At 40.4% G+C, this 144,179-nt stretch overlaps 2 long non-coding RNA genes across 4 annotated transcripts; one reads left to right on the top strand and one right to left on the bottom strand.

Annotated features, from left to right (window-relative positions):
- Positions 1-61,178: 61,178 nt before the first annotated feature.
- On the top strand, positions 61,179-99,595 carry LOC143682930 (uncharacterized). 2 transcript variants are annotated; one of them, XR_013175369.1, is made up of 4 exons: positions 61,179-61,494; positions 61,906-62,002; positions 86,853-87,144; positions 99,300-99,595. It is a non-coding gene; the product is annotated as an uncharacterized LOC143682930 (long non-coding RNA). The 2 variants fall into 2 exon arrangements; XR_013175370.1 differs by lacking the exon at positions 61,906-62,002.
- Positions 99,596-116,864: 17,269 nt separating this feature from the next.
- LOC143685163 (uncharacterized) lies at positions 116,865-140,359 on the bottom strand. 2 transcript variants are annotated; one of them, XR_013176425.1, is made up of 6 exons: positions 140,128-140,359; positions 139,830-139,890; positions 131,102-131,219; positions 130,537-130,586; positions 120,258-120,299; positions 116,865-117,109 (listed from the first exon to the last, which is right to left on the bottom strand). It is a non-coding gene; the product is annotated as an uncharacterized LOC143685163 (long non-coding RNA). The 2 variants fall into 2 exon arrangements; XR_013176424.1 differs by lacking the exon at positions 131,102-131,219.
- Between the last annotated feature and the right edge of the window lie 3,820 nt (positions 140,360-144,179).

The raw sequence follows: 144,179 nt of genomic DNA, 5'->3' as shown, positions 1-144,179 counted from the left end.
TAAAAGCTGTTAAGAAGCAGAAAGGAAACATAAGATGGGAAAAAAAAAACAATAAACACATAAAAAACAAGGGAAGATTGAAGAGCTGTTTCAAGTAGAAGGAGACAAAAGAGACTAAATGCAGCATGTGTTCTGGCTGGGATCTCCAACTTATCAAGACGTTGTTGGAACGATCAGTCGGACTTGAATGTGGTCTGTGCATTGAATGACGATGCTTTACCAATGAAAATTTTCTGACATTGAGGGCTTCTATGGCTATTTTTAGGGAATAAACATTTCCTAAAATGTTTCTGACATTGAGGGCTTTTACGGTTATTTTTTAGGAAACAAACATTGAAATGTGAAGAAAGAGGTAAGGGATGGGGCACTATGCCTGCTACTTACTCTTGGATGGTTTGGAAAAATAATATGTACCTTAAACAGAATAATTAAAAATGTGATATTAGATGTGTTGTTTGTGTATAAATAAAGAGAAAGAGAAAATGTGGTTAAATGCAAACTATTGAGGAATCGAGTGTCACACAAGAGTTATATAGGTTACACAGGAGCTCTTTGTAGCATTCCTGCAATTTTTTTGTAAGTTTGAAACAATTTCAAAATAAAATATTTAAAAAATTGATGAACCGCAATGCAAACAATATAGGAAACAAATAAATAAATTAGACTTGGAATTAATAAATGTATAAGAAATGGTTCACCCTAAAAGAACTTCCAAAAGCATGATATATAAGAAAACTTCATATCTAATAAAAATCGTTTTGTGAAGATTTGTAATCTGTTGATGAATAACAAGAAATATATTGACTGAAATGAAAATCAAGAGCCATCAGAGGTTAGGCATAAAAGGAAAAGTTCTTCATTGCAACTTCATTACCAAAACCACAGAAGGTTATTTTTCCTTCATTCTAATTGGAATATATTGAGGTGTGGAGTCGTTGGAGAAAAACATCGCTAGGCTTGCTTTAAAAAATTAAATATAATTATTTTCTAACTTTCCTGAGAGATCCAGGACGAAACCTTCTGAGCTTACATCATCATGCCATCACTTGACCAGCCCTCTGTATGTGTTAGATCCTGCCCCATGGTAATGACTGGATTTCCACCTTAAGCAGCATCTGATGTAGGGTCAATGAAAAGTACACAGCATGCAGATGCAGAATGAGGGGGAGAGTGCTCTCTTCTCCCTGGGAGAAAAGCAGTGTGGGGATTGCATCCTTCTCAAAGGACTCACACTCATTTAAATGCAACAACCACAGATGACCTGGTGCGTTTAGCTCAAAATAAATACACTCTATAGCTGCTGTTCTCAAAGTGTGGGCCCCACACCTGCTGCATCAGCAAAACCTGGGGACTTGTTAGAAATGCCCATTCTCAGGTCCCAACTGCAGCTACTGAATCAGATATCCTACAGAATGAGTTTTAGCAAGTCCTCCAGGAGAGTCGGCTGCAAGCTGAAGTTTGGAAATCACTGGTAATTCATTCACTCAGCAAATCTGAAAGAACTACCATCTGTTAGGAAATATCAGGCACCTGTGTCTCCCTAGAAAGCGGACTAATTCTCAATTTCCTCACTGCTAAAAGCCTTCAGAAAGAACACCATCATTTACTGGCTGGAGCTCTTAAAGAAGTGCTTAATAGCACCATAAATAAAAATTTTAAAACAATTAAAGAGCCTCCAGAAGCTCTTTTTATCCTCTGTGATCCTCCAGATGCATCAAGGACTTGCCACTTGGCTATTATAATTTTCTATCTATCACTATAATAAGGGTCTTGTTGGCAGAGTTTGCTTTTGGGACTGAAATGCCTGTCTTTTCATGGCACCAGGGAATGGCTCCTAAAGGCTTTTATATATGTTTGTGGTGTGAATGCACCCTGTTCACTAAAGAAATACAGCTCAAGGCTACCTGCAGCCCAGCAAGTGCAGAATTCTTCCAAGAGGGCAAGGAGAGGTGGGGAGTCCATCTTAAATTTAAGATGAAGAGGACTGGGCAGTCTGGACAACCTCCCAAGGCATGTGGGAAGGAAGAGGAGTGGAAGGAAGCAGGGGAGCAAAGGCTGCTTCTAAATTCCTCATCCACCTGGGATGTGAGTGGAGGTGGGCTTTCAGAAAAAGTGCTTTTGCCTGCTGCCCCCACATGCCTGAGAGAGTCAGGGGCTGTCCATGCCTGAGGGGCAGAAAAGACACAAGAGCAGGACAGTCACGCTTCCTTCCCTGTTGCTAACACAGACACCCTGCTCTTGGGACGGCGGCAGCCTGAGACTCAGCATTCCCCTGGAGGACAGCCCCCAGGTGGCTCACTCCCAGTCTGAGCCCCAAGACCACCCAACAGTTAAATGGTGGACCATTAACTGGCTGAAGCTCTTAAAGATGTGCTTAATAGGACCATAAATAAAAATTTTAAAACAATTAAAGAGCCTCCAGAAGCTCTTTTTGGGGCCCAGTGCCCTGGACTTCCCTGTGCACGGACTCTCCGGGTAGGATACAAACCCAGACCCAACAGCACTTCTGCCCACCGCCCCCCACCCCCACCCTGCCCCAGTCCCTGATGTCCATCCCACAGCTGCTCCCTGGACTCCAGTGGCTTTTTTCCTTAGCACTTAGCACATTTTTCCCTCCCCTTTCTAAGGCTGGTTACCCTAACCATGCCTTCTAATGGCGGCTTCTATAAACCCACCAGCAACCTTTTGAAAGAGAGCTGCCCTGAGTGCCTTGGAGGTGAAAAGAAAGGGAAACAAGATGTCTATGTTTCTAGGACTGCAATAGCAAATCACAACCAACTGGGTGGCTTAAATCGACACACATCCATTGTCTCCCAGATCTGGAGACTAGAAGTCTAAAATCGAGGTGTTGGCAGGGCCACGCTCCCTGTGAAACCTGGAGCAGGGGTGGGCCTGCCTCGACGCCTCCTGCCTTCTGGTTGTGGGCAATCCTTGGGGATTCTTGGCCTGTAGATGCACCACTCCAACCTCTGCTTCCACCATCACGAGGCCTTCTCTCTCCTGTCTGTCTGTCTGTCTGAGTCTCTTCCCCCTTCCCAGAAGGACAGCGGTCATGACCTTACTTTAACCCAACTAATTCCGTCTGCAGTGACCCTAGTTCCAAATGAGATCATGTTCACAGATGGGGGATTAAGATTTCCATGTATCTTCTGTGGGGACACAATCCCACCCAGAACACAAGCTTTAATGGGAATTTTGCTGTATTTGTCAGTCAGAAAGATATACCATTTCTTGCCTATGCTACAGCTGGGGAGAGTGAGTTCAGTTCAGTTAATTAAATTCATCCTCTTTGCGTCCACTGTTCTGAACTATTTGCTTTGACTAGAACATCTTTTTACCTCTGATTCTTTACACATACCATTCCATCATTATCAACAACATCATAGCTCAAAGGTATGGAATATTTACTATGAGCCTGATGCATTTATAAGAATATTACATCTACATACTCATTTCATCCTCACAAAACCTTATTAGGCAGTTAATAGTGACAGGTCCATTTTGAGAGCTATCTAAAATAGCTTGTGCAACTTGCTCAAAGACCTATAGGGAGCCAGTGGCAGGATAAAATTCACACCTGGTGGCCGTGATAGCGGCGCTGCCCCAGCCACAGCCCTGCCCTGGCAGGCTCTGACTCACCCTTGGGCTCAGAGCCTTCTACTCCAGGAAACCTTCCATGCTCCCGATCTGTGCTCTGTCTTCAGCCCCCCACAGCCCCCTCCACCCCCATCTCCTAGCAGTAAGAGTGTTATCTTATGAATATGACCCACCTCTTGCTTCGGGTCCAGAGCTGTGCTGAGGAGTGGTACCTATGAAGAAAAGGGGGGGTCATGACGCATTCTTAATAGTTTTTTGCCTTCAGGAGCTCTGCATTTTTATACTTCAGTACGTTGTGCAATAAATTGTGGTTGTAGCTGTGTTGATGAAATGTGCTGAAATTGGTTGAATTGTCTCTGATTATCTTAGGTCATGAAGTGTTCGGAATAAGAGTAGAAAAACCCTTAAAAGGTGGATTATACAGGTTTGTGGTGATCATGTGCGAGCACTGTCATTCCTTAGCTGTTGGAAGCTGGGCTCCTTGGCTCCACATAAACACTGGATTTAGAGTTGGGAGAGCAGGACCCTAATCCCAGATCTACCTGTCATTAGTGTGGGACTTTGACGGTCATTAAAAATACTCTGAGTAACGATTTCTTTTATTTAAAGAGCTTTTCTAGTTCTAAAACTACATGAATATGCTTCAAAAATAGTTATTAGGAATGTGAAGTGAGTAGGAATATGAAATGCTAACTCTGGAAGAGAGCACAGCAGATGAGAATAACCCATTCTTACATAGAACAAATTCTTTCAATCTCAATTAAAAAAAAACAAAAAGCATGGCCTGGAAGGCAAAAGAATATGTGTTTACAAATGACTTCTTTTTGGTGCCTCTGCATTTGCAGTACACTCAAAAAGCAAAAGAAGAAAAAAGAACCTCTTGGGCCCATTTAGCAATAACCCCAAAGGGGCTGACTGTGCACATTTTCTAGCCTATGATTTTATCGGCCGCGTGATCCCAGCTGACAATAGCAGATTATCGGACTTGGTGTTTCACAGAGGTGTGCACAGCATGCCAAGCTCTGCTCTCCCACGGGCCCACTGTCCTCTTCCTTTTTGAATTTTATGTACACTTTCTCTCTTCCCCTTGAGCCAATATTCCGGAAACGTCTGCAAAACAAAAAGTGCCGATCCTGGCTTGGACAGATTGCTTTCTCGCAGGCAGGATTTTAGGAACCCTTCTGTGTGTGACAGGGGTTTGTTTTGCTTTTAATGTATTTGATAGTGGAGAAATACCAAACCAAACCCTTGTGGTGCGCCCCCAAAGCTTTGGTACAGTCCTAAGGAGCCACAGGATGGAATGCATTATAACAGTAAGATTCGGATTATATATATGCAACATAGGACACTGTCATTAAAAATGGACTTTATGCAGGTGAAAATGCTTGAATTTATTAGCAGGTCATGCAGTCAGATGAACAGCCAACTAAAATACACTATTTTTCCCGTGCAATATTAAAAGAAGGGGAAGCCACTGGGGACAGATAGCTAACATTAGGTAGCACGGCACCTCTGCAAGCTTGGCGTGAGAGCCGGTTAACTCCAACATCACAATCCATAGAGGTTTCCTAGGCTTTGCTTTCTGAAGGCCCAAAGCCACAAATCCATCCAGTCAAAAAATGTAACTGGGAGTTCACTGGTGCGTGAATGAAGGGCAGAATTACTCGCTTTCTGCCTGGATATTGCTTCCGTATAAACAGAGTTGAATCACAATATTTTTCAGTTCTCAACCGCCCCCCGTTTGTGGAAGGCAGGGCTTAGGATTTCGGTGGGGACCAATATGTAGAATAAACTTTGAACTCTTAACAAGCTCGAAATTTATCTGGAGAGAAAGCATTCCGAAAAAGAACTATAGTAATCTTTGATACTCTTTGAGGATTTATTGTTTGGTGGGCACTTTAAGTGCTAAGTGCTTTCTGTGCTTTATTTTATTTAATCCTTAAAGCAACCGGAGAGGCAGATGTTTCTTCATGACCCCCTTTAACAGCTGAGGAAATTGAGGCTTGGAGATGGGAAGTACCTGCCCCAGCATCCCACAGCAGAGCTGGGATTTGAGGCGTGGCTGGCCTCAGCTCCTTAATGAGTTCTAGGGACACTAGTCAAAGGTAGTGCAGACGGAATCCTTATGCTTTGAGAAAGAAGTAGGGCTCATTAATAACTGCACTTTGGAGATGAAGTTTGAGTGTTTTTCATTCATCAGAATGGTCATACCATATTATTAAGGAACCTCATGAGGAGGTTAAAATAAAGTAGTGAGTATATTTAATGCCAATTTCTCCCACCAGCTCTCCTTTTGACAATGCACCCTTCCTCCCCAGCCACATTCCCCTACTTCTGTCCCTATTCCATGCTAGACTCACTGCCTGGAAAACCTGAAATAAATGGGAGAAGTGTCCTATGTGGAGTTGAATTCTGTCCATCTCCCTTGAAGAAGTGGCATCGGGTGCATAGAGGGATGTCTCTTCTGAGTCCTTCTCCACCAGCCCCGCCGTGGCTGCTTCCTTCCCGCGGGTCCCTCCGCTGGGTGGGCCCTGGCAATCCAGGCAATGAGCTGCTCTCTGCCGACGCCTTCACCACCACCCCAGGTTAGGTCCCCCCTTGCAATCTGGGGCAGCTTTCTGCTCTGTTCCCTCCACCCAGACCAGGCTGAGTGGGCCTTATTTAAGGGCTATCCCCATCCCTGGACTCTGCAATGAATCTCCTTCCTTCCTTCGTCCACCCTTCACTCTGCCCACATCTGCCCAGCCTTCACGTCGCCTTGTGCTGCCCATCAGACCCCGCTCGTTTCCTCTGCGACATTGCCAGCCTTCAGTAGGCAGCCTCTCCTTCTCCTCCCTTTGTCTTAGAGCCCCCCTGATCTGTGTGATACTTGCTCTTTTGGGCCCAGTGCCCCCGAGCATGCCAACCTCAGACAAGCTGTCAGACTGGGGCATTTATTTCAGGGCCCTTTCCTCTTGCACGTTGGGTGGGTGGTTCAGTTCCAGCATTGTTAGGTGCCCACATTGAATGTTAGATTTTAAACTTCTAGGGAGCAGGAACCCTGTCTGCTCTGCTTCCTGTTAAAGTGTTTTGAGCTGCACTGTGTGTATTTGGGCAATCGAATTCTATTTGTCTATTAGAATCAGGGGAGCACAATTTAAAGAAAAACAAGATAATACTAATTTTTGGACTGCCTTTATGGAATTCATTTATTTTTCTTTCTGCCTCTTGGCTAGCTTATGGGAGTTTTTTAATAAGAGTCATGCAAATTCTAAATCATTGAATAGAATGATCTGAAGTGGGGAATATTTCCAGATTACATTCATTCTAAAATAAAAATAGTCTATCACTTTCAAGAACGTATGGTGCTATGAATCATTTATAAAGTATTAACAATATTTGTTCAAGGAGCCGCACCATATCAGCTTCACAGTCGGGAGGCCCTGTGTTATGTTGTGCACAGAAAGACATTCATTTGAATCCCAGTTTTGCCATCCAGGAGCTTTATGTCCCTGGCCAAGTCCTTCATCTTTCAGCCTGCACATGTTTTTACCCAAATCAGTGCTGAGGATTTGGTGAGAATATTTAAATAAAGCCCTTTTAACATACATGTGTTGAGTCTAGGATGAGCTTTCCAGAATTGCAGCTGATATTAATATTTTAACTTAATTTGTGAAAATATGCTTCAAGGGCTTTTGAAAAGTACTTAAACATCTGTTCCCTCCTATAATCTTGATTACCTTTATAATTTACTCAGCAAACTCTATTTCCACACTTCTTGTCTGAATGATCTGTACACTCATCTTTAAGAGATTTAGGTGCGTCTGGTGACATAAGAACAAGAGAACCTTTTCTGTGCTGCTTCCTCAGCCCTGCTTCTCCTAGAAGTCTCTGCCGTGCATGAGCTGGTCATGGGAGGAGCCGGAAGGCGGTGGTTTTGCGCCTTTCGCTGCCCAGCCCTGAGTGTGGGAAAGGGGGGCTGACGCCGTAGAGGCAGGCGGGGTCCGGCTCGTTTCCTTTCCCCCGATTCCAAGTCACAGCCCACAAACCCAGCCTCAGGAACAGCAGAAATGATGAATTATGGAAGCACGTCGCATGAGAGAGATAAGTTATGTGATTAGAATTCATTCTCGTGCCAGAGCTCACCAGTGTAGACGCGCAGAAGGTACTTACTTTAGCAGAGAAGAAATGACTGTGGAGCGCTGCTGGGTCTCCCTTCGGCAGGGTAGGTTTATCCCAGGGAGCTATGGAAAAGGTCTGTGCGATCCCTGAGGATTTCCACCTAGTGAAGGAGGGTTGGGGATCTTCTTTCAAAGTGTTTAGGACACCACAGCTGGGAGAACGAGTTGGATTAGTGCCAAGCAAGAGATTGGGAATGATGTCTGGTGGTGGGATGAGTTTATATTTTTCCAGAGTGGCAACTTCTTCCCAAGTGGGTCACAACAATCCGAATTCCACCACCGCTGGGTGATGAGACTTACCGAGGACATTGCCAAGAAGGCTGGAAGCATTGTTTGTGGGAAAACGATTATTTCAGGCACTGAAAATTCTTGATTATTATTTATTTGGTTCATTTGTTTATTTACATCTATGCTACGAAAACCACTGAAGGTAAATAGCCATTATTAGTAATGTTTCTGAAATGTACAAAATCTTTCAGTGCCCTTTAGAAGAAGCAAACATTTCCATGCCTCAGCTGAGCATCCAGTGGGTCCCCAGAATCACTCATTTCCAATACGGCCTTCTCCCTATTCCAGAGCAACTTTTCTAAAAGGGAAATCTAGTCATGCCATTTCCCTACTTAAAAGCCTTTGATGGTCCCCATTTGCTTATAGATGAACCTAAGCTACTGCATGTGCAATCCAGACCCTTTGAGAGTCAGCCTCTGCCACTGCGACAGCCTCAGCTCTCGCCGTTTTCCCTACTGCCCCTGTGCCACATTCCTGTGGACCAGCTCACAGGTGCGTGATTGCACCTAAAGGTTTCTATGAACTGTTCCACCTAACTGAAGTGCACACACCTTGCTTCTCTCCTCTTGGCCAACCTGGGGATGTTCCATTACTTATCCAGAACACAGTTCAAGCGTCACTTCCTCTGTCAGCACCCCCCACCCAACCACAAAACTGCCCTTCTCACCTTTCTACCACCATCAGAGCTTTACAGTCTTCTCTGACCAAACATTGCCTCCCATCTTCCCTACAGATTGAGCTCCTTGAAGGAAGACTGGCCACGATAGTGCCTGCTACTTAGTAAGTTCTCCAAAAGTGAGCATTGAATGAATGATTAGGTGAATAAAGAATGAATTGGATTATAGAATATATGCTCTCACATATATAGCTGATGATTCCCTGCTGTAGTGGTTTGAAGATATATGTACTCCAGAAAAACGTGTTTTCAACCTAATCCATTCCTGTGGGTATGAACCCATTGCAAGCAGGACTTTAGCTCAGATGTGACCCACCTCATTCAGGATGGGTGTTAATCCTTTTACTGGTGTCCTTTATAAGAGAATGAAATTCAGACAAAGACAGAGAAAGCCACAGAAGCAAAAAACTAAAAGCAAATAAACCTGGAAGAGAAGGGAGAGACCAGCAGATGTTACCATCTGCCTTCCCCGGTGGCAGAGAATCCAAAGATCCCCAGCAGCCCATCTTAAGGGAAGACAGCATCACCTTGATGATACCTTGGTTTGGATATTTTTCTGGCTTCAAAATTGGAGGCAAATAAATTCCCATTGTTTAAACCATATCATTTTGTGGTATTATCTTTGAACAGCCTACGCAACTAAAACACTTGCCAATAATCTTCATCAGTGTATATTTCATAGACTCTCTCCATCCCTTCCATTTGTGATAATGTTGCAGGTTTCTGGGAATCACAAATAAACCAGAACTGATGATTTATCATATTTTCTCTAGGGCTTATCTGGCTTTCTGTGCTTTGGCTGCCTAGTTGTTTGCCCACTAGTCAGAAAAATTTGAAATTGGGACATGCTGCTGCTGAGTGTTACTCTTCTAGACCAGTCATCTCAGCCTTGAGATTTAGAAATCATCTCAGCTAAAGACAATGGAGCCACTACAACTAGCTCTCCTGGCATTCAGCCAGGGCGTGAATTCCTCAGGAATCAAAGGATGCCCAAGACTTGTGTTTGGAGGGTGGAAAGTGGTAGAAAACAGTATAAACGCTTGAGAAAGAAAAATATCTTATATACCAGAAAGTAAGATATAAACTTACAGATTTAATGGATTTTTACCCAAAATATGTCCCAAACTGAGCTCCTGGACTCCTCCTGCTCCAAAACTCCTATACTTTCCCTGACTTGATTACTGACAATTCTATTCTTCCAGTTGCTCGGGTTAAAGTCCTTGCTGCCATCCTTGATTCTTTCATACTAAGCATCTAATCTGTAAGGCAATCTGTTGACTTTTGCATCAAAATCTATCTGGTAAATCCTGAAACTAAAGGGACCAGCCTCTCCAAGATTTCCGACTAATTGCATCCCACTATCCATTCTCAATATGAAAAAGTCAGAATAGGCATTGCCTAAAGATCCCGATATATTGGGAGGAGGAGGAGTATAACATAGAAGATAGGATTTAACAAATGAGTGTGACTGCTGAATCACTATGTTGATATTTCTTTTAGCCTCCAGTGTTTTGGAGCAGCTAGAAGAAAAAATCTGAAATAGTGGAATGGTAACCCATAACTCTGAAATCTGTTCTGTAACTACTTGTTGAAACGTACTTTGAAAATTATTTTTTCTTTGATATATGTTATATTTCACAATAAAAACATTTTTAAAAAAACACATCAGAAAGCACAGAAGTAGACTGCTAAAAAAGGGGGAAGGAGGAGTTAGAGAAAATAGGATTTAACCAATGAGTATGACTGCGGAGTCGCTATAGTGATATTTCTTTTAGCCTCCAGTATTTTGGAGCAGCTAGAAGGAAGAATCTGAAACTATGGAATGGCAACTCACACCAAACTATGAAATCTGTCCTCTAGCTGCTTGTTGGAGTGTACTTTGAAAATTACTGCTTTCTCTTTCTCTATGTGTGTGTGTGTGTTTTCTATTTTACAATAAAAAAACATTTTAGGGTGGGCCACGGTGGCTCAGCAGGCAGAGTTCTCGCCTGCCATGCCGGAGACCCAGGTTCGATTCCTGGTGCCTGCCCATGTGAAAAAAAAAACATTAAAAAAAATCTGTCTAGGATTCAGTCTCCTCAAACTCCGCCATAACCAGGGTCCCCTTGCTTCGCCCACCACCATATCTCACCTGGATTATTCCTATTTTCTTCTACCTGAGCACGTCCACAATCACCTGCTTCAGAATATTTTCAACACAAAGCCTGAGTGATCTTGTTAAAAAACATGTCAGTTCACGTCGTTCCTTTGCTTCAAAACCTCCTGTTATGGGCTGAATTGTGTCCTCCTGTTTCGGTTTACTAAAGCTGATGGAATGCAATTTACCAGGATAAGTTGGCTTTTTCAATGGAAATGTGTGAGGTTACAAATCTCCAGTTCTAACATCATGAAAATATCCAAATTTAGACACCCAGAGAAAGATACTTTGACTCTGAAGAAAGGCTGATGGCATCCAGGGTTCCTCTGTCACATGGGAAGGCACATGCAACTTCTGCTGGTCCTTCTCTCCAAAATGTCTCTGGGCTTCTGTGTGTCCCTGCTTGTTGGGGACAATTAAAGTAACATGTATAAATTCCACCCTCAGCAATGCCGGAAACATGTAACATGGCTGCCAGGGCTGAAACAAAGAACAGCCTAAGCTATAATTAGCTTTCTTCATGGAAGTAGTAATAGTTTACACCAAAAAAACTAACTGTACATCTGCCCTCCACCCTAACAACAGCAGTCACCAATCCCAAATCATCCCTTTGTCCTTATTCACCCAATTAGAGATTGCCACCCATCCCTACTGCTACCCTCTCTCCTAGAGTATATATATACCCAGCCTTTTCAATAAACTTTTGCAGCTTGATCAGAATATTTGTCTTGCTGTCATTCTTCGTGTCTCTTGTCCCATACCATTCCTCCCTTACAGGACTTAGAGCCTCGGTTGATCGTCCCGGGACACCTGTTGCTTCTCCAAGGAAGTTCTGTCTCTGAGCGCTCTCCAAAATGTCTCTTCCTTTTATCCTCTCATAAAGGACTCCAGTAAAGAGGATTAAGACTGTAAACTTGAATTGGGTGGGTCACATTTCCACGGAAACAACCTAATCAAAAGATCTCACCCACAACAGGTATCTCCCCACAAGAATGGAATAAAAGAACATAATCTTTTCTGGGCTATATAACAGATTCAAACCAGCACATTCTCCAAAAAGACTAATCCCCAGTTCCATAAGTATGAACTTACTTGGAAGTAGGGTCTTTGAAAATGTTATTAGTTAAGATGAGGTCAAACTAGATTAAGGAGGACCCTAATCAAATATGACTAATGTTCTTGTAAGGAGAGGAGATTCAGACAGAGAGACAGAAACTGATGTGAAGACAGAGTGAGAGACAGCCATGTGACAGAGGCAGAGACTGAGCTACAAGCTGCTGGCAGGCCACCCCCAGTGCCCTACAGACTAGAGAGGAAGCACGGACTTGCCACACCTTGGTTTCCAACTTGTAGCCTCCAGAATTGTGAGTCAATAAATTTCTGTTGTTTAAGTCAACTGGTATGTAGTAGTTTGTTACAGAAGCCCTGGCAAACTAAAATACCTCCAATGGCTTCATATCTCTTCAGAGCGAAGAGTCAAATTCCACCTATGAGGGTCAACAGCCACATCGTCCACCTTGTGAGTGCCCATCTCCTCCCCTCCTGGCCCTTAAACCTCCAGGCATGCAGCTACTTGGAGCCCTTCGGCCTCTGCTTTGAGTCTTCTACCCTGGACGGATAGATCCTTCACTTTTTTCAGTTCTTTCCTTAAGGCCTTCTTCTCAGGGAGGCTTTTCCCGGACGCCTCCTCTCCACCTAGCATTTCATATCCTCTTTCCCTTTCCTCCTTAGTATTTTTTGTCTAACACCCAAATTTGTCTTCTCTGTTCACTGCTGCAACCCCAGCACCTGGAACAATGCCTGGCACACAGGAGATGCTCAATAGGTGTTTGTTGAATTAATGTTAGATATTGTAAATAGCTATTTTCAAGAAGAGAATTATGGGGTTTCTTCTGGCTGAGATCCCGAACACAGCATGACTTATGAGGTGCTGGAAGTTCATCAGGGGCTGTGGTTGGGAGAGAAGAGAGAGAGAGGAAAAATCAAGATTAGCTTCTTGATTAAAATTTGTCAGCTTGGCTGGTACACACTTGTCTGCATTCTCCTAGAAAACTCGTCGGTCAGATCCCCGATGGGCCAGAAGGCAAAAGGTGAAGGAGAATTCATGGAACTATGTCAGCATCGAGAACCGTGTATTCCAGTATGCAAATCGCACTGTAATATTGTTGTACTTTACTTGAAGTGAAATGTTTACTCTCAAGTAAAATGTACTTTACTTGAAGAGAATTTGAGCATTCGTGCAGATGGCCACAAAATAGTTATAGTCACAGAGTAGAAATTCCAAGGTGGTAATCCCAAAGAGGTGACGAGGGCGAGCTGGGAAGGGGGTAGGTGGAGCTGATGTGGTGTGAACAACTCAGGGTGTCAGGCTCGCTTCTGAGACCCGGTCACTGCTGCCCCGGGCACCTTTAAGTGTGTTTGCCTGGGGGGTTGGGGAATGGGAGGCCAGGAAATGTTTGCTGCCTTGTGTCCACCTAAGTAGCCAGTCAACAAGGCAGGGCTAGAGCCACAGAGAGGCCATAACTTGTCAGGGAGCTTGTGGGTGCCCTCCCTCCATGTTTTCTGCTTCGGGATGTGTTCATATCTGCTGTCCCATCCTCACTCACTGGTCACACTGCTGTCTACTTTTTATATGCTAAGGCAGCACCTTTGTGCTTTAGGTTTCGTGCCACGTGTTCTCTGAAAGGCTTTCCGCAACCTTGCAGCACTCACAGATTTGTGGAACTCTGCACTATTCTTGAGTACGCTAACATAATGATGCTTTGCTAAGAGATGCTGCTTTCTCCTTTTCACAACTGATCTTTGAATGCCACCTAAATTCAGCTGCAAAAGAAGTTATTACAGTGGAAATTAGGGTGTATATTAAAATTTTTGTCTGCAAAACTCAAAATTGTATACCACTACAAAGACCCTAAATCAGCTTTCAGTATTTGATTTGTGTATATGTACATGTGGCATAAAATTAAAGTTTTGTAAATCCATTGTCAGAGTAGTTCATTGTCAAACTTAATCCATTGTCAAATTTTGATTTGACTGAATAAACTAATGGGAAGATTGAAGAATTTTATTTTTATTTAAGTTTAAGGATAAACATGCAATATTGTAATGCAGCATTTGTTAAAACTTTCCCAGGATCTCACCTCTTTATTTTAGCAAACATCCACTTTTTCCTTTGCACAAGTATCTCACATTTACTCAGAGACTTTCCACTCTCCCAAGGAGAAGTAATAGATTTCAGTGTCTTGTTGGGAACTGTTAAGGTAATTTTTATTCTACTTGGGAAGGTCTGTGATGGCCTGCCTGTGGCCTAAGGACATACGTTCTAAATTGCTCCAAAGAGAGAAATCAGGCCACCAATTGGGAATTAGAAATAAGGAAACCGATTTTGGTAGTAATGTTGAATAAGTTTGTCTAAATATGGAGCAGCATCATTGTAAAGTAGAGAGTTCCCTGTTTCTGGAAATGTTGAATCCCGTTTCGGTTGGCAGAGTCTGTGGATGTCAAATAGAAGAACAGTGCTCAGGTTCCCACACATCCGACTCTAAAATTCCATGGATGTACTGAAGATCGTCTTCTATCGTAATTATGGAAATCTCTTTATCCTAAACTTTTGGCTACTGCTGTTTTAAACCTAAATGAAGATCTTTGCCTTTTTTTTCTTTGTTAAGCTTCATCTGGTCCTCTGGGTAGTTCTCTGTGGTAATGAGATCCCTTGCCCTGGAGAAAGTCCCAGAAGTTCCAGGCTCACCTGCCAGGGCTCCTGTAGAAGGCATTCTTAGCCTGGTAAGGTTGTAAGAAGAGAGAAAGAAATGAGTTGGTATTGAACAGTGGGCCAAACACTTGGTACCTGTTCTTTCATTGAAATGGCCCTCTAAGTTATATATTATCTCCATTTTACAAATGAAGAAACCATGGCTAAAATTTTTAAATGTCCACAAGGCCAAACATAAACTGGATGTGGTGCTGTTGAGATTCACTGCCAGGCTCACATCCGCACATGGCCTCCTCCTGCAATCCTTCCATTCCCATACCAGGTGTCTGCATAGGGAGGCTGACTGGATGTGGCTATTAAACTGATCAATCAAGCAATCAATTCTTTTAATAATTTAACTGATTTTTTCATTAAGTTAACATCTTTGATTTAGCTTGCAAAACTGGACAGTTGTTTTGAGGTCTCGTAGAAAAATCCAAAGACATCTCTTACTCTCAGGTGACAATGAGATAAACTACTTATGGACACACATCAGATTGTTTGACTTGACTTTTAAACAAAAATATATAGAATGTATGTGTGTGTGTGTGTGTGTGTGTGTGTGTGTGTATGTGTGGTGAGTGATGAAAAGAGAAGAGAAGACAGATGGAAAGGGGCTGATGAGAGGCCAACAAAGAGAGCAGAGTGAATCCTTAAATTCTTAAAATCAGAAATTTTTCAAGTTGGAAAGGACCTTAGCATCTTCATCTGCCCTGTCACAGTACCAGTGAGTGAGCTGCACCCAGAGAGTTGAAGAATGCGGCCCCTGGGCGTGCCTCATTGTGGCAGTGCCAACAGGCCACCTGTATCCGACACCTCATCCAGAGTCTTCTACCCCCCGGACAACCTGCCCTAATAAATGTGGGAGCCCAAAGGAGATGAAACAAAGGCCTGCCAGAGACACCCTAAATTAAAGTCAGTGCAAAGTCATTTAAGTCACTGAAATCGCTGACCTGCCAAAGGGTCCTAGGGTGTGTTCAAGTTTGTATTTAGGGCTCTAAATCAGGTTGTTTCTGTGTTTCTAGATGAAGAGGGGACTTTCTCACTAGGAAAGCAGCAAATATCACTAACATGCATGTTATACCTATCTTGGCAATAAAAATTGATGAAGTAAATATTTGCATGTTTTGGTTCTGCTCTTCCTTGGGACTCTGTACTAGTCATACCCTAAGGAGGTAAAGAGTGATGGATTGTTGGGACTCCTCCATGATACGGCTCTCCCACAGAGAGGCATGTTTATAAGCAGAACGTTTTATCTCTCAAAAAGTGACCCTTACTTTGCTTCTCAAGGGAAATAAAGCCAGCATGTGGTTTGTCTTCTGCAGTGTGTTCAGCCATCATCCACTTTGCCCTGCTCTGTGACAGCTGAGTGACTCTAAGACTACACTACCTCATTTCTTTCCAACTAACTAAAGACCCATTTCCAGGACTCCCTTCTCTGAACCTCTAGTCTCAAGCACAACTCTCACTTTTAAAGGGATTTTAGATTAAGTATTCAAAAATATGGAGCAAGCTCTGTAAGGACTGCTTTAAGAACTGCCACATTCTTGTCTTTGAGGACCCATGATTAGTAGAAAAATTTACTTGTAACTTTCTTTTCATAAGATAGGAGTTGCTTGTCAATGCCTTACAGTCTCAGTCTACATACTCTGGCTCACAAGCCTGGTTACTGCTTCCAGAAAACGCTGACTCACATCTCCATTGGGCAAATTCAAGTTGACTTGACATGTTGTGTCTCAGCCACCTAATTGCTGCTTTTGGTGGATGAGGTCCCAGGTTTGAACCACAGTTCCTGAGCTCTCCGGGAAATCTGGCTGAGCTGAGAACTGTCTGATAATACGCTTCCTCACACTAATTCTAGCTCCTTCAGCTGAATCCCAAACCTCAGTAACCATAATGAATTGAATTCACACACTACAAAACCCCACCATGGTTGAAGCCTGAATCTGGAAGAAAACCATCTAAAGTCTAGATTGTAAACAGAGTTCTGTCTAGAGAGGAGCCTGCTGGGTTAGTCAGAGCAGTGGCATTCACGGGCTGAAGGATCTGAGGAGAGGGGCAGCTTGTTTGGATATTGTAAAGCATGCGTATTCCATTTAGGACACTCCTCTTGAAAAGATGGCTCTGACTCTTCTGTAGAGGGAACATGGAACTAACAAACTCCCATCAGCTGTATAAATATCATTTGGCAAAGGACACGAATTGGCATGCCGATAATCAGAATATAGGTTCTCATCTCCATCATGGCCTCAGCTCAGCTTTTTGCCTATATGTGACTTTCTCTATGGGCTCATTTGTGTCATTTTAGCCAACGGAATGCTGTGGGACAGAGGCATGGCTGACCAAGAGGGAGCTGGCACAAGACTCCAAGGGACCCACTATAACAGTTTCAGTGACAGTGACACGCAGTGGTCCTCCAGCCTCCTTTAGGCACTGGAGCAGTTCCCATGATTTTTAACCAAAATTAAAGAAGCGAAGTTGAGCTACTACCTAGTGTAAGACCAAATGAATCCCCATTTCTCATTGCTCTTTGCACTGGGCACCCTCAGTGCATCTCATATGGACCAGATTTGCCTACATTCCTGCACTGAAAAGGACTATCGTCCCCAAGTCTCATCTAAACACAGATAGGACACTCCTTCATTTTGGCCCAGTACCTAGTACAGAAGTTGCCAAACTTTTTCAGTTTATGATACCTGCAATGACTCGTGTTTTTTGAACAACGGGAATAAACAGGCCCATTTATTAAGGAGACAGGTCCAAAAACACTAATAGCAGCAGTTTGCCTAGGGTTCAGCAGGCATCACTGTGTTAAAACACCCTGAGTTTTCTGTGGCACTGGCCCCTTGGAGAAGTTGGATGCTGTAATGGACACAAGGAAGTGTTGGATATAGTTATCTCCTATCTTCAGGGAACTAAACAATCCAGTAAAGATAATAATAGAAGTAAAACATGTTGTACAGAGAAGACAGGTTCTCTGCCATAATAAGAAAGGAACTTTTTTGGTCAGGGTGCTTAATTTCAGAAAACCTGCTGTGCTGGCTTGCAAATATTATGTACCCCAGACAAGCCGTGCTTTAATCCCAACTCAGTTTTGTGGAGGCAGCTGTTCCTTTTACTCCTAATTCAATATTGTAGGGCAGTAACTTCTTATTAGGTTATCTCCATGGAGATGTGATATGCCCGATTGTGGGCATGACCTTTTGATTGCACGTATTCCAGGTAGGCCTCAATTAGTTTACTGGAATCCTTTAACATCCTTTAAAAGAAACATTTTGGAGAGAGTTAGAAATGACAGAAACCTCAGAGCCAACAGAAACTCCAGAGCAGAGCTGACACAGATGCCGACATTTGGAGAACAGACACAGATGTTTGGAGATGCTTGGAGCCCAGCAGATGTTGCCATGAGATGCTAAGCAAGCCAGAACCTGGAGAGAGTGAAGTGAGGCCAAGAGAGGAAAGCCAGCCCCGGAGAAGCAAAGTGAGGAACCCCCACAGGAACAGAGGCTGAAAGCAACGGAGCCCAGGAGCAGCAGATGTCAGCCACGTGACTTCCCAGCTGACAGAGGTGCTCCTGACCCATCAACCTTTCTTGAGTGAAGGTGTCTTTTCCTGGATGTCTGAATTTGGACATTTCCATTGGCTTAGAACTGTAAACTTGTAACTTATTAAATTCCCCTTATGAAAGCTGTTCCAGTTCTGATATACTGCATTCTGGCAGCTTTCAAACTAGCCATCTACTTTGAGCAGAAAGGGGTTTCTTAAAGGGTATTAGGTAGCTTACAGAATTGCTAGATAGATCAGGGAAGCAAAATCGGAGGCTACAGAGCCAGGAGAAATGCCCAAACACACCACAGAACTGTTTAGTGGGAGCCACATGCTGTAGCCTCCGCCGTCTTCCACTCAGCCCCTGTGGCCTGGGAAGTCTACACAGCTGCCTCGGAGGACTGGAATAATCCCCTGCTGTAAAATCCAACTTCCCTGAGTATGGCTGCTCCCTCACCATGGCCCCTCCTGCCTTCAGGCCTCTGGCTAGCCTGGATTGGGGAACCTAGATCTTAGGTAGAAACACTGGCTGAAAAAGAGTCTAGGATTTGTGCGGTTTTTGTATTTCAAGAGCATCAGTGCACAGAGGCAGTCCGGAGCCCGAGGCACGGCGGCTGGAGAAGAGTAAGGGGCCTTTCTTTGGTGGGAGAGGAGGGGTCACTCAGACACAGGGACAGGGTTTGAACTGCGCCTTGGGAGAAGGTTAGCATTTCAATAGGCACAAATGTGGGTGGCCAGTCATGGTGGGAAAATAAGACAGGCAAAGTGCAGAGGCAGGGGATTGTAAGATATGTATCAGAAAAGAGGCCGTAATCTTTGTTTGGGGATATGCTCAAACAGATAAGGAAGCAGGAGACAGAAAGCTGGGAACTGGGTTTGCACCAGTGTGGTGAGAATCTTACACCAGAAAGGGGAGTCTCCACTCCTAAGTACATGATAAAGGTTTTTTATTAACAATTAAGTGAAATTTTAAAAATAAAAAAGGGAAAGTCCCTGGCATCTTTTCTTCTCTGTCTACATTCACCCTTCGGTGTTCTCATCCATTCCCACAACTTAGCGATGTCCAAATGCTAAATCCCCCACTCCTGTATTTAACACAGACTCTCTTCTGAACATTGGACTTCTGTATCTGACCACTTCTTTTACGTGAGATAGAGAAAGATATGCGTCTCTCACTTCACATGTCCAAATAACGCTTAGTACTTCCTCCACCCTAGAGGCACACTCGCCTTTTCCCCACCTTGTTAATGGTAGATTCTTGTCTCCAATGCCCAGGCTAGACAGTGAGGCTTCATCCCAGCCTCCTGTTTTGCTCTCACACTGCATATTAACTGTCAGCCAATCCTGCTGAATCCTCTAAAGACACGTAAAGCTTGACCTTTTCTCATCACCTCTTCCACCATCCCCTGCCCCCCACGCCCACTCTAAGCCACTATCATCATTTGCCTGGTGTGGTGGTGAATGTTATGTGTCAACTAGGCTAGGTTATGTGTCCACTGGTGGTTGGGCAAATACTGGCAGAGTTGTTACTGTGGAGGTATTTTGCAGATGACATTAGCATGCGCAATTAGTTGGCCCTGATTAAAGGAGATGTGAATCCATAACGTGGGTGAGCTTCTTCCAACCAGTCAGAGGCCTGACGTCGAGGGCTGGGGGCTCCAGAGGCCCGAAAAATTTCTGCCTCAAGACTTCAGCATCAACTCTTACTGGAATTTCCAGCCTGGCAGCTCCCCCTAAGGGACTCAGACTCAAGTCTTCACCATCCCCTTTACTGGAATTTCCAACTTTCAGCCCGCCCCACGGTTCCGTGAGTCAATTCCTCATAATGAATCTCTCTCTCTCTTTCTCTCTCTCTTTCTCCCCTTTCCCTCTCCTTCTCCCTCTAAATAAATAGACTTTATCTTGTAGGTTTGCAGAAAAATTAGCAGAGAATGCAGAGCGCCCATATAACTCCCCCCACACACATACATCTCTTTTTATATATCCTGTTGGTTCTGTTTCTCTGGAGAACACTAACTGATACACCTGGATTACTCTACTGACTCCTAACTAGCCTCCCAGCTTCCATTTGTGCCCCCCACAAACCATTCTACAGTTTGAATCAGATCACAGCACTCTTCTGCTCGAAATCATCCGGTGGCTTCCCATCTCATCAGGGTAAAGACCAAAGTTCTCTTTGGTCCTACACAGTCTAATCTCAACTACTTCCCTGTCCTCCCTGGAGGACCACTACTCTCTCCCTTGAGCACCGTGCTCCAGCCTCAGTCATCCTCACCGTTCCTTAAACACTCCAAGCACGTGCTTGCTCCTGCTACCTGATTGCCTTGTGCTCTCTCCCTCCCTTTATTCAGGAATGTGCTCAAATACTACATATCTATCTTCCTTATTTGCATTTATTAGAATGTGTCACATCTAATATGTGTGTCTGTGTGTATTTACATGCTGACCCTTCCCATGTAAACTCCATGAACTAGGAAAGTTCCTGCACAGTGACTGTTCAATAGATATTTGTTGAATGGATACCGTTAATCAAAGGTATGTTCATAGTGAAGACATACTGAAGAGCTGTAAAATAAAGAACTATCCAGTAAACTGATAGGTCATTTTTATTACCACATCTCCAGGCCCCATCCTGTCATGCAATCCATGATTGCAGCCATGAAAAATTTGCTAGGAAACTCTTGATCAAGCAAGCTGCCCCAGATGCACATCAAGGCAGGAACTCTCAGTGGCAGGGACCTCCTAGTGGGGTGGATAAATAATCAACACACAAACAGCACAGCTTTGTCTGTCCTCTCCTGTGTGAAGTGGGGTGTGTGGATCTGTCACCCACCAACCCTGACCTGAGCAGTTGGCCTCCGCAGGAGACTGGCCATAGTAGGATCTCTTCCCCTGCTATTTGGACCCTTTGTGTTTTGTAAGTAATAAATGGTCTTTTGCTGAAAGCTTCTGTTGTGCCTGAGCCTCTGCTCCCAAACACTGTTTAGCAACTCACTCCACACCCCTGGAAGATTATAAGGCAAGTTCATATTTATTATCTAATTGCATCCTCATAACAACTCTGAAAATCAGTTGGGTATGCCATCCCTCTTCACAAACGAGGAAAATGAGGTGTACAGAGATAAAGTTGCTTCTGTTGATCACACAGCAAGAAAGTGGTAAGTAAGGAATCTAAATGCATCTGAGGAACACTCAGTTCTGCAGCCATCTCCCATTCTCCAGCCCCTGCACCCTCATTAAAGTGCTTTGAGGGTAACAGAGCCTATTACCAAAAGCTTCTGTCTGTTTCTCCTGGCTGGGGTTCTGCACCAAAGTCGCTAATTACTTTTTGGTTGGTGTAGCTGCTGAACTCAAGAGAATCTGATCTGGGATTTGGAAGGTGCGCTTGATAGGGAAGTATCTTTCATGTCAGTGCTTGATATTAAGATGAATTGCTCAGTATTTTGACTAAAAGTGATTCAGAACACAACTTTGTTAAGATTGTTTGAAAAAAACATTCTACTGGTGGGAAGAAATCTGGTGGTGAATGAACCTGATAGTTGACTTTTAGAAAGTTTCTTCATCAACAGGGGAAGTATTGCTTTCATGTATTTAAATTATCAGACTGCATTCCTTGAGAATGAGCTTAGTTTGGCAGAAAAAAAAATAGAGGAAATGGACTTTCCTTAAGTAGTTGAGATCTAGGTTGGACAGAAGGAAGACCTTTCTGATGGGTGTTAGGGAAAACTTCCTGGGTGGGTTTCCCAGAGTGTTTGTGGCTCCTTCATCCTGAGAAAGAGAAAGAAAGGAGGGAACCTCCTCCAGACCAGCCGTTACAGACACAAGCCTGGATGCAGCAAACAATTGTCACTGCCAGGAAAGGGGATTGACATCCACAGACAGAAAGTAAATGTTGCTGGGAAAGTCAAAATTATCTCTGTTTCCAATTGCCTGTCACTTAAAGAAAACTGAGAGGGACAGATTGTTTTCATTTGGAAAATGGGAGACTTGGAAATGACAACTGTATGGAGACATAATTAGGGAGGGTTTAATTGTTCCCTTCAACAGACAGTTCAAACACTGCATGTATTTTATAAGAGGTAGCAAAAAGGGATCTTTTAAGGAACATAACAAAATATCATTCTGTAACACAGAAATATTTGTGAAAGAAATGATCGGCAAAAGGGTTGGAAATCAGCAATGCTTTATTTGCCCGTACATAAAACGAATGCAGGGATTCAAGCAATTATCTGCGCCCAGTTGAAGTTTTCCACTCTACCTCAATTATTGGAGCTCTCAGTTGGAAATTTTTGGAACCTACATTATCGCTATAATCTGGAAATCTCCATTCTCTTTGCATGGATAAATATAACCTTGGTAAAAGTATCTTTGAGGTTACTGCTAAAAAAACTTTGGTCCAATCTCCTTACATAAATGGTCTTTTTTCAAAACAGTGACCACTTCTCCATACTCTGATTAAGGAGATTTGGATGAGGCCGTAGCTATCTAAGTCCGGAGAAGCTTCCTGGGTGGTTCTGATTTCTCCACCTCTGTTGAGAAGCCTGGAGCCTCCGTGTCCTTTACCTCCATGTGGTTTGCAGCCTCTTTTTTTTTTTTGTAGAGACGCTTTAAGTTTTCAGAAAAATCATGCATAAATACAGCTTTCACATACACTACTTTATTATTAACAACATGCACTAATATGGTACAACTTGTTACAATTGATGAAAGCACATTTTTATAATTGTACTATTAACTGTAGTCCACAGTTTAGTTTAGGTTTCACTGTTTGTGTTGTAGGGTCCTATGGATATTTCAAATTTTTCACTTTAGTAGAATATATACAACCTACAATTTCTTCTTTTAACCACATTCAAATATATAATTCAGTCTTGTTATTTATGTTCACAATATTCAACCATCCGTTACCAAAATTTTCCCATCATCCCAAATAGAAACTCTGTGCAATGTGAGCATTTAATTCCTCATTCCCTACCACCACCCCATTCCCTGGTAAACTATAAATTTGCTTATTCTAATTATTTTGTATCAGTGAGATCACACAATATTTGTCCTTCCGTGTCTGGTTTATTTCACGCAATGCTCAAGTTTCATCCATGTTGTTGCATGTATCAGAACTACTTTCCTTTTGATGGCTGAAAAATATTCCATTGCATGTATAGAACACATTTTGCTTGGCAATCGTAAATAATGCCATTATGAATATCAGTGTGCAAGTATGTTTGAATCCCCTCTTCCAATTCTTTTGCATATATACCTAGAAGTGGGATTGCCAGCTCATATGGTAATTCTATATTTAATATGAGTAACTGGCAAAATGTCTTCCCCACCATTTTACATTTGCACCAACAATGAACTAATCTTTCTATTTCTCCATGTATACTCCAATACTTGTAGTTTTGTTGTTGTTGTTTTAAATAGAAGCCATTCTAGTCGGTGTGAAATGATATCTCATTGTGGGTTTGATTTGCATTTCCCTGATGGCTATTGATGTTGAGCATCTTTTCATGTGCTTTTGATCATTACTACATCTTCTTTGGAGAAAGATCTGTTAAAGTCTTTTGCCCATGTTTTAAAGTCTTTTGCCCAGGATGCCCACAGTGGGCATCCTGTTTTGTTCATGTCCTTAAAGGGAAAGCTTTCAGTCTTTCCCCATTAAGAATGATGTTAGTGGTGTGTTCTTTAAATTTGTTTTTTATCATGTTGCGAAGTTTACTTCTAATCCTAGTTTTCTAACTGTTTTTATTAAAAAGTGGTACTGGAAAAATATTTTTTAAAAATATTTTCTTGTTGCATTGTAGGATTTCTTTATATATTCTGGATGTTAAATCCTTATCAGATATGTGGTTTCCAAATATTTTCACCAATTGTATAATTTGTCATTTTACCTTCATGATAATGCCCTTTGAACAAAACTTTTTCTTTTGATGAGATACCATTTATCTATCTTTCTTCTGATGCTTATACTTTGGGTGTGAAATTTAAGAAGGCACTGCCTAATACAAAGTCTTGAAGATGCTTCCTTATGTTTTATTCTAGGAGTTTTATAGTCATGATTCTTAAATTTAGGTCTTTAATCCATTTTTGAGCTGATTTTTTATATATGGTGTGAGGTAGGGTATTCACCTTCATTTTTTGCATGTGGACATCCAGTTTTCCCGGCATCATTTACTGAGGAGATTATTCTTGTGAGTGGGTTTGGCACCTTTGTCAAAAATCAGTGGGCCATAAATATGAGTGCTAATTTCTAAACTCTCAGTTGGATTTCATTGGCCTATATGTCTTCCTTGTGCCAGTACCATCCTGTTTTGATTACTGTGGCTTTGTTGTAAGTATTAAGTTTTGGAATGTGATGGTTTGAAAATGTATACACCCCAGAAAAGATCAGATTCTAAAATTTAACCCATTCCTGTGGGTGTGGACCCATGGTGAGTAGGATCTTAAGTTAAGATGTGACCCACTTCATTCAGGTTGGGTCTTAAACTTCTTCCTAGATTCTCTTAACTGAGAAGTTGACAGAAAAAAACAAAAAAAAAAACAGAGCAGCTCAGAGAGAAAACCGAAGAAGCTCAGAGAGGAGGCCACCGAAGCCAGAAGATGGAAGCAACGAAACCTGGGAGAGAAGGGAGAGACCAGCAGATATCACCATGTGCCTGGCCCCATGTGACAGAGGAGTTGAGGATTACTGGTAGCCGATTTTCAGGGAGAAGGTATCATCTTGATGATGTCTTGACTTGGACATTTTTGTGGCCTCAGAATTGTAAACTTGTAAGCTAATAACGTTAGCCAATCCATTGTAAAGGCCAACCCGTTTGTGGTTATATTACATTCATCAGCTTTAACAAACTAAAACATAGAAGTATGAGTCCTCCAACTTCATTCTTCTTTTTCAAGATGGTTTTGGTTATTCAGGGCATCTTACCTTTCCACATAAATTTGATGATCAGCTTTTTTGCTTTGGCAAAAAACGTTTTTAGAATTTTGATTGGAATTGCATTGAATCTGCCAATTGCTTTAGGTAGATTTGACAGCTTAACTTTTGGGTTTCTTGATTCTATTGCTTTTTTATTCTCTATTTAATTTATCTCCACTCTAATACTTATTATTACCTCTCTTCAGTTCACTTGTGTTTAGTTTGCTTTTCATATTCTAGATGCTCTGGCTTTTAGGTTAGGGATCAGATTTGAGATGTTTCGTTATATTATGTTTTCATTTTTACTTGTCTCAAGATGACCTAATTTCCCTTGTGAGTTCTTCTTTGGCCGACATATTTGTGAATTTTCCATTTCTCCCTCTGCTATTGATTTCTAGCCTCATTCCATTGTGGTTGAAGAAGTTACATTGTATAATTTCAATATTTTTTAATTTATTGAAACTTATTTTGTGGCCTAATACATGGTCTATCCTAGAGAATAATTCATGTGTTCTAAAGAGAAGAATGTGTTTTCTGCTGCTGTTGGGTGAGGTGCTCTATACATGTCTGTTAGGACTAACTGGTAAATAGTACTACTCAAGTCTTCTGTTTCCTTATTGATCTTCTGTCTAAATGTTCTATCCAATATTGAAAGTGGTGTATTAAAGTCTCCTATTATTAATGTAAGACCACTTATTTCTTCTTTCTAATCAGCTGATATTTGCAACTCTGCTGTTAGGTATGTGTATATTTAAAATTGTTATGTGCACTTGTTGAATAGACCCCTTTATTGGTATATAATGACCCTTGTTTCTCACAGGAATTTTTTCTCTAAAATCTGTTTTATCTTATCTTATCTACCCAAACTCTTTTCACTACTACTTGCAGTATTATTTTTCCATCGCTTCACTTTCAACATACTCATGCTTGATTTTAAGGTAAATATTTTGTAATAGCATATCTTTTAATCCATTCTGCTAATATCTGCCTTTTGACTGGAGAGTTTAGCCCATTTACATTTAAAATAACTACAGATAAGGCAGGACTTTCTTCTCCCATTTTGTTATTTAATCCTTATAAGTCTTACTTTTTTTTTTTTTACAATTCTTCTAATAATTGTAAAATTCTACTTTCCTATTCATTTGATTTTTTTGGTACTGTATCGTATTGAGTCATGTTCTAGTTTGCTAGGCTGCTGAAAGCAGATTCCATAAGATGGGTTGACTTTTAACAGTGGGAATTTATTAGCTTATAGACTTACAGTTTTGAGGCTGAGAAAAATGTACAAATGAAGGCATCATCAAGAGAAGCTTTCTCCTAAAAAGACTGGCTACTGGGGATCTTGGACTTCTCTGTCATATGGCAAGGCACTTGGGGGCATCTGCTGGGCTCTCCCAACTCTTCCTGGTTTCAGTGCTTTCAGCTTCTTGCTTCCATGGCTTTCTTCCTCTCTGTCTGAAATTCATTCTCTTATAAAGTACTCCAGTAAGAGGATTAGGACCTACCTTGAATGAGGTGGGTCACATGTTAACCTAAGTTAAGATCCTACTCATCAGAAGATCCTACTTAGAATGCGTCCACAGCTACAGGGATTGATTAACTTTAAGAACACAATTTTCTGGGGCGCATATAGCCTCAAACTATTACAAGTTCATTCTCATTTCTTTCTGAATATATATTTCATATGCTTTCTTTTGGTTGCCATGTGGTTAAAATTTAGCAATCATTTTTTATTTGATACCAATATGACTTTAAGAGCAAATACATACTCTGTTCCTCTACTCCTCTATCCCCCCACTTTTTTTATACTTACAAATTATATATCCAAAATCATAGATTTATCACTGATTTTTATGCATTTTCATTTCAGCACCAGTAAGATGCAAGAAATAAAATTCCATACCAAAAAGTACAACATAATAGTACTGGCATTTATAATTAACCATGTGGTTACTTTTACCAGAGGTCTTTATTACTTTATGCTACTCTAATCCACTGTCTAGTGTCCTTTCTTTTCAGTCTGAAGACCTCCTTCCCTTTAGCATTTCTTGCACGGTAGGTCTAATGGTAATGAACTCCCTCAGTTTTTGTTTATCTGGGAATGTCATAATCTGTCTATCAGTTTCGAAAGAAAGTCTCACTGAATATAAATTTCCTGGCTGGCAATTGTTTTCTTTCAGTATTTAAGTATTTCATCTCACTGCCTTCTTACCTCCATTGTTTCTGAATCTAGTTGAACTCCCTTGCACACAACACATTGCTTTTTTTCTCGCAGCTTTCAGAACCCTCTCCTTGTCCTTTGCATTTGATGATTTGACTTCTATGTGTCTGTGCATATTTCTCTTCAAATTTATCCTGTTGAATGTTCAATGGGCCTCTTGGATGTGCATTTTCACGTGTTTTTGCTAAATTGGGGAAGTTTCTGTCATTGCTTCTCTGAATACTCCTTCTGCAGCCTTCTCTTTCTTCTCTTCTGGGACTTGCATATATTCATATGCTTAATGGTGCCCTCCAGGTCTTTTAGGCTCCCTTCATTTTTTCAAATTCTTTTTTCCTTTTCCTCCTCAACCTGACTCATTTCAATTACCATGCCTTTGAGTTCACTGATTCTTTCTTTTGCAAGCTCCAGTCAGTTGTTGAAATTCTCCCAGGAATTTTTCATTTCAGATTTTGTGCTCTTCAACTCCAGTAGTTCTGTTTGGTTTCTTTTTACAATTTCTATCTCTTTATTGAGATTCTTATATTGTTTATTCACTGTTTTCCTTATATCCTTCATTTCTTTCTCTGTATTTTCTTCCATCTCCTTGAGCATGTTAAAGACAATTAAAACAATTTTTAAAAATATTTTTCTAGTATGTTCACAGTCTGTTCTTCTTCCTTGATGTTTTCTGGATGTTATCCTTTTCCTTTGGATGGGCCATCATCTTCATTTCCTGTTTTTTGTTTTTGTTTGTCTTCTCTTTTATTGCACACTGTACATTTTAAAATGTTAACTCTGGCATGTAGTCCCTGAACTGTCCATTTCTTGAGTTTGTATCTAGCTAGTGGTATGACAGAGACCTTATTAAATGCCGGGAGCTAACAAAACCAAGCAAATCAATGTAAAAACGCCTCTCACGGTCTTTGCAAATGGGCTTTGCATTGGCCGGTGCTCTCCCTCCGAATTCAGCCCTTCTGTCAAGAAGGTAAGCACAAGGCAAATGCAAAGTGCAGAGCCCTCCACGTCTTCTCTGAGCCAGTGTCTTCTAGTGGCCTTAAGGGCTCCCCTGTTTCAGGGGTTTGAATACCCCCTCTACTCCCTAGGAAACAGATCTTCTCCCTCTTCAGGGTGTTCCTCCATAGGACTAAAAACAGGTAAGCTTCTGCCCCAGACTGTCCAACTCAACTGTTTCTTACACCCTTTAGTTGTCTCAAACTGCTTTTGCTTGGAGGACAGATTCTTGGGGTGGGGGGTGGTGAGAGACAGAAAGGAGTTTCTTCAGTTAGTCTTTCCCAGTTAGAAGGAAGCCAGGGACCCACAAAGGGATTGGGGGCTGGCTCCACACTGCCCGGAGAAGGGAGTGAGCGAGGGGTCAGCAAGGGTGCCAGGAGCTTCTCTTATGTCTCTTCAAAGCTGTGCTTTCTTGATTCAGCACTTGCCCAGTAAATGCAGCCCGTAGACTATTTTCAGTAGTTTTGAGGAAGAGTCTTTAAGACTCCTCTCCTGCTTTTCCCTGGGTTGGGTTGGAATAACGGAAGCTTTCAGAACTGGGATCCCAGTAATTGGAAGTAACTGATCAAAGCAGTGATCAGCGATCAGAATACACCCCCGGATCTTGGATAACTAGGTCTTTATATCCCACCCTGGAGCCCACAAGCTGCTCCATGAGCTGAGGTTGAGGACGTCACTGCCGTCTGCCTCGAGGCTGGGGCAGTAAATTGGGTACTCACCATAATTTACCAACCTGTTCCACCCGCTCTTCCCTGAATGTGGCACTGTATTCTTCTAGGCTCCAGAGCATCGAATAGTCCATTGAGACAGTCCTGCCTGTTCAATAGCTGTTCTCATGGAGGGGCTGACTCCAGGTGCCTCCTGCTCCACCATCTTCCCACAATGGCAGCATGCTTTTTTTTTTTTGTATGCTTTATGGCAGGGTCACATGTCATCATTTTTCCATGAGTATCCCATTATTGCCACACCATTCTGTTGAATTTTTGTTTGCTTGGTGTTTGTTTCACAGCATGTTTGTAAAACAAAGTCTAGTTCTCATTTTCTTTCTTACTATTTTCTTAGCAATGCTGAGCATCAAATCATCCCACTTATTTGAAAGTTCCAGTTAAATGGGTCCCTGTGTGTTAACATGGTGCTGCAATATTCACTGGATTTTTCTGCACTTAGAACGAGGAGCTCTTACATGAAATAGACTTTGTAGACTTCAAAGTCTAACATTTGCAATTTCAGAGTATCATGTCTCTAATCTAGCGAGATGATACACACACCTTTTTCTCAACCTTGAAAAACTTCACTTGCCTTTTATGTTTTTTCCCCTTGCAGTTGGATATTTCTGTTCTCATTAAAGAATAGAATGATCATGTCATCTGCAGAAAAGAAAAATAAATAATTAAAAGGAAGAGAACATTTAGGAGCCTCCTGAAGAAATGGCAGATCATGAATAAGTGGGAACCTCGAGTGGAATTTCAGTCTAACTCAAAAACAAGAGCTCTCTTTACTCAGCAAAGGGCACAGTATTCAACCTTTTCATGGAAGGAATTAGTATTCTTTTCGAAGCTACATATCAAAAACCCACACACAATGGAAACATTCCCTCTCCCTGGGACATCACAGAAGAGGGAACTTGCATTCCAGACTCTCTCACATGGTCTCTTTTCATTGCAGCTTCAGATTTGCTCTCTGGGGATCATTGACTTAAAACCATGAAGAAGAGAGGATGGAGCCATCATACCATTTCCATTAAAAGCAGTTGTCCATGCCATTTTCTTCCTCTTCCTTGTTTTTCAGCAATGCTTGCATTCCACTGAAACGAGGCTCCCTGCAACAGGCAGACAGCACTGCACTTCTCCCCAGTGCCAGTTGCTTTTCAAGTGGGTGGTGGGTAACCAATAACAGTTGTTACTGGAGCAGAGTCTCTTCAAAACCCGTTAAAACCAAGTGTTCTGACTGTTCTTCATGTGGGATAGCTTTTTTTCTATCTATAATTTCATTTCATTTCTTTTGGGAGAAGACTGGCGGTTAGCTAAAAGCCACAGTCACTTCATCTGCACAACTGAGTAAAAGAGAAATGGAAACTTTTGCATTTAACATGAAAATTCTGTTTGATTGACGTTATCTTATGTAATGGGAAATGCACAGAAAAGGGTTATCAGCTCATAAGTCTTTGTCTATATTGTGTTGTTGTTCTTTGCTCCAGTTGGCCATGTGCTGTGGGAAGCAGCTTTCTAAAGTGACTCTGGTGGTTCTGGCTTTTGAGTAATCTTGCCTCTGTGTAATGCCCCCCACATGTGTGTGCTGGATTTGACAACTTGCTTCTCATGAGTGGCACGCAGACAATGTGATGGAACGTGACTTCTACAAGTAGCAGGCAGGAGACCATGACTTCCATCTTGCCAGCATGCTCTCATGGGTTTACTCTCTTGCCATGCTGTAAGATGCTCCATGACGAGGCCTACATGGGAAAAAGCAGCGAGGTCCTGATTAACATCTAATCAGGAACTGTGGCCTCAGTCCAATGGCTTGCAGTGAGCTGAGCTCTGGCAATCACAAGAGTGAGCTGGGAAACAGATCCTTCCTGCCTGAGCCTCGAGAAGACTGCAACCCGTGAGAGATCCAGAGGGCCCAGCCACGCCACTTCCAGATTCCTGACCCTGGAGACTGTCAGGTAATAAATGTGGACTGTTTTAAGCTGCTACATTTTGTTTTGTTAATCTGTTACCCAGTGCAGATAACTAATATGCATGCATTATTTTTGCAAGCATAATCTTTGAACTATAACAGACATACGGAAAAGTATACAAATCATAAGAGTACACACAGATCAGTGAATTTTAAGAAAGGTAACAAACACACAGCCATTCAAATAGAGAAATAGAGGGCCACCAGCTTCCCAGAAGCCGTGTGCTCCTCAATTCATTAATCCCTTCTCTAAGATAACCAATATTATGATTTCTATCACTATAGATTAATTTGTCTGTTCTTGAGCTTTATATATTTGAAATCATGCAGTATGTAACCTTTGTGGCTGGCTCCTTTTCTCTCATCATAAAAATTTACGTTTTTTGAGGCTCATTCTTGTTGCTTTAGGTAGCAGTAGACTGTTTACATTTGTTTTTATATACCACAATTTCTTTATCCATTCGACAGTTGATGGACAATTGATTTTTGTCATTTACTACTAGAAATAATGCTGCAGTGTCTCGTTGCTTAGATGTGGCATCTTTCTCTCTAAGCCCACTTCTGGAAATGAAGTCATTGCCTTCCCCACTATGGAACATGGCATCCACCAGGGGTGAAAGTCTCCCTGGTGACATGGGATCTACAATGCCATCCTGACAAAAAGGGGGAAAAGAAATGTAACCAATAAGGTATCAGTGGCTGGGAGAGTTCAAATAGAGACGAGAGGGTAATCTGGAGGTCACTCTTATGCCAAACCCCAACTAAAAGCATTCCTGCCAATCCTAAAGAATGCCCAGGATATTGTATAACATTCTACAAAGGTTCTATGCATTAGGATAACTTTGCAGAAACCGACAACCTCCAAATGGGTCCCTGGACCAGATAAGTCCTGAAATGCAGAGGGGCCATCCTCTCCAGAACATCAACTAGTTCCATCCCCCTACCCCATATTATCAACAGCCCTTTCCAACATGAAAAAGTTAGAATGGGCACAAGCCAAATACCCTTAAAGAGTGGGGGAAAGATCAAAGGTAATGGTGGAGTTATACAGAGAAGGTCAGGTTAAGCAAATGAGTATGACTGCTGAATCATTATATCGATATTTCTTTTGGTCTCCAGTGTCTTGGAGCAGCTGGAAGGAAAAACAAAAAATCATGGTACTGAAACCCATACCAAACTTTAAAATCTGTTCTATAACTACTTGTTACAGTGTACGTGGAAATTTATTGTTTTTCTTTTGTATATGTGTTACAATTCACAATAAAAAAAGATAGAGGAAATAAAAAGGCAAGACACTACCTAGGAAAAAAATATTTGCACCCTTATATAATATAAAGAGTGAATATCTCTGCTGTATAAAGTATTCCTACCTATCCACAAGAAAAACTTGGCAAAACAGTCAGAAAGGAGCCTATAAAAAGAAGTAATAGAAATAGCTCCTAATTAGAAAAATGCTAAATCTCACTTGTGATCAGGGAATGCATATTAAAATGGGGAGTTACCCCCCCCCAAAAAAAACGAGGAGCTAATTTATGTGACAGGTTGACAGCAGTTTAAAACATTGATACCATATGCAAACAAAAGTTTAGGAAAAGTTTCACTCTAATTTCAGTTATTGCTGTTGGAAATGTAAACTGGTACTCCTTTTCAGAGAATAATGTGGCAGTACTTATTAAAACAAAAAATGTGTCTGCCCCTTTGACACAGAAAAAATAAAAGGAAAGAATGCTGCTATGAACATTCTTATACATGGTATTTATATTTATTGGCATATACACTTTGCATTTCTGTTGGGTACATACCCGACTGGAATTCCTAGATTATGGGAATATTATCATATTTATATTCCTAGATTATGGAAATATTATCATAAACATATATATATTTATATATGTTCTCTTTAGTAGATGCTACCTAACAGATTCCCAAGAGAGCTGCACCAGTTATGATTCTATCGTGTGACTGAACACTCTGTGCTCCATCCCAGCCAGCCCTGGTATTGTCAAGTTTATTTTATTTTTCTTATTTGCTTATTTTTTATTGTTTATTTTTGTCAGATCTATTTTTAGTTTTAGCCATTCTGGAGGATATATACTAGAATCTCACTATGGCTTAGCTTGTATTTCTCTAGAAGGTAATGACTTTAGGCACTTTGAATATTTTCCTTCATGAAATATCAATGTAAATTTGTACATTTTCTAGTAAAAATTTTATCTTCCTTACAGTAATATTAAGATTTCTTTTTAAAAGTATGGGTATTCAATTTACCTAGCACCATTAATGAAATGATCATTTTTCTCCACTGTATTTTGGGGACATCTCTGCCTAAAGTCAAGTGATGGTATATGTATGCTTTTGGTTTTGAACTTTCCAGTTTATTCCTGGGCTTTTTGTTGTTTTCCATTGGACATTTGTCTATTCTGATGGAATTACTACACTGTCACAATTGCTGTAACTTTAAAATAATTTTTCATATCTTATAGTGTAAGTTCTTCAATTTTATAAATTAGTAGCTACTTTTCATTCCTTCTTGAGTTTTCTAGCTGAGATAATTTTACTTTTGCTAGAAGAGGTCCCTTTAGTATTTTTTTCTTGGTGTGTATCCTGGTAACAAATTCTGCCTCTGTCAGAAAACAACTTTATTTTTTCTTCTATTTTGATGACTATTTTTTCTCAAGGTAGAATTCTAAGCTGGCACTTTATTTTAAAGACCCAATTCCATTGTCGTCTGAACTGCAATTTCTGATGAAATGTTGGACAAAATTTCATTGTTGCTCCTTTAAAGTCAGTGCATCTCTTTTCTCTAGCTTTTTATATGTTCTCTTCGTCTGGGGTTTTCAGCAAGAATACACCATAAGGAAGATATATTCATATCTATATTTTTAGAGGAAGAAACAGAGGTTCAGAGAGATAAAATAACTTACCCATAGCTTATGTAATGTTACACAGCAAGACCTGAGGATACAAAGATTCAAATCCAAGTGGTCTCACTCAAACCGAGCTTTAATACGATATCCCATGGGAGTTGATGGCTATGATAATAATGTAGCTAACATCAATATGGCATTAACTATGTGTCAGACATCGTTGTAAGCATTGTATACATTTAAGCTAACGAATCTCCACACTGACTTTGTGAGGTAGACTCTATTATTATCCGCCTTTACACAACGAGACACTGTGGCTTGCCTAAGATTTCACAGCTTGGACATGCAAGTCCGGCCAAGGCCGTCAGTCCCCAGAGCCCACGCCCTTTACCACACCAACTGCCTCTCGGGAAAATCAGGGCGGTGATCACACTTGGAATTGACATGAGGCACTGACATGGGAGAAAGGGAACGGCAGCCCAAATCTGATGACTGAAAGGTAAGTATCGTGCTTAGGAGCAGGGAGAAAAGTGCTTATTTAAAGGATGGAATGAGTGAAAAAAAAAAAGTATATGATTGTTAGAGGACAGGGAGAAAAGAAAAGAAAATATGGAGGACAAGATGCATTATATAACGTTGTAAACAAATACCTGGTGCATAGGCTAGGGAGAGGACACTCTTTGGAATTCAGTTTGCCCAATCCCAGTAGGGGACACAGCTGCCAGCACACAGGGAAAGGACCCAGAGGCTGTTGAATGCTAAGTCCATGAGGCCTGAGGTCAGGAGGCCATGACCCCTGTGTGGTGGTGAAGAATTTGGCTGGTGAGGGCCAGGTTTGAAAGCTGAGGGTCCAAAAGGCACAGCTACACTCAGACCTGGCACAGCCAGACTAACCCAGCAGCGGGAACCTGAAAACTGGAACGGAATATGTGGGGGAGAACTTTGTTAACCCTGGGCTGCAATTATAAAACCACTTCCCAGCCTTACTCAAAGCACAGATACATATTTAATAAGTGTGTTGGGGAGTTTACAAAAGGCATTTTGTTGGAAGTAAATGACATTAGACAAAGTTTTCCTGTCAACAGAGAGGGCTGCCATTTCTATTCCTATGTTGCTGGGTATAAATAAATCTCCTCTGATGTAGTTTTCAAACCGATCTTGAGAGTCCTATAAATGGTGGAGATGAATAGCTTGTTCTACAATTTTTTTGAGACAAACCAGCCCCAGAGAGCCTTCACCACCTCCCTCCCCCAGCTCAGGGAGGCAGAGCTGAAAATGAGATGTAGTAAAAGGATTAATAAAGTACCATATCTTTACCTGCTGGCCCTCCTCAGAAGAGAGAAGAAAGCACCCTACTTCTCTCTGGTAAAGCATTCTAGCATTTTGTATCCTTTATACTTAAAAGTACCCAAATCTATATCTTTCTGTCAAAAGTGGAACCTTTTCCTTTCTCTCTATTCACAGGGGGAAACCAAAAACATGAAACCAGAATGCAAGTCCAGATTACTTTCCCCATTTAATCTGTCTTCTGACATCTTCCTTCAGAGCCCACAGCATGGTTTGAAAACTTATCCTTGTAGGTGTGTTTATTTGTCTGCTGTGTCTCTCTGTTTATGGCCCGGTGCCTGGAAGGGCAGACAGCATATCTGCTTTGCTCACCATTGCCCATCCAGAACACAGCCCTGTGTGCTACAACTCTTTGTAGAATTAATACTGGGGGAAAAGCTATGGTCTACAGTTTTGCAGCTATCCTAGTTCTTTGTGTAGTGCCAATGCCTGTGGCGGGCGTTCCTGGGATGTCTGCCACATGGTAGACACAGATTGCCATACCCTGGCATCAGCTCCAACCAGTCCATCTCCAGAGATAACTCAGAAGAATACCCCAAAATCTCTCACCTGGGCTGGACTCTAATTCCCTAACTAGCCATGGTAAGTTATTTTCTTATCAGTCAACTCTACACAGTTTTAACAGTTTAAGCTTTAAAAACACCATATTTTAGGCTAAAACGAACCTCATGATACTGGATTAGAGTTGGAGAAACGCTTATGAAATCATGCCTAGCTTAACCTAGCTACTGATGGATAGATATAGAAATAAATATAGATGCATGTGTATACATAGGTTAGTATATACACCAGTATTCCCAGCTCTGTCTGCTGAGAGGGCCTAGAAGGAGTTACACCCTCCTATCAGTGAGCACACACCCCAACCCAGATCTTGGCTTCTAATACCATTCTCCAAAGAAATGAATTGGGGCTCCCTGGATGAATGGCTGGTCCTAGGACTTGGGCAGAGAATGTACAAGATGAGCCTGCAACATCATGCAGCACCAGAAAATAAGGAAGTTTGCAAAAAATGTCAAAGGGCCGCAGGAGCTTTAGAAGAAGTGGATGCTGCACACCACAGGCCACAGCGCTCTTTACTGAAAGAGCAGCCAAAGGCTGAAGCTCGAACAATGTGAGCAACAAATAAATAAAATAGCATTGACTTATAATTCAAAAATTTTATAATAAACATCTGTGAGTCTATTCTCTAAATGGCTGAATGAATAAATAAATAAATGGAAGATTTGAGCCAAATATTCTGTACAGAAGAGTTCTAAATAATGTGTCTAGATACTCTGTTCTCAAGGAGGTGGAGTATAACTCCCTACTCTTTAAGTGTGACTTGCTTCTAAGGAATACACTACAGAAAAAAGAGAACAGTAATTTTACAGCGGAGAAACCTGGAAAATGCTACCTGAGCAAGATGATCAAAATTAATATCATTGTCAGAAAATAGAATGCAGGTCATAAGTAGCTTGGGTGGGGCTGAGGAATGGAAGTTACTGGTTACGTGATACAGAGTTTCTGTTTGGGGTAATGGAAAAGTTTTGGTAATAGATGGTGGTGATTGTGAATACATTCAACACATTCAATATATGTATTGAATACATACAATCCTGAATTGTATACTTGAAAATGGTTAAAATGGGAAATTTTAGGTTGCATGTATATTACCAAAATAAACAAACAGAACTATGCAGCACAAAGTGTGAGCCCTAATGTTAACTATCAACTATAGTTAATAGTATAATTATAGTAATATTGTTTCACCAGTTGTAACAAAAGAACTCCACTATTGCAAAATGTTTAAGTAGTAGAGAAAAGTGTATTGGTGAGGGGTGAAAAATTCTGCATGATTTTTCTATAAACCTATAACCACTGTAACAAAAAAAGGGGAAAAAATATATATCCCCAAATTAACATCGTCAATTATTTTATATTTATAGTATGTACCCTTGAAAAGATGTGATGAGAATGCCACTGTACCTCTGTGGTCTTTCTCCCCAAAACCCATAATCCTGGTCTAGCCATGAAAAAAATACCAGACAGATCCCAATTTAGGGACAGTCTACGAAATACATGACTAGCATGCCTCAAAATTGTGAAAGTCATCAAAAACAAGGAAAATCTGAGAAATAGTCACAGTCTAGCGGAGTCTAAATATAATGTGGTATCTTTGATGGGAACTTAGAACAGAAAAAAGGATGTTAGGGAAAAATTCATGAGTTTAGTTAATAATAATGTGTTGATACTGCTGTGTTAGCTGTGTGATGACCATAGTAATGCCAGATGCTACCAGTAGAGGAAATTGGCTGTAGGATATATGGAAACTCTCTGAACTATCACTGCAACCTTTCTGTAAATCTAAAATTAGTCTAAAATTAAAAGTAATTTAAAAATAAAAAATAACCATAAAACCACCCTCATTTGCCAGCTAACTCCACCAGAAACTGTTAGTAAGACATGTAGCTGTGGGTCAGTTCAGGCCTGTGTAGAGCCCATGTCCACACTTGCTCTACTTCAGTATGTGTGACCAAGAAGAAATGGACTGGACAGGCCAATCCCAGATCAGACATGGCTATGAGCCTCCAACCACGCGGACACCTGCTGGAAGTCGCATTTCATATTGATTCCAGGAGATATTATAGAAAAGATTGTCAACGCACGATCTGCTAAGACCTAGCAAAGGAAGAAATGTTCCAGGCTTACATGCATCTGCTTTGATGAGGGTTTCTTAAGTCCCATCTTTGTTACTGACATTTTTAATCCATTAGCAAATTTAAATCACTCAGCAGCCCTTGAGTGAGGTTTTCCTATCCCTATTTTCTGGATGAAGTTTCTCACGAAAATGAAAAACTGAACTGGGTTTAGCACAAAAACTGACATTCATTCATTCGAAAAGTATTTATAAAATTGAAATATGTGCCTATTTTTGTGAAGCTTCCATTCCAGTGGGATTGTTGAAAATAAACAGAAATAATTATATGCAAATTTATCAAGTGCTGATAAATGCTGTAACAATAAATGAGATTAGGGACTTGGAGAATGGGAGGTGGGGCTACTTTTAAAGGGAGCGGTCAGGAAAGGGCTCTGCTACGGTGCCATTTCAGTAGACAGACGGAAGTGAGGGAGCAGGCTATGTGGACATGGTGGGAAGAGGGTTCCAGGCAGAGAGTGCAGACAGCAAAGCCCTGGTGGCAGCATGTCTGTGATGTTCAAAGACCAGCACGCAGAGAGGCCGGTAAGCTGGGGAGGGAAAGTAGGAGATGAGGCTGTGGCATATGGGGCTGGGGTGGGAGGTGGCGAAGACCATCCCTTCAGGCAGGACGAGGGCTCTGGAGCTCATCCTGAGTGGGATGGGAAGTGTTGGAGGTCAGAGCAGGAACATAATCTGACTTTCCTTCTCAAAGGGTCCCTTTGACTGCTATATGCAGCAAGACCGTTGGGAGACGATTGCAGCAGTAGCCGAGGTGAGAACTAACTGAAGAAGAGATATAGCAATGGAGAGACTGAAAGGTGATCCGATTCTGGGTATGCCTTGGCAGTGCGGTCACCGGGATTTGGTGACAGATTGGATCTGCAGAGTCAGAGAAAGAGCAGAGTCAAGAAGGTTTCCAAGGAGTTTTGCTGGAACAAGTGGATCAAGTGGCATTGCCAATTACCAAGATGGGGAACAAAGAGGAAAAGAACAGGTTTGAGGGGTAAGATTAAGAGTTCTGTTTTGACACTGTGGCAAAGACGGCCTGCTGTGCCTCAGACCTGTACTGCTTCCCTATGGAGTGCTGTTAGGGAAACCACTGCCCAGCCAGAGTCCACCCTTGCCTCCTGGTATAGCCATGTGGCCATCTCCCCAGTGAAGTGTGAAAGTAAATGACGGGTCCCTCTTACTGCCAAGGTTTTGAAGGAACAGATGTGCCTGCTCCATGCTCTCTTTCCCCTTTCCTTGGCTTGATACAGAGGTCATGGGGCTCTAAAGAAGGGTGAACCACAAGTAGGAATGAGCTTGGTTCCCTGAACACCACATGGGACAGCAGCCCAGGGACACATCCATTACACAGTTACTCAGATCAGACATAAAATCCTACTGTGTTAAGCCACTGATATTATAGATTTCTCCTTCTCTTTACCTATCTCCTCCTCCTCCTTCTATGACAGCTTAAATTAATCTAACTAATGGAGATACTAATATTGAGATATTGACCATACAAGTGGAGGTGTCAAGTTGGCAGTTACATATATGTAAGGTGACCAACGAACCATAGAACAGGATTGGACTTCGCCCAAAATTTGGCACCCAGAAAGTGTTAGAATTACAACTTCTGAACGTACCATAGATGCCTCTATTACTTTCTTGGATAGGGCTATTACCAGATGTTTATTTCCAGGAAATGTGGCAGACATAGTATAACTGGGCTCTAAAGCAATAACATCATAGGGTTTTTCCTGAGAGCCTAGGAAATAAGAGCTATGTGGTTTGGTCACAAGGACATTTAAATGGAAGCAACTGATAAAAATCTTGGGCATAAAGAATCCTAACTGACCAACTGGTATCTTGACAGATGTTTCTGGTGCCGTGTTTGGAGACTCTGGGCAGATCCTGTTCCTTTTAATGTATTTACCAACGTCTTAGATGGCGATCCTGAGGACAGCCTCATCATACCTACAGATCACAGGGAGCCAAAGAGTTTTACACATTCACTGGATGGCAGGATTAAAACATAACACTATTGAACTAATTTTAGCAGCAGCCTTGAATTTAGCAAGATGAAATTGAGCAGAGATAAATATAAAGACTTGGCTCCAAATGGCCAAATGCTCAAATACAGGGAGGTAAAGACTTGGCTTAGCAGAAATAAGTGGGAAAAAAATCAAGGGCTTTTAGACACCATTAGTTTAATAAGAGCAAAACCAAAAAAGTGGCTACCATAAAAGTTATGCCACCCTGGTCTGCTCTAATGGGCATAATATGCTCATCCAGAAGAGGATACTTTCTTTTATTTTGTACTGCGAAGCTTAGTCTGGAAGTATTGAGTACCATGTATCTGTTAGTAAATATTTCAAGTATAAAGATACTAATATATAATGCAAATGCATATTTTGAATGCTATATCTGTTTTGTCTGTCACATCTTAAATGGGATAGAGATAAACTAAAGAGTTATAAGTATAAAATAATATGTAATAATTTTTGAACATTTAGTACATGCCAAGTATCATTCTGTGCATTTTTACCTGCATTCCCCAATTTAACCAATTTAGCCACTTAGAAGATAAGCATATAATTATCCTCTAGTTTCACACGAGAAGAGTGCGGTTGGAGAAAATTGAATAATTTACCCAAAGCCACACAAACCAAGATTCAAATTCAGGCAGACTGACCTCAGGGCTTATTCCCTGAGCCACTTCCCTATGGGATTTAGCATGTTGTTTTCTGAAGATCAGATGAAGGATTAGGGAGATATTAGCTCAAGGACAAACTGACTCCAGGGATATGCTAGCACTCCCAAATCCTGGAAGACCTCTCAGATGAAAGAAGGGTTAAATTTGGGGCCAATGAAAAAAATGTAAGAGCCATAAAGAATAAAATTTCACATAAATGAAAAGGAGATTTTCTAGAAAAGAGATCTGCTCAAGTTAGTAAGGGCCGCCGTGTTCAATGGCGTTAGCTCCGTTACTTAAGGAGCTCTGTAAGGGAGGATCTGAGGCAGTGGTAAAGAACTGGGTTTTTCAAACTGTGAATATTTCCTGATTATTGAATGGTGAAATTAATCAATTGGAACACCAAAGAGTTATTTTTAAAATGAAATAGAAAAAAAGAATAGAAATTATTTGAACCACTTATGTATGAAAGGTAAATGATGTTTGTGAAACTTGTGATTCTGTTATATGTATGTGAATGTGTATACCAGGGAAGGTTGTAAAATGTATTTCTTGTGAATCATTAAATAATTGTGAAAGCTTCTTGCTTAAGCAATTGGTTTCCAAACCTTGGTTGGTTCTTGAACTAGCGCTAGTCCCTGATAAAATAATCTCTGAGCTTTAGCAAATAGAGGGAAAATAAGCCACATAATGGTCATTCACTAAACTAAATTTATTAATTTAAATGACTATCCTTGAGCCTTAGATTTTGTCCTTTTTACTGTATCAATGTTAAATATCCCTTCTTTTTATAAATGAGGGCCATAGATAATGTTTTCAAATATGGACAAAGCATATTACTCATCCCACATGATTGTTTGCAACATGATGCTCTCCCTTCAAAAGGAATCTATCTCCACTCCCCTTGAATCTGGGTGGTCCCGGTGACCTATTTTCAGTAGTAGAATGCAGTGGAACAGATACTATCTCACTTCCAAGACTGGGCTTTAAGAGATCTTCAGCTTCCACTCTCATCTTACGGAATGTTTCTTCTTGGAACCCAGACGCCATCTGGAGAGGAAGCCCAAGCTGCCATGTAGACAGGTCTGTGTGAAGAAGAAACAACGCTCCTGGCTGACAGTCCCCGCTAACTGACAAGCTGACATGTGAGAGAGGCTCCTTTTGACCTTGCAGCCATCCCAAGTGTTGCAGCTGACACCAAGTGAGACACACATTCTCGGACTCAACCCACAAAATTGTGAGAAATAATAAACTGCTGTTGGTTGTGCTGGTTTGAATCTGTTGTGTACCCCAGAAAAGCCATGTTCTTTAATCCTCATTCAGTATTGCTGGATGGGATCTCTTTCACTGTTTCCTTGGAGCTGTGACCCACCCAATGTGGGTGGAAACTTTTGATTAGATGGTTTCCATGGAGATATGTTTCCACCCATTCAAGGTAGGGTTCCTTACTGGAGCTCTTTAAGAGGGAACCATTTTGGAAAAAGCTTTTGAGCCACCAGAACCAACGGAGCCCATACACCAGAGATCTTTGGAGATGAAGAAAACACCCCCGGGGTAGCCTTATGAAATGAGGAGAGAAAGCTAGCAGATGTCACTGTGTGCCTTCTCAGCTGAGTGTCTAGAAGCTAGAGACCTCAGAAGATGCCAGCCACATAACTTCCCAGCTGATGGAAGTGTTCAGATGGCATCAGCCTTCCTTGAGTGAAAGTGACCTCTTGTTGGTGCCTTAATTTGGACATTTTCATGGCCTTAGAACTGTAAACTTGCAACTTAATAAACTCCCTTTTTAAAAGCCATTCTATTTCTGATATATCACATTCCGGAAGCTTACAAACTAAAATACTGCCATAAGCCATTAAGTTTCGGGGTGGTTTGTTATGTAGCAATAGAAAACCAAACAGATGGTGACAAAATATCACAGCTAATAGTCTGATTATTTGTTTTAATGTCCATCTTTAGAAAAATTAAAAATGTGAAGCTTAATGTATGCCCCTACTCTTCTTTTGACAATTTTTTGGGCTTACACAGATTTGTTCCATGGGAATCCCTGGGCTAGATGACCTTCCTTTCAATCCTGAGATTTTAGGAGGTATCCCCTCTTTTATGAAGCATCCAAATACTGTTCTTGGCCTTTCCAGATAGAATAAATTGTGCTTCCACTGTCTTCTCATAAAACTATGGCCTTATGACTATTTTAGTGACTCTAACCCCATGTGAGAATCTGCTCTGCCACTTGGTGAGCTACCTGAGGACAGGACCTCCAACTTACACATCTTTGTTTCCTAGGCATCTGCCTCAGATCTGGGAATGTAGCACACTCTCGATAACCATGTTAAAATGGATTTTAGTTTCTTTTTTCATTCTTTTGGAACACGTTCTTATGTGATCAAGAAATACCGCTCTTAATCCCCGACATTCTAGAGGAGCACATGCTGTCACGTGTACAGAACCTGTGATACTTATCGCATGGAAATGCGATGGGAAGAGCGTGTGAGTGTTGAGAGGAGGAACTGGAAAAGGGAAAGCCACCATGCACATATAAGGAGTAATACAGTCATAGCTATAAATACTTCCCCCAAATATCAATTTTCTGCAGTCCTAGATATAAATGGACATAATTCTATGTCAAGGGATGGAACTCCTTCTGCAAAGAAATGAAGCAAATGCTAAGTGGCAAGAGTCCAGCTCTTTCAAACTAAAGCTTCCTTTTGTTCTTCCCCAACTCTCTTCCTGAGAGTTAATGAAACTGCTCAAAACCAGTGAGTAGCATTGCTTATCTGTAACTTTTTAAACTTTTCCTTTTCTTCTTGAGCTTGTTTTTCAGGGCCAACTCAAAGTTTCATCACCCACCTCCTCATGTTTATTCAGAAGAAGCTTACTACAGGGCAAGAAAAATTACTGTTTCTTCTCCCTTTGCAGCACCTGCTAAAGCCTGTCCTGGTGGATTCTAGCCACTACAGCGGGTGCAGTCAGGAGAAGCCCCGACATAACAGTACCTTTGCCTAATTATAATGGTAAAAATCACACCCACCGAGCAGGCCAAACTGCCATTTTTGAACACATGTCTCATGAAATAGCGTGATGTGGAACCAAGCATGCTCCACTTAAGCCTGCACCATAACCCATAGCACCTCACCTTATCCTAACAACTCCCCTAGACCCACCAACCTCAAAACTGCATGAATATCTCAAACTTCTTCAGCTGGGGGAGACAGAGCTGAAGTTCCTACCTCCTGCCTCTTTCATGAGCTGCTCACAATAAACCCTTTTCTCAAAATCCTGGAGTCACGGCATTGACATCTGTGTGCTTGGGGTGATAAGAATACATAAATAAAAACCTTGACTTTACCATTACATACCCTTGGAAATGTTTCATCGTCAGCTACATGGAATCGTGGTTTTTGAACATCAGTTGTTCAAAATGTTGCCCCCATTGCCAAATCCATACAAAGCTGTATTGATTCTACCTTTCTCTTTAATTAAAATTGCTATGATTTTGCCATAGTTTGAAAATAAACATATTTTGTAAAGCTGAACATTTGCTGGTAAATTGCAAACTTTGAAGACTCTTTCATCTTTTATTAAATGAATGCAAAAGATCCAATGACTTGATCTAAAGTTTTAAGATACCAAGAGAAAAATGACTGTGGGCTGGAGAACATTTGAATTTTGTGCTTAGGGGTCTATAGTATCAAGAGACCTGAAAGCATCACTACAACGCTGCCCCCTCCCCAAACAGAATTTTATTCATAAAGAAACCAAAAGGAGAGAAAGGGGGGGGTCATTCAGCAATGCTTATTTTTGTAATAACCCCTAGGTTTGCTTTCACCTTCTGGATCTGATGATTCTCCATCATAAGTAGAAACATCTTTAATACATTAGAAACATCATGGCGGCTGAGTATACGAATTCCCTTTCCATTTAAATGAATTAAACAAAGCACTTTCCTAAGATGGAAAAGGGAGACATTTTTATTTTAGATGCTTAGTTCCTCAATTTTTCAGTCACATATTATTAGCTCCTTGGAGCACTGGTGTGCTAAAACCAAGAATAATTTCAACTGTCTGGTCCCATGAGTTTGGAGGTGAGAGTTTGCAAATATATTTTTAAGGATGCTTTATTTATACATAAATTCTGACCTAGATCACAATAACTATTTTGCATTATCAGGGAAATGGAAATATCATCACTTTTTCAAAATAAAATATGTTTTTTATATTGAAATTAGTATTATACTCAATCAAGAAGAGTAAAAAAAATAGTCCCAGAAGGGGTGAAAATAAAGCTAAAATGATGTGTGCTTTGGAGAGGTCACTGACGAGTTTCTATAAGGGAACAATAAATAAAATCCGCACATGGAAAAGCCAAGTGCTCTACGGTTTTCAGACCAAAAAGGGCTCATGTAACATTCTCCTGTGACTTAAAAAAGACCGGTAGAGATCATGACTGTTGAAAGAGAAATGCTCCAGTTAGTAGTTAGTAATTGCCAGGCCCAGTCAACCATCATTTCACAATCACTAAGGGCTGACTAGAAGGGGCTTCTAGAACCTCAGATAGTTAGAGCTTTTGGGGTCCTCCCAGCATCCCCCATCAGGTCCTGCAGCTTCTCTATAGGACGTTCACCATCCTCTTTGGTCTCTTCCCTGTTTTCTCTGAGACGCTGGTCCTTCCTGCCGTTAGAGTCCCTCTACCCATAGTATCTTCACAAATGCTCAACTCGCCCAGTCCCACCTTCACAGGTACTGGAATTTGGGCTCTCTAGGAGGGTCACTGGCCTCCAAATTTTACCTGGATCCCCCTTCCTGGTGCCCTCCCCTAATCCTCAGCACACCCTTTTATGGCTGTTTCATTGATCCCTCTCAGAAGCCCAGAAGTCAGAGAACTCAGGCTATGCTCCATTCCCCCCGAGGTTCCAGTTCAGGCTCCCTAACTCCCTAGGAAACCACCCCAGGCTCTCACCCTCCACCACCGAGACCTGCAGGGAGGACCCTCACCCCTCACCCTCAATGCATCATTTGCATGCACTAAGAATCCTCATTAGAAAGTAACTAAAATGTCTAGTTCCTCAGGATCAAGTGGTTATTCTGCCTCATGCACCCCCCACCCACCAGAACTGTCCCATCCCAATGCTCACTCTTCTGCCCAGACTCTAGACACCCAGATCATAGTGTCCTTAAATAGGGTGTGTCCTGCTCAGACGAGAAAAAGCTATGAATGAACTTAGAGACAAAAGTGGACCATGACAATTGATTGGAATAAGGAGTTGGGGTTGAAATACAAGCAAGGATGGTGAAGACTAACTAACTGAATAAAGACAGAGATAACTCATTTGGGTTTTAAGTGTCTACCGGAACAGACCATTATACAATAGCGTTCCTTTCTGCACTAAGACAAGCCACTGAATCCCTTAGTGAAAAGAGATTTGGGCTCCAGACAAGGGAAGTGTAGGAGACAGATAGGATATAATTATGAAATGATTTTTAAATTGCAGTAAATGCAGGGTCAACCTCGGATAATTTCCCACCATGTCCCCAAGCCACAGGAAGCAACTCTACAGGCAAGAGAGATGCAGTAATGAACGTCCGTGGTCAAGCGTGATTCTGCTTTGCTCCTAATGCCCAGAAAAGAGCGGCGTCTAAATAATAGATGAGTGACTCAGGGAAGCTAGAGCTGTGCTTCCAACAGCTGGCCTTGGACAAATGCCAGGCTGGTTGCGTGGGTTGAGCAAGGGCACTTTTAGAAAGAGGAATTTCTGGGCTCCATTTCCAAAGGTTTGCAGTCAGGAGATCTGGGCTAAAAGCTACAAATACAGAGTTCAGTGACTAAACTGTCCTGCTAGATTGTTGACTCTGTCTCAAAAAGCCTGTTTCACAGGATGAAACAACACGGAGCAAAAGGCACAGCGTGTAGGTAGTGTGTGAGGACAGTCACAGCTGGAGCCAGGCAGACGTCTGAAGAGGACAAAGTGACAGAAGACAAGAATACCGATACGCAGGCCTGGGACCTGCTGAAGAGTGGCAGGGAAGGTGTGGAACTTGCATCAGAAAAGAAAAAAGACCATCAGAAAACATGGGATTTAAATGAGGCAGCTGCTAACAAGACTTTAAAGGCGCTGGTGGATGGACTGCCCACAGAGCCCGTGCGGTCGGGCTGGGAGTGTCTCTCCCTCGCTGCTCTCAGCCCCGCTGGGGGCAGGTGCCTTCCCCTCCTCACCGACACCGCATGCTCTAGTCTCAAAATCCATTTGCCACTTTTCAGTCCTCCTCCTCACCGGAAGATAGAGGAGTAAGTTAAGAGAGCATGTGTTTCTGCTGAACTGTGTACTTGAAAGGAGCTAAAATGGGAAAATTTTATGTTGTACATATGCTACCATTTTTCACAAGCCTACAGAACTATACAACAAAGAGTGAAGCCTAATGTAAACTATAGAGTTTGGTTATTAATATAATTATCATAATATTGCTTCATCAATTCTAACAAATGTAGCACACGAATGCAAAATGTTAGTAACGGGAGAAGCTGGGTCGGGGGAGGGGATACAGGGAGCTGCTGCTTTCGGCATGATTCCTCTGTAAACCAATAGCTGGGGGAAGGAGGGGGGAGGGTGTGTGTGTGTGTTTTGAAGCTAGCCTGCCCTGGGTGCAAACCTTGAATTGGTCCCTTGTTACTCACCCTGCCTGGGGAGGCAGCTGGAGGCTGACTCCTTTGCTATCGTGAGGTTTAACTCCACTGCAGTACATGGACACTTATAAAACAAATTTTCACTTGTATTCTTCTCACTTACCTTTCTGCTGCCTAAATGCCACAGTTCCTTCTTGAAACATTCTCTCACCTTACTCCTCAACACTACATCATTTACTTTTATTTTCCTTTAATGCAATTTTACTGGGATACAGCCACACGCCACACCATCCATTCAACGTGTTCAACTGGTGGTCATGGTAGCATCACCAGGTTGTCTGCTCTGTACTTCTGTCACAGGGTGGCCCCAGTAGCTGTTACTGGCCACCCCATGACCACAAGGAAAGCCAGTCCTAGCACGCTGCCAGAGCTGTGGTTTCAGGGTGGGAATCTGGAAGGAAATCGGTTCTCGTCTAGCAAAGCTGAGCCACTGAATCAAGCAGCCCTGAAGCTGATCTCTCTGAAGACATAATGCTATATGTGATAACACATTTTATTTATTGTTATTGTTTGAGTGAATTATAAACAAAAGCTTTCCACTAAACAGAGTATTTTATGGAACACTCATCCAAGATACAGAAGTGTTACGTACTGTATTTCTCTCTCACAGGGAACACGAGCATTTTAGTACTTCTGAAAGGTCCTGTGGGGGAAGATATCAGTTTTCTTGAGTTTAACCCCTTGAACACTTAAATGGCCCTTCCTTCTTTCACACTAATTGACATCATTTTGAGAAATGCTGACATCATTTTGAGCAACGCTAAATAAATATGTCATTCTCTTACCTGAAATATCCTTTACGTTTCTTTCCACCTCTTAAAACCCTGCTCATTTTTCAAGTTTCTGCTTAAACTCAAATCTCTGGGAACAGGCCAGTGTAAATCTCTGTGAATGACCCACCTAAGGGGCGAGGATGCCTCTCTTTGGAACAACTATTCCAGTTGTAATCTGTGTTGTCATGCAGCTTCTGTAGTCCTTGTGCCATTGTTTCATTGTGTGTCCATGTGTTGGCTTACAACTATAGTGCCATTGTGTGAAGATATGATCTAGGACTCATTCCACTATGAATCCTTCTTAGGACCAAAACACAGACTTGAGGGTCTGCTTATTAACCAAGACTGCTTCTTTCCTTTCCATCACTTAATACTCATAAATACTGTGGGTCATATGGTAGTATGTTCTCTTAGCCTATGCTTGGGCACACCGTGTGAGTTTCCTCTTCAGAGACCAAGGCAGGCACCAATCTAGCCCTCGGAACCCAGCAGTGCGAGGAAATGGCCCCAAACCATGTCACCCTGCCTTATCAGGGTGGAGGTGGAGAAGGCAGCATTTAGCACAGATGCTGTGATGATTAGGTTCTGGTGGCAACCTGGCCAAGTGATGATGCCCAGTTGTCTGGTCAGGCAAACACTGGCCTGACCATTGCTGCAAGGATATTCCGTGGCTGGCTGATAAGCCAGAAGGCTGATGTACTAAATCTTCAGTCAGTTGATTGCAGCTGTGGTTGATTACTTCCGCAATCAACTAAGATGTGTCTCCCACAAATGAGAAAATCCAATCAGCTGAAGGCTTTTAATGAAGAGAGAGTCTTTCACTACTTCATCTGCCAGCGAGCCTCTCTCGTGGAGTTCATCCAGACCCTTCATCAAAGCCACCAGCTTCACAGCCTGCCCTACAGATTTTGGATTTTCCATTCCCACAGTTGTGTGAAACATCTTTATATTTTCAGAGCTCTCCCATTGGTTCTGTTTTTCTGGAGAACCCTGACTAATGCAGATGCACTCCCGTTTGGTGTTAGCCAGACTGTGCATCAACTAGAGGAACAGAGGATGAGATGAATTCTGAAGTCTTTTAAAACATTTTGTTAAAAGACTGGGTAAATGGACAGGGGTGCACTGAGAAATGACTCTATGACTGGAGCATAAGGAAAAGTCAACCAATCAAAAGTTGCTCTGTTTTATTCCAGCTGGAATTGAGATGAGGAGACAGTTACTGTTTTAGTTTGCTGGCTGCCAGAATAAGATTTACCAGAAACAAAATGGCTTTTAAAAAGGGAAATTTAATAAGTTACAAGTTTACAGTTCTAAGACTAAGAAAATCCCAATTAAAGCAAGTCTATAGAAATGTCCAATCTAAGGCATCCAGGGAAAGATACCTTGATTCAAGAAGGCCAATGAAGTTCAGGGTTTCTCTCTCAAGTGGAAGGGCACATGCCAATATGGCATCATCTGCTAGCTTCCTCTCCAGCTCCCCAGGAGGCATTTTCCTTCTTCATCTCCAGAAGTCACTGGGCTCTCTGCTTTGTGGTTCTGTGGCATTCTCTTGTTGCTTTCTTGTGGCTCTGCCATTCTTCTCTGCTCTCTCTGAATCTCCAACTTTCTCCAAAATGTTTCCTCTTTTACAGGATTCCAGTAAACTAATCAAGACCCACCCAAATGGGTGGGCATGTCTCTATCTAATCAAGTTTAATGCCCACAATTCATTGAGTCACATCTCCTTGGAGATAACTTAATCAAGTTTCCGACCTAGAAGAAACCATTACTCCCACAAAATGGGATTAGGATTAAAACATGGCTTTTTCAAGGGTACATAAACCTTTTCAAACTGGCACAGTTACCAAAATCTTAACTATGCTTAAAGGCACAACTCAAACCCCATCTTCTTTCCAAAGCTACTGTGGTTTCCTCAGCCATTGGTGATTTCACTCTAAACCCTGTTTCATGAACCTCCGAGTTCCTGTTTCCCATAACACAATGCCTTATGCTGTAGCTAACAGAGGCATGCTTTGTCTGCTCCACTAGACTGGAAGTTCCTCAGGGTGATCATGCCTTTGTGTAGTGTAATGGCCAAATTGTGGGCTCCAAGGCCAGGTCACCTGGATTTGTATCACAGACACATCCATTTACAGACTTGTACATGGGCAAGCTAGCTTATCTGGTTCTCAGTTTTCTCCTCTGCAAATTAAAATAAAAATAATTCTAATAATACCTACTTTGTAGGAGGGGCTGTGAGGATTAAACGAGAGATGCATGCCGTGTACTGCCACAGCGATTAGTAGTCACTCAATAAGTCTTGGCTACTATCACCTTTTGTAATAGAGAAATAACCTACTGTCTAGTGACTGCACTAAAATAGTGAGCGCTCAAGTAGACATTTCTTGACTAAATTGAACACACAAATGAATGAATGAGTCTCTCTCAAGGCACCTCAGTGATAGTGGTTACAAAGGACAAAACTCAGGGTCTTGGGGAGAGAGTGGAATCAAAGAGAGCCAGAGAGCACAACTCTAAGATTCCCAGCCTGAAATTGGCTCCTCACCATGTAATGATTCTGCAGAATTTTATTTGGTTTCTTTTCTTTCAGTTTTATTATGTCCCAAAGTCACGAGTCTTTTGGGGTTTTGTGGAAGACCACCCGAGAGTTTTACAACACAAGGCTTTGTTGGAGAAATATTCTGTAGATTGCCCCTCTTGAGTGCTTGAGAGGAGCCCTCCATCTATTATTTGGCTCCCAATGCATACTACATTTCCTGTGGATTGCCAGGGGCATTACAGGTCTAAAGAATACATCTCCTGCTTTATTGTCAAATCCATGACCTGAACGTTTCCAAAGGTGAAGGACATTAACAGCTCTTCCTTCATGGAAGCCTTTTCCAAGCTTTTTATTTGTAACTTTGAAAGAATATTGCTTGCGTGGCAGAATGTGAGCGTCTGGTCTGTGTTTTGTGTAAGTATCCTCTAAAGCTTCCAAATCTCTCTCCAGCCTGATCTCAAATTCAGAACGAGGAATGTCAGGGAGAAGAAGAGAGAAGGGGGCTTACAACAAGCTTGGAAGATTCTTGCAATAAACCTAAAAGGTCCTTCGTGTCTTCAGTGTGTTGTAAAATGTCTGGGCTCTTTGCAGCAAAGTCCAGGTGTACTTTAACCCTTCCCTCCCTATTTCTCCATCAAGACAAAAAACAAACAACTGGTAAAGGAACTTGCACAAAGCCATGAGCTTGTAGAGCCCACTTCCTCAGGCGGGGTCATGCAACTACCTATGGCCCCATGGGTGACTCGAGGCAGGAGAGAGGGAGGCCATAGCCATCCTGAAGGGCTGCACGAACCCCTGGTGCTGGAGGTAGGCATACCAACAAGGACCTGGAATTCAAAGGCCAAAAAGGTGGCTGAGCAACTTGAAGACTTCCAGGGGGGCCTTTCAGAAATGGAAGGAATCAGCTGGTAAGAGTGCAATGGGAAATAGTTAAGTCCCGGAAGGAACATGCAACAGCTTGAGCTACGGACAGACATATCCTCCACAGTCTTCACCTGCGGAAGTTCTGGAACACATTTGGAGGGGAAATGGATCATTTTTTGGTAGTTCTCTTAGTTGAACACGGCAAAAGCAAATATTGTGATTTTCTCTTAGTTGTTGGACAAAGAGGGGGCGTGGTTCCACCCCGCCTGTCTCGATTCTCTGTCTGGCACTGCGGTAACTTGCCAGGATCTTTGTCTCTATGTGAGGCCACCACATCCCACTCCTGTTTCCCACCAGAGCTGGCGTCTGTTTCCTCTTTGTCTTCCTTCTGAACTACCAACGCATGCCTTCCACCTCCCCAAATGTGCTGGCTTGCATTATTCGACTGAAAAGATGCTTCACCACCACCACCAACATCCTCAGATGTGGTTTGCTCAAATAGCATCTGACCAGCAACTAAACAGGAACTGGCATCCATCAGCGTCTGATGCGCCAGCGATCTGAGAGAGACAAGACCGCTTCGGGCTTAAACAAACAATAAGAACATGTGCAGATTCCACAAGCGCAGACAGAGAATTTAATAAAGACTTGTTGCCACAAAAGCCCGTGTTACTGGATGAGGCTGGGGTTCTTTTGTTTGTCCTCCTGAGTTGTCTTGTTGAGGCTCTCTCCAAAGGCCATGCTCCCAAATCTATGTTCCCCTTGGCTGTGGTGCCTCTTGGAAGCCAAGACCGGGGCCTGGGCAAGCGGGGCTTCTTAGAGCACAACTCCAGGGAGCTGTAGTTGCGAGCTACTTCCACGCAATCACCAGTGTGGGTCTCCTCCAGCTGCCCCACCTGGACGTAGCCGCAGGGGCTCTTGGCGCTGCGAGCCCGGAGAAGCTCTTTAAAATCCATCCACCCCTCCCTCAGGGGAGCTAAAGAGCACGTGAAAGCTAAGTCCTCATTACACGTATCGAGTTCAGAGAGGAGAGAAATATCTCAGGGCCTTAGGAAGGCTTCACTGAGAAGGGGATATTGGCACTGGGTCTGGACAGAGGCAAAGTAGCATTTTTTGCCCCACGGAGATGGAAGCAAAGCACAAAATTCTGTGCCACATTCAGGTTTTCTTAGAGATATTCTTTTTTGTTTTTAAGAGTGGAGACTTGACTTAAATTTCAGACAGTGTAGCAGGAAAAGAATAAAGAATATATTATTTCAGATACCATCACAAGGGGGAAGAAGGCTTAGAGAAAAGCAGGTAGATTGGCCCCAAGAGTCTGGTCCAACCCAGTACATTTCAGCCCTTTCTAATGTCACATTTTCTTACTTTTTTTGATTTTTGAACCTCTAGCTTCTCTCAAATACTACTTTTTTAAGGCCCAGTTGCTCTGGTGGGGGTGGCAGGAGGGAGGGGAGGGGAGACATTTGGGTGGGCTGGGAGGCGGGTGCTGCCTGAAGGAGCCAGAGCACACCAGCCCCTCCCCTCCCCCTTGTCCCCCTCCCCTCCCCACTACCTTGCCCTCCCCTGCCCTTCCCCCATGCTACTCAGCCAGCACTGAGCACCACCCATGGCTGACCACTGGCCCCAGGGAGGAGGGGGCAAAGGGAGAGAAGAGATGCTCATGGATGCAGCCCAAGACGTCGGCCCGTGGGAAGCTGTGACTGAACTTCCAACCAGCAGGTACGCTGAGGGGAAGGGCTTCTTTGGGGGAAGGGTGCGGGGTGCATTTCTTCACTTTTCCAGAACAAGGAAAGGGAGGCAAAGGAGGGAGGTCTCCACGTGGGGCTCAGCGAACGTCAGGGTTCCGGCGTGCTGGTCCGCGGAAACCAGCGCCCTGGCCTGCATCCTGACTTCGTGAGGCGGCCAGGAGGCAGCAGGCGGAGGCGAGCCCTGCACCGCTCAGCAGCGCCCCGGGTTAGGGCCAGGGCTGGGGGTGGGGCGGGAGGTGGCCACCCCGACCCCAGTTCCGACGGCCTGGGGGTCAGCAGTGGCAGCGGAGGGTCCTGTGAAAACGGCCTCCGTGGCCCTCCTCCAGCAGGAGCTGCTCAGGCCTCAGCTCAGGCGGCCTCGTTCCAGAGCAACGAACTGGGAACACAAAACGCATTGCTGGGTTTTTTCACTCAACCTCAAAGAGATCCTTTTATGGACAGACCCGTGCCTGCCTCCTTTTTTAAAGTTCCCTCTGAGACGCTGACCTCCCGTGGCCTGGGCAAGGCCACAGGGGATCCTTCCAAGAGTGGGAGTCTCTCAGCGGGCTCTGTCTGCTGGGCCTCAGCTGAACTGAGGACAAATGAAGCTTTCAGCCGGGAAGGACACAGGCGCTGCCTGGGGACATGGGGTTGAACTTGGTGGCGCAATGGTGCAGGCTGACTCGGCCCCGCAGAGAAACGGTGGCTGGTCCCTAAGCTGGGGCAGCTTCTGGGTTTGTGCATTCACATGGGCAAATGGGCAGCTCAGGACATGGAACCGCTCCTGAGGATGCGTTCGCTGAGTTTCCATCCAGATACACTTGGATGCATTCAGCTTAAAAACACCCTCAGGGGAATCTCCTTTGCTGAGAGCCATGGAGGGGAGAGTCAGAGTTGGGTCATGGCTTCCAACTTCAGTGACTGGGTGAAATTGCTATGCTAGGTGACAGGGGTTATTTTTATACACTGTAGTGCCTGGGATTTTTCAAATCTCAAAGAAGAAAACAAACATTTGATGTTTTTAATTTCTGAAAACATGATTCAGCAACATAACAAGAAATAAAATGAATGAAATGTAATAAAATTCAAAATTGGCTCTAGCCACCATCCAATTGTCAGCAACTTGATTTCCATGTCTTGTTTTAGGAAAGGAGTAGCTACAATGGATCTATCTAACTGGAAACCAAAAAGTTTGGCTATTTTGGGTACAAGTGGATTTGGATCAAGTTATAGTGGCCATCTTTATTTATTTTACATTTAAATGATAACAGGAGGGAGGCTACAAGAATGCTGAATTCTTTTTTCTGCTATCATGACTTGGGATGGATGAATCACTTGTGCCCTTTTCTTATTCTGCTTTATTTTAGTCTTATTCATTTATATATATATATTTAAATTAATTTAACATTTAAACCACCGTTCAATTGGTGTTATAAAACCAGGAGAAGATACAGTCGTTGCCAGAAGAGGCTTTAATCTACCAGACCTAGGGAAAGAATGGAAATGGAGTCATCCATGGAATTCTCATGGGCTGTCGAATCTAGTTATGTATCATTTCCGCTGACCCAAGGACCAGACGCAGCAAGAACCACAACTCATGTCTTATAAATGGCAGGGAAGAGAAACGGGGACAGGGAGAAGGAGAGAAACAGCTGGAGATGCAAAAGCCATTTCTGAGGTGGACAAGACTCTCACTGGACACTCATGGGTTGAAAGTGGGGTGCCCTTGTTTCTGGGTCCCCAGCTGGAACACATGTAGGGGGCACAGAAGATGCTCCCTAAGAGCAGGCGTGAGCTCCCCACTGCAAGAGAGTCAGTCTGGCTAATATAAGCCTTTCAGGAAAATGTTCCTTTTCTTATTATGGGCTAAACACTAGGAAATTATACTTAGCCTTGGTGAATGTGAGTGTGTGCATGTCTGTGAAAGAAAGAGAGTGAATGAGAGTGAGGTGCGGTCTCACACACATGGGAGGATGGGAGGCAGACTAACCCACACAGAGAGGATGAGCTCAGAGGAGCAGGGCTTGGGTTGCCCCCACCCTGTCCCGTCCTATTGACACCTCCAGGGCCCAATTCTAGATGGGAATTCAGGTTTGGGGAAGGGAGAAGGGCACCTGATTCTGAAGCTGGGGTGGTGGGTTTAACCCAGAAGAGGTGAAGTTCATGCAGTCTGGGGAAGGCCTGTGCTCTGAGGATGGTGAGCCTCAGTGAGAGGAGTAAGGCTAGACAGGGGCACCTAGAAGGAACCTTACAAATGGCCAACCTCTACTGAGCTGTCCCTTCTGAGCTTCAGTACATACAGGTTTAACTTTGTTCCTCCTAACTGAAATTCCCTTTAGTAACCCGAGCTTCAGCTCTTGTTCTGCTCCTTACCTATTTCCACAGCACTTATTACCAGTTGTCATTATTTTATCTACATTTTGTGTATTTGTTTTTTTTTAACTACCTCCCCAACCAGATTGTTAAGCTCTTAGAAAGAACGTCTTGTTCACCATCACTTCCAAGCATCTTGTTTAGAAGTCACTTGGTAAATGTTTGCTGATAGATGAGATGAAATTTCCACTCTCCTGTTTTCTTCTTTTTCTGTAGTTTGTGTTTTCATTTCACAAACATTTATTTGGTCATCTCTACCATGTGGACTAGGTCCTGGGCAGGCACAGATATACAACCATGAATATCCATGGTTTCTGATTTAAGTAAAGTCTCGGGAAGCAGCCAGGGGAGCAGGTGAGTAGCAGTGCGGTCTACAAAAAGAGAGGGTCCATTTCTGTCAGAGGCAAAGGGTGAGTCAAGGAAGGTTCAACAGAAAAGGAAATAGTAGAGCTGGACCCTGAAGTCTGCAAAGGAATTGGCTGGGAACAGCGCACTTTGGGAGCAGAGGACTCTGGAATTGATACAGAAATTTGAATTGGATCTCAGGGAAATGACGGACCACATGGGGCACACAGATATAAGAATCATTGGTGTCCCAGAAGGAAAAGAGAAGAGTAAAGGGCTAGGAAGAGTAGCTGAGGAGACAGGGGGGAAAACTTCCCAACCCTAATAAAATAAAAAATATGCAAATCAAAGAAGCCCAATGAACACTAAATAGAATAAATCCAAATAAGCTTTACAAAGACACATACTAATGAGTTTGCCAAATGTTAAAGAGAAACAGAATGTCCTAAAAGCGGCAAGAGAAAAGTGACTCACCACATACAAGGGAAACCACATAAGACTCAGTTTGGACTACTCAATGGGCACCACGGAGGTGAGAAAGCAGTAGAATGATATATTTAAGATCCTGAAAAAGAAAGTCTTCTAGCAAAGAATTCTTTACCCAACCAAATTGTCTTTCAAAAGTGAGGGAAAATTAAAAATTTTCATAGACAGATAAAGGCTGAGAGAATTTGTTAGCAAGAGACCAGCCCTACAAGAAATACTGAAGAAAATTCTGTCAACTGAAAAAAAAAAAAAAAAAGAAAGACAGGAGAAGGAGGTCTGGAGGAGGTCTAGAATTGAAGAGTATCAATAAGGATGATTTAAAGGATAAAAAGAAAAAGAGGGAAAAGAATATATAGATCTGACAAATGAAAATCAAAGGATAAGGTGGTAGATTCAAGAAATGCCTTTACAGTAGCAACTTTGAATGTTAATGGAATAAACTCACCAATTTATTCTTGTTTTTTTTTTTTTTTTACATGGGCAGGCACCGGGAATCAAACCCGGGTCCTCGGGCTTGGCAGGCAAGCATTCTTACCTGCTGAGCCACTGTGGCCCGCCCTAAACTCAGCAATTTAAAGATACAGGTTAAAACTTTGAGATTTTAAAACTTATGACAAAGCCACAGTGGTCAAAAGAGCATGGTACTGGCACAAAGTATTGACCAATGGAATTGAATCTAGAGTTCATAGATAGACCACCAAATATAGGGTCATTGGTCTTCACAGGGTCCCCAAATCTGCTTAACTGGGACAAAACAGTCTTTCCAATAAACGGACCTGGGAGAACAGGATATCAATAGCCAAAAGAATGAAAGAGATTCCTTACCTTATACCCTATACAAAAAATAACTCAAAGCAGATCAAAGACCTAAATATAAGAACCAGTACGATAAAACTCCTAGAAGAAAATATAGGGAAACATCTTCAAGATCTAGTAATAGGAGGTAGCTTCCTAAACTTTACACCCAAAGCATAAGCAATGAAAGGAAAAAATAGATAAATGGGAATTCCTTAAAATCAAATGCTTATGTGGCTTCAAAGACTTTGTCAAAAAGGTGAAGAAGCAGCCAACTCAATGGGAGAAAATATTTGGAACTCATGTATTGGATAAAGGTTTGATATCTTGTATACATAAAGAAATGGTACACCTCAACAACAAAAGAACAAACAACCCAATTATAATATAAGCTAAAAATTTTATGAAGAGCAAATACAGGTGGCTAAAAGCTCATGAAGAGATGCTCAGTTTTATTAGCTATAAGGGAAATGCAGATCAAGACTTCAATGAGATATCACCTCACACCTATAAGAATGGTTGCTATTAAACAAAGAGGAAACTACAAATTTTGGAGACAATGCGGGGAAATTGGAACACTTATGCACTGCTGCTGGCAATATATAATGGTACAGCTGCTATGGAAGACAGTTTGGCAGTTCCTTAGGAAACTAAATATTGAGTTGCCCTATGATCCAGCAATAGCACTACTTGGTATATACCCAGAAGAGCTGAAAGCAGTAACACAAATAGAGATTTGCACACCGATGTTCATAGCAGCATTATTCACAATTGTCAAAAGATGGAAACAATCCAAGTGCCCATCAACAGATGAGTGGATTAACAAAATGTGGTATATACACGTGATGGAATATTATGCAGCAGTAAGACAAAAGTGATGTTCTGAAGCATATGACACAGTGGATGAACCTTGAGGACATAATGCTGAGTTAAATAAGCCAGACACAAAAGGATAGATACTGTATGATTTCACTATCATGACCTTGGTAAAGGTAAACTCAGAAGCTTATAACACAGAATATAAGGGACTTAGAGAAACACAGAAGCTAGAGATGGGTGAATGGTTAGCTAAAAAGGTAGAACATAAATTTAGGGGAATGGACAGAAGTGAAAGCAGTTCCTTAGTGAGTCTATAAGTAACATTACTATATTGAAGGTGAACATGATTGAAAGGGGTTGTATAGAGCCATGTGTTCCACCAATTAACACTAGAAATATAAATAATTTCTTGCATGAACTACTTCAAATGTATGAATCTTATACAAGGTAAATAATAAGGGGTAGAGGGGAAAACTACTATTACATGCTATGCATGTTTGCATGTTTAACAGGAAGACATCGACAGTACCACAAGCAATAACAGGGGTAAATAACTCGGGGGGTGGGGAGGACAAGAGTTAAGGGGAGGTTTGGATTTTCTATTTGGCGCAGATGTGTTTAGCAGTTATTTTTCTCTTTGGTGCAATAGAAGGTGTCTAAAATTGAGAGTGTTAATGATTATACAACCAAGTAAGGAGAATGTGAGACAGGGATTGTTTTGTTTTGCTTTGTTTTTCCTAGCTTTTAAAAAAATATTTTTATTGACAAATCTTCACAAAACATACAGTCCATACATGGTATACAATCAGTGGCTCACAATATCATCACATAGTTGTGTATTCATCACCATGATCAGTTTTAGAACATTCGTATCACTTCAGAAAAAGAATAAAAAGAAAAAAGAAAAAACTCATACATACCATACCCCTTATTCCTCCCTCTCATTGACTACTAGTATTTCAATCCATCCCATTTATTTTACCCTTTTTCCCCCTATTATTTATTTACTTATTTTACTCATCTGTCCATACCCTGGATAAAAGGAGCATCAGACACGAGGTTTTCACAATCCCACAGTCACATTGTAAATGTCATATCTTTATACAATCATCTTCAAGAATCAAGGCTACTGAATACAGCTCAATAGTCTCAGGTACTTCCCTCTAGCCACTCCAATAGAGACATGGATTATTGACTGTGGGTATTATATATGATGTCCAATAGAAGGAGGTGGCTGAAGGATACATTCATTGAGAATTAGAATGGGGAACTGTGGGGTATACGTATGATGGAATATTGTACAGTTAAAGAAAAGAACTAAGTCGTGAGGCATGCAACAAGGTGGATGAAACCTGGGGAAATGATGTGGTGCCAAATAAGCCAGAAACAAAAGAAAAAATATGTATGGCTCCTTTTAGAAAATACTTATGAAAAAATTGGGGCCTAAATTATTAGCTCTTACCGCAGTCACATTTAATCTGGAGCTAGATTAAATAGCTAGTAATGCTATTTCTGTATTTCAAGAAGCTGTGCTAAACATGTATAACCTGGTATCTCCCTAGAACTCTGGCTACCTGTGACACCGAAGACTCTAAGTTGGAGTTCTATAACTCTGAAAGCCAACATTGCTATATACACTGTTAAAAAAAACCAAAATGAAATCAGGCTTCAATTAGAGATAAGAATGAAATTGATCCAGTCAGGACTAAGGTAAATCAGAATACAGGGGTAAGGATGTTATTATTGGTATTTTAGGACTTCACTTACTGTATGAGACCAGAGGAAGAGAGGTTTAGGTTGTCCAAAACCTAAACTTTCTGTAGCACATAATCTAATTCAACCTGTCTGGATAGCTCATTTAAACAATCCAAGCTCATAAAGCCCAGAATCAGAATGAGGGCTTGTGATTCTGTATAACTTAATGTAATACCTGGATACATCCCAGAGTATGTTGATGAAATAATTAAAAAGTATTTGCAAAGTCCCTTGAGGAATGGGAGAAAAATATGGAGTTATTAAACTTTACTATCGGAGAAATCTCTGATACTGTTTCAAACATTGGGGACTCCCAAGTCAATAGGCCAAGCCTTGATTTCATAAGCTTGCTCTTGTGAAAACTATTTCTGTAGTAGAGAAGCTAAGTTTAGTTATAGTTATGCCTAAGAGTTACTTCCAGAAAACTTCTGTGGCTCAGATGTGGGCTCTCTCTCTCCCTCTCTCTCTAAGCCTAACTCTGGAAGTAAAATTATTACACTCCCTGCTACGTGGGACATAACATCCAGGGGTGAAAGTCTCCTTCACCACGTGGGACATGACTCCCAGGGATGAGCCTGGCCCTGGCACCATGGGACTGACATCACCTTCCTGACCAAAAGGGTGGAAAGAAATGTAAGAAAATAAAGTATCAGTGGCTAAGAGAGTTCAAATAGAGTGAGGCGGTTATTTTGGAGGCTATTCTTACACTAGCTTCAGCTAGATATTGCTATTTATCATGGTTTGTCAAATCCCAACGAAAACCATTCCTGTCCACCCTAAAGAACACCTAGGGCTTTATCTGAGATTCTATGATTACTTTCCACAACCTACAACCTCCTGATGGGTTTCTAGGCCAGATAAGTCCTGAAATCCAGAGGGGCCAGCCTCTCCAGAACATCAACTAGTTCCATTCCCTTATCACATATTATTGACACCCCTTTCCAACATAAAAAAGTTAGAATGGGCATAGCCCAAAAACCCCTAAAGATTGGGAGAAGTATCAGAGTAGAAGGAGGAGTTATAACAAACAAGATAGGATTTAACAAATGAGCATAACTGCTGAATCATTATATTGATATTTCTTTTAGTCTCCAATGTCCTAGAGCAGCTAGAAGGAAAACCCAAAGTTGTGGAATTGTAATCATACCCAACTCTGAAATCTGTTCTATAACTACTTGTTACAATGTACTTTGAAATGTATTGCTTTTTTGTATATATATTATATTTCACAATAAAATATGTTAAAAAAAAAAAAGGCTGATCATGTCTGGGGTTTCCCTGCCACGTAGGGATGGCGCATGGCAATGTCCCTTGTACTTCTCTCCCAGCTTTTGCTTTCAAACGGCTTCTGGCTCTCCTAAGGCATTTCCTTCTGCATCTAAAAATGTCTGTGTTCTCTCCAAATCGTCCTCCTCTTAAAGGACTCCGGGAAGCAGGTTAAGGCTCACCTTGAATAGGTGGGGTCACATCTCCATGGAAACAATATAAACAATAGGTCCCACCCAACGGTAGGTCTGCCCCCACAAGACCGGATTAGAAGAACATGGCTTTTCTGGGGTACATAGCAATTTGAAATCAACACAAATATCCATATAATTTTGTAGCTATATCTCTGAGGATTCAGTTACTAAAAACAAATTCCACTCTGGCCAGTTGCAGCAAAAGAGAATTTTTTTTCAAAGCAGGGTATAAATGACTGGCAGAATTTTGAGAAGATGAAGAATAAGATTAGAGGCTGAACTCCCAGGAATGGTTCGTAATGTTACAAATCAGAAGTGGGCTGTCAAGAGCACAGACATAACACTGTGAGTATATGACAAATCTGAAAATTGCTGGCCATGTGGTCTGTTTTAATGTGCAGCAGCTAAGTGGATACCTGTGACCAGCTTCTCTCCATTCTAAGTTCAATTTGACATCAAATCTCATGCACCTATCCAGTTGGTGGAACCTAAATAACAATCAGATTTCTAGTTTCAAGGGTGTGCTTGTTTGAATCTGTGGTGGAGCCCAGAAAAGCCATGTCCTTTAATCCTCATTCATTAATTCTGGGTGGGAGCATTTTGATTGTTCCCATGGAGATGTGACCCAGCCAATTGTGGGTGGTAACTTTTGATTAGATGACTTCCATGGAGATGTGTCTCCACCCACTGAAGGTAAAGTTGCTTTCTGGAATCCTTTAAAAGAGGAAACATTTTGGAGAGAGTCTTTTTTTGTAGAGCCATGAGAAAACCAGCAGACGCCGCCATGTTCGCCATGTGCCCTTCCAGCTGAGAGAGAAACGTTCAACATCACCATTGGCCTTCTTGAACCAAGGTATCTTTCTCTGGATGCCTTTGATTGGACATTTCTATAGACTTGTTTTAATTGGGGCATTTTCTTGGCCTTAGAACTGTAAACTAGAAACTTATTAAATTCCCCTTTTTAATAGCCATCCTGTTTCTGGTATATTGCATTCCAGCAGCTAGCAAACTAGAACAAAGGGCATCTGGGAAATGTCATTTTTTAGTTTTTAAGCCTTTTCAGGACAGGAAGGAGCAGTAGAAAGAGTCTGAAATAGATGCTGAGTAAGCAACTAGCCCCTGCTCTGCCACAACGGGGGGCAATTAAATGTAGGGGGTAACAGTGTGGATTTGAGAGGGAGTCTCTAGCCTGGTTCAGATGACCAAAATACTAATAACTGAGGGAGGAAAGGAAATTCAGCATTCCGACTTAGATCTGCTAAGTTTCAGATGCCTTTAGGGCACAAATGGGGAGGTGCCTAGCAGGCAGGTGGATAGGTATTCCTCAGAAGTTAAAATTTTGGAGTCATCTTTTCATAGGCAATGTATAGAATTAGGGAGTGAATAAGATCATCCAAATAGATCACCATATAAAAGAAAAGAGGGTGAATGACAGTACCTAAAGGACTGATGTTTGAGCAGAGAGCTAAGGAAGTGTGAAAAACGAGATTTAAGAATGAGGTTGTAGAGCAGACAAAACCCAGAGAGTGCCAACATCACGGTAGGAAAGTGTGGCAGGAATGAAGTCAACTACGTCCAATATCATCTATTGATAAAGCTGAAATGCACATCGCTTGAGTATGGCAATTATAAAGACATTTGTAAACAATCTAAGGAAGAACCATTTTGGGAGAATGATAGGCAGAGAAATTATACTGCAAGTGTTGGCAATAGGAATAGATTCCAACTTCAAGGAATTTGATGATGAAGGGTATGAGAGCAAGTGGCAGAAGAAGAGAAGTAGAGAATATTCTATAAAATGGGAGAGGTTTAAGAAGGTTTACAGGCTGAGAGAATGAATCCGGCCGAGAGGGAAATGTTGAGGATGGAGGAGAGCAGAAAGGACTCAATTGAACAAAATTCGGGAAGAGACAGAGTGTGGTACACAGAATAGGACAAAGGTGTCCAAGTCATAACCCCCAAACCTGTGAATATGTTACTGTGCATGCTTAAAGGGACTTTGTAGATGTGATTAAGTTAAGGATCTTGAAATGGGGAGATTATTCTAGATTATCCATGTGGGCCCAATGTAATTACAAGGGTCCTTATGAGAGGGAGGCAAGAGATTAGAATTAATTGTAGGAGATGGGACAATGGAAGCAAGAAATTGGAATGCTGAGAACAAGGAGCCATGAGCCAATGCATGCAGCCTTCAGAAGATAAAAATGGCAAGGAAACAGATTCTCCCCTCAGAGCGTCTAGAAGGAATTTCTCTACAGTTCAGGTACTTCCTTCCAGCCACTCCAATACAAGATAAACTAAAAAGGGGATATCTATATAATGCATAAGAATTTAGCCCAGCGAAAGCAATTTTGGTCTACCCCCAGAACTCTAACAGCATATCCATTGTGCTGCAAGTCACCAAGTTTGCGGTTATATGTTACAGCAACAATGGGAAACTAATACAGACAGGAAGCTGAATCAAAAACAAATGTAGGATATCATCCATGTTTAAAACTTCAAGTTCTCTGTGAGACTAAACAGAGAAATGTTTACTTGGTGCAAAAATTAATATTTTGGGCAGAGCATTTCCTAATTTAACTTGTATGGTCAGTTTAGTTAACACCATAAGTACATGAAATTCTGAATAGGGCATGAGATTTTGTTGGTTTGTCCAGGTTAGTGTGATGCCCCGATAAACCCCAGAGAGATCTGAACAGTGAATAAAGAAGTATTTGCAAAGTCCATTTAGGGAAATGGGGAGAGAGGGGACACCATTGAACTTCCCCATTTGGAGAATTTCTGATATTCTCACAAGCAGTGGGAACAACCAAATCAATAGGCCAAGCCCTGGATCTTGGGGTTCACCCCTTTGAAACTTATTCCTGCAAAGGATAGGCTAAGCCTACTTAAAATTAGGCCTAAGTGTCAACCCTAGAGAACCTCTCTTGTTGCTCAGATGTGGCCTCTCTCTCTAAACCCGACTCTGCAAGTGAACTCACTGCCCTCCCCTGCCACCATGTGAGACATGACTCCCAGAGGTGTAAACCTCCCTGGCAAGGAGGAACAGAAATCCTGGAATGAGATGGGAACCAGCATCAAGGGATTGAGGAAACCTTCTTGACCAAAAGGGGGAAGAGAGAAATGAGACAAAATTAAGTGTCAGTGGCTAAGAGATTTCAAACAGAATCAAGAGGTTATTCTGGAGGTTATTCTTATGCATTATATAGATATCCCCTTTTTAGTTTATGGTGTATTGGATTGGCTGGAGGGAAGCACCTGAACTGTAGAGCTGTGTTCCAGTAGCCATGTTTCTTGAAGATGATTATATAAAGATATAGCTTTTACAATGTGACTGTTTGATTGTGAAAACCTTGTATCTGATGCTCCTTTTATCTAGGGTATGGACAGATGAGTAAAACATATGGATAAAAATAAACAAATAATAGAGAAAAAAAAGGTTAAAATAAATTGGGTAGATGAAAATACCAGTGGTCAATGAGAGGGAGGTGTGAGGTGTATAGTATATATGAGTTTTTTATTTCTTTTTCTGAAGTGATGCAAATGTTCAAAAAAATGATCATGGTGTGGAATACACAACTATATGATGACACTGTGAGCTATGGATTGTACATCATGTATGTAATGCATGCCCAAGTTGACAACTGAACCTAACTATCACAGGTGGGATCTTTTTATTAAGTTGTTTCCATGGAGATGTGACCCACATAGTTGTGGGTGGGACCTTTGATTAGATGGTTTTCATGGAGATGTGCCTCCACCCATTCAAGGTGGGGTAGCTTACAGGAGTCCTTCAAGAGGGAACCATTTTGGAAAGAGCAGACGGAGCCCACACAACCAGTGACCTTTGGAGATGCAGAAGAAAAATGCCCCCCAGGGAATTCTTTTGAAAGGAGAAGCCTGGAGAGAAAGCTAGGAGATGTCACCATGTGCATTACCAGCTGACAGAGATGTTCCGGACCCATCAGCCTTTCTTGAATCAAGGTATTTTGCTCTGGATGCCTTAGTCTGGACATTTTTATAGCCTTTGAACTCTGAACTTTCAACTTAATAAATTTCCTTTTTAAAAGCGATTCCATTTCCGGTATATTGCATTCTAGCAACTTTAGCAAACTAATACAGTCACCATGGGAAATTAGCAAGCGCTAAAGTGGGAAGTTTTTCCAGCAGCATTTTAGATAACAGATGAGTTTTGAAACAAAAAATAATGATGGTCTCTCCAGTCCTTTACAGTTGAATAATTTTTTTTTAGCTATTCTCAGGAGTTCCAGAAAAGGTAAATTACAGGGTTGAGACAGGAGTTAAGGTTTGTGGGGAGGTGGTCTCTATTATTAGAGACTGGACTACTGGTGAAAGTAAAGTGATTTTAATGGGGTAGAGTCTAGTCAGAAAGAATTTTCTCAGGAAGGGCCCAATAGAGAAAAAGAAGAGCACTGGCAGTATGAGAGTCAAACAGGTAGAAGTAAAGGAAGTTGTGAACTTAGAGAAAACCAAAAGAATGAGAGTGAATTTTCCATTCATTCAGGATGGGGTAAGGCTTGAGAATTTGTATTTCTAGTTCCCAGGTCAAGTGGATGCTGCAAGTCTAGAAGTGACACTTTGAGAACCACTGGTCTAAGCCAGTCATGAAGGGCTAATTCCCCTTGTCAGTTTAGGCATGGGCATGTCACTCAACCTTGGGGAAAGGAAGTCTCTTGTGGGGCTTCCCAGGCATATTTTTCTGTCTAACATTCAGAGACATATGAGAGGAAAGAGATCCTCTTCTCATCAGATGCTGGAATGGCTGCAGCCATTTTGTAACTATGAGGGGAGATATTGCCAGCCCTAAGGATGGCAAGTAGATGTTGAGCCAGTACTCATGTTTGATGACATCTTTGAGCCACACTTACTCTGGGATATTATGTGAGATAATAAATCCCTTAGTGCTTAAGTTTCTTTTAGTTGCATTATCCATTATATGGAGCTGAGTCTACCTAACTGATGCAAATATTTCACCTACCTGATGGGCACAAAATTTCAAGGACTATAATATCCATTGGCTGAAAAGATGATGAAAAAGGACACTCTAACTTGCTGCCAGTGGGAATGTGAAAAGCAATAATCTTTTAAAATGTAATCTGGATGTGAAAACCTTGTGTCTGATGCTCCTTTTATCTACCTTATCAACAGAAGAGTAAAACATATGGAATAAAAATAAATAATGGGGGAACGAATGTTAGAATAAACTTAGATTGAAATGCTAGTGACCAATGAAAAGGAGGGGTAAGGGATATGGTATGTGTGAACTTTTTTCTTTTGTCTTTTTATTTCTTTTTCTGAATTAATGCAAATATTCTAAAAAACGATGATGAATATGCAACTATGTGATGATTTGTGAATTGCTGATTATATATGTAGAACAGAATGATCATATGTTAAGAATGTTTGTGTTTCTTTGTTGTCATATTTTTCAAAAAAATTAATTAAAAATGTAATCTGGAAATATTTATCAAAATTAAAGGTATATAAATATCTTATATCAGAAATCTTACTCTCTGAAATCTATCTGACAGAAATAGAATAACCAGTATGAAAAAATATATGATTAAAGATATATATTATAATCTTTTTATGTGATGCTAAAATATATCTAATATTAAAAGGAAATACCTTGAATACACTTCATTAGGGGAATACTGAGTCAATTATGATATATCCATTCCATGTGATATTATGCAGCTATTTAAAAGAATGAGTTAAATTCACATGTATTGCCCTGGAGATATAGCCACTATGTATGGTTAATTATAAAAACAATACCCTCCCCAAACCCCATATATTTGTTTATATATTCGTAAGTGCATAAAAAAAGGAGTGGAAAAATGAACACTAAGTGTTAATGCATATTATTCCAGAGAAAGTATATGGGAATGAAGGAAATTATGAGGTAAAATCGTTCTTAAAAAGTCTGGCATAATATTAAATTATAAAGTATAATTGGCAGAATTCTACTGATACTATTATTCAAAATATATAAATATTGAAGCACATGGATGAGACAGTATTAGGGACAAATGAAAGGATTCACTTAATTAAGTACAATTATTTGGAACAATTTTTATCTTGGATTTCAGTTATGCTAACTATTTCACATGAAGGTAACAAAGGTGGGATATTGAAAATTTAAATTTCAGTTGGCCAAGGCTGATGGGGTAACAGTTGGAATTGACTGGGGAAGTGGACAGGTGAAAATTCCTGGAGGTGAGGCGATCAAAGACCACTACATGGGGAAGGAGATCACCAGGGCAAATTCAGGCCCTGGGATGGGAAGGATAACCTGAGTCAAAGTCTTTCCTAACGTCAGGGTGACTGGAAGAGGGGTAGACATCAAACTAAAGAGAAGAAGTGATAGTGGTATAGTAAGATAATGTGAATTTAAAATGGAAAGTGTCTAAGCACAAAGTTGAGAGACTTTAAGGCAAAATGGTGCCAGGGGCACTGTATGAAGTGGCCAAGGATGCTCAGGATTATTGCTGCCTTCCTGGCCCCCACTCCCTCCTACCCAAATGCAGGCTCCATTTTGCTCCATTTGGCCACTCTTCCTGTAGGCTCCAGTAGGCCCAATTTTATCACTGTGCCTTTGTCCATGCTGCTCTCCCAATTCCATAGCCCTGCCCTTCTCAGGTCCAACCCAAAGTTTTGCCCCTTCATGAACCTGATAGACTCTAAGAACTCCGACAGTCCATATATGAACTCCTAACACAAATTAGCCTTCATTACAGATTGCCGTTTGTTACTCTCCAACAGTTCTACCTATAAATCTTGTTTCACAGTAGCAATGTAAAACTTCATCCTTCTCTTCAAGCCCTCTATCCTACTTCTTCCCCATTCATTTTTGTTTGTTTATGTTTTTCAAGTAATAGACTTCATTTTTTGAGAGGAGTTTTAGGTTTACAGAAAACTTGAGCAGATAGTACAGAGAGATCCATATACTCCCTCTTGCCACCCTCCAACCCCCTGCACATGCCCCACAGTTGCCCCTATTATTTAAAAAATATTTTAATTTACTTTATTATTATTATTATGTTTTATTAACATCTTACTTTAGTGTGGTACAATTGTTACAAATGGTTAACTAACATTGATATGTTATTATTAACTAAATCCATAGTTTATATTGGTCTCCATTCTTTGTGTTGGGCAGTTCTGTGGCATTTGACAAAAGCATAATGCCCTACTATTGCTTATCTTACTGAAGTTTTACTGCTCTAAAAATCACCTTTGTTCTGCCGTTTCCTCTCTCCCTCACCAAATCCCAGCAACCACTGATCTTTTTCTAGTCTCCATGGTTTTGCCTTTTCTGGAAATCCAAATAGTTGGAATCACACAGTGTGCAGAATTTTCAGACTGGCTTCTTTTACTTAGCCATAAGCATTTAAGGTTCCTCAGTGGTTTGATAACTCATTTCTTTTGATCACTGAATAATATTACATTGTATGCATGTACCACATTTTGTTTATCCAGTTACTTATTGAAGGATATCTTGGTTTTTCCAGTTTTTGGTATTTGTGAATAAAGTTTCTATAAACATTCATGTGTAAGTTTTTTGTGCACATAAGTTTTCAGCTCATGTATGTAAATACCTAGGAGCTTGATTGCTGGGTCATATGGTAAGACAATGTTTAGATTTGCAAGAAACTGCCATAATGTGTTCTACAGTGACAATACCATCTTCGATTTCCACCAGCAGTGAATGAGAGTTTCTGTTGCTCGGCACCCTTGTCAACATTTGGTGATATCAGTGCTTTGGATTTTAGCCATTCTAATAGGTGTGAAGTGGTATCTCATTGTTTTAATTTGCAACTCCCTATGATAAGTGATGCTGAGTAGTTTCTCACATGCTTAATTGCCACCTATGTATTTTCTTTGGTGAGGTGTATATTCAGTTCTTTTGGCCATTTTTAAATTGAGTTGCTTTCTTATGGCTAAGTTGTAAGTGTTCTTCATATATTTTGAATACGAGTTATTTATGAGATAGAGGGTTTGCAAATATTTTCTCATTCTTTGCTTTGTATTTTCATTCTCTTAACTGTCTTTCACAGAGCAGAGGTTTTAATTTTTATGAAGTCCAACTTATCAGTTGTATCTTTCATGAGTCATGTTTTCGGTGTATAAAAATTCATCACCAAACCCCAGGTCACACAGATTTTTTCCTATGTTATCTTCTAGAAGTTGTATAGCTTTATATTTTGTGTTTAGGTCTATGATCCATTTTGAGTTAATTTTTCTGATTAAAGTAAGGTCTGTGTCTAGACTCATTTTTTGTATGTAGATGTCTAGTTGCTACAACACAATTTGTTGAAAAGTCTATCCTTTTTCCATTGAATTGCCTTTGCTCCTTTGTCACGACAGTTGGCTATATGTGTATAGTTTTCTTTCTGGGTTCCCTATTCAATTGATCTATGTGTTTATTATTTAACCAGTACCACATTGTCTTGATTATTGTTCTTTCTAGTAAGTAATGAAGCCAAAAGTGTTAGTCTTCTCTGATACAACTTGTTCTTCTTCTTCAGTACTGTGTTAGCTATGCTGTGTGTTTTGTGTTTCCATGTAAACTTTAGAATCGATTTATTGATACCCATAAAACTGGCTGAGATTTTTATTGGGGTGGCATTGATTCTATAGATGATGCTAGGAAGAATTGATATCTTAACAATATTATGTCATCTATCCATGAACATGGAATATCCCTCCATTTATCCAGATCTTCACTGATTTCTTTCCTCAAAGTTTTGTAATTTTCCTTATATAGATCTTATATATATTTTGTTAGATTTATACCTACTTCAATTTTTTGGTGCTAACATAAATAGTGTTATGCTTTTTATTTTAATTGTCAATACTTCATTGCTGGTGTGATGGTTAAGTTCATATGTCAACTTGGCTAAGTTACGGTATCCACTTATTTGCCTAAGCAAGCACTGGCTTGATTGTTACTGTGAGGATATTTCATGAATTGAAATCATTAGTCAGTTGGTTACATCTATGGCTTATTACATCTACAGTCAACAAAGGTCATTGCATTCAGGAATGAGAGAAGTCTCATCCAATCAGCTGAAGGCCTTAAAGGGAGACCTAATTATTTCAACAATCAGAAAGAAGAATTTCTATTTCCACTTCAGTCAGTCAGTGTCTACTGGGAAATTCATTGAACCTTCATTGGAGTTCGCAATTTGTGGCCTGCCCTACAAAATTCAAACTTGCCTATTCCCAAGGTTGCATAAGATAATTCCTATAAGAAATCTAATATTTATATATATATAATATACATAAATAAAAATATATAAATATATTGTTGGTTCTGTTTCTCTGCTGAACCCTGATTAATATACCTGGAATATAGGGAAGCAAATTGATTTTTTATATTAACATTGTATCCTGAAAATTTGCTATCATCACTTATTAGTTCCAGGAGGTTTTATGGTGATTCCTTGGGATTTTCTGCATAGACAATCATGTCATTTCTAAAAAAAAAGACATTTTTCTTTCTTCCTTCTCAAGTTGTATAATTTTTATTTCCTTTTCTTGTTTTATTACATTAGCTAGACATTTCAGCATGATATGGAAAAGGAGTGATGATAGGGTACATCTTTGATTTGTTTCTGATCTTAGGGGGAAAGCATCTAGTTTCTCAACTTTACATATTTAGCTGTAGGTATTTTTAATAGATGATTTTTATCAAGCTGAGGATGTTCTTATCTATTCCTAGTTTTTTGAGAGTTTTATCATGAATGGACATTAGAATTTGTCAAATGCTTTTTCTTAGCTATTAACATGATCATATGATTTTTCTTCTTTAGCCAATTCATAACATGCCTATTAATTGTTTTTAAAATATTAAACCCATCTCATATATTTGGAATAAATCCCACTTGGTCCTCATGTATAAATATATATCATTGGATATATACACCATTGGATTCAATTTGCTATTTTTTTGAGGATTTTTGAATCAGTGTTCATGTAAGATATTAGTCTGTAGTTTTCCTTTCTTGAAATGTCTTTATCTAGTTTTGGTATTGAGGTAATGCTAATCTCATGGAATGAATTAGGAAGTGTTCCCTCTGCTTCTATCTTCTGAAAGAGATTGTAGAGAACTGGTATAATGTCTTTCCTGAAATGTTTGATAAAATTCACCAGTGAAATCACTTGGACTTGGTACTTCCTTTTTTGGGAGGGTCTTAATTGCTGATTCAATTTCTTTGAGTTGATTATCTATAATAAAATACTATCTATAATAAAATTATCTATACTAAAAGATAGTATACACCCCAGAAAAGCCATGTTTTAATCCTGATCCAATTTTGTGGCAGCAGCTTTTCTTTTAATCCTCATTCAGTACTGTAGGGTTGAAACAGAGATGTGGGTGTGACCTTTGATTCAATGGAGATGTGACTCCACCCATCCCAGGTAGGTCTCGATTAGTTTGCTGTCATCCTTTAAAAGAGGAAACATTTTGGAGGGAGTCAAAAAGAACAGAAACGAAAAAATAACAGAGAGGACAGAAACTTCAGAGCAGAGCTGACATAGATGCAAGTCTGTCTGAAGAACAGAGACAAAGACATTTGGAGATGCTTGAAGCCCAGCAGATATCACCATGAGATGTTAAGCAAGCCAGAACCTGAAGAGAGCCAAGGGAAGCCAAGAGATGAAAGCCAGCCCTGCAGAAGCAAAGTGAGGAACCCCTGCAGGAACAGAGGCTGAAAGCAATGGAGCCCAGGAGCAAGGGACCACCAAGGGCTCAGCCTGCCTTTCCAGCTGACAGAGGTGTTCATACGCATTGGCCTTTCTTGAATTAAGGTATCTTTCCCTGGACGCCTTAATTTGGACATTTCCACAGGCTTAGAACTATAAACTTGTAACTTATTAAATTCCCCTTTTATAAAGCTGTTCCAGTTCTGGTATATCACACTCTGGCAGCTTACTAACTAATACAGGGTCCATTTCTAAATTATCAAATCTGTCAATTTGGAGTTGCTCATAATATTCCTTTATTGTCTTATTAGTGTCCATGGGACCACTAATGATGGTCTCTGATATTAGTAATTTGTGTTTTTTTCTCTTGTTCTCTAGTTTTGCCTGGCTAGAGTTTTATCACTTTAATTGAACTTTTCAAGCTTTTTGGCTTCACTGATTTTACTCTATTGATTTCCTATTGTCAATTGCACTGATTTTTTTTGTTGCAATTTTTGTTATTTCTTTTCTTTTGCTTGCATTAGGATATTGCTTTTCTTTCTTTAATTTCCTAAGGTGGAAGCCATGGTAAGCTGTGATTCTCTGTATTTACCTGTTTCTCCAGTTTTGGGGGAGGCAGGTCACCATGTCACCTCAATTTTCTGAGGGATCTAAGAAGAGTTGTTGATTTTCAGTTTGTTCAGCTTTTTTTTTCTTGTTGTGTAGACAGGAGCAATGATTTCCAAGCTCTTTACATATTTTAAAGGAAACTGGAAGTCTCCTTCCCCATTCTTTTTTATTCATTTTACTGAAAAAGTAAAAGTTATCAACTAAAAAATTCCTCACGTTTTTTCATTCCTCCTTATGGTCTTCTATCATGTTTCCTCTATTTGGACCTGCTCTCGTCAAAGACAAATAGCCTCCATGGGCTCCCAGATATCTTCATGTATATAATGAACATCTTGAAGTTCTGGCACTAGGGTAGATACTTGGTAGAGAGAGGAGAACCCATGAATGTGATCACTATCCTCACGGAGCTTTCAGTCTGGTGGAGAAGCAGGCATTTGTCGTCACAAGTAGGGTAGGTGTCAAGTTGCCTAGGGATTTCATCTCATTTGCCTTCTTGGACACTGCCATCAATTATCCCCCTTTGTCTTCATTATCTCCAAATTCTTACTTTTTATCACATCCTCACAATCAGCATTTATATTTGCTCTCTCATCTTAAAAATAAAATAAAAGTTCATTTACCCCATGTTTGCCTTCAGATGCTGGCCTATTTTCCTCTATTCCACAGTGAAACTTCTGGAAAGAGTTGTTTATAACCATTGTATTCTTTTTTTTTACTCCTGTAACTTGGCTTCTGAAACACTATCCCACCATCACCCACCGTCTACCAGATCCCAGGAACATCTCTCACCACAAACAGTGGCTTTCACATTGGACTCAGTGAACGTTTTCCAGCTCTTGTTTGATCTCTCAGCAGCACTCGACGTTCATTATCAGTTTCTGCTTTGCCAAACATTCTTCCTTTGGCTTAAGACAGTCCACAATCTTATTGATTCCTCGTACCTTTTTGACTACTCCATTTCTATCTCTTTGCAGGTTCATCTGATTTAGGCAATCTCCTCCCTTCCTAAGCCCTAAATTGTCATCTCCAAATGGCGGCCCCGCATTTCTATCTCCAGCTCTGACCTTTTCTCAGAATTTCAGACTAGTATACTAACACTCCTGGTGCAACTTCCCCTGGGAATATTTCTCAGAATCCTTGACTAGTGTAGGCCCTTTCAATGTGTTCGTATATCACCTTTTATTTACCACTATCATGATTTTTTTAATGCAGTTTGTTGTGATTTAATTCTCTGCCTTCTTCACTTGAATGTACTCTGAGAGGGAAGGAACAATAAACTATGTCTGTCTAATTCATCACTTTATCCTAGTGTCTAGCAAAGTGCCTGATGTATGTGTAGTTATGATTTATGGAAGGACTGAAGTGATAAAGATTTCAATGCCATTGTAGGAATTATCTCATATGTTTTAAATGGCATTAAAATTAATGCGCCTTTGATCTTTTCATATATCATAGTCTTTTAATGCATATTTTGTGAAATATAATAAAATTACAAGGAAAATTATGCAAACAACAAAAAAGACATACAAAATGCATGCCCTGATTTTTCATTATTAGATTCATCAGACTTGATATTATTCTGTTAGATAACTACAAAATTTTTGAAATCCTTATTCTAAATTTCTGTGATTTTTTTCTGACTTTCAGAGCTGAAGAACTAACTTTGATTCTTGGGTGTCACTCAGATACTGTTACAGTTCCAGGACTGTACTAGATTATACAAAAAAATCAAAGCATCTCAGAATTTAGAAATAACAGTTAAAGCTCAAGAGTAAATGTGACTGCTGCAAGAGCTTACAATCTAAGCCCTAATTTTCTTATAAGCATTTTTAAATGAAGCTACTTTCAAAAATAAAAACATCTGACAAGTGTCTTATATTGACAAACCACAGTAGAGGTTTTGTCCTGTTTATCAAAGTCATGTTAATTAACAGGTAAAGCATAATTATATATTTGTCCTGCCTCTTTTTAAAAGTTTCTCCTTGTTGCAGATGAAGCTCTGACCTGTAACTAATATTTTTAGAGAAGCATTAGAGCAAAGCAGTATAACTGGCAAGTAAATCTGGCTGTTTCCATGATCTGTAGTTTTTTCTAATAACTAAAATCATGACAACAAAATCATACTGTTGTTTAGTATATCAGTATCAGAATATAGCATGGACAGTGAGAATATTGTCATCTTTAGGAATTTTAAACAATCTCCATTTAGAGATTGTATATGAATATACATTCATATATATATATGAATTCATTTCACCCATACAAATTTAGCTTAAAAAGGACAGAAAATTCCTTTTAACCACTGAAATACCTCCTAAACACTTCCTGTGTAATATGTTAAACTATTTTGGCATCTCACTTTTACGAGGTAAAATAATAAATCCTTGGTAAGAGTCTTCCTTTAAAAGAAGGTCTGTCTTCTGAAATAAAAGATGATAAAGTCAACATAAACATTAATGAGGAATTATTCTCATATAAAATTTTTATGTTCTAGACAGAGTACTCAGATGGCTAAGAAAATGTTTTTATAACTTTTCTTTAAGAACAGACTAACAATTTACATTATTTTAACAGAGCAAGCCATACTTTAGTTTTGTATGAATACATGGTTTGACAAAAACCCTTTGAGAAAAAGAAACAGGCTTATCAATTTTGGTTAGCATTGACTTTGACAGACAAAATTCACTTTTATGAACCTTCTACAACTTTCCATATTTATTCAGGGCTTGTTAACAACAAACAAAATTTACTTTCTTAACCCTTTAACAATTTTCCATATCCATTCAGGACTTGTAGGCAGATACAAACAAAATTCACTTTAATTAGAAAATAGGGTCATCTTACTATGGAAAATAATATCCATCCCACCTATAGTTTTATTTATCCAGACTGCATATAAGCAGGAATAAATTTGATAAATTCACAAAGCTCTTTGAACATGCATACTTCCTTCCAATAACAGTATTCATGAAAGGGGGAAGAGACAGAGATACTATAACATAATGGAAGAAGGGAAAAATTTATGCTTTGGTTTGGAACACAGCCAGCATTACTCACAACACACAAATGATTACTTTACAACATGCCTAAAATTTCTCAGTCCTATCCAGCACTAAGGTCAGAAGAGCCCAAGTTTGAAATAAAATCAGCTTTTCAATAACTAAGGGATTTATATCCAGAAAAAAACCTCAATTTTTTCTCAACATAATTCCCAAGTGATAAATAATACCAGGAATATGTTAGTTCACAAAATTAAATTATAGCTTAAAAAAACTAGTTCATAGCTCTATTTATTGAAATGCCACTTTCTTATTTAAAAGTCTTACAAATGTCATCTCTCCTTGAGGTCATCCAAGGTCACTTTTTATTTATCTGATTTAAAAATTCTTCCAGCATTTTCATTCCTTTATTTCTGCTGTCATATTCTATGCCCTAGTACATGCATATATTCTAACTAGAATATGAACTCTTTGCAGCTAAGAATTATGTCGTCCACATTCATGATAGCACTTACTAACAAAAATAGACTGATTGACATTAACAAAGCTACTACAAATTCAAAATTCTTCCACATACTCGGGTAACAAATGACAAAGTAATTAAAAAGCCAGATTCTTTGAAATCCAGTTAATCAAGTTAAAAAAAATCTCATTTATATTTCTTACTAAACTTAACTGATTTCTTAAACAGGATATATTTGGAGCATCAGCATATTTTCATTTTATTATATTAACATAATTTTGAGATTGTATTTATAATACGAAGCTTATTAGTAAGCTTGTATAAATTTAGAACATACTCAAGCAGAATAAAATTGCATTTTTAATTCAAAAATCATCATAAAATTCCTTTTATTAAAGTTAAAAAAAATCTATTTGCTACTTAATATCCTAAGATTACAAACAGTTCTAAAAGTACATGAACTATCAAGTTCTGGAATATATGTTGCAAGTGTTTAATTTGTCCCAATCCTAAATCTAGAAAAACTTTTCCATATCTCTCAAAGACCTTTCATTTTACTTACTGAAATTTGAAAATCAGATTTTATTCAGTTACTCCTACCCTAAGTTTATTCATGTTTTAATAATTTAATGATCTGTTTACTGTGGTTACCATTGCAAAGCTATCACTGGAAAAAATATTTTAACAAAACTTTTAGGCAATGGAATTAACCTATGCCCTTCTTTTAACTATTTCCAATTATTAGACATATTTCACTTAAAGCTGTGACCCAGACGATTGGAAAAGGGCTTGGCCTTTCCCAGAGGCAGCCCTCTGGCAACCTTTTGCTGCCTTAGGGAAATGTGAGGGGCTGCTTCTTTCTAATGTCCACGTTTGCTGACAGTAATTGCAAAAACTCGACTCTGAACCCTGCTGCCCAGAGGGGTTTTACTTCTGGGTTCCAGGAGTAAGACATATATAGACCGCTTGTTCATTTTTAAGTAATTCGAATAGAACTCTTCAAGAATTTTTTGTTAATTTGCTATTACCATCCGGAAGTATGAGAATATACATTGAACAGGCAGATAGACACAAAATAGAAAGTCACAAGGAACATAAATACAGAAATACTCCAGTGCAGGACAGTAAAGAACTGAATGTACATTATCTTATCCCATTTCTGCCCTTTCGCAGAGCGATTATAGAACCATTCTCAGACCATTTCTCCCCTGATTCTAAATCATGTCGAGGCTAGGTTGTGTTATCGAAAGAAAGCTTCTCCTCATAGCTCATAACAAAAATCTTTTCAATTTCACTATAGTCCAAAGGTTCCCATTTTAGTGAATTTCCGTAATCAGTAACCGATTAGGAACACATGACTAATGCAAATACAGTAAGACACCGACCAACAAATTTAAAGGCACTTAACACTTTATATTTCAGTAACACACCCATTAATAACCACACCAAACACACCAATTAACAATTAAACAAGCAGTAAACACTTACTGTACCTAGGTAACACACCAGTTAACAGTTAAAAAGACATCCTTAATTTCATTAGATAGTGATTAATTGTTGGATGACTTATTTTCCAGGAGTATACGCAATAGACAAATTCAGGGCAAGGTTTTAAACCCTCTACAGACAAACACGGGTCAGGGCCTCAAACCCTGTACAGAGTGGTACCCAGAAAACAGAAAGGTGTAGAGGTCAGAGCTAGGGGGATCATCCTGGATGCAGAGCCCCCTTTACTAGCATCCTGATCCACTTTTACACTGATGACCTACTCACCCAGTCAGATGTTCAGACTTGCCACTGGAAACGGCTTCTCTCCTGAAAGATTTTTAATGCACCGAAAGAGTTGGTGTGGCAGCAGAACACAAGGCTTGGTTTCCACGTTTGCCTGCCCTGCTGGGGTTCCAGCTGGACTCCTTAGGGATCTCCGTCCATCTAGGGGTCGCCAAGTTGTCAACAGACAAAGGTGGTAGATTTTGTGCCTGATGCGCTCAATGACCAATTCCTGAGACCTCAGGGTTTCAAAGAGAGATAGAGTTTATTGCTAGATGCAAAGCAGGCAATCAGATGGCCTATCAGCCAAAAATCCATCTCCCTGAACTGCAGCAATAGTGACAGTTTTACAGTATCAAAAGATGGGCAGGTTTTAAGATAATGAATACAATAGTTCTAGATGATGTAATTAGAGGTGATCTAATTATTGAGCATGTGCAGATTGATTACAGGATGTAGTAAAAAATGGCTTCCTTCATATGACAATGGGTATGATTTTTAATATTATAATGAGGTATGGGTGGCTTACAGGTTCAAGTCTAAGCTACCGCACAGGTCGGGTGGGCCCACTTTGGTTACATCTTGCTCCAGATATCAAGATAACTCTGGACTTGGACTGACCTAGCACCCTTCCTTAATAAACACTGGGGGTTGTCTTTAGTGATCACAAGATTTTAGAGTCGAAAAACTGGATAACTGGGCACAAGCGAGGGTTAGTCACAAGGCTTTACAATCATAAGGGCACAAGATAAAGGCTATACAAACATTATCAGAGATCAAGGCAACTGGATTAGAGTCAGAGATTTCAGATATTCCCCTCTGTCTATCGAAAATGCCAGAAAGTAAGGAGGAATATCTGTATCATGATTCAGTAATCGTAATCATCCCTTAAATCCTAACCTCTGAGTTACAGAAAGGTCAAGGACGAGGTGTATGGCGTGTCAGTGAACACGCATGCATCTGGAGGCCTTATGGAGGGCTTTGATACTGGGTTATTCGGAGGTCTTTGCAGAGTGGCTGGAGAATCAGCACCTACCATTGCACAGCTTTATCCTCGGGGCTGAGTGCTTTAAAACCAAAGTCCTTCCTGAAAATATCTGTATTTCTTCATCATTCATCAAGTCTCCAGAACCCCTCAAATACTACAATTTCTATGACCTTTTAAAATTCTTGGACTGAAACATACCAGAGCTGCAACTTCTCAGGGAGTTGCCAACTGTGGTTTTGTTTTTTTTTTCCAGGACCAAATATCCATGGACACTAAAAGTTTAGCATGATGATATCTACAGTTTTCCCATGAAATTTTCTCACATGAAAGTGATGGGGGAAGTTTCAACCTCTTCCCCTTATCAATGTGTGCTTTTCTGTTTAACATTTGATGAACTAAAAAAGGCCCAGACACACACTAGAACCTCAGTTTATCTCAGGCAGATGTTCCCAAACAGAAAACTCAGCTTTTAATAACTTATTAGGATTGCCAGATTTAGGAAACATGAAAACAAGACATGCTGTGAAAAATTGAGTTTCAGATAAACAAAGAATTAATTTTTAGTTTAAGTATATATCACATTCCATGCTTTTTCATTGTTTATCTGAAATTCACATTTCACTGAGTGTCCTGTCTGGTGCTTCACGCCTGTCAACCCCCAAGCCTTGTGTAAATTACTTTGTTTAGATGCCACCCTTTTCCTATGTTCCTGCGGTGTTTGGGTTTTGTTTTTGTTTGTTTGTTTGTTTAAGTTTTTTCTTCACTATTAGAATATACTTTTTAAAAGCTCTCTGACAATCCCCAGCTTATTATCAAAGACATCATTAGCATCACTATAGCTCTAAATTATGTGAAAATAGGATTAGAACTACTGACAAATTGTAAAGTCAAGAGACTCCCAAGGAAATTGGAATCAAATTATGATCAACACAGGAAAGGAAGGAAATGCCAAACTTAGCTTGCAGATAATCCTGTCCGTGGTGACCCCTCTGTAATGGAGTGAGACACAAGGCACCCTGGAGAGGCTGATGCACACTTAGCCTTGCATTTCCACATGGAGATGATTGCACACAAAGGGAGTTAGTGACATATTGACATGGCAAGAAGCAGCTGTGTAAAATAATGGGAGAATAGAAGAGAGGAAAAAATCTTCTGAAACCTGGTCTTACCTGGAAGAGCACAGATATGTGGATATGCCCATCAATGTATGGATATTTCATTAAAATATCTTTCTTCTAAAGCAGCTGAAATGCCCAGGCATGAGCTTGGTCCTGACGTAGTACTGACATTGCTTTCCTGACCAAAACTGGGAAAGGGATTATAACAATTAAGGTGTTAGTGGCTGAGAGTTCAAATAGATTCAAGCCTACTCTGGAGGCCACTCTCATGCATGCTTCAGCTAGATATTGCTGTTTTATCATGGTTTGCCAAACCCCAATAAAAACATTCCTGCCAACCCTAAAGAACATCTAGTGTGGGTTTTTTATTTTTTCTTTTTATTTCTTTTTCTGGAGTGATGCAAATGTTCTAAAAAATGATCATGGTGATGAATATACTACTATGTGATGATATTGTGAGCCATTCATTGTACACCATACATGGAATGTTTGTATGTTAAGAATGTTCATGTTTGTATGTTGTTTTAGTTTGATAATAGAAAATAAATTAAATTTAAAAAAATGACTACTTTATATTATGTGAATTGCACCTCAATAAAATTGCTTCTAGGGGAAAAAAGTCTTTTTTCTAGACAAGGGGGAATATTTTGTTTCTACATTCTCACCCTCTAAGAGTATAAGCCATAGAATCAGAACATTCTAAAGTTTGGAAGGGACATTAGAGAGTATTTATTCAAGCCCTTTATGATGCTGAAGGGGCTACTGAGGACAAGTGGTTGCGTCCTCAGTTGTATCTAAGACCATCACCTGGATCTAAGACTAGGGACATCTGAGTCTCAGGGTTCTTATTCACCAGCCACCAGCTTTTTAAGTATTAGTTGATCCATAAACTAAATAAACATGTCAGATGAGTACCCTAAATCAAGGATAGTGACTCTGGGAAGTGAGGAATAATGAGATCATGAAATATTCCTCTTTTATATAAGTTTAGGAATTGCCATTTAAGAATGGGGTCTCATCTTGTTAATATATAAATTTTAAGAGATATAATTATGACTCTCACAATAATATCTTAAAACAAGCACATGCTTAAGATATTATTTCACTCATTAATTAATGAGGACATCCGTAAGATGTTACAAATGATAAAGTTTTGAATCATGGAGATTTATATTCTTTGAGAAACTTCACTTGCATCACCTTGACCAGGAATCATTTGCATAGGCATATACGGGAAACGTGCAGAACTACCCTCTGCAGTTCTGTACAAGTTAATTTCTCTCTCTACAGAGTCGTGCAATAGCCTAGTCGAACACAAAGCCACACAACCCTGTAGGATTAGACTAATCCACAGAGGCTCCAGCATTTCCTGGAGAGACTATCCAGTAATTTCTTTTACTCACTTGAAAGCCCTCTATAACATCCCCCTGTAGTCATTGTGAAGCATCATCTGCAGAGAAATATTTAACCCTGGAGAGTTTAGGCCCTCCTTCATTGCAGGTCACTCACTCTGTAGAACCCTCTACAAGTGTCTTAAGGACAAACAGCTCTACTTGCTTCTCTTTTTCTTCACTATCAACTCTTCTTTCCACTAGCCATCATTTGCTGGGATCAAAAGTGTTAATGCATTTTCTCTGTAGTTTCTTTGCATAAAATAAACCTTTAGGTCTGAGGTCTCTTTCCAACAGAAGATTAGAATACTTTCATAATCAATAGCCAACTTATTTGGAAGAAAGGAAAAGATGATCTTCCTAAATGTATCATACTTCTCTCTCAGAGGAGAAGTCTCAAGAGATATTTTTGTCCTTCACATTTAAACACCTAGGAGATAAAATTCTATTAAACTATTCAAAAGTGATAAAAATCTATCTTGTTATTATGTGAGGTATATTGAAGATTTCACAATTAGCAGCGGGAACACAAATATTCTTATGGTCATTAAATTCTTCCATAGAGAATCACAGATTTAGAGTTGGGAGGAAATTTAGAGATAATAGAACGTTTTCCCATCAATTGTTAGTTCCTTCCATCATAGCCCCTAGAGAAGTTAAGATTCTGCATAAACAATTTCAATTATCTCAACCCTTTATGAGGCAGTCCTTTCCACTTTTAGACAGATTTAAAGATAATCTTAACTCCCCCCTCAGCCTGAAAAAGCATTTGAAAATATACTACTAATGCAAAAGGATTTTAACAACTCAGGAATCTACCAAGGCTCGATTATGATAGCATGTAACCAGTTACCAATTACATTATATTAGTCCATTTGTTGAAATGTCATTCTCCCAAGATTTGCCACTTTCTATATTCATATCACAGCCTGATAGCATGTAACCAGTTACCAATTACATTATATTAGTCCATTTGTTGAAATGTCATTCTCCCAAGATTTGCCACTTTCTATATTCATATCACAGCCTGAAATGTCCAGTTTTTACAAGATTAGAAATAAATATAGACATACATCAATCAACTGAGCTTCTGAGAAAATGCAAAATTCTGCTTAATTCAGTCTCTATATTGCTTTGTCTTCTCTATAAAATTTCATTTACTTACTTGACTTTTGCTGGGATTTATGATGATTATGACTTTATCTTACTTGGGAAGTTTGTTAATCTATTTATGGAAATTTTAAACTCCAAAGGTAACAAATGAAGTTGTTTTCTGAGGGTGGGAGGGAGTTTATTTATGAACTCTTATAGATTTTAACATATTTTGTATTTCTGTGTACTGCAGTTGTTATTTTTTGATCTTTGCCCAACAGGATTTTCTTCAGGTTGGCTCCTGAATCCCTTTAATACATCCCCAGTAGTCTTAGAAAGCTTTCATGCTTTTTGGTATTGACAACATGTTGTTCTAGACTCATCTTATACATTTTCTGCCCCAGACCTGAATTTCTTTAAGAGCAAAATAGTATTTAGATCACAGTCTGTGTGCTATGGGAGCACATACATATTAAGGTTATTACCAATATTAGAGAACTGCTGCCCCCCTCTTTATCCTAATAACTGGCAAAGAATGGGAAAGAATCAAACATCTGTGCTTCCCAAAGGTCATTGGCTGGCGGACTCTCTGCTTCATAGTGTTGCTCTCTCTGACTCTCTCATTCTCCAAAAGATTTCCTCTTTTATAGGACTCCGCCAATCAAGACCCACCCAAATGGGTGGAGACATGTTGTCCCCTAATCCAGTTTAACAATCACTCTTGACCAAATCACATCATCCAGGGATATGATCTGATTACAGTTTCAAACATACAGTATTGAATAGAGATTATTCTACCTTTATGAAATGATATTTTGATTAAAGCATGGCTTTTCTAGGGGGCATACTTCCTTTCAAACCAGCACATTCCACCCTCTGGCCCCTAAAAAAGACATATTTTTCCCATATACAAAATACATTAATTTCATAACAATATCAGAAACTTTAAACCTTTCAGTAGTAATACAATGAAGTATAAAATAAGAGACAGTATAAAATCTCATCAAGTCAGTTACAGGCATGATCTGTCCTAAGGCAAAATTCTCTCCATTTGCCCAGGACCTTTGAAAACTCATAAGCTATTTGCTGCCAACATACAAAGGAGGAAGATTCATAGGATACATATACACATTTCCATAGGGAGGAAGGAACACAGGGGTCACCGGACCCATACAGTTTTGAAAACCTGCAGGGCAAAGTCCATTAGATTTCAAAGTCTGAGAATCATTTATCCTCAGGGCTTTAGAAAGTGGCAGTCCCACCCTTTCCAAGGACCTACGCAGAGGCCTGCCTCTCTCTGAATGCAGCCTTAGGGGACATTGGGGAAACCACCTTTTTCTTGGCTCCACCCTCTCCAAGCATGGGGGCTGCACCCGGGCTCTCTGCCATCTCCGGGGCACACGTTCAACCCCTCCATGTGGTGGCAGCCAGGCTCTCCCCAAACCCCAGGGAATGTGCTTCACCCTCTCTAAGGCCTGAGGCAGCATGACTCTTCCACTGCAATGAGGTGGAAGGCCCAGCCTCTGCCTTTGGGGCAAACTCACCCTCTCCACGGGCTTGGGTGGGTCCACTCTCCTGGCCCAAGGCTTCTTGACTTCAGACCTCAGCCTCCATGGTTTTGCCTCTGAAGTTACTTTTCCTCCAATGTGTCCCTTCTCTGAGCCCCTCAGTCCAGACAGGCAGCGGCTCTGTTTACACAGGTCCCACAGCACTCTCGTCGGCTTTCTATGCAGTAGTGTTGGATTGTGCCCATCAGACATAAGGAGTTTCCACAAATCCTTCCTGGATAACTCCATGTCCGATCCTAACTTTCTCTGAAATGGCTGACTGGTTCCACATTTGGCCAAGACCTCATGTGGGGCAGTATTCTCTGGGGTCTCCCTTCCTGGAGGCCCAGAATTTTCTGGAACTTCAATTCCTGGTTTCTTTGTACCCAAGAGTTCAGTTTTCAGCTTATCTCTTTCCTGTCACATTTCACTGTAAGCTGCAAGGAGAAAGCAGGCTGCACTTTTGACGTTTAATTTGGAAATCTCCTCTGTTAAATATCCAAGTTAATGGCTTTTAAAATCTGCCTTCCAGCCAAAGCCACTAGTCAATTTTGCCAGATTATCTGCCATTTTAAAACAAGGGTCGCCTACCTTCCAGTTTCTAATAACACGGGCCTCCTCTCTGTCTAAAGCCTGGTCAGAGGTATCTTTAGAGTCTACATTTCTACCAACAGTCTCTTCAAAGAATTTTAGGCCTTCTCTATTAAACTTTTCACAACTGTTCCAGAATCTCCCCCATATCCATTTAAAAAGCACTTCCAACATGTTTGGTATTTGCAAACTGCAGCAGCAGCACCCACTCTCTGGTACCAAAATCTGTTCTAGTTTGCTAGCTGCCAGAATGCAATATGCCAGAAACAGAATGGCTTTTAACAAGGGGAATTTAATGAGTTGCTAGTTTACAGTTCTAAGGCCGAGAAAATGTCCCAATTAAAACAAGTCTGTAGAAATGTCCAATCAAAGGCATCCAGGGAAAGATACTTTGGTTCAAGAAGGCCAATGAAGTTTGGGGTTTCTCTCTGAAGTGAGAAGGCACATGGTGAACACAGTCAGGGCTTCTCTCTCATCTGGAAGGGCACATGGCGAACACGGCGTCATCTGCTAGCTTTCTCTCCTGGCCTCCGGTTTCATGAAGCTCCCCGGGAGGCATTTTCCTTCTTCATCTCCAAAGGTCGCTGGCTGGTGTACTCTCTGCTTCGTAGTGTTGCTCTCCCTGACTCTCTCATGCTCCAGAATATTTCCTGTTTTATAGGACTCCAATAAACCAATCAAGACCCACCTAAATGGGTGGAGACATGTCGTCCCCTAATCCAGTTTAACAACCATTCTTGACTAAATCACATCATCCAGGGAGATGATCTCATTACAGTTTCAAACATACAGTATTGAATAGAGATTATTCTATTGTTATGAAATGATATTTTGATTAAAACATGGCTTTTCTAGGGGGCATATTTCCTTTCAAACCAGCACACAGGGTAACTAAATAGTCAAGAGGGAACATTCTTTTTTATAGAAGATTTCAATTAACAAACACAGAAAGAATGGTAAAATTAGAGTAGTACCACTTTGCAACCCCAAATGAAATAATTAATCTAGGCAATTATCATTTATTACTGCTAAAGCCATTAGAAAGCCAGTGAACAATTTATAATAGATGGATCAGGCTGACAATATCAGTTATTGATCAATTGATGAATATTACAATATAGCAAAAAAGAGACAACAATGAAGTCTGTGCCTCCTGCTGTGATGCAATAGGAAGTACAGAGTATCAAGTACTGAGTACCAAATTAGAATGTTCTTGCCAAGAAGTGAAACTTTAATCTAACTATCAGCTTACAAAACAATGCTGGAGACGGTTGACCATGTTGAATGATATAGAGAATCACAATCTAACAGGACAACAACACCAGGTTTAACAAAAACGTGCAAAAGTTTAAGAGGAGGGAGGGGGAACCTACAGACTGAGAGAGACTTAAAAAGCGTGTCAACCACATCACCCTTGTATGATTCCGGATTTGAATTAACCTACCCTACAGAGAGTTATGAGACAATCAGGGACACTTGGATATTGTTTGATAGGATTAAAGAATTTCTCATTTGATCATTGTAATGTAGCTATTTTTTAAAAGAGAATTTTTATTTTTTAGATATTCATACAAATTTGCAGGTGAAATTACATGATATGAAGGATGTGCTTCAAAATAATTGTGGGATGTGAAGGAGTAGATATGAAACAAGAAATGGGTATAGAGCGCATCAATACACTCTCTATATTTTGTAATTTCACTAGTTTTTGTATATGTTCAATATTTTCCACACTGAAATATTAAGAAAACTAAAAATGCCTGTACTCTTTGAATTAGTAATTGCATTTCTAGGAATTTATCATATAGATATACTTGAATTTGTGCCAAATGACAAGTATACACAGATACCTTTTGCAGTAGTGCTGTAGTATCCAAAGATTGGAAAATGTCTAAACGTCCATCATTAAGACTGCTTAAGGAAATTAGGGTACATCCATATATTGGACTACCATATAGTCATTAAAAAAAATAAGGCAGCATAAGAAATACATGTAGGAATGATCTCCAACATGCTGTTGGGTGAATGAAGCAAAGGGAGGGAATTGGGGAGGTGAAAGACAATAGTAGGAGAAAGTCTTACTTTTTTCTGTGTTTCCTTTCATACCATTTGACTGTATGCGTTGTACATGTGTTACTTAATGTGTACTGTACTATACAACTATACTCACTATATTTGACATTATAAACAATTTTATGTTTTAAGTGGAAAAAATAATTTTTAAACATTTGCAAAAAGTGCTTAAACCAAATAATGTCTCACTGAATAATTGCATTGAATAACATGGTTGTTTGTCATAATTCGTGTAGCTTTAAAATACTGTCATTTTAACCAAATTCATGGAGTTGAGAAATAGAAGAGGGTCAGGAAAACTAATCATTATTACCTTTTTCATCTTCAGGATTGCAGATGAAATTTGGCAAGAGACTGCGGAGACAGTAACATGCACTGATACTTGGACAATCACTGTCGATCTAGAGAGGCAGCAGCTAGAAAAATGGTTATTACCAGACATTCAGCAGGATTGAGATGAAGTCCCTCCATGATGTCACCAAGACCCACATTCTTTCCATCTTCCCTGTCATCTTCACCATGTCTTAGCCATCCACATGGAGGATGTTGGTGGCTCCAAGAATCACGTCCTCACAGACGATGTAAATGTGGTTAATGGCATGTAAAAGAAGGAAAAGCAAGTAAGTTGCTCCTCTCTTTTATCAAATCAGGGAGGAAAACCCTTCTCAGAAGATGTCAGATTATGTATCATTAGCTGGGTTACCTTTGCAAGTGAAATGGAGTCACTATGATTGACTTCCAGATTCATCAACATTTGCCCTTGGTCTCCCAAGGACGGAGGCTGCATTTCCTAAGAAGTAAGAAGGCTCTGCCCCAGGGCTGAGGTAGTGGAGCACTGGATGGCTGTTTGCCCAGGCCACCAGTGGCTTCATCACTGAGTTGTTATGCAACTTTGGTTGAGACATTCTACTTCTCTAGTTATTAGCTTTATTGTTGATAACGCAAAGGGGTCAAATGACATCAGGAATATTTAACTTATGTCCATATGGGCTCACAGTTGTGCTTCGGAAAATCAGTGAACCCCTAATTTTCATGCAAAAGTTTCTGTGTGCTTATTTTTCAAAAGATAATACCCATAGTTTTCATCAAGATGTCAAGGAATCCATTACAAAAAGGTTAATGAACCCTGGCCTCAATGGTTTCCACAGGCTTAAGCAGCTCTCACATCCTAAGTATGTGGAATGAATGAAAATTTGAGAAATTAGAAATTAGGTCTTAAAAGAGCCCTCCCCACTGATTTAACCTGAGAACAGTACCCAGTCTGCTTCTGGGATCCATCTGACCTTGTCTGTAAGAGATAACACTAAGCCTAGAACCATCAGAGAGCTCTCTGCAATGGGGCTAGTAATCTCACCTGCTCATTCGAGGTTCGATCCAAGGAAGTCAAGTGACTTGTCCAAAACTCACGTCTGGTTCAGCACTGATTGGATCCTAGAACTTAGGATTTCTGGCCATTGAATCCTTTACCTGGAAGTGATCACTAGTGGAGGTGATGGAAATATCTGTAATTTATTGTGTCAGCCCTCTCTCTCTCTCTCTCTCACTTCATCCCTCCCACCCTCCTCCTCTTCTCCCTGTTTTTTAGGTCAAATAAAGACAGTCCCTTTAAAATGATTAACCATTTCAAACTGTTAGCCATCTCTGTGATTGCCCTTCACCCTCTCTAATTCTCCAAAGCTGAGCTACATGGCATGGGATGGATCACCAACATTTTAGCTGCTGCTATATTAGTGGTAACAGCAGGAGTAATAAGCGTAGTTTGAAGTCTTGATGGTAATTTTAATGACAGGACAATCACCATTACTTAACACAAAATTACAAAGTTGAAAGAGAAGGCTTTCAGAAGCTTTCCCCATTTCTTTTGCCATCTTGTATGTGTCTTCCAGTTTCCCATAATTTTAAGCTCGTAAGAGACATGGAGGAATAAAGGTAAAAAGAATTGAGAAGGTAGAAAAGAGAAAAGTGGAAGGGATACCTAAGAATTCTTTGAATTTACTTAGGCTGTGACAGAAGACATGTGTTTCCAAAAAGGTCTGGGCTCCCCCTTTCCCATGCTTTCTGTATCTCTGCCATTATCATGACACTTGCAGCTGGAAGTAATAGAAATCCCAACTCAAATATCTTAATAATGAAGAGACAAATTCATGGCATGAATTAGGGAGCAAGCTGCCCTGGGTTCTGCTGGAAGACATTTTGCTCTCATGAGGAAAGCTGGTGTTAAGAACTAATACAAGAAGAGCAGAGCTGAGAGATGTCAGGAAAAATGGAGATTATGTCCTAATGAGTGTGCCTAAAGCCCAATTTACCTCCAGAATTTTCAGATATATGCACCAGCAAAGACCTTTGAATTTCTGTAAGCTTTGTTTGGGTTCTCCTATTCGTAACCCCAAATCGCCTAATTGGTGCATTGATTAAAGGGCTCATCCTACACCACCAGGCCAGGCTCACAGAAAGGGACAGAGTTGGGATTTGGCAGAGGCATAAAACTTCCTCTTCCAAAAACTTAAGTCAAGGAGAGGTATTAAAATCTCTGTACCTAAGAGCAAAGCCCACTTTAGAGCACTGTATTTCCTAACACTACTTTCAAAGAGTGACTAACATAACCCTTAACAAAATTCAAGTATATTTAGAGGATAAGGCTATGATTTCTGTCTGGTTTTTCTGATGTGAAATGTTACTAGTCACGCAAGTGTCCAGGAGTGTGTTCTGATAGCTGTAACACATGGGTTGTTGCAAAGAACTGTTAAACTTTTTTGAAACCTAAATTAAGCACAAAATTTTCTTTCCTGATTTTTTTTTTTGCTCTGAATACTAACCAGAGCTGGATGTGTGTTCATGATTTATCAACCACAAAGGAGTAATCTGGGCCAAGTTTCAGGTGAAACTTCTCTTTCCCCTCTGGTTTTAAGTCAGGCAAAAATCAATGTTTCAAATGCATTTAAAGTGAAAGTTATTGATGTCTACTGCCAGGAATTCAGATATAAGATTTCCCAACTCTGTGGGCTAAGCATTAAGCTTCATAGAAAGGTCTCCATCATTTGGAACATTCTAGAAGACGGCCACAATTGTCCACAGATGATTGGGCTTGGCTAAGTTTCTGTTTGTAAACTAACAAGACAGAGCAGGTAACTCATGCAAGACTAAGTAAGTTGAAGCTAAAAAGACTTCAAGAAAAAATTAACAAAGCAAGCCTGTTTGATGCTCGTTTTAGACGGTTTAAACAGTCATCACGCCATCACTTGAATGGCATCCCCCTAAAAGATATGTTGAAGTCCTAATGCCCAGAACCTAAGAATGTGCCTTTATTTGGAAATAGTCATTACAGATGGGTTAAAAATGGGTTAATAGGACTGGTGTCCTTTATAAGAAGAGGGAAATGTGGATGTAGGCAGAGAGGGGAGAACAGCATATGACCATTGAGATAGAGCCCAAAGGGCTGCAGCTGAGAATACCAGGGATTGTTGCCGAAACACCAGAAGCCAAAAGAGGCGATAAAGAATTCTCCCCCATAAGTTTCAGAGGGAGCATTACCCTGCTGGCCTGGATTTTGGACTTCTTAGTCTCCAAAGCTGAGAGGCAGTAAATGTCTGTTGCTTATTTATTGTATTCATCACCTTCTACTAGATCTATTAAGGAATAAAAATGGCCCAAGTCTCTTATTTGACTTATTCACTTCCTACATGCTCTCAAATCCAATAAAAGTATCTTTAAAAACAATTTATATAAAGGCTCATCTAGGCCTTTAAAGACTTGTGAAATTACTCTTTCACTAACCAGATTCACCATATTAAAAGGACTGGGTGCCATGTCGATTTGCAGAATAGAGACATAAACTCATTTATTGCTGATTATAAAAGCTGAGAGGCTGAGGGTTACAAAACAGACAGCTTTACAAGTGAAAGGGCTCCAAATCCTAACCTAGAGAGAGCTGTCTCTCCCTTGCTCCAAAAATGTGAATTGGCCTGAGAAATAGGTACCAGCCTCTGTCAAACTAGCAAATACAAATGAGTGATGTGTAAGTAAGTACACATCAGCTGTGTAAAGAAATAAGGTGGTACAGCCAGGAGCAAATTGCTCTTTCAGCCTCTGGTTCTCAGGGCCTACAGCCCATGCCAAACCTGGGAAGACCTTCTTACAAATGCAGGGACCCCCAGAGTCTGATGCAGTGGGTATGGGGTAGAGCCCAAGATTCACACTCTGAATAACTGTCCGTGGGCTGAAGCAGTGTTTCTGGGAGCCTGGTCCCTCGCTTTGAGCTGCATTGCTTCAGACCATGGGCAGCTGTAGCCCAAGCTCAATCATGAAGCAGGAAAAGCTCATGACACTTGGCACCACCCTGTCCTGAGTGCCTGCCTCCTTGCTGCACATTTTCCCTGTGCTGACTTCCCTAGGAATGGAGGCAGATGCTCCTGGTTTCAGGGCCTGGCTCAATCACACACTCGCTGTGTGATTCGGCAGGAATACTTGGCATTCATCACTCATTAATTCATTCAACAGCTGTGAATGGTAGCCCCGGACACCAAGTCTTGAGCAAACCCTTTTACAGTTTACCTTTAGTGAAGGAGGCAAACAAGCATGTGAACAAAGAAAAAGTTTTAAACAATGGTGAATGAGATTTTAAGAATTCAACAAAACAGGGTAATGAGATTGAGAATGACTCAGGGGGAAGGGATGGGCAGGACAGGAGAGGTCACAAGGACGGGACAGTTGAGCTGAGACCGGGGCTCCCAGAAACAGCCAGCTGTGCAATTATGGAGGGGGTGGGGGACTAGCAAGACAGCAAGCCTCCGACTGGGCATGAGGACCCAAGGTACAGGGAGAAGACCAGCAAGGGGCAGGAAGAAGGGCTGAGCAGGACCATAGAGGGGAGAGGGGGGTTGAGGAAGAGCAGGTCAGAGATAAGCGGAGCTAGATTCTAGTGCGTCGGAGCCCTGACAAAGCCCTGGAGTTTTTCTAATGAAAATGGGCATCCCTTTGAGCAGTTAAAGCAAACTAATCTCTTCACTGTAAAAATGATTCGGGTGATTGTGATTCCTTGATAGGGTAGACCAAATGAGGCAAGACACAGTGCCTTGTAGGGAGGCCTCAATAAATGACAGCTGTTTGTTATTCTTTCTTCTATGAGGAGAAAAGCCATCTACAGGGCCTCCTACCTGTTTTGTATCTCATCATCTCAGGGTCATCTAACCATTCTGAGAAAGCTATTTCTCCTGCTTAGAGTGGTGGTGGGAGGCTGTCAGATGATGGCTGGAGACTGTGCCTGGCCATGCTGGCTTCCTGGACCTTACAACACCCCTGTGCCCCGCAGAGTGAAGGGAACTTCAAGGATCACTAGTTTCCCGTTGACAAAACCTCTAAAGTGCTAATAGTAACTCCAAGGCTGAAACCATGAGTCATCTTGGGTTGGGTGACAGCTCATATGATCTCACTGTTAGAGACTTCCTTAACCCCACATGCAGGTCAGTCAACGGCGGTTGGTTTCCCCAATTTGCCAGCTTGAACCAAATTAATAATGTCTTATTTCTGTCTTCTATAAAAACACATGAATATTTCCAATAATATTATTGGAATATTACTGATTTAGATAAGAACCAAAGAATGTTTGGTCCAGAAGACGCATTGTGATTCAATGATTCTCTACTCCAGGCCAACAGATACTTCTCGAGCTCTGATCATTTGCCAAGCACTAAATTTATTCATAACAGTTGACTTTATTATTATTTTAAGGCAGAGGCAACTTTCTTCCAACAAAACTTTCATCTTTTAGCATTTGAAACTAATGCAAAGCCCCTTTGGTGAAAGCAGAGACAGGGGCCCCGGCCTGAGATGGGGCTCTCAAGTTGACCACCGCACCCTAGAGGGTGCCTGGAGTGTCTGGAAGAATTTGAGCACAGAGACTAGTGCCCTGGGTGAAAAGATTCAATAGTCTTCAGATACTGATAGGAAACAGATGAAAATGCTTGGGGTTAGTGGCTCAGATACTAATTACTCATTCAGTTCTCTGTAAAAGGTATTTTGGAGAGTGAGGGCTTCACTTCAACCCTTTACAATTTTAAATTTAATGTACCTTTGTATTCTTTATTTCTACAATCAAATGTCCTTCTGGAATTTTCTATCTTCAAGAAGCCGCATTCCCTTTTCAACTACTCACCAACTGCTGCATCCCACGGGACACATCTCAGGCAGCATTTTCAGAGGAAGGACCTCTGGTCCAGCCCAATGCAAGGTGCAAGACTCCACAACTGTGAAGGCGAAGTGAACCCGTCTGTGTTAACACACCCCAGGGAAGGACAGTGTGTGATAATCCTCACTCTCCCACTCGCCAACAGTGTGACCTGAAGCAAGTATCTTATTTCTACTCTAACTCTTCAATTGTTTAGCACAGTGTTTCCCATCTGGGGGCCTGCGGGAACCGGGGAAAGAAGAGGGAGGTCTGTGCCACCAGCCGTAGACTATAAATGTCCTATTTTCCCTTGGCTCTGGCTTCTGGATGAAAAGAAAAGAAAATGCAAATTTATTCAAGCGATTTACCTAATTCGGTAACCCTTTGCCTTATTATTTTTTAATATGCAGCTAATAAAACCGATCTGCACTCACATAAGAGGTCCTGCACCTACCAACGAGTGAGCTTTGGGATTCGAGAGGCTGGAAAGGAAAGGTGCAGGCTCCGTGTTGGACCCTTCCTTTCCGGCCTGGTTTTCACCCTGTTGGCTTCAGGATCGCTCCCAGCAGCCCGCCTCGCATCCCTCATTATTGGCTATCAGTGGGGAGAGGAGGACAATTGCTTTGCTTTTCTTCACTTCGCCTGGGGCATTTCCTGGCTCCCGCCCCCTCCTCTTCCCCGCCCCGGCCTCACGAGTCTGTGGGTGCTGCGAGGCGTCGCGGCCCCAGGGCGGGAGCCGGCTCCGGCGGCATCTGATTGCTAATGAGCTTTCTGGGGGCCGCTCCTCTCATCAGCACCATTTGTTTTCACAGGCCGCCCTTTGTTGACTTGAGACTTGTTTTCCTTGCCTTGGAGCACAGACACTCTCAGGCGCGAGCTCTCCGCCTGGCTGTCTCCTTTTCTTTTGAGGCTGTGTGGGAGCTAAATTTAAACTTGATTAACAACATTTAGTCCAAGGAGGGTCAGAATACTATTTTCATGTTAAATGCTGCTCTTTCTGGGGCCTTTTTGTTTTGTTTTTAGGACACAATAGGGTCTCACAATGAGAGCCCTTCTGATTGTGTTGCTATGGTGGGAGACTTTTTAAAAAAATAGCGTTTTTCTTTAAATAACACTTAAAAAAAATGTTGAGCTGCTTGATTCTGATCAGAGACGGAGAAGGGGTCCAAAACCCCTTTTTGTGAGAATATCATCTCACAAAATATATTGACCGCTCTTGTTGCAAAACTCACAAATATTATTAGACATAACATGTTGATTCTTAGTCTCTGATTAACTTCTACTTAACATTTGAGACCCGGCTTGCAGCCAGTTGCTTAGGGAAACTCCTTGACTCCCAGATCCTTCTGGTCCCCTATTAGGGATCTACCATGCCCTAAACTCCTCCTCTGTAGCACTTTGCAGGATGTGATTAAATCATTATTAATTCACCATCTGCCTCCTTTACTAGACTGTAAGCCCAATGAGAGGAGGCACACCGTTTCATGTTCTGCACTGAGGGACTAAATATATAAACAGACAATGGCCGGACTACACATGACAATAGAGCTCTTCACTCCTAGCCTCTGCGGCAACCAGCCTCAGAAGCCAAGTGATAACCTCTTGCCCCAGAACTGTCGGTCAGGTCTTGGTCAATGACTGCCAGCTTCCCTAAGTTTGCCACCATTTCTAACTCAGAAGAGAAGGCAAAATCCGTTCCCAGACCAATCACATAGGATGCCCTACTCCCAGTTAGCCTCCTGCAGCTTCCCCATGCCATCAGGGCAGCACACCTGAGTCCTTCTCCCTCAGCCTCCCCCCACCCCACTTTTATTTTTTACTATGAACTGCCTGCCTCTAAGTCTCAACCAAACAGAACGCATGGTGGCCGATTCCCCTGCTATAGCAAGATCTGAAAAAATAGCTTCCGCTTGTTCTCACTGGGATATCTTCTTTGATTTCCACACCACATCATCCTTAGTTCTCAGGATAGTGTGTTGGCACACAGCAGGCACTCAGGAAACATTAACTGAGCCATCAATGAATGAGTGAATGAATCCATTTGTGGTAAGAGTTTCATTCTCCCTGAAGGGGAAATTAGGGAACTGAGAAGAGCTGGGCTCTGCCACTCAGCATGCCTAGGCACCACTTTTCTCAAAGTAGAAGCCAGTGAATTTGGACTAAATAATCCTCGTGTTTCAAATATCCCTGGATACTGCACAACCTCATAAAACCTCTCTATAAAACCATGAGCTTCCACCTAAATTTCCCCATACTGGGTGCTTGAAGAAGAAAAATATTGTGTGCTTTCTCTGATAATCTGCTTCTGCTGAGTAAAGGAAGGAAAGAATAGTTTTTAAGAAAATTAGTTTTTTCCCCCTGTATTATGACTTAATGGTCCATGGTAGGTGCAAAGTAAATAGAAAGCTAATTTTTTTAAATCATTCTTCAGTTATTTGTTAAAGATAACGCTGATCCTGGAGAAAGGATCTTGCTGTGTGCTGGAAGGAGGTGCTGTTAAACCTTCTGCACCTCTGCCTTCCCTCTACGTTAGGTTGCTTCGTCCTCTGCTTGAGCCACACAAACCTTCCATCTTCAAGGCCTATCCCCACTCCACATTCTATGTGAACTTTACCCTGATTATTCCTGTTGCTTTAATCTTGGAAGAGTTTATAATCCTTTTACTAAACTCCTGTAAGACATCACTTAGAGTACACACGCAGTCTTTTCAACGGGGTCATCAATTCCTTGAGGGAGGGGATTATATCTTCTGATTCTTCTATATTTTGCAGAATGCCTTGAGAAGGTGTAAAAGAGAGTATCATTGGCTGAGCAACTACTATGAGCCAGGTGTTTTAATTTCTGTTAGGTTATTGCATTTCTGCAATAACCTGAGGGTCATGGTTATGGACTCCATTCTACAAACGAATGGACTGAGTCTCACAGAGTTTGAGTAAATTCTCCAAAGTCACATGGACAGTAGTGCTGGGTGTCAAAGTTCCCTTTGATATCACTCCACCTTCCTTCCAGCACACTGTAATCAGTAAATCAGTGCAGGGGTATTACTGATAGCTCAAATATCTAAAGTGAAACAAATATCAATTGGAGGTAAAAAAGTTATGAGTTGTATTTCTAAATTCAAGTGAAATTTTAAATTACAGCATGTTGGTTGGCTTTTTCTTTCTTCGAGGCTATGTCCATCTGCGTAGCAATCACAATATTTATCTTTAAGTACTAAGTAATTTAAATATTTTAAAACTTTTTTATAGTAGGTAGGTTAAAACCTAAAAATCAAAACAGGAAAATCAGATGCAGTTTAACTGCCATAGAAGTTTAGACATATGCACTTTATTTTTGTGGGGAGGCGCATGGTCCAGGAATCAAACCTGGGTGGGTCCCCTGCAGGGAAGGCCAGCATTCTACCACTGAACCACATGTGCACCCTGCCACAGAAGTTTAGTAGAAAAATCAACCTGTTAGATCCTAGAGGGCACTACCAACTCTTTTTTTCTACTTTTATCTGTATAATAAAAATATGAAAATTATCAAGAAAAATTTTAAGAGAGTGGATTAAAATTTGAATATGTTTCAGCACAATATTTGCTGTTAAAAGCATATTTGTAAGACTCAGATGTGGGACTGGAATATTTATTATTAGCACTGATCAGATTTTACCAAAACAAAAAGTCTAGGTGTAAAATCCAAAATTCAAGGACCCGAGGAATTTAGAAGCAAATCAAAATAGAGTACAAAAATGTTTAAAATCAACAAAAACAAACTAGTAGTGAGACTAAAGCAGTTTGGCTTATTTGGTCTGTGGAATAAAACTCCACAACTCTTAATGATCAATGGCCGCAGGTATCAAGGATAATAAATCAGACAAGCAAGAGTGGCTTTCTATTTCCAGTAAAGATTGCAAAACACAAAAGAAGTGGGCGTAAATATGACTGTGATTTTACCTGCTGTGTTCCCTAATAATGGCCACACACTTCTCCCCAGCGCTTTTTCTCTTTTCTTTGCCTCATTAACATCCATCAACTACTCTTACCTCCCAGGTTCTCTGTTTTATTCATCTTGAATTCCTTGTACTTCAAAGGGATAAGGACTACTTCTTGCTTTTGCCTGGCAGTATCCTCTCCCTCTTTCTCTATTTTTCCTGGGGAGACACTCCTCCACCACTCTTGGTCTGGGGCTGGGGCTGGACTGACCTCACAGTGCAGTTCTGAGGGGGCAACTAGCCAATTAGAGGTGTCCATCCACCTGGCCACAGAGATTGGTTTAAGAACATATGACCCACTTGGGTCTCATAAAAGTCCACACTGGGACTCCTGCTGGGATTTTGGGAATGAGAAGCCGTCTTGATGTTGGGTTTGAACTGGTAGGACATAGGCTTGGGATACTGGGGCCTCCCGTATTGAGAGAACCTGCTTGGAAAGGAAACCTGTTTGGAAAGGAGAGCAGAAATGGCAGATGAGAGGCCACATCCTGACTAAACTGCAGCACTTGGATCCAGTCGTGTTCCAAGGCTGTCTATTCTTGGGGTTTTCAAAATATGAGCCTATAAATTCACAGTTTTGGTTTATCTGGTTTGTGAAAGAAGAAGATTCTTAAAACTGAAGCATGCTGATAGATTAAGGATTGGTAACCAGCACCATCAGAAAAATAATAACGATCAGCTGGGTTTTTAATTGGTGTCTGTCCTAGCCTTCTTTTCATGCCACCTGATTTTCCTGTCCTCACAGCTTCCATCGCACCTGTATAACAATAGCTCTGATTGCTGTATTATAGGTCTGTACTTCTCCAGGACTTGACCCCCAGCTGCCTACTGGCCCCTCCACCTAAATGTTCCATGGGCACCTCAAACTCAGTATCCTTAAAACCATTTGTTTCCTTCTGTGTCAACCTTGTACCTCCTCTTGTTCTCTCCAGCACAGCTGAATTCAGGCACCCAGGGCCTTCCTAACTAAACTACCTCCTCATGGGTAGAGATGGTTTACTCTTCTTTCCATCTTGTTAGTCCTAATCCTAGTAATGTGCTCCCTCCTTGGGGGGTGCTCCAAAAAATTTTTGCTGGATTTATCAATAATAAAAAAATGAAAAAATGAATGTGGGCAAAATTTATCTGTTAGATACTGAGAACAGATTTTGATTAAAAGATAAAAAATGAACAGAGGACCTCTTAAGATTCTTTCTAACAAAATGATGTTAAAGAAGGAAATGTTAAGGAAAAAAAGGGGGGGATTCCTTGCTTTGTGCTGGTTTGAAACTGCGATGTACCTCAGAAAAGCCATGGTCTTTTAATCTAATCTTGTGGCTGCAGATTTACTGTGGGTGTGATCTTTTGATTAGGTTGTTTCCATGTAGATGTGACCCAGCCCATTCAAGTTGGGTCTTAATTAGTTTACTGGAGTCATTAAAGGAGTTTACAGAGAGAAAGAGAGCTCAGAGCCTACACAGAGAGCAGGGAGATGGCATTATGACATAGATGTCTAGAGATGTTAAGCTAAGAGATGAAAACCAGAGTTTGTCCCAGAGAAGCTAAGTGAGGACCCACCGATGCTTGATAGAAAAAACCACCGGAATCAGGAGCTGAAAGCAATGCAACCCAGGACCAGGAGATACCAGCCATGTGCCTTCCCAGCTGACAGAGAAACCTTGGACGTGATCAGCCTTTCTTGAGTGAAGGTATCCTCCTGTTGCTGTCTTAATTTGTATATTTCGCAACCTTAAAATTGTAGACTTGTAACTTAATAAATCCCCTTTGTAAAAGCCAATCGATTTCTGGGCGGGCCACGGTGGCTCAGTGGGCAAAGTGCTTGCCTGCTATGCCGGAGGACCTCGGTTCGATTCCCGGCCCCAGCCCATGTAACAAAAACGGAGAAACAGAATACAATAAAACAAGAAAATGTTTAAAAAATGTTTCCCTTTCTTCCTTCCTTCCTTCCTTCTATCCTTCCTTCCTTCTCTCTGTCTTTCCTTTAAAAAAAAAAAAAAAAAAAAAGCCAATCGATTTCTGATATATTGCATTCGGCAGCTTAGCAAATCGAAATACCTTGTGTACCAAGAGTGTCATTTGACTTACAAAAAAAAAAGAGACTTTTTAGAACAGTTGTAGATTCATATTAAAAATCATGCAGAAAGTCCAGAGTTCCTATGTATCACCCCACCCCTGACACATACAAACACATACACACATTCATATTTTGCATTGGTGTGGCATATCTGTTATAAGTGATGAACCAATGCTATTACTATAATTATATTATTAACTAAAGTCACAAAAGTGTTCAGTTCCATAGTTTTTTCTTTTAAATTTTTTATTGGGAAAATATGAAGCACCTAACATTTCCCATTTAACCATTTTCAAGTATGTAGTGCAGTGACATTAACTATATCCCACTGATTGACATTTGATTTTAATGTTATTTTATAAGGAAAATGTATTTTTGCTTCCTTTGCATTTTCTAACCCATTTAGCAAACTAAGTTTAAGCCTAATTGGTGTTGAGTCAACATAGTTGATCAATCACAGACATTTAGACGTTTCTTAGCCCAAAGATTTGCAAGTGTCTTAGGATCAATAATACAGCTTTGAACACTAGTTGTCCTGAAGAAATGTTTTTTTTTTTTTCAGAAAGAAACTAGGAAGAAGAAGGAAACTGTAGAAGTAGACTAAAAAGAGTGTAGCAGCAAGGACTATGGAAAGACCATCTTGTAAAACAACAAGGGACTTCACCCCCAAGAAACTTAAGAGAGTTCAATATAGAGAGTTTTGAGGGAACAATAAAGAAATGTTAACCTGGTATGAATTATAGTTTGATGAGGCATTCTCTAAAGTTTGTCCTAGAATAAATGAATGTTCTGGGGTAGGAGGGGAAGAGGGAGTTATTACCTAACGAGCACAGAGTTGCTGTTTGAGGTGATGAAAAAGTTGAGGTAATGGCTATTGGCAATGGTAGCCCAGTATTGTGAACGGAAACAATACTACTGAATTGTACTCTTGAGAATGGTTAAAATGCGAAATTTTGAGTTGTATAGGTGGTACTACAATTAAAAAAAAATTTTTTTAAGTTCAAGTGATTCTTCTCAGTGCAACATTACAGGTGTTAAGATTGACCTCTTGGGGTGCCTGCATTTTATTTTTTCATTATAAATATGTGTGGGAACTGGGAGGTGGGGAAAAGGAAGATAAATAATGGTGAGGTTTTATTCTCAGGGCAAGGTCACGGCCCTAGTTGTAGGGTGGGAACTTCTGATGCAGCCACTCCTGTGTACTCTTCCCCTCTCAGGTCTCGCTATACCTGAGAGACATTTCCCAGTTGCCCCTCTGTTCCCACAGTGGCTCGACTTAGGCCTCTGAAGTCCCAGAGATGTTTCCTGAGAGAAGCTAATGCTGTACACAGTCACCCAGCAGACCTCAAGCTAACTTCAGAAAGAAGCCACTTTCCAGATGGGCATTTTAGTAGGCAACCTTACGAGCTAGCCTAGACCTATTTATCATGCTCCTTTGGCCATTTCTTTCCTGCGGGTAGAGGCCAAATGCAGAGCTTGCAATCAACAACAGTCTTCTCTGAAAGTGCTGTACTTGCCCAGGAAGTCCACCATCATCAAAAGATGTTATGGTTTGTAAAAAGGACACTAGGGATAAGGATTTATTTGGCAGCCAAGAACACAAACTCAGGCTTAATCTCCATTGCTTTGAACTATAAAGAGGGAAAATTAGGCAAAGGACTCAATGAAATTCAGATAATAGGCTGAAAAGACATTAATCACACCTCATTATCTTTTTGTCTGTGGGAGAATTCTGAGTGTGTTTGCTACATGAAATACTTGTATTGTTTCAATCAAGAAATCTGGACTCAGAATGTGTGAGTGAATATGATTCCAAGTGGGATGGCGGGAGACAGGGCAGATGTCATTAAATATGGACAAGCCATAACATCCTATCAGAACATCATTTTAGGCAGAAATATGACCACAGGGTCACAGTAAATCACACTACGATACATGTTCATGATAGAATTTCACACCGTGCAGCAGGCTCTCCCCTGACATCACAGCTTCACCCTGTGCCTTCTTATTTATCTGTAGTAGGTTGAATTATGTACCCAAAGAAAGACATGCTCTTAATCCCCATCCATGTTCCTGGGGGTGTGAATTTATCTGTAAATAAGACCTTTTGAATATGTTATTTTTAGTGAAGGTGCGGACCAGCTGATGGAGGGAAGTCTTAGTCCATATGATCTGAGACCTTATGAAAGAAGAAACTGGAAACCAGAAGTCAGAAAAAGCTACAGGAAGGAGCCAAAAGCCAGAAGTCAACAGAAACTGGGAGAGTAGACACGACGAGTGGGGCCTGGCCGGGTGACAGGGGGCAGAGACTCCAGCTAGGGAACCCCAGGCTGGAATTGTGGCAAGTCAGCATCCCAGTGGTTCAGACCTTGGGGGAGAAAGTATTGCCTTGCGAACCCCTGAAACGGAAGACAATCAAAGCTTGTTTAAGCCAACTCGGTGTGTGCTGTTGGTTAGATATAGCAGCTCTAGAAAATTAAGACATCATTCCAGAATATTTACATACATAGAAATGTGGGTTTTTTCTCCTCTCAAAAATGAGATATAACATGCATATACTGCCCTGTAATTTGCCTTTTTTATTATTTTTTTGTATGCTGTATGGTGGGGGGGGGTCACATTTCATTCTTTTTCCATGTAAGTAGCCCATTATTGCAGCATCATTTATTGCATTTTTGTTTGTTTGTTTATTTGGGGAAATGCAGGGGCCAGGAATCGAACCTATGTCTCCTGCATGGCAGGTGAGAATTCTACCACTGAACTACCCTTGCACCCCTGTAATTTGCTTTTCATTCACAGTTCATTTGGGGTGTCTTTTCCTGATATATATAGCTCTAGCTCATGCTTTTTAAATGATGCATACTCGTCCACTAGATGGATGTTCCATAATTTATTTAACCAGTTCTCTTTTGATGGACAGCTAGGTTCTTTCCATTTTTTTACTATTATAAGAAATGTTACATTGAACACTGTTTTACATGCAACTTTTCTCATATGTGATTGTTTATGGAGAGTCAATTCTCAGATACAGAAATGCTGGATTAAAGGGTCTATGTATATTTTATTTTAATAAATATTGGCAAATTATTTTGCAATAAGATGGCCCTAATTTATATTTTCACCAAAAGTGTAACAAAGGATAATTTTCCACACTCTTGCTACTAAAGTTTTTATCCCTGACAGTTTCATAGGTAGGAAATGGTGTCTTATTGTCATTTTGACAATTTTTTTGTGGGGTGGTGCATGGTCTGGAAATTGAACAGGGTCTCCCACATGGAAGGCGAGCATTCTACCACTGAACCACCCGTGTGCCCCTTATTGTCATATTCACTTGCATTTCTTAAATTATGAAGGAGTTAAGCTTATTATCATTTGCTTCTAGTTTATTTGTATTTTTTTCTCTGATCTATGTCCTTTGCTCATTTTTTCATTGTGTTATCTTCTTACTGCTGATAGAAAATGAGGCCCCTATTTATCACATGCAGTTTAAATATTTTTCTAGTCTCTCTTGTGCTTTTCAAATTCATATTTCCTATTTAATTTTTGCTTTATGGAACTTTCATTTTTTATGCAAAATTGCCTTGTTTTCATTTTGAAGTCTCAGTTTTATGTCATCCTTAGAGATCTTTCTCTGTTTCATGATTATTTTTTTTAAATCTAGGGTTTTTTTCTTTCTTTTTTGTTTTTTGCACGGGTAGGCTCTGGAAATCTCTGGTTTGGCAGGCGCGAGTGCTGCCTCTGAGCCACTGTTGCACAACCACCCCCCAACAAATCTAGTTTTTTTATTATTTTAATTTTTTACGTTTAAATTTTTGCAGTCTTCAGGAAGCCATGGGCTTTTTACACACATATGTAAAATTATTGCTTCTCATCCCAAATTGAGTATAACGAAAAATAGGAATAAATCGTAAAAAACTTGGCAGCAAGCACCAGCTCTGAAAGTACTTCTTCTTAGGCTGTTGTCTTATCTGCAGAATAGTAATCAAGCTACTATTTCAGAGGGGCTTTGTGAGGTTCAAGTTAAATTTTCAAGTGAAAGAAATCTATAAACAAAAAAATCATGCTGCAGCTAACTGTAGCTAATATTTAATGTATTATTAAATTAGTATTTAAATATATTTGAATTGTATAACTGGATTAAGAGTTGCCAAGGGCATGTTAACAGGGTAGGGGCAGGCTTGGTTTGGTAGTTCGAAAAGAATCATTAACCAATTATTGTTGCCAGTGCTCTATATATCATGCTTAGAACCTGCTTAGCTTCAAGATGACAAACTGAGGAACATTTGTAGTTTGTCCTATGATGTACAACTGGGGTACAACATTTCATGTCCACAGGGGACAAATGACCAAACTGATCAAACTACAAGTTATGGAAATAGTCATCAAGACCTCAAATGGCTTTGGTCCAAATTCAACACTTCAAAGATTAGTGTATGACAGAAATAAAAGTTGAGAAAACTCATTAGGGTAGATGGAAGAGAATCTTCCAAGAGTTTCTTTAATTTAATCAAGTTCAACTGATAGATGTTTCCCTGATGTCCTCTTGTTTCATTCAGTTAAGCCAAATGCATGAACATTGGCTGTTTTATTATTTTGGAGGTGCCCACCAGCACCCCTGTAGTCTCATTGTCATTATGAACTCAGAAATCCGGAGTTCTGTAACAGAGTGAGAAGGGTGGTCTCCAGGCTCACTCTTGGAATGTGAAAACTCAGCTCAGTCCTGGGCATTTTTTAATATATTAAGTAAGGTCTCATTCGTTCCTTATCAATACTTGAGAGGAAAACAGAAGTTCTATAGTAATAAGAATAAAATTGGGTTCAATTTTTCCCTTTCTGTCTAAGCTACCCTAGAGAATGGTCTGATCACTGCAGCAGCTGGACTTCCAATTGTGTTGGCCTGAAGCAGCCCTTTTGACATCTGCATGGAGATGCTGGGGCAGTGGAGGTGGCCGGCAGCCCTGAGCAGCTCAGTGACCCCTTCTCCTGCCTTAAATTCACATCTTCTAGGGTCTCCATGGCCCCAGGGAAGAGGGACTTTTGTCCATGAAATAAGGAGGCCTTTCTCCTTCCCTCCCCATGCACTGCCACTCCCTTTGCCCCACCTGTTTTTGCTACCACAGGGAACTGCCTGGCTCCTCCTTTTCTTCTGGGAGGGGAGAAATGTCAACTCCAAAATGACATATTTGTCCAGCATCATTTCTCCAAAGAACTCAAAATATATATTTTAAAAATTCCTTGTTTGAATAGCTCTTGGAAAGGTAGGTGACAAAAATTCAAAGACTATCTAGGCATTTGCTGGGAGTGAGAGAAAAGTTATGGCGCTAATTTGAGATATTTGATTAGTTTTTCCTATCTTATATCCTAGCTACAAAATTCCTGTGAAAGTGCAGTCTATGTGTTCCTGCACCTCATATCACTGAGAATACTTATTAAAAATTAAAAATTGGGGTACTAAAGATAAAGAAAGCAGGAAATATAAGCTCCTAGGTAGCATATTTCTCCACAGTGTTTCTTAAGGGCAAAGGGAAGACGTGGTGGTGCTCCCTCTCCTTGGAAATAACGTACAAAAAAGTCAAAACTAATAACAACTCCATGAGCTATAAAGAATGATTTTAAAAACAGGTTGAAATGTATATGTAGAAGGCACTAGTTCTTGATCGCTGAAATGAAGGACAGGGAAGGTTGTGGGCTGGTTGAGATATAAAATCCTTGGGAATTTTTAAGCTCAGCTGGTGGAGCCATAGATATAACTGCTAGTTCTTTCCATTAGTCACATTAGAGTGCTTAGTACAGCATATCATCAAGGAAGCTATGCCTGCTGGTTAGTTCTGCATGTAAATACACCATGTTCTAGTCTATCCTAGGACTACAAATGAAGTTGATTTCATTTTTGGTTATTTTAATGAAATGCTGAATTTCAGTTCATGATCCTTGGCATTATCCCAAATGCTAATACAAATATGTAGGAAAGAGGTACTTATCTAAGTATTTACATTCAGCTCCTAAATATAAAACAGCATCTGAGAAAAACTCCCGTTGACATTCTGGGATGGATTTGTTTATCACTGTATCTGCGTAATAGTCAACAAATGTCCTTAGGAAGAATTATCCACACTTTGAGAGATTAAAGTACACCTTTCTTAAGACGTACGTTAGTTCCACCAAGCCAAACAATCAGAATAGGTTTAGATGCCTTGTAAGCAACCCATGCAAAGATGCTAGATGAAGCTAGTACATGCAAGAAAGACAAGCTTAGAAATAGAGCTAGAGGGAAAGTCTTTTACAAATAAATGAATAGTGACTTCTGTGATTCTAAGCAAGTGATTCAATCTTTCTAGGTCTCAGGGTCTAAGAATCCTTCCAGCTTTATCAGTCTGTGCTTTATAAACCCCCCAAATTGAAATTTTCAATCCCAAAATTATTATAGAGCCCAGAGTATGAGCCAGTCATGTCCTAGAGCTATGGTGGGGGTGCCGGTAAAAATACCAAACTCTTTGATATGGCTCTCCCTTCCAGAGATTATGCACCAGACAAGATTTATACATGAGCAATAATAAAGAAAAATGCAGGTTCAGGGCCCAAATGATGTTAGGGAGAGTAATTGCAGAGAGAGTGGTTTGGCAAGAAACATAAAAATATGTGATTCTCTAAGGGTAGATTAGATTTAAATTTTTAAAGGTTAAATACAACATATTCTTTCCCCTTTGATTTCTTCTCTCCACTTTGGCAAATCCTCTTTCCTAGCAACCTTCCCACTGAGACTAATTTGCATGATCCTCTCCATTCTCTGAATGCTTCCTGGAGCTTCTTTTTCCAGTTACTTTTTTCCTTTGTATTACCCCTTCAAGACAAACCATAGGGCAGAGCTACACATACCATGTATTTATCAAATGCTTGTTGATGATGATGGTGAAAACTCAGATTCCAAGGTGACTACATAATTTGAAAGACTAAACCACCTTGAGTAATTATTTAAAAGAGAGAGCCACACACATAGGTAAAACAGTGAGCTTCTAGCTGGTGGAGAAAATGAGATGGTCATCATTAAGTGCCAGCATGGATTCAGGACTAGAATGCCAAAATTCCTTTAGTTAGCAAAGTTGACAAACGGATAGGATATTGAACTGCTGTAGTCCAAAGGTCTCTGTGCTGGAAGAAAAGATTGAATTTTACAGAGATAAATATGAAGTCTAATATTGTAGAGCAAAAAACAAAATGCAAGATGGATGATTTATAGTGTGGCAGGTTTAATGACTTAGAATTTTAGTTGATAGTTGATCCTAACCATCATAAATGTGATGTGGCTTCTAAATAAGGCACCATGTCTAGATAGCATGTGAACAAAAAAGTCAGTAGTCCTAGTCTACTCTACTCTGGTCTGCTCAGACTACATTTAAAATATTTCACCCTCTGAGCAGTATATTTAAAAAAAAGAGAGAGAGACAAATCAAGCTGCATTTGGTGGCGTTTGACCAGGATGATGGAAGAAACTGAAGATAATTAGATTATGAAAAGAAAGTCTCCAAGAGTGAGGGAAGGAGTAAAGGGGAGGCATGCACATTATAGTCGCTTTCAAATATATATGTTGTCTTTGGATCCAAGAAATAAAAGAAGGCCAAGTAGATAAAAATGACAAGTACCATGAGAATGCTTGAAGAAAAATGTTTAAAAGATAAGCTGGGTTGCTTTGTGTAAGTAAGGAGTTCTTTTCTTGGAAAGGATTTGGACTTCACTGTGTATTGGAATCAATGATCTTTATGGCAGTACCTGCTGGGAGAAATTCTCCATGGACCTCTCATGTTTTGCATACTTTGCTAGCAGAGCTACTGACTGCCTTTGTTCAGAACTATCTTTTCAAGTTTGTTTGTACAAAAAGTAGCCTTGGAAGATAGAGATAATGTCTCTCTTCTGAGCAAGGGGGAGCTATGTTTACTGTCTGGTGTAATAGAGATAGTGTCTCCCTTTATGGCAAAGGGCAGGCAAGGTCACCATCCATTATGAAAGATTCGGGCTCCTTAAGCTCAGGGTTCCTCTCTTCTGACTCAGGTGTCTCCTGACTCTCTTTGCATAGCATTGTAAAAATTGGGGCACAGAGAACCAGAGCAAATGCTGATACTCTGGCTACTACTATTTCTATTTGTAATAAATGGTCCTCCATCTTGGGTCTTCTGTCAGCATCCAAGAAACTGAGCAGCTAACTTGTTAGGAGGAAAGTCGGGTAAATTTGGAAAGTCTTCACAGTTCTTGACAGTCCCTTGTGATACCATGATTCTGTGATATTTTTTAAAGCCTGAAGAAAATGCTTTCATGTAAACAAGCTATTGTAATGGTGTGAATTCCAGCATCTAGTAGTATGGTGGAGGGTGAGCTGAGAGCAGGAAGGAGTCTGAAGAGACTATTGGGACAAATTTCACGGACAACTGTCTGTCCAGCTTCTGTTATGGCCAGTTCTGGGGCACTGGAAGATCTTTAGTGCTTCCCTGATGAGGTTAGAAATACAGTCACTTCCCAGGGAAATTGTGTTTCAGACTTCTACTGAGCAAGGATATTTTGTTTCAGAAATAGGGCATAACCTGCACTGTATTTGAAGCCATACAATAATTGGTTATGTATTATGAAGTTCCTTTTACTTTATATTATGTTGTCCCCAAAATACATGAAGTTTTGTGCTAATATCTGGCAAACACGTGACCTATTAATCTGACCATCAGCACGGGACTACATTTGTTTTCCATGAGACTTTCCCATTAGTGTGATTGAAATAGTGAAACTGTAGTGTAAGTTATTTTTAAACTTATCGATTCCTTTTGGGAATAGTGATTAAAGAGTGATTTATTTCTCGGAAATTCCAGCAACTTTAGCAAGACTGATGCCTATTTATTTTTATGGTGTATCAAGTTAAAAAATGTGAAATAGCACAGGAACCTGAGAATTCATGTGTGTGTTGACTTATGTGTAACATACGTACATGTTGAAGTAGAATTTTTTGTCTGGATTCTGCAGGAGTTCATTGGATGAGAGGAAGTGGATGTCAAACCCACCCAGTCATCCCCCATCTCACATGAGGGGGTTTATGACTAATGTTTCGGATCCAAGCTTCCTCTCCAACAAGAAGATGCAGGTGCTGTAACACCCAGCTGGAATGAGAGCAAGGAATACCTGAATCTCCCTGTGGAGAAGTTGAGAGCTGGAGACCATGTGTTTCAAACTGGAGGGTCTGGCATAAGAATGCCTCTGATCTGTGATGACCATCAACTAAACCTACAACAAAGATTCTGAAAAACGAAAGAGAATAAAGGTTCCTTGTAAGTTATTTGAAATACCTGTTGGGGTGGTGTTTTAGTTTCCTAAGCTGCTCAAGCAAGTATCACGAGGTGGTTCAGCTTAAATGATGGAAATTTATTCCCTCACAGTTTTGAGGCCAGGAAAATGCCCTAATCGATGCATCATCAAGGCAATGCTTTCTCCCTGAAGACTAGGGCTGGCTGCTGGTGATCCTTGGTTCCTCCATCACATGGCAAGGCCCAAGGCAGCACTCCTGGTCTCTTCCTTCTCTTCTGGGTTCCGTTTCAGCTTCTTACTTCCTGTGACTTTCTCTCTGTGTTTGAATTTCATTCTTTTATAAAGGATTCCAGTAATAAGATTGTATTAGTTAGGGTTCTCTAGAGAAACAGAATCAACAGGGAACACTCCAAATATAAAATTTATAAAAGTGTCTCACGTGACCATGGGAAAGCAGAGTCCAAAATCCACAGGGCAGGCTGTGAAGCTGACGATTCCAATGGAGGGTCTGGATGAACTCTACTGGAGAGACTTGCAGGCCGAAGTAGGAAGAGAGCCTGTCTCTTATGAATCCTCCTTAAAAGGCTTCCAGTGATTAGATTGAGCATCACTCATTTCAGAAGACACTCCCCTTGGCTGATTACAAATGGAATCAGCTGTGGATACAACTGATGTGATCATGATCTAATCCTATGAAATGTCCTCATTGCAACACTCAGGCCAGCACTTGCTCAACCAGACAAACAGGTACCACCACTTGGCCAAGTTGACATATGAAGCTGACCATGACAAGGATTAAGATCCATCCTGGTTGAGGTGGGTCACACCTTCTGAAGTGACCTCATCAAAACGTCATACTTATAATGGGTCCATATGCACCAGAATGGATTAAATTTAAGAACATGTTCTTCTGGTACATACAGTTTCAAACTACTACAGGTGGGAAATTTCTCTTCATTGTTTACAAAAGAAATATATTCTGAGAATGGAGTATAACAAAAGCTCTTCTACTCCACTCTAGATTTTTTTCCCTCATATTTCAGGAATAATATGAGGAAAATGGAAACTGTTATCATGTGTTCAGTTGGAAGGCTTGTCACTGGAGAAAGGAATGTCTTCAAGAAAAAAAAGAGCTGCTTATGTCATGGAAGAAAAACATCATAGTCATTGGAAACTAAGCAGTATGGAGGTGATGTGCTAAAAGCAGGAAAGCATACCTACTTACATGCCCAAACTGATCAGTGGAAGGCATAATGGGCTGGTTCCTTCCAAAGGTCTTATAAAGTGAAGATAGGCTGAGTTCAGATCAGGCGGATGCCTCCAAAGGTCTTCTCCTCTGAACCAAGTATTGTGCCCAGTTTATAAAGAAGAACCCAGCTTCTCTGGTTCTGACGAACTTGGCCTCTGTATTTTTTCAAGACCCTATGTTTGCCTGGCTTCCCTTCTCATTAGATAAATCAACATAAATTTCCATTTCTCCTCCTCTGTTCTCTGACTCCTGGATTCAGCCTTCATTATTTTCCTATTAGTTTCTCAGTTCAGATTAGCCACTCAAACCTATTCCCAATTTCTACAGCATTACCTCTTATCCCTCACTCTCTCTTCCCCCATCTGCACCCCTGGCCCCCACCACAGTCACAGCATCTTTGTCTAATAATTGGCAAGATCACCCATCTGCTGCTGAAGAGCATGTGCCCCAACACTCCAGCAGTGCTTTGGCATGGCCCCCCATTAGTATCAGTCACTACGGGCACTCAGCCTGGACCTAATCTTTCAAATTCTAGTCTTAATTTATGATGGCTTTGTAGAATTAATTAAAATATTTGTTTTGAATTAGGAATTGGATTACGGGTAGAAGAAATTGTTTCCTTTCTGGATAAAATATAGTTTTACTTCTGGATGAAGTATGTCAAATATATGTTCTTTAGAAATCAGTACTCAGACCCACCCAACTCTCTCCTTCATTAAGTGTCACAGAATGGGAAATCCAGTGAAACTGACAAGTTGGCAAATTAAAGTAAATTCTTCTTAGGAAATGAAAGTCTGTGTTTAAGGAGAAATATCATGAGAAAAAAACTCATAAAAGTATGTAAATTGGTAGAAATGTGTCAAATATGTTTCAGTGTGAGCAATTGTAACGTAGTGAGTTTTAGAGTGGAAAAATCCAAAGTTCACTTAAGATAACTACCCCTGAGTTATCAAAGAAACTCTGAGCTAACAAATGGCATAGTCATTGCAGACTGTTCCAAACACGCTGCCATGATCAAAAAAGGTTTAACGACATAGCTTACTATAAATTAAATATAGAAATTGCTACCCCTATACTATCCTTTCCTTTTCTAAAATCTGTGAATTCAGATATATGATATCATTTTTTAAACATTTTTTGCTTTAGTCTCACATAAGTTAAAATTTAAAATATTAATTACCATCTATTTTTCAACACCCTGCAGTATTGAAATTCCTTTGTTCTTCCTCATGCAAAAACATTTTAAATTTGTACATTTAGTCCCTATCATTGTACACTCTAGGCATTCCTAGATTATACCATCTTAGTCTTTATCGTATCTTTCCTTCTGATTTCGTTTTGATTGACTCATCTGAGAAAAGACATGATCAATCTAGAGAAGACTCAGAGGAAGATTTTTAAAAATTCAATTTACAGGAGGGAATTTCCACACTAAGAGAAAATTAAAATAATTAAAATAAATGGATATCAACTTCAAAAATATAGTTTTCCTGACAACTTACAGAAAACATTTTTCAAAGATGACAAAATAGCTGTCTTAAACCAGCCAACATCTTTATATTTAATAATACCCTGTGAGAGACATGCTCATTAAAACCAGAAAAAAATAAAGATATTTACTCTAAGCATTGTAATTTTTTCTGTATTCTAGAAGTTGTAACCTATGCAATGAGAGGAAATCATTATAAAAGTCATAATTTTGAAATGGAGACTAGATTTTATTATCTTACTAATTCCTTATTGATAACTAATTATTGTTTTACCAACTACTTTCACCCACTCAAGAAGTTGAACATTTTTGGAGAAAAGTATACAGTAATAATGACTGATCTCAACTTAAATTCTTGGTCAGTAATCTCAACTAACAAGAATCTCAGTTACTTGATCAGTAATCTCAAGTAGTAGTTTAATGCTGCCCTAAAAGTGTACCATATTTACTTTATTCACTTTCCTACTTTTCTAGATAATTATTTCATACTTTTTGCTCATCCTTAAACTTATCCATACTCACTATTAGACTACTCCTTCACTGAACTGAAGCAATCAAAAGAGAATCAACATGAGGTTCCATTATCACAACTTTATCCACCTGCATGCCATATATAACTGCTTACCCCTTCTTTTATTCTGTCGTTATTGATGAACTGGACATGTTCCTAGTGAAAATCAGTCATACCACTTAGGCATTGGATCCCATCTATTTTTACCTATTCTAAATATTGCTTCAGAAATTCTCTCCTTCCCTCTTTACCGAATTATTCTAATTAGTATAGATACATGACATTCTTTTCCCTATTAAACGATTCTCTTGATTAGAAGTCTCAGTGTTGTAAAGATGTTAATTCTTTTGATCTAAACATTCAATAGCATTTTGTGTGTGTGTATATATAAAATAATAAGCGCCTTCTGAATTTTTATGCAACTGCATAGGACTAAGAGTAACTAGAAGAAGAACAGAGTTGGAGAAATTATATCACCACTAGATATTAAGATTTATTATAAAGTGTCAAATAGAGTGATCTTCAACCAGAAGAGAGATGGAAGAATTACATTGCCAGGTATTACAACTTGTAATAATTTACAGAAACTATGAAGGTATGATATTTGTGGAAGAATTGAGAAATGGACTAAGGGAACAGAACAGAAAATCCAGAAATATACCCATATATATATATATATATATATATATATATATATATATATATAGTCATATTTTTTTGACAAACATAACACTGCAGCACAGTGCATAAAAAATGATTTTTCAGTAAATGGTGCTAGATTGTCTAGGTCTTCATATGAAAAATAAAACCTGATTCCTACCTCACATCATGCACAAATTCTCTTCCAGATGGATTGTACTCTTTCCCATATCAGTTAATGGACAGTATATCCTTACAGTTTCTCAGACCAAAAATCTTGGGGATATCCTGATTCCTTTTTTTCTCTCCCATTTCACATTACATCCATCAAAAAGTTCTTTTAGCAACTTCTTAAAGTATATCTGGCATTCAGCCAATTATCATTGCTTTAAAGATACATTGTGACCCAAGTTATTATGCTGTCTTGCCTGGATTATTATAATCATCTCCTGTCTTAGTTTGGGTTACTCCAAAAACTGACCCTGAGAAGGTAATTCCAGGAAGCATGGTGTGGGAGTGGGGGCATGAAAAAGGGAAGTCAGTGAAGCAAGCATTAATGAATGAGATCTTGCTGTGGGACACTGGAGCTAGTCCTGCTGGGAACTCTCTGAGACACCGTGTAGAATTGCCCCAGTGAGGAAAACAGGAGTCTTCATCCACTAACTCCCTTTCGCGCTGGTTGAGTGTCAGTTCTAGACATCACTTCCTGTCACTTCTGCTCTCATGGTTCTTTTCAGGCAGAGGGACTCGGAGCACTGGTTATACATTGGGACTGTTTACAGGTGCCCTCTGGGGTGAGCCAGGGGATATGGATGGGGGAAGAAGGACAGCTTCTGCTCTAACTTCCTGACTTGTCTTCTTACTTCCACTTCTGCCAGAATAAACAATTAAGGCACTTCAAGTCCCATTTTTGCTCAAAGTGGTCCATTGTCTCCCCAATTTACTCCAAGTGAAAACTACAAAGTTTTTTATTCCTCCATGATTTTAAAATCTCATTTACTTCTGTTCTCTTCCTAACTTACTTCCATTTCTTTATCTGAAATTCACTTTTCCTACTCTATAGAAGTTTTAACACCCACCCTCCTAATTTCATGTCTCTTCTTTGCTTAATTGTTTTTCCTTTGTCTTCAGCATTAACTACCCTAATTTATGTTATTTTTGTAAAATTTTGTTTATTATCCTTCTTCTGCTGGAAACTTAACCTCCATAATCTTTTTTTTTTTTCTTCGTTACTGTATGCCCAGTGCTCAGAGGGTTGGCCTGATGCATAGTAGATGCTGAATAAATATTTGTCATTGAGTGGATAAATCATAATTTGTAGAAAGTATGAATTGCTTTATGGAAAGCCCAAGAAAATCACCCAGATAATTAATGAAACTATATAACTATAATAAGCAATTGCAAATCATAATAAACATATAAAATGTAATTAAAATTTAATAATCTAGTGTGAAAAATCTAGTAATATTTTATCAAGAAATGTGTGAGTCCTCTGTTAAGAGAACCATGAATATCTGTTGAGGTGCTAAAGAAAGTTTTGCTATATGGAGAGATGTACCTTATTTCAAGGAAGACAGAATATGGTAGACACGTTAATTTTTCCCACATTAAGTTTTATGTTTATACAAATTTCAATATTAAAAAAGTTTAAATAGTTTAAGTTTTATTTAGAAAAAGCAAAAGACAAACAGCCAAGAATATTTGGGGACAAAAAATAAAAATAGTAGCCGAACAGGAAGTTGCTTTATTAGGCATTAAAATTCATACAAAAAATTGGTATGTAAAAAATCTACATAAGTAGAAAACATTTGCAATTGAATAATAGGAAGGAGGGGTTCTTCTGACTGTCTTAATTATGCAGTTCCACTTTTAACTGTCTGAATCCCCAGTGTCACTTAATACCTGTTAATTGCTGTTATTTTTGCTTTTGTCTCTTTTGCTTTGACAAGCAAAATCCAGTCATCTCATTAATATCTCAGCTTTTATTAGGACCCCAAATATGTTTTTTTTTTTTTGGGTTTGAGCTGCATTTCTTTTTTTTTTTTTTTTTTTTTTTTTATTAATTAAAAAAAGAATTAACAAAACAATTAGAAATCATTCCAATCTACATGTACAATCAGTAATTCTTAATAACATCACATAGTTGCATATTCATCATTTCTTAGTACATTTGCATCAATTTAGAAAAAGAAATAAAAAGACAACAGAATAAGAATTAAAACAATAATAGAAAGAAAAAAAACAAAAAAAACAAAAACAAAAAACCTATACCTCACATGCAGCTTCATTCAGTGTTTTAATATAATTGCATTACAATTGGGTAGTATTGTGCTGTCCATTTCTGAGTTTTTATATCCAGTCCCGTTGTACAGTCTGTATCCCTTCATCTCCAATTATCCCTTCTCTTTTTTTTTTTTTTTAATTAACGGAAAAAAAGAAATTAACCCAACATTTAGAGATCATACCATTCTACACATGCAATCATTAATTCTTAACATCATCACATAGATGCATGATCATCATTTCTTAGTACATTTGCATTGGTTTAGAAGAACTAGCAACATAACCGAAAAAGATATAGAATGTTAATATAGAGAAAAAAATAAAAGTAATAATAGTAAAATCAAAACAAAACAAAACAAAACAAAACAAAAACCTATAGCTCAGATGCAGCTTCATTCAGTGTTTTAACATGATTACTTTACAATTAGGTATTATTGTGCTGTCCATTTTTGAGTTTTTGTATCTAGTCCTGTTGCACAGTCTGTATCCCTTCAGCTTCAATTACCCATTGTCTTACCCTGTTTCTAACTCCTGCTGAACTCTGTTACCAATGACATATTTCAAGTTTATTCTCGAATGTCCGTTCACATCAGTGGGACCATACAGTATTTGTCCTTTAGTTTTTGGCTGGATTCACTCAGCATAATATTCTCTAGGTCCATCCATGTTATTATATGGTTCATAAGTTTATCTTGTCTTAAAGCTGAATCCATTCTGCCATTCTATGTCTTTTGATTGGGAAATTCAGTCCATTAACTTTTAGTGTTATTACTGTTTGGATAATATTTTCCTCTACCATTTTGGCTTTTGTATTATATATATCATATCTGATTTTCCTTCTTTCTACACTTTACTCCATACCTCTCTCTTCTGTCTTTTCGTATCTGACTCTAGTGCTCCCTTTAGTATTTCTTGCAGAGCTGGTCTCTTGGTCACAAATTCTCTCAGTGACTTTTTGTCTATAAATGTTTTAATTTCTCCTTCATTTTTGAAGGACAATTTTGCTGGATATAGGAGTCTTGGTTGGCAGTTTTTCTCTTTTAGTGATTTAAATATATCATCCCACTGTCTTCTAGCTTCCATGGTTTCTGCTGAGAAATCTACACATAGTCTTATTGGGTTTCCCTTGTATGTGACAGATTGTTTTTCTCTTGCTGCTTTCAAGATCCTCTCTTTCTCTTTGACCTCTGACATTCTAACTAGTAAATGTCTTGGAGAACGCCTATTTGGGTCTATTCTCTTTGGGGTGCGCTGCACTTCTTGGATCTGTATATTTAGGTCTTTCATAAGAGTTGGGAAATTTTCAGTGATAATTTCTTCCATTAGTTTTTCTCCTCCTTTTCCCTTCTCTTCTCCTTCTGGGACACCCACAACATGTATATTTGTGCGCTTCATATTGTCATTCAGTTCCCTGATTCCCTGCTCAAGTTTTTCCATTCTTTTCCCTATAGTTTCTGTTTCTTTTTGGAATTCAGTTGTTCCATCCTCCAGTTCACTAATTGTAGCTTCTGTCTCTTTAGATCTACCATTGTAGGTATCCATTGTTTTTTCCATTTTTTCTTCTTTGTCCTTCACTCCCACAAGTTCTGTGATTTGTTTTTTCAGATTTTCTATTTCTTCTTTTTGTTCAGCCCATATCTTCTTCATGTCCTCCCTCAATTTATTGATTTGGTTTTTGAAGAGTTTTTCCATTTCTGTTCGTATATTCAGCATTAGTTGTCTCAGCTCCTGTATCTCATTTGAACTATTGGTTTGTTCCTTTGATTGGGCCATATCTTCAATTTTCCGAGCGTCATCCATTATTTTCTGCTGGTGTCTGGGCATTTGATCAGATCTCCCTGGGTGTGGGACCCAGCTGGTTGAAAGGTTTTTCTGTGGAATCTCTGGGCTCTGTTTTTCTTTTCCTGCCCAGTAGGTGGCGCTCGTGGCGGTCGTTTGTCTGCGGGGCAGTCGGCCCGGGAAACCGCGCGTGGAGGCGGGGGTCGCTGGCCGTGGCTTGGGGGAGTGCCGGTCCAAATTGCCCAGCTGGCCCGAGACGCCAAGCGTGACGGGAGGGCCCCGCTATCCAATGTTCCCAGTCAGACCGGGGAGCCACGTGCGTGGAGGGGACCCCAGACGCCAGCCACCCCAGCCGGGAAAACGTGCACCCCTCGGGTATCTCACAGCAGTGGATTCTCCCTACCCGTTCAGCCGTTCCAGAATGGGGTACGCTGTCTTTTTTGGTCTCTGTCGTGACTCCGGGAGCTGTTTTGTATTGTTTCTGTTCTTTAGTTGCTTTTCTGGAGGAGGAACTAAGACCCGCTCGTCTTACTAAGCCGCCATCTTCTCCGGAAGTCCCAAATATGTTTTAATTAAAAAAAAACTTATAGGAAAAAACTGAAATTTGAGTTGTGCTTCTACCCTTGATTCCTTTGTCAAAAACCAATTCCATACGTTCTTCTACCTGGTAATGAGAAATCACCTAAAAATAAAAACATGTTCCCCCACTGCAGCCAACTAAGCCTAAGAAAAAGATTTTTGCCCCTGTTTTGATGAGTTTTGTACTGTTGTGTTTTTTGTTTTTAGTGGGGGGTGGTACATGGTCTGGGCAGAGTTTTGTGCTTTGTAGCCTGCCTCTGCTAAAGAGAATTTTCAATTCCCCCCTAGACCACAAAATACCTCCATTTCTCCCTCATCATTGTGGTTACCAGTTTATTTATCAATTGTGGCAAATGGTTACCCTTTACACCATACTTAGCTAAATAGTATTTGCTTTAGGGACAAAGCACAGAGGACAAATATTTCAATGTGGTTTTCCATTTAGGGTGGGGGTGGGACTAGCACTTAACGTCCAATGATCCGTATCCTCTCAGCCCCACATTTTGGCAGCAGCTGAAGTTTCAAAGACCCCTCCAGGCCCTGAGCCGCAAATGCTGTGACCTGCATGGAGGAGGCAGAGAGTAGATGGGATGCAATTACCCAGAGAAGTCAGAAAGTCTAGGCCCCCCGCCGGGAGAAGTTGGAAAGACTACTATGGCATGCTGAATTAATTAGTATATAAACAGCTTATAGGAAAACAGGGTCTCTTCTTTTAAGGACCCCCCCCCCCCTGCAAGCCAGACTTTTCTTGGACAGGATTTATACTGATTCCTGTAAACTGCATGTGGAATGAATGTTAACTCAAGCAAAATGAAAATGAAAAGATACTACCTCTATGGGATGCCGCTCAATAGGAACCAATGAAAATCCTCTTCAAGCCTAAAATACTAGTGGGAGTTGAATAGTAGAGAAGAAAATGCACTCTATTTTATTTAAGAAATACGTTAGTCATGACCAAACTGAATTGATTTTGTGGTGTACTAACAGGCGCAGTCCTCAGGTGGAAAAGCACTTGTCCTTTGGGACCCCATTTATGAGTAGGAAGAGATTTGGATCTGGTGCTCTGGGCCAGTGAGGACCACAGATGTGTCATTGGTCAAGGCAGTGTAGCCCAAGAAAGAGGAAGTACAGGGCTGCAGGGCCACCGAGGAGGAAAACCTACATTTTCTTCACCAGGGTTGGATTTCCTGGAGTCAGAAGCTGATGTGCAAAGTGTGGATCATCTTAATGGTCTTCTCATTTGTGTTCCTACAAATCTATTAAACCTGCTTTGATAGAACGGTTAGTGCATGCTTTCACTTGACCAATGGAAATCATGAGCAAGTACAAATGGGACAAAAAAGGCTTTTGGGTATTGGATAAAAGCAATGGGTATTGGATAAAAGTCATGGAATCAAGAAGGCTGAGAATGGAATCCTGGCTCTGCCACTTCCTACTTTGTTACCCTGATAATTTACCTAACCTTCCTCATACATTTTCTTTTCAGAGTAAATTTTGACACTAAAGCACTTGGCGTAACACTAGGTACTGGATGCCCAGTAAATGGCAGCTACAGATGATGTGATTTTTAATTATGATTCTGCCACTAACTGGCTGAGTGACCTCGTGCCAATTGCTTACTGTGCTGAGAGAAGGTATGTGGTCATTTTTCTCATCTGTAAAGGAAGGGGCTGGTGGAAAATGTGTAATGTGCTTTCCAGTTTAAGATTCCATTTAACTGGAATATACTGCCGCTGGTAATTTAGGAATACTGCCATCAGGTGATGGGAATGTAGCTTCCAACTAGATTTTTGGAAAATGTGACATTTTAGCATTTCTCTACCATCCAGACACTGGCTTCTTTTACAAACTACCTTAATTTTTCCTTCAGAAACAGGATAGATTTTTTAAGATTCAAACTTCTAGCTACATGTTTCAGCAGAGAAATAAGCAGACTCTGTTGCTTAGAAGCCAGAAATATGAAAATCATAGTAAAGATCTGATCATGTGTAGGATTTTCCCAGTTCTGTTACTGTGAGGTCTGCTGCCTCTTTGGTTCTATAAGGATTAGGCAAAGTACCTCTTCTGCTTTTTTTTTTTTTTTTTTTCAAATCAATAATCAGTTGCTTCCACATTCAGAAGGAGATGAGTAAAATTCATTCTTATTTCCACGGAGGTGTGCCTCCACCCATTGAAGGTGGAGTTGCTTACTGGAATCCTTTAAAGAGGAAACATTTTGGAGAAAGTCCCTTTAGGCAGAGCCACCAGCAGATGCCGCCATGTATGCCATGTGCCCTTCCAGCTGAGAGAGAAACGTTGAACGTCATTGGCCTTCTTGAACCAAGGTATCTTTCTCTGGATGCAATTGGACATTTCTATAGACTTGTTTTAATTGAGACATTTTCTCAGCCTTAGAACTGTAAACTAGCAACTTATTAAATTCCCCCTTTTAAAAGCCATTTTATTTCTGGTATATTGCATTCCGGCAGCTAGCAAACTAGAACACCATGCAAAAGAAATGAATGAATTAATTAATTTTTTAAAAAGCCATTCCATTTCTGGGATATCACATTCCAGCAGCCTTTGCAAACTAGAAGAGCCCTGAGGAATCTACTGAAAAAACGAAAACAAAAAATATGAAGCTAAGTCAGTAGAGGAAATGAAATGAATACTAAAAATGCTCAAATAACCCAAAGAAGGCAGAAAAGGATGAAAAGGGCTACAGATGAGATGGAATAAACAGAAAACAAACAGCAAGATGGTAACCTTAACAAACAGCAAACTAACCGTAATTACATTACATCTAAGTGGACTAAGCTCTCTGATGAAAGATAAAGTTCACTAGACTGCATTAAAAAAACAAGCTGCTTAAAAGTGAGATACATTAAGTATAAAGTCACCAATAGATTAAAATCAAAGGATAGTAAAATAAATTTCATGCAAATACTAATTATAAAGAAGTCGTGCTTAAATTAAGATCAAGCAAAGTAGAATTCAGAACAAAAGAACTGACAAAGGTAAGAGGGACATTTGCATAAAAGAATCACTCATCAAGAGGAGCAGTCATAAATAGGTTTGCATCTAATAACAGAACTTCAAAATATATGAAGAACAGACTGATACAACTGAAGGGGAAAATAGACAAATCTACAATCGTAATTGAAGATTTCAAAACTTCTTTCTCAGGAAATGATAGAATGTTTGGCATACAATCAGTAAGAATAAAGAAGATTTGAAAAACACTATCAAATAACTCAATCTAATTGACATTTGTAGACTACTACATCTGACAACAGTAGAATCAATATTCTTCATATGTGTACATGGGACATTCACAGAAATGGGACTTTCACAAAGAAAAAATATGCTAAGCCTATAAAGTAAATCTCAATAAATGTAAAAAAATTATAAGAATATAAAATGCTCTCTGAATGCAATGACACTATTTTAGAAGTCAAAGACAGAAATAAATATATGGAAAATCCTCAAATGTTTGGAAATTAAACAACAAAGTTCTAAACCATCTGTAGATCAAAGAGGAAATTCCAAAGGAAATGAACAAATATTTGGAACTGAATGATAATAAAAATACAACATATCAAATTGTGTGAGCACCGATTATGGGAAAATTTATAGCTCTAAATGCCTACTTTAGGAAAAAATAAAGAAAAGAAAGGTTTAAAATCAATGCTCTAAGGGTGCACAGGTGGTTCAGTGGTAGAATGTTCACCTTTCATGCAGGAGACCCACGTTCGATTCCAGGACTATGCACCTAAAAAAAAAAAAAAAATCAGTGCTCTAAGTTTCTACCTTAAGAAGCTATATATAAAAAAAAGAACAAATTTAAAAAGAAGCATAAAGAAGGAAAAAATAAAGAGTGGAAAGCAGTGAAGTAATAAACAGAGAACAAAGAGAGAAAATCACTGGCACCAAAAGCTTTTCCTTGGAATGATTAATGAAATTGGTAAAGTAGATAGATTGGTCAAGAAAATAGAAAAAAATAAAAATTATTAGGTTCAAGGATGAATGAAACAATATTACATATATTACAGTCATTAAAACAATAATGAGAGGATATTATAAACAATTTTATGTCAATTTATTCAACAACCAGAATGAAATGGACAGTCAATGAGGGACAAAAGTTACCAAAACTGACACTGGAAGAAACAGAAAAACTTAGAAAGCCCTATCAATTGAATAGATCACATTCTTAATGAAAAAAATCTTTCCATAAACCCTATTCTATCAAGGAAGTTAGGTGAAACAAATGTCACTTTATTAATAAAATTTTACTGTTTACTTCAGTTGATAGCAATGTCACTTCTCTGAATTATCAGTACATTATAGAGGGTCTCTGATACAAGCATATCACTAACTGCTTTTGATCTTACCTAGTTATGTATATGTGTTATTTCTTATTAGATTGTAATCCACCTGAAGGGACAAATATCACTCCACAGCGAGGCTAACCCTATCTAAATAGCATCCTTTTTCACTCTCCACTTTGTTACATAACTTTACTTTTTTCTTAACATCTACCATCTCCTGACATATTTCGCACACTGTGTGTTTATTTTGTTTATGTTTCCTTCACTAAAATGTAAGATTCACGAGGACAAGGACTGTGGCTTTTTCACTATGGATTCCTCCATGTCAAGTAGGGCGTCTGTTTTAGCAACAAAGAGACCCTCTGAAAATCTCTATTGACTACTTTGAATCATGCTTATCTGAGGAGCTGATGTCCCAGGTCAGCAGCTGACCTACGATAGGAATTCTGGTAACTTCTGCCATTGTGTAAATAAATTCCTGGGAGTCTTTGTGTTTGGCATCTTTGTGTCAGCAGAAGCTGCGGGTGATAATCTAAGACTGGCTCCTGGGGCGTCTACCCTAACAGACTTGGTATATTCCAGGGACTGATTCAGACCAGTGGTTAATGGCTGTACCCAGTGGGGAAGTGCTTAGAAGGGGCAGTGTACGGAAGCTGGAATGGGGGTTTTTGTGGCCAGTGTGAAGAATTAGGGTGTTTTGAGAGAAAATGATAGCATTAATTGTTTTACATGGGATTACAACTGCATTTTAAAAAGAATTTTGTTTTATTTTCCCTCTGCCCTAAAAGCTACATATTTCTAGATTCTTTTAATTTAAAACTGGCTTCAAATTGTGTTTCCAGTTGCTGGAACTGCTTTGTTCTTTTCCATTCTGCCCAGTGCTGGACCTTGTGTCTAGCAAGCATATAACATGTGGATGTCGGATTAGCTCTTTTTAAGTAAAAATATAGAAAACACATTGTTATAGTCAAATTTTAGAGTGGGTCAGAATTAAACTGGTGTCTTCATTCGCGTTAGATAATGTTTCATATCAGCTGATTATATAGATTTAGATTCAAAGGTGATGTTTTTAGAAGGAAAAAGGAACTTTTTTGGGTACTGGTCCTTTCAATTTGGTCCCAAGGGCATATATACGGGGTCTTTAGGGAGATGAGCTCTGAGGTGTATATGTTGGGTGTTCACAGAATGTACTCCCAAGGACTCCCTTGTACACAGACGTGTGCACTTGTATCCCCCAGGAAAGGCTCTCCCTGATCTCTGGGCTGGCTGGATCTCTTGGGCCCGGAGTCAGGAGTGAGCTGCTGCAGACGCCTGCCTGTTCTGGGGGAATGAGGGGGAACCAAGTCTGGGTTTTGAAGGCCGATGAACTCACTCCTTTGCTTCTCCAATCTTTCTTTTCCCAATTTTATTGTACTTCATGTCATCCCCTTCTCTCTGAACTGACTGACTTTGATTTAAAATTGTAAAATTTTTTTTCTGAATCACTTTACTTCTACTTATAGTAAATCGACTTGCTAACAATGTGTTTTTGAGTTTAAAAAAAAAAAGACAGATTACAAACTAGTGTGCACATCACCATTAAATTTTTTATACATATAAAATGCCCAGAAGGATAGACTCAGGTATGTTAGAAATGATTGCTTATGGATGTTGGGATATCAGGAGACTTTCTTTACTTTTTTCTTTTTCTTCTTCTTCTTTTGTTTTTTTTTTTAACTTATCTGTATTCTCTAAGTTTTATAGAATAAGTATGAATTTTTTAAATAAAAAAATGAAAAGTTCTAAAAATCAACTAATAAAGGATGTTGGGATTATCAGTGTATTTCTTTTTTTTTTCCTTTTTAAAGTTATCTTATTCTCTAATTTTTCCAAATAAGAATGAATTTTAATAATTCTAGATGTTCTACAGAGAGTGGAAAGATTAATACTTGAGATATGATTTCTGAAATGTGGTATTATAAATGGATGAAGAGTGAGATATAGCCCCGGAATAGGGTAATATGGATTGAAATCCCCTCCTCCTTAGCCGGCTCTCTACTCACATACAATATCTTGCCACTGTACTTAGGTGTTTGAGAGTTCTGACTGATCTAATGAAGGTGTAATTTAGGAAGTCAGGGAAGAGAAGGGTCTATGTGGCTGACATACAGGACATAATGTGAAAAAAATTAACTACCTTTTCCCAAAAAACTGTTAATAGAGACCTAGTCTACTTTCTTTAATTGGCTAACTTTTATAGCCCATATAATATGTACTTGGTACTGTCCTAAGCACTTAACTCATTTAATCCTCACAAGAACCCCATGAGGTAGGTAAAACCATTATCCCCATTTTGAGATGAGAAAACTGGGGCATAGCACCAAGCAGCCAGTTAGTCAACAGCTGAGATTTAAACCCTGGCAGTCTTAATCACTGTATTAGTTTTCTGTGGTTGCTATAACAAATTACCACAAACTGAGAGGTTTACCACATCAGAAATTTATTATCTCACAGTTCTGGAGGCCAGAGTCTGAAATCAAGGTGCTGGCCAATGAAGGCTCTAGGGAGAATCCTTTCTTGCCTCTTCCAGCCTCTGGTCATCCCAAGTGTTCCTGGGCCTGTGGCTGCATAAATCCAACCTCCGCCCTGTCTCCACATGGCCTCCTCCTTCTCCTTGTGTGTCTCTTCTCTGTGTGTCTTTCATAAGGACAGTTGTTATTGATTTTAGGGCCCACGTGGTTAATCCAGCATAATCTCAAGATCCTTAATTACTCCAACAAAGTGCCTATTTCCAGACAAGATCACATTCACATTTTATGGGTTTAGGGTGTGGACATATCTTTTGGGGGGCCACCATTTAACCCACCACATGCCCTGAAGTTTAGCCACACTTTGGCCCCTATATGACAACAGAGGAGCTGATGCTTAAGCTACTATTGTGTGTAAGACAGATTTGACTCAGAAAATAGAAAGAACCCATGTCATTAAAAAGAATACAACCATAGGGAACCTTGAGATCAGTTATCCACCTTCAGGCAGGTGAATAACTACTTATTACATGACCAACTGTTGTCTGTTCTGTTCTATAAGATCTAATGCTGTGGGTTTCTTAGTGCAGTCCTGTGGCAGGCAGTCTCTAAGAGGATTCTCAGTGACCCTCGTTTCCTAAGGTTCATGCCCCTCTGTTTAAGGTGGGCTGGATATCATAACTCACTTCCGACACACTGACTGGGGCAAAAGCCATCGGCTGTCACTTCAAGATGAGGTCACAAGGACTGTGCCTGGTGTGTGGTCCATTTTCCTCCTCTCTCTCTCAGTCTCTAGCTCCCTTCTTCGGAGCATAGCCTGATTGCCATCATGACCACTGCCCTCTGAGAGGCCCACATGCCAAGGAACCGGTGTCCTCCACCAGCAGCAAGGATGGAAGTGGGGTGATTCTGCTCTCCTACTGGAGATGCCTGCAGCCCCCGCTTGACAGATCCGGAGCCAGAGACACCGGACTAAGCTACACCTACAATCCTTATACACAGAAACTATCCTCCAACGAATGCTTGTAGTTTGATGTTGCCAAGCTCAGGCTGATTTGTTACAGAGCAATGGATAACTAATGCCAGGATAGTTACTGAGCTCAACGCACCCACTGGTGATAGACAGAGATTTATTTTAAATTCAGGATTCTTTGGAAAAAATGTTTACTCTCTCCCCAACTATAATCCATTATGCTAGCAGTCAGGCGATGGGCAGTGCCCTTTCAGATAATGCCACGGTCCTTAAAGTACCACCCACTGAAGATCCACATGACTTGGTTAGCTCACCCCAGGCTGCTTCCTAGGCTCCCACTTTCATTTCCCTGGGTGCGTCTTATAGGTTACAGACTCTCCACTCCATCTCCCAGCCACATCTCTGGCACTTACTCTGCTTGGCACCTAGTAATCAACCTTGGCTGACCCCTAATACCCAACCTCCCGGTCACAAAATTAACCCAACACTCTGATCATAGCCTCTTCATTGCTATGTTTATCCCCTGGTTTTGGCTCTGCCTAGACTCTCACCATGCCTACCTTAGCATTATCTCTGTCCTGTACTTTCTGATTAGTAAACCATTGATTTCTCAAACTATGCTAAGCAGGACCAAGTCACATTTTCAGTAACTTAATAATGTAGAATTTCTAAAGTAATAAAAATGATGAAGCAATTTTCTAACAACAATTGTTTTTTATATGGGTTATAAAATAAAACAATGTCATCACTTTCAATAAATTTAGAACAAAAGGCTATAAGCCTTATCCATTTCCAAAAGGAAAGTTTGGGCTCTTGAGACTGAAAAAGGTTCAAGTTAATTGTAAACCATATAATAACATGCTTATGTTTTAACTTCATATCAATGTTGTGTTATTGAATGAATTTGAGGTACTCTGCAAGTGAGGAAACTGCCCGACACTCACAAAATATAATTGCACAACATATATTCTCTGAGAAGGCGTGAAAGCCATGACACTGGGCTAAGCTTCATGGAAACACAACAGAAATGAAATTAGAAAAGTTGGGGAAAGTATTTTCAAGAACATTTTTTTCCCCTTCCTCCACAAAATAGGGTAGAAAAATATTTTTCTTCCTTACTCATATTTCACACAAACCTGCAGTCTCTAAATATGAAAAACTAAAACAGTTTGGGAAAAGATAACAGATTGTGTAATACATCTTTGTTCTTTCAACTAATGAAATCATTTTAGATTTGCTTTAAAACTGTAAGGGACTTGCTGTCTAAAGAGAACAGCAAGTTACTCTTTAAAGTTTGATATTCATTTCTTGGGTCTTCCTTTGGCCTTCATTCCTTCTTATTTTTCCTCTCCTCCCTTCCTTTCCTTTCCTTTCATTCCCTGTCTTTCCCCCTTCCTTGCCTCCTTTTCACCTTTTGTGCGTGTCTCATGTCTTTCTGAGAAAGGCAGGACATTTCTGAGCACGTTTTCCATTGTGTTACAGAAAGATGAATACTGGGTTACTTTTCTCTGAATTTTGCTTCTAGGAAAAAAAATTCTTAAAGGAAAAAAGCTATCAGGGATTTTTCTTTTCTCTTAAAAACAACTTCTAATTTATATCCTGAGGTTGGTAAAAGTTTAGACCAAGAATCTATCCTCTCTTTTCTTCTATAAACATATCCATACCTCCTGAGCAGTAAGAATTCATTTTCAGAATTTGGGAATATGAATTTATATAGTTCTCTATAATTTTCAAGTATGAGGCCATGTTAGACTACAAAATAGTCCTATAAAATAAATAGGGCAAATGGTGCTACTGTCTGTTTTCAAGTGAGAAAACTAGGTATCTTGTTTGGGATGACAGCCTGACAAGTCACCTTGGATTTCAGGTTGAACATTCTTTTTTTTTTGGCATGGGTACGCTCTGGGAATCGAACCCAGGTCTCTGGTGTGGCAGGTGAGAATTCTGCCTCCGAGCCACCATTGCACCGCTCAGGTCTAGCATTCTTGTTGTGCTATCACAGAGTCCTCTCTGTGCCCCCCAAATCATATGTTTTGTATGTCTATCAGGTGAAAAAGACTAACACATTTTTAAAACTTCAAAAGCAAGGGATGAATAAAGTGTCTCTGGGTAAACACACAATCATAAAATCAAATTAATCAGAATGTCCTGTTCTCCACCGCCTCTTCTGGAAAGAATTTCCTTAATTGAGGCATTTAGCAATAGCTCTAGTGTTGACCGCACCCACAGCTCCTAGCACTTTCGGGGGCACTACCATGTAGAGCCTTTGATATCTGCAGGGAGTCACTTTTGCACTGGGATGTGTCCTGGTTTCTTGGAAAGTGCTTCCTGTGACCTCAGGCCGCCCTGACAAGACTGAACTGCCCAAATCTTAATTAAGATTCCTGGCATGTATACCCATTGTAGGAAGCAGAAATTCCAGAATTTGAGCAAGCGCAGGAGGGAAAGTTTTGTTCCCACCACAGAGAGAAGTCCTTGTGTTTTACTTATATTTTATCTAAGGAAAATACATGTTGAAAATCACATCTGATTTTCATTGAAATTTCTTAGGCAGTTAGATGTGGGTATGAACTACGGAATGTGTTTTCTTTGAATTCCATAGCTCTTCTCATTTCTTATGTTCTTTTTCTTTTCTTAACCATATGTTTTTGTAATGTATTAATGAAAAATGTGGGATCCTTGGCTGGGGGGATTATGCGTTAGGGAACTGGGTGTGTGTTTGGAAGCGGGAGGGTGTGCTTTCTGCTTCATCTTTCGATTTGGCTATCGCATTCTCAGTGCCAGTTCTGGGGAGGGGAGGAATTGATCATAAAGTTCTGTTATAGAAAGAATATGCTTTCTTTATTGCCACCTCTATCTTTATTTGTGTAAGTGTGACCAGGTTAACATTATGTTACTAGATCACGTAAAAATTAAACATGAACTATTATGCCTTAGTAATTGCAGTAATATATAAAGTTATTTTTAAATTCTTCAAATGTGAACTATTAATGAGATTTCACTCAGTGCTGAAACACAAGGTGAATGGCTAAAGGAACTGGAGAGAAATTTCAGGTCTTTTGGGAGGGCTGTGATTTTATTTAAATTATTGCAATCCCTCCACTAGTTCTTTCTGCCCTCCTTTACGATTTTTCTCGGTTCCTACCTTTCCTCTCCTAGGCAATTTGAGAAGAAGGGTTTTATGGATTGAAATGTGTCTCTCCAAAGTCCTAACCCCAGTCCCATGAATGTGACCCCATTTGGAAATGAGATCTTTGTAGGCGTTAATCAGTGAAGATTTGGCCAAACTGTTTTAGGGTAGGTCCTAATCCGATGTGACTGATGTATTTAAAAGAAGAGGAAATTTGGGCACCTGCAGGGAGAAGGGCATGTGGAGGAGGAAGGCTGAGCTGTGCTGGCCTGACTGTCAGCAATCCGACACACTCCAGAAGAAGTATGGTTTGGCCAACGTTTTGACTTTGGTCGTCTAGCCTCCAGAATGGTAAGACAATAAATTTCTGTTCTTTCAAGTTTATGGTGATTGTTATGGCACCCTAGGAAACTAAGACAGAGAGCGTTTTAGTTTCCCAGCTGCTTAAACAAGTACCATACAATGTCAGGAATGTATTGGCTTAGAGTTCCTGAAGCCAGAAGGCCCATCCCTCCTGGGGTTGGTGCCTTCTAGCTGACAGGCAATCTTCGGGGCGCCTTGGCTTTCCTAGCACCACGAGATGCACATGGTGGTGTCTTCTCCTTTCTCTGGGTTCCACCAGCTGCCAGTTTCTTGCTTTCCCTGTGGCTTCTCCTCCACGTCCAATTTCCTTTACGTAAGGACTTCAGCCGTATGGATTAAAGCCCACCCTCATTCCATCTGGGTTCACCTCAATTAACAACATCTTCAAAGTCCTGTTTACAAATGGGTTCACACCCACAGGACCAGGGCTTGGGGCCTGACCATGCCTTCTGCGGGAGACATGATTCAACCACCAACAGGCAGTAAAGCAAAAGAAACTTTATTCTAGTTCGTCACGAAATTCTAGCCACATCAAGCTCTGACAGTATCTTTCCCTACCAGTCTCCCAGAGAGCATAGTCTACTCATTCCTGTGTTCACCAGGACCTCTCTACGAGGTATCTGAGCTCTTGTTTCCCAGATGTCAGTGGAAGTGAAACCACATGTTGTTTTGAATGACTCAGCTTCAGCCTCTCTTATATGGGAAAGCAAGCCGGAACCACATGGACCCACATATTCCCCATGAGAAAAAGGATACGACTGAAAACCCAGCCTCCCCTCTTCCTTGCCCAGAAGAACAAGAAAAGTCGAGCCACACTGTATGGGGTGGCAAAACATTTCTTCTCCTGGGTAACCATTGTGTGTCCCCTTTCCTTTGGACTGGCAGCCTCCCTTGTGATTTATTTGTGGTTTGTGTGTGTGCGCGCGTGCGTATGTGTGTTTCCAACCTAGCATGCTGCAAGTCCCTCCTGACACCAAGGGCTCCAAGGAGGCTGTGGCGTGATCCACGTGGTAAATAGACACCCATCTGTGCCATGCTCAGATCTGGGTCAGAGTAAGGCCCAACCTATTTCCATTTACTACTTTTCTCCTTTAAAAGTTCATAAACTACTTAGTTCGTTGCTCACTTTTCAAAAATATAACTTTCTGTCTCAGACTCATCTGAACATTATCCCTTATGCTTTTAGCTACACACAAAGGGCCACCTAGCACTAGTCTCACCACCTGCTTAAATCATAGCCACTTCCTTCTATTATTCCTTGAACAGTCGTTAAAGTGTTTCAGATCCATCATCTCCTACTTGTTTGTGCTTTCCCACTATTTTCGCTTCCATTGTTTTTCAGAGTCCCTGTTTGCCGTTAACAAAGGTTCCCATGACCGTTCATGGTCCCTTCCGTCTTCCTCTGCTTGGCCCAGCACTGATTAGAGATGATGGACTTCAGCCTTTATTTTGGTTCCATCAGTTTTCTGCCACTTTGTTCCCTGGTTCCTCCATCACTCGTGGGACTCACGGCCTAGGCTAACCCTCACTCCCATCTTCCCAAAAGCCAAAGTTGCCATAAGATCTGGCTAATAAAATGCTGGCTAACCAATGTGCCAGCACACAGTGTCATCCCTTTATTTAAAACTAATTGGTCTTTCTACTATTTTGCTGCCCTATTACTTTCAGATTAACTGTCTCCTTGAAGAGGGTCTTTCTTGGGTTGTCAAGAAAGGAAGCAGTGTGCTGTGAAAAGGAGGCTGGAAATTCATCTTTTAACTTCACTCCTCAATGAGTCATGAAGTGTTGAGGTACAGAATTGTTGCTGAATAAACTTCAGTGACTGGTTCCTCTTGAAGAAGAAATTGTCTTGTGCCAGAATAACCAAAGACAGCAATGAGATGTTCACTTCATTAATTCACTTTCCCAGGCCACCCCTACTAGGCAGTTCATGAAGATAACTGACTAACATTTTCACTGCACAACACAAAACAGTCTTCAGGTGAGGCTCTCTCACTTCATTGGACAGCCACTGCAAGGTAAACCAGGCAGATTTCCATGACCCCTGCATATTAGGTAGAATTTGAGACAAAGACCAACCAAAATTCTTTCCTTTCTTGTATTTTTTCAAAGCACAAAATGTGACTCTTTGGGTCACTAGACCTATTTTGAATGGCTCCTGGGGTAAGTTGGCCCTTTTCACCTGGGTTTCAAACTAGGAATGCTAAGATGACAAACTGGGATGGGGAGCATAATGGAAAGAGAGCTTGCACAGAAAGAGGAAAGATTTCAATTGTTAAGAGACAAAATACCCTGTTTGGTCTCTGGTTTAAATTTAAGTTTACTGCTAAAGGTCACATGATGCAAGCAGCCATGTGGGCAGTCTTCAAGGCGCCCAGGGGACAGAGCCTATTCTTTATGAAGTGATGTCCAGGCAGGATGCCCTTTAGAAGTTTGTGGTTTCCCCAGAAAGAGGCTGCATTGTGTTGCCATCTCTAATTCCAGCTTATAAAAGCATGCAAAGAGTATCCAAATCCTACAGAGTTTAGTAAGTATATTGAAGACAGATTGGCTTTGAACATCAGTGGCCAAAATGATCAAGAAGAGAGAAGACAGAGGTGGAATAGAATCAAAATTTCTATCTAAAAATTATATTTCTTTAAGATTAAACTATTATTGAGATACTTTTACATACTCCCTGGACTTCATTCTGCTTTTGTACTTACGAGACACCTTTGTTCATGTCTACAAAGGAAATCATCAATATATGAATGACCTGAAAAAAGCAAATAAATTAAAAGTCAGATAATCCTATTACTACTAGATATCATTCTGATATTGTTATTGTCTGATATTTTAACTAAAGTCCCAAGGCATTCCTTAAAGATCAAAACCAGTACAACCTCTCAACATCTTTGGTTTTTGATACTTATCTGTGTTAGTCAGGGTTCTCCAGAGAAACCCTGGAGGTTTTTCTGTTTTATATATATATATACCATATATATGTATAGGGATAGGCTTATGCAACTTTTGGGGATTGGTAAATTCAAATTCCATAGGACAGGCTGTGTGCTAGTTTGAAAGGATTTGTGTACCCTGGAAAAGCTATGTTTTAATCCTGATCCATCATGTGGAGTCAGCAATTTCTCTTAAACCCTATTTAGTACTATATGTTGGAAGCTTGATTAGATTGTCTCCACAGAGGTGTGACCCACCCAGTTGCTAGTACCCACAATTTGAATAGAGGGAGATATGACTCCACCCATTCCCGATGGGTCTTGATTAGCTTACTGGAATCCTTTAAAATAAGAATCATTTGGAGAAAGCTTCAGGATGATGAGAGCCATAGCCCATGACCTTGGTGATGAAGAAGGAATACACCCTGGGAGAGCTTCATGAAGCAAGAAGCCTGCAGAGAAAGGTAGCAGACATCACCGTGTTCACCATGCGCCTTTCCAGTTAAGAGAGAAACCCTGAACTTCATCGACCTTTCTTGAATGAAGGTAACCTTGTATTGGTGCCTTAATTTGGACATTTTAATAGACTTGCTTTAATTGGGACATTTTCTCAGCTTTAGAACTGTAAACTAACAACTTATTAAATTCCCCCTTCATAAAAGCCATTCCATTTCTGATATATCGCACTCCAGCAGCTAGCAAACTAGAACAGGCTGCAAGCTGCAACTCTGATGAAGGTGACATTGAATTCTTGAGAGAATCTGGCTGGCTGAAGTAGAGACAGAAATTCTCTGAAGTCCTCATTGCTGGCTTTAAGATGATTGGAAATCTAATCATGTTTTCCTCAAAAGGCTTGTTCAGGTCCCAACCTCTGGTCCTGTGTGAACCCATTTGTAAACAGGACCTTTGAAGATGTTATTATTTGAGGTGTATCAAAACTGAATGAAAAAGGGCTTTAATCCAATATAGCCAAAATTTTTATGAGTAAAGGAAACTGGACACAGGAAAAAGAAGCCATAGGGGAATCAAGAAACTGAAAGTCAGTGGAACCCAGAGAAAGGAGAACATGCATCATGGAAAAGCCAAGGAATTCCAAAGACTCTAAGTCAACTCCAAGATACTAACCCCAGAAGGAAGCAAGTGTTCTAGCTGCTGAAACTGTGAGGCACTAAATTCCTGCTGTTAAGGCAGCCTACTGTATGTGTTTGTTTTCACAGCCGGGGAAACTAAAACAAAGACCTCCAATTAATTGGATGAGGAGCCTCCTTTCATTGTGGAAAGCAGTCTCCTTTGCTGACTGCATATGCATTCAGTTGTAGATGCAATCAACTGACAATAGGTCCTAATCCATCTACCAAAATACTCTTATAGTAACAGTCAGGCCAATGCGTCCTTGACCAAACAACTGTAAACCATAACCTACACAAGTCTGGCATATGAATTAACCACCACAATCTGTAATAGTTCTGATTGTATATATATAGTTCAATTCAGCAGTTCCATCGTTAAAATTCACCCTGTAAAAATACTCTTATTAGTAAGATGACATATATTCAAGGTTATTCATAGATGAGGCCTATTAAATATGCTCGGATGCATCTATTTAAAGAAAGAACACCCAGCTGTAAAACAAACAAACAAAAAGAATAGCAAACTTCATCATGTATTGGTGTGATGAGGTCTCCAAGATCTCCAAGATTTAAACATGTGGAGCGAAGTGCTACACGCTGTGTCGTGGGAACAGAAGCTCAGACACAACAAAGACTTTCAGCAAATCGCAGCTTTAATACAGAACAAAGGGTCCAAAAGATCAGGAAAGAAATTGCATCATGGCTGTTTCCCAGCAGAGGCCAAGTTGCTCAGGTCACACACACGGCCCATTTGGTACCAGAGGGGAGAGACACCTGTCCTGTCTGAGGGCAAGGTATAAATATAACTCAGGAGGAGGGGCCCTGCCGCTGACAGAGTTCTGTGCTGGTACGCAACCAGGGCTGCTTGTTATGGGTTTCGGGGTTTAAGGTAGAGTCAGGTCTTTTCATCCTCGGCCCCCCACCCACTGGAATGAACACCCACTGAAGCATCTCCACACCACAGAGAAGGAGGGGGAGGTGAGGGCTGGGAGATTGCACTAGGTGTGTCCCGTAACTTCCCCAGCAGACCTTTTCTAATCCTGGTTTTTATTTTACTGATTTTCAAATAATTCAATGGGAAATTGAAACACAGATGGTATGAACCTTCGTTCCTGGGGGAGGGCTTAGGATTCTGTGAGAAATCCCCAGAAAGCCGCCGTGGAGACTGAGGGCTTGGGGAGCGAGAGGAGCTTGCGGCATCTCTCTAGTCATGTGACTTGGACAAGTTTCCCAAGCTTTCTAACCCTGCAAAATGACGCAAGTACTACAGGTCGTCAGTTCTAAGACACCATCAATTGTAAGATGTACCACTGACCTATATGCGACTAAGAAAGGCACAATTCTGTGACTTGTCATTGTTTGTAAGATGCGTCCTAATCTCAAAGATGTTAGAATGTGAAATAAATGCACCATAAAATCCTGGAAATGAAGACATGAGCCTTTAGAGTTGTGAGGGTTACGTGTACGAAGGCATAAACGGTTAGCACAGCGCTCGAATAGCGCGTGCCCAATAAACTTGTTATTAATAATATCCTCAACTTGCGTAATGACTTGTCTTTGGGATGGAGTACAGTGGGCTGAGAGTGATCTGAGTCAGTGATGAGGGGCAGAAGGATCAACGAGTAAAATGTAAACCACATAGCATGAGGCCTGATTTCCTCTCTATTGATTCTAAGCTTGGTGTAGCCATCCATCTGCTCATATATGATGATGGGAATCGCCCAGGGTTTAACCACAAAGGCATTCCTAGGTCAAAATTCTACCACTGTTTGCGATGTGGCTGTAAATCTGCCTTTTTTTCCTTCTCACTTGTCATTTTTTAAAGCCTATTATTGAAATGTTCTTAATGGTGACAGATAAATTTTAAATGCTATTGTAATTTTTATATAGGCCCAAAGTCATTCAGAAACAAATCTAGCAAATAAGTGATGGAAATTTATCTAGATAAAAACATTATGAAAATGAAAACCAAATAATCACAATAGAAAACAGTTCTAACCCCAAAAAACATCCCAAAAGCTTTCAGCTTGGCTAAAATAAAGTTTAACTAATGAAACTAGTTTTCTTGAAAAGCTCACACTTTTTACTAACAAAAAAACAACACAACACTCAAATTTAAAATGTTGAATATGGATATCAACCAGGACAAGGTTGAATTAATGATATTATTTATTTCATTTTAATCAAATATTCAATTTCATATATTCCCTCTTTTTATATACATCTATAAAACCCCAAGTTTCCTGAGAAACTTGGATTCAAGGTCTGCCTCTTTATCAGGTTATTTACCCTTTCTGAGGGTTATTCCCTAAAGCTCCATTTATAGCCAACTTTAAGATTCAAGGGTTTAAAATGAGAAAAGAGGCATAAGGCAGATTTTTATAAGAATCTGTTCAATATTATCATATGTATAAGGACTCAAGCTTCAAAATTTCATATTAGAAAGCTGAATGCTGTGTATTTCAGCCGAGACAGCTCTTCCTGATTTATTCCGTGTCTGTGGGGGAAGCACATGGTAGGATGTTTGAAGAACCCTAGCTGGGGAAAAGAAGTTAACTCTTCACACCCCACACCTACTTGCCAGATTCACCCATTTCTTTTTTTACTCCTGTTGAAATGCTTCCAGTGGTCTCAAAATTCTTTCCACTGGAGCTATTGAAACAACTTACGGTTTTTGTTTTTGTTTTTTGCTTAGAAACCATCGTCACCTTTGGGTTAAAAATCCGTGCTTGGTATTTCTCTTTTTTCTTAACGCCACGTAGAGGTTTCGTGGGTCGACGCTGCTCTCCTTACTGCAGTGCCACTTGCTGTGGCCTCAAGGCCAGCTGTCCCCTGGCCATGCGGACAGTCTGTCCCTGCCAGTGCCGCTGGCTCCGGCGCTGCCCACCCTGGCCACTGGCTGCCACCCTGGATGTCCCAGACGCCCGCTAAGGCTGACAGGGACCTTTCTGCAAGCACATGTGTGGGCCTGAGCTCCTGCAGATTACTGCTCAGAGTGACCTCCAGCTGGGCTGCGACCCTGTCACACGGAGACTGGCCAGGTTTTCAGGAAGCACGTCCACCTGTGGGCTTGGAGGTGTGGGATTTTCAAAAATCCCCATGCAGCGCCGCGAAAACTCAAATAAATGGCCTCACTTATCTGCGAGGTAAATAATCTACTGGAATGCCTCCACTGCCACTTTGGCCTCGGTTTTTAGGTGGAAATTAAAACCAGGTGCCAAAATATTTTTAATTTTACCCTTATTTCCCCTGATAGTTTAAGAAAATGGAGGGTGCTAGAAAGCTTCATAAAATTACTTTCTGAGCTTCCTGTGCTATTTTCGCCCCGATATAAAAAGTCAATAGTTGATAGCTTAAATATCAATATTGACAGAAATAAAATTATGTAAGTGGAAACAGATAGTAAAACAACACTTTTACACAATACTCCTATATTTTAATATTTTAAAAAATCCTCAGAGCATGGTTGTTTTTAACATGTGCTAAGTTATAGATATTACAAACATGACTCATAAGTCATTTTGGGGTACCTTTTACATCCCGGGCATGTTTAAAACATTCAGGTTGTGGCCCCCTTAAACATCTTTTAAATTTAAACCAGGAAAATGCCTATGCTTCATCCAAAGCACCCCTCGCCCCCCTTTTCACAGAAATGCATGTGGTTTACAAAGGGGAGTCTCTTCTACAGTCTTGCAGAAATTTCTTGAATTCTTTACATCTATTTTTAAAACGTCTTTTAAATTTTTTAATTATATGTAGCTTTTCTTTCATCTCCATTGTAATTGACTATCTACTTTTTTTTTTTAAGATATGATAGGCCAAACTTGCAAACATACCACCAAAACCAACCACACAGTAACCAAAGACGGATGGTTTTCTTTAAATAATTTCTTCCATCAGTTCTCCATCTCTAATTTATATGACTTCCTTTACTTATTTTCTCTCTTCCCTTTTCCTTAATAATAGTGTTCTGGTCCATTATTCATTTTTTTCTAAGAACCTTTATAGTGTCAATCTTCTTTCTAAACTGTTAACTTTCATGGGAAAATCACAATTCTTTGCTGCACTCGTGCTAGCAGTTTTTCATTACATTTTCACACAATCTATATACTACTCCATTTGTATTCCTCATATGTTGCTCCCCAAAATTCTTAGCATTGCCCTGTTATTCTCAGGAGCTCTCTGCTTTATCCTTCTATTTATAATCATTAGGCATTCCTTCCCTTCCAAAACACAGAGCAGGACACACAAAACTTTTTTTTTCTTAGTTATTGACCAGTCATTTCCCGCTATACCTCAGTTTCTTCCTAGATTTCAGTTTTCTTAGAATTTCTCCAGAGGTATTTAGTATTGTTCTCTTTCAAATTCAGATTCATTTGCTTAAGTTCCCTTCAAGGTATCAGCATGGGTTGTTTTCCATTTTTAGGATCAACTGCCATCTACTTACGACTTCCCCCTCCCCCTGCCAATTGGTTTGTTATTCTACTCTCTTGCCCCTTTCCCACTTCTTTCCCTTCGGGAAGAATCACTGTCCCGCCTATCATGATTTCCAGTGGGAAAGCTGAAATAATTCTTTGCACCCTGCCCTTTCCCTTTCCCTATTCAAGATGTAGCAACAACAACAATAACTAAAAGTCACTGGAAAGGGAATCTCTGAACTCATGTCTCCGGTCTTTTGCTCTCCTAAGAAGAAAATTCACTCCCTTTAAATTCCATTTGCCCAACTGCTCCATTAGGCAATACAACTATCTAAACAAGAAGTATCTCATTTACTCTAGATGAAATTCAAGATAAATTTGCATGTATAAATACATACATATAGATAAATGAAATAATTTAAATAGAACAAGAAAGAAAGTCTGAAAAAAAAATCACATCTAAACAAGATTTGCCATGTGGTCGACAGACAGGACATTTGAACATTTCTTCCATGAAGTTTCTTTTATTTCTTTTTTTCCCACATGAATGTATGCAGACCACATGTCTTCTCTCGTCATTTGAGATTTACTATTACATACCTTCAAAAATATCTCTTTTGTTCTGACACCTACTTTGTATGACAGTAAAGGAAAGTCACACTAAACAGGTGAGACATTTTTGCCTAAGAGACACTGAAAGTAATTTACCTTTGGATCTTTTTATTTTTTTTTTAATTTGGTACAATCCTGTGGCATAGAGTTTCAGAGGTTTAACAACCACTTTGTGAGAAAGGAGAGGTAGGTGTTACTACCTACCCAAGGTTTTAGATAATTCCAGAAGTTCAAACCCTATGCGACTTGTCCAGCGTCACAGAGCAGCTGGCAGAGCTGGACCTTGGATGGGTTCTGCTCCCGACCAAGCCAGGGCTCTGTCCTCTCTGAGACCAGTGTAAGGAAAATGGCTTTTTAGACCATATTCCAGATTTAAGCCCCTTCTCAGCAATAACAATTTATTTATCCGTTGGAAGAATACTTAACTTCTCTCCATCTCACTTTCTCCCCTCATAAAATTAGCAGGTGCTTCCTGATGCTTTCTCGGTTCCTTCTGGCCTCCAGTCTCCAAAGCGACAGCACCATGGGCCTGTGTCTTACAGCAATAACTTTTACCATGTGGGACCAATTAGCCCTTGTCATCAATTACTCACCCCGAGCCCCTAACTACTGAGTCATTGTTAACTTCTTCGGTCCTCAGAAGACCGCCTTCAAGTTTTGCTTGGAGAGCATACAAATATTTATTGAGCGTCTGCAACTCCAGATGATAAACTGACTTCCAGGGCTGCAGATCCCAACAAGGGGTAATTCTTCCCCTCAGGTCAAGAGATCACTCTCCAGGTATGCGCCATGGCAGCTCTGCCACCTCGTCCCTCTTCTCCAGACCCAGGACCCCGGGATCCTGCATGCCAGCCCCTGTGCTTGGTCCTTCACAGGCCCACTCAAATTCAGCTTCAAGCTGATTCCTTCTGGGAAGAATTAGCACCGCTCCTTTGCGGTATCTGGCCCTCTTTCACACGTTTTCCTCCCCATTTCCACTTCAGAATGTTCTCCAGGTTCAGTGTGTGATGTGCCGTTTTGGGCACTGCAGGTTTTCTCTGCCAAACCACCCTTCTGCCCCAGCAACAAGTGCTTTTACTGAGCCCCGTGGGGGTGGAGAGCTGCTGGCAGACGGGAGCAAATGGGGTGGGAGAGCCCATGGCAGTGGCAGTGCCTCTTTCCTAGCCAGCCACCTCGGCAGCACGGAGGGTGAGAGGCTTGGAGTGAGAACGGGAATTCCCCGTGGCAAATGCACCCAAGGAGACCAGAGTTCCAACCACTTGCGTTCAAATCTCACCTCTGACAGCTCCCTCCTGAACCACTTTGGGGCAAATAACCTAATCTTCCTATAAGAAGACGCGTTTTAAACTCCTTGTTATGGTACGGCTCAACTGAACTGAACATGTGGAGTATGTGGAGAGGTTCTGGTAAATGAGGGACGGATTAGTTATCGGGAGCAGCAAGGCGGGATGGGGAGAGCATCTAGGATGTAGGGGAAAGAGCAAAAGGTGAGAGAGCCAGCAAGGGAGGTGAGAGGGACACACAGACAAACTCTGCGTATGCTGCGGTTTTGCACAGGGTTCCACAGGTGCCTCTGGACAGATACTGCTGCTTTAGAACCTGCTGCCAGAATTAAGAAATCCTGACTCATTGGAAGGCCGCAGGCTTCAGCTTCTCCATGCTGAATCATGCTGACAACAGGCAAGAAGTCACTTCTTCAGCCTTGTCTAGTGTCCCCATCCAATTCTAGCTCTTGTCCAAGAGAAACTGAGATAAGAAGAGGGGCTGAGTTCTGTCTCCCCTGATCACGAGGAGCCCCTCCCTGCTCGAGAGACCCTTCAGAAGAAGCACGTGCTGGGAACGCCGGCGATCTGTCTGCCATGCTTCTTTGAACATCTGTCCTCCAGCTTCTGCTTCTTTCCATCTTGACTTCCTTTCCCCTTGTATCTTTAGTGGCTGTTCCTGGAGAATTTCAGTGTGGCTGTTCTTTTATCCTTTCTTTTATTCTTTGGTTCTCTGTACCGATTCTGCCATGCCCTGACCAGATGGGGTGTATTTTTTGGTGACTATTCACCTCATTCCGAGAGATTTGCTGCCTTCATATCATCAGAAATTGGAAAGGTTTGCTCTCCCTTCACTCCAGAAAGAGTGCTGGCAAAGCATCTTTTCTGGCCTCATCTAATACACATCTCCCTCACAGTTACATTTCCCTGACTAAAAAGTCTCAATCATCTGATTTATGATTTTGCAGCATTTCTTTAGCCATCCAACTGCCTCTTCTGGCACAGCCATTTGACTTCTGAGTACGCTGGACTCAGAAGTCCTAGGACGTTTTTATCTGTGACCTTCTTATATTAATAGTACTGCAAGCAAGCCAGAAGTTCTCTTTCTTTTCCAGAACTTTTTTCCAAAATCATCATCTATTTCCTTTCTCTTCAAACTCCCCTCCTATGCGGTCATCATGGTCTCTTTCCAGCCATGAAAATGTCTCGCCGAACCACGTCGGGCTCCTTTAGAACCAACAGGACTATGTTTCATTATCCTTGCATAATATGTGCTGATCTACCTCTTTTTAAAGTTTCTTTATTCTATAGGATAATGGGATTTTCCCCCTTTATAACCCTTAATGAATCTCTTTTTTTTTTCTCTTTTGTTCATCTCATTTTATTTCTGGGATTTTCAAGGAATTAACTGGTTACACTCATCACTAATGGTAATGGCACAGTTCAAAAGTGTTGAAAATACATGGTGTTGCCTTCTGGAAAATGTTCAACTATTTGCGGGTACAAGTCTTGAATAAACTCTGTCCTCTACTAAGTAAACACCTGAATTATGAATCCAGAGCCCTGGAGACCATCCCAGTTCTGTCCCTGACTTAGTTTTAAGGCCTTGATGAAAATTTGCTTCTTCGGTATAAACTTACCACCACTTCTGTGACAAAGAATTTCTGTGACTCAGCTAGGTTCAAGAGAATTGAAGTGTACCTGAGGGTTGCCAAACAAAAGTAAAAGTGGAAGTAAGATTAGAGGGACCCTGTTAAAAGCAAAAATAATCTTTAAAATGCCACTAAATAATTGCTCCTAATTTAATTATGTGTCTTGTTTATTCATTTGATCAGCTCCTGAAGGAACTACGACAGTTTATTTATTATTACGAAAATATATGTATATACATATGTCATATTGGAGACATATGCGTGTGTGTCCTGTATGTATACTCACGTCTACATCCGAAAGTCATTAACAGGAGTTGGTTCTTTGAAACTGATCGTTCAAGAAGCACTCGTCTTCTCCCAGGCAGCGGGAGCCCAGGCTATTTTGCTGGTCCTCCCCTGGAGTATGTCAGGGAGGGCATCTGGGTATTGATGAAAGGGGCAGTTGACCTGTGGGCCGCGCGCTGACAACAGCTGGCAAGCCCGCGGGTCCCCACCCGGCCGGAAGGAGGTGCGGTGGGCAGCTGGGGGCAGCGAGCGTGATGCCCTGGGCCGGGCGGCGGGAGCCCGCATGGCGCCGGCGGCTCCTCCTGCCCCGTCGCCCTCCGGGGCCGCCCGCGCCCGCCGAGGACCTTGCAAAGGCCCTGGGGCTGGCTCCTTGCCCGCGAGCAGTGGGAGGTGCGCAGGCCGGCCGGGTGGGAAGACAGGGCAGACGTGTGCCTCCCGTTCAGCCCCCGCCGCCCCGTCACTCGCCGCGGGACAGGCGCGGGCCACCCACCGTCCCCTCCCGCCGCACGCCGCGCAGCCACCGTGCCGGCAGCAGGGCCCAGCTGCGCGCTGGCGCTGCCTGGACATTTTTAACACCTGCTAGAAGGGTCTCCGGGTGGCAGGAGTGACGCTGCTGTTTGTGCGAGGACGTTTTGTTGACTGCCGTGAGGCGGGAGTCCTGGCGCGGTCCCGGGGCACCCGGAGGCGACAAGAAAGGGCAGGAGTGGGAAAGCCGGCAGCCACAGGTACACGGGCTCCTGGAGGCACCTTGTGGGGCGCAGGCTGAGCCGCACTGGGGACACCGGCCCTCTCCCTCTCAGCTGGCACGGAAAGACAGAGACAGCTTCAGTTACCTTTGCCAGTTTCGGATGACCTCGTTTGGCATATTGCAAGGAAAACAACTGGCCCCGTGGAAATGGAATCTGCAAAGAGAGTTTCCTCCAGTCGGAGCTTTGCAGAGTGTGACTCATGCTCTGTTTTCCTACGTGGGAAGGACACTGAAGGAATACAATGTAATTGACTTTTTAAAAGTGGATTCTTGATTCGTGTTAGGGAAATGCACTTCCAAATGCCTGTTGAAATGTCCTCTTCCAATCACTTAAAATAAGATTTATCAAAAATTGAGCTTGGCAATTTCGCTCCTCTAACGGGTTTCTCAGCTCAACTTACTTATATGAAAAGTATTACCACAGTCGTCCCGATGCGCACATCTGAGGGCGTCTGGACTTGCCCCCCACCTTGCCTGGCACACCCTGCTAGCCCGGAGATCCCTTCACGTCCTCCTCCGCACAGTCTTTCCCGCTGCCCTGCCTTTGTATGGCCAAGGACACCCTTCTAGGGCAGACAGTGGTTCTCCATCCCTCCTAGACTGCTGCCACTGCCCCCACTTCCAGACCCACCGCCCTCCAGTCCAGCGGCTGCTGCCATGTTGTCATGTGCTGATCATCGCAGTGATGTCAGATGAGCCAAATGCACAAACCCTTAGTCTGACATTCGAAGCCCATCCGGACTTTCATTTACCAACATTATTTACCTCCTTTCTATTCCAGGTCCTTGCTTCAGTCAAAATAATGTATCAGAAATTCCCTGAAAATATCTCATGCTTTTTTCCGCCTCTGTCCCACATGCCCTGTTTGCCATGCCTTTGAAGTCCAGGCTAACTGTCCCTTTACTATGAATACTATCTCAACTTATCAGAGGAAAAAAATGATGTTGCCCTTTCTCAAAACACCCAACACGTGTTTGCATCATGCTTGGGCGAGTATTATACATTGTCAGCCATCTGTCCCCATATCTCATCTTTATGTCTTCTGACATATCCTGGGAAAGATGGAGAAGACATCCAGTCGTTTGCTTAACTGATGCCAGCTTTGAAAATACCCTTTAGGTGCCCTTAAAGTGTTTTAACGCTGTTCATTTAATAAGGGTGCTACTGAAGGCAAAATAAGGGACATGCTGAAGTTTCAAGGAAATGGCCACGTCTATTTCCCTAGCCCCTTCCTGCGCTGAATCTGGCTGCGCATTTCTGACAGAGGGTGTGCATTTGGAAGGAGGAAGGGCATCAGCTCACGTCGTCGGGATGTTGGGCTTAGTGTGCTGTCCAGAAGCCAAATGAACTGACGACACCTAAGTAACAAGGGTTGATGGTATGGTTTATTAGCAAAAGCATTCGCTTAGATCCCGAAGTAGAACCACTTAGGGATCTTGAAAAAAAATCTCTTCGGCTATTAGATTTTGATATAAGCAGAATAAAGCACACATGCCTCAAATTTCCAGTGCATGAAGGTCTCCTAGAAATCTTTTTTATTTAGTTCAAGTCAACTGTGACACAGAGTCTTCCTTCAAAATGTATTGTAACCAGAAAGTTCCACAAACCCAAACGGCCCTTAAAGGTATTCTCTCTGAGCTTAGGCTGTCAGTGTCCCTTCAGGTTCTATGGACTGGAAGGTCACAGGTGAGTGAAGTGAGAAGGAGAAAAGCGAGGTGGCCCAGTGGGTCCTAGAGATAGCCATGTTCTCAAAGCCGACAGCTGTGCCAACGCTCCATGAAGAGGGTGAGGAGATGGCAAGGCTTGGGAAGATGCAGGGCTCATCAGGTTTATTTGCTTGCTAGAAAAGTCAGCATGGCCTGGGGTGTGGGAAGAGATAAGAGAAATTAGGCAGAATCAAATGGAAGTGCTAGAATGGACACTGGGTTATTTTTAATTTCAGTGTAGCAGTAAGCAATAATAAAGCTTCAGAGAAAAGATCCGATCGTATTCAACCACAGTACAGGCCCCATCTATTTATGATCAGTAGCAAAAATGTAGGAAGAGGTGGATGAACAAAAAACTACACTCAAATTAAGCAGATACCTCTGGTCTTTCGAAACATGGCATTTTGTTTGAAACTTTGATTATCAAAATATTGTTATTTCGGGAAAATTAAGCAGCAGAGTATTATTTAAAATACTTTATTCTGTGCCCCAGATTTGCTGCTGTTAACAGGTGGGTATACATCCAAACCTAACTCTGAATAAACAAAGACATATTTGTTATACCATTTGCATGTAAATAGAATCATGTTGTACATACTGCTCTGTAATATGCTTTAATACTTTCAAAACATTGGGGACCACTTTATATGATTATACATAATGATTTCCACTTCATGTTTTTTTTAAAAAAAATGATGGAATAACATTCTACTTAATGAATATAGCATAATTTATTTAATTGCACATTCATGCCGCTCTTTTCTAGGTTTTGCTTTCCTTATTTCACTCTCCAACACTGGAAAAACAATTACAATTTTTATGCTCTATCCAGAAAATATCCATCAAGAACCTCAATAAAAATGGTCAAGACTTCATCCCGATCAGAGGTTTTATTCCCTTTCCATGAAAGTTGCTAAGAATAATATATATAAAAAACAGAGTGTGGCTAACAGTAAAATAGATATCAGCAGCCCTAAATCAATTAATAACCTTAGAAAGCTAATTAAGTAAGGAAAAACTGGTTAAAAAGTGGTAAAATCACTTCAAAGTCCACGCACATTGACAATTGTGGAAACTAGTGGTGGGAAAAATTCATCTTCAACAGTGAGTTTTCAAGTATTTTGTAGTCACACGTAAAATTATAAGGTATTTCATGAAAACCTAAATTTATAAGCAAAGCCGATGTAGCTGGCTGAAAAATCAATTAGTAGTGCTTGGTTTCATAAAAATTCTCAAGATTGCATGGAAGATTTAGGAATGCCCAAGGGGTCACAAAAATGATCAAACACCTAAAATCTTTTAGCAATGATTCAAGATGTGCATAATATTCATGAGTGTGTGTGTGTGTGTGTGTGTGTGTGTGTGTGTGTGCGCGCGTGCGCGCGATAAGTATGTGGAAAAACAGAAATCGGAAGTCTGGCATTTGACTAGCTTATCATTTTAACCAGCTTTTCTTTTTAACCAATCTGCTTTTCACCCATTCTCTAGGGCATGCCTCTCACTGATACGGGTAGAGAGCAAGAAGCTCTGTGAAGTGCTTCCTCAGCTCAGACATCCCCGTATGGCCACCATGTGCACTGACTACAGGTTGTTGGAATA

This window comes from Tamandua tetradactyla, chromosome 5 (genome assembly GCF_023851605.1).
Source record: "Tamandua tetradactyla isolate mTamTet1 chromosome 5, mTamTet1.pri, whole genome shotgun sequence".
NCBI classification, from domain to species: domain Eukaryota; kingdom Metazoa; phylum Chordata; class Mammalia; order Pilosa; family Myrmecophagidae; genus Tamandua; species Tamandua tetradactyla.
This window is presented reverse-complemented; position numbering and strand designations above follow the sequence as displayed.